This window comes from Oncorhynchus clarkii, chromosome 1 (assembly GCF_045791955.1).
Source record: "Oncorhynchus clarkii lewisi isolate Uvic-CL-2024 chromosome 1, UVic_Ocla_1.0, whole genome shotgun sequence".
Taxonomy (NCBI): Eukaryota; Metazoa; Chordata; class Actinopteri; order Salmoniformes; family Salmonidae; genus Oncorhynchus; species Oncorhynchus clarkii.
In genome coordinates, this window is record NC_092147.1 from 715,439 (window position 1) to 859,617 (window position 144,179).

General features: G+C 46.0%; 1 protein-coding gene across 1 annotated transcript; it reads left to right on the forward strand.

The window, feature by feature from the left end:
• Positions 1-5,710: 5,710 nt before the first annotated feature.
• Positions 5,711-84,410, forward strand: LOC139411717 (TBC1 domain family, member 23). The gene is made up of 19 exons (XM_071158431.1): positions 5,711-5,756; positions 30,931-31,102; positions 32,262-32,367; positions 37,766-37,973; positions 39,308-39,431; positions 44,402-44,526; positions 45,097-45,143; positions 45,223-45,326; positions 57,338-57,460; positions 57,678-57,770; positions 62,691-62,861; positions 63,064-63,106; positions 63,225-63,310; positions 68,804-68,943; positions 69,888-69,932; positions 72,334-72,422; positions 77,814-77,949; positions 78,221-78,415; positions 79,779-84,410. Exons 1-19 carry the CDS (start codon positions 5,719-5,721, stop codon positions 79,861-79,863), a joined length of 2,130 nt encoding a protein of 709 aa, XP_071014532.1. The 5' UTR covers positions 5,711-5,718; the 3' UTR covers positions 79,864-84,410.
• The last annotated feature ends 59,769 nt before the right edge of the window (positions 84,411-144,179 follow it).

A 144,179-nucleotide genomic window follows, 5' to 3' on the forward strand; every position in this document is an offset into this window, starting at 1 on the left:
TGCACTCTTGTGTAAGCATAAACGCACAATGTACAACGGAACATCCAAGTAGGACTTATGCTATGATCATTTAAGGGTCCGAGCAAAATACCAACATTATTAAAGTTGAACATTTACGTTGATGCCTTTGACTCTACAGCTACAGTACTCACCAGTTATCTTCCCAGAAGTCCATAGGTCATCCCTGTAGACTGCCCAAAACTAGTGCCTTACAGCTGTTGACTTATCATATAGTTATCAACTTAGGTTAGTGCCTAAGCAACACACCAAGTAGGAAAACCCTAGACATGACATTAGAGACAATGCCATGGTAGAGTCATTTTTCCAGGACATTGGACTTATATAGAATACAGTCCAATTAGATGTTTTTGGTGTGATAACTATATTTGGTATATCTATATATATGTCCATCCTTGTGATGAACCGCCCCGCTTTCAGAGAGCCTACCAAGTTCAACCACCAGAGGGGACTGCAACGATGATCTACAAACAAGACATCACGTGGTCATTATTTTTATGTTGATTTGTAACTTGCAAGATAATCACAAGATCCAAACCACCAATAAAATGCAAATTAATTACTTAAAAATCATACAATGTTATTTTCTGGATTTTTATTTTAGATTCCATCTCTCGCAGTTGAAGTGTACCTATGATAACAATTACAGACCTCTACATGCTTTGTAAGTAGGAAAACCGGCAGTGTATCAAATACTTGTTCTCCCCACTGTAGGTAGGGGTAAAGTGGCCAGGAAACAGGATAGATAACAGACAGTAATATATACTGTATTGTACATATAGGTAGGGGTGAAGTGATTAGGAAACAGTATACATAAGACAGTAATATATACTGTATTAGACATATACAGTTGAAGTCAGAAGTTTACATACACTTTTAGTTGGAGTCATTAAAACTCGTTTTTCAACCACTCCACAGATTTCTTGTTAACAAACTATAGTTTTGGCAAATCGGTTAGGACATCTACTTTGTGCATGACACAAGTACTTTTTCCAACAATTGTTTACAGACATCATGGGAAAATCAAAAGAAATCAGCCAAGACCAAAAGAATTGTAGACCTCAGAAAGAAAATTGTAGACCTCCGCAAGTCTGGTTTATCCTTGGGAGCAATTTCCAAATGCCTGAAGGTACCACGTTCATCTGTACAAACAATAGTATGCAAGTATAAACACCATGGGACAACGCAGCCGTCACACCTCTCCGGAAGCAGACGCAATCTGTTTCCTAGAGATGAACGTACTTTGGTGCGAAAAGTGCAGAACAATAGCAAAGGACCTTTTGAAGATGCTGGAGGAAACGGTTACAAAAGTATCTACATCCACAGCTAAACAAGTCCTATATTGACATAACCTGAAAGGCCGCTCAGCAAGAAAGAAGCCACTGCTCCAAAACCACCATAAAATAAGCCTGGCTATGGTTTGCAACTGCACATGGGGACAAAGATCATGCTTTTTGGAGAAATGTCCTCTGGTCTGATGAAACAAAAATAGAAATGTTTGGCCATAATGACCATCGTTATGTTTGAAGGAAAAAGGGAGAGGCTTGCAAGCCGAAGAGCACCATCCCAACCGTGAAGCATGGGGGTGGCAGCATCATGTTGTGGGGGTGCTTTGCTACAGGAGGGACTGGTGCACTTCACAAAATAGATGGCATCACGAGGAAGGAAAATTAGGTGGATATATTGAAGCAACATCTCAAGACATCAGTCAGGAAGTTAAAGCTTGGTCGCAAATGGGTCTTCTAAATGGACTATGACCCCAAGCATACTTCCAAAGTTGTGGCAAAAGTATAAGGACAACAAAGTCAAGGCATTGGAGTGGCCATTACAAAGCCCTGACCTCAATCCCATATAAAAGTTGTGGGCAGAACTGAAAAAGCGTGTGCGAGCAAGGAGGCCTACAAACCGGACTTAGTTACACCAGCTCTGTCAGGAGGAATGGGCCAAAATTCACCCAACTTATTGTAGAAAGCTTGTGGAAGGCTACCTGAAACATTTGACAATTTAAGTTAAACAATTTAAGGCAATGTTACCAAATACTAATTGCGTGTATGTAAACTTCTGACCCACAGGGAATGAGATGAAATAAATAAAAGCTGAAATATATAATTCTCTCAACTATTATTCTGACATTTCACATTCTTAAAAATAAAGTGGTGATCCTAACTGACCTAAAACAGGGTATTTTTTACTAGGATTAAATGTCCGGAATTGTGAAAAACTGAGTTTAAATGTATTTGGCTAGTGTGTATGTAAACTTCCGACTTCAACTGTATATGACCACACCCCCTATTTTACCAACTCTAGCAGATCTAGAAACATTAGAACAGATACCCATCAGAGCATAGACTTCTTTAGTCAAGATTCAGTTATAACCAGAATGTCCACCGCTTTTTTTTTGAGAAGCCCGAGTTACAATAAAATCAATTTTCGAAATCAAACTTCTGTTATTTACAGGAATCAGTCTGAGGCTGCAGCTGTGGGATTTCATATCAGACTGAGTTTCAATGATGGCATACCCTGGTCAAACCCTCCCCTAACCCGGACGACACTCGGCCAATTGTACGCCGCCCTATGGGACTGCCGATCATGGCTGGTTGTGTTACAGCCCGGGATCAAACCAGGGTCTGTAGTGATGCCACTAGCACTGAGATGCATTAGACCGCTGTGCCACTTTGGAGCCTTACTAGAACCCCTACTAGAAAATACCACTAGGTTGGTTTGCAATATATACAAGATTGCCTAGAACTGAACCAGTATGCCTATGCATCGAACTATGCTCATTTGTTAAACACTTATTTGAAAATACCATAGGGCTAGCTTGAATTGGTATAGATACAAGATTGTTTAGAACAAATACCATAGGGCTAGCTTGAATTGGTATAGATACACGATTGTTTAGAACAAATACCATAGGGCTAGCTTGAATTGGTATAGATACAAGATTGTTTAGAACAAATACCATAGGGCTAGCTTGAATTGGTATAGATACAAGATTGTTTAGAACAAATACCATAGGGATAGCTTGGATTGGTATAGATAGAAGATTGTTTAGAACAAATAACATAGGGCTAGCTTGAATTGGTATAGATACAAGATTGTCTCGAACAAATACCATAGGGCTAGCTTGAATTGGTATAGATACAAGATTGTCTCGAACAATGGTTCCTAACCTTTTTTGGTTACTGTAACACTAACTGAATTTCTCTCTGCCCGGAGTACCCCTGATGTTCCCCCTCATGTGCATTTTACCAGTAACCCTATGGTCTAGTCCCAGTACCCCTGGTTGGGAACCACTGGTCTAGAACTGTACCATTGGGTCAACGCCTTGAGTGAGTTGCAGCCCAGAGCAAGGATGGAGATTAAAACATAAGTCAATGATGGTTACTTGTTGCGGGCCTAGAGAAAAATTATAATGCTGATCATTTACAGTTGGGGTTACCTAAGCGGGACTCGGGTGTTGATAAATCAATGTCTCGGCGCAGCCTTGAAATGCGAGGACAGGGTTCAGGACACAAGATTATTTGGATCAAATCAAATGTATTTATATAGCCCTTCTTACATCAGCTGATATCTCAAAGTGCTGTACAGAAACCCGGCCTAAAACCCCAAACAGCAAGCAATGCAGGTGTAGAAGCACGGTGGCTAGGAAAAACTCCCAAGAAAGGACAAAACCTAGGAAGAAACCTAGAACCAGGCTATGTGGGGTGGCCAGTCCTCTTCTGGCTGTGCCGGGTGGAGATTATAACAGAACATGGCCAAGATGTTCAAATGTTCATAAATGACCAGCATGGTCAAATAATAGTGATACATTTATTACATCCAATTTTTTATTATTAAGTGGCTAGAGATTTGAGTCAGTATGTTGGCAGCAGCCACTCAATGTTAGTGATAGATGTTTAACAGTCTGATGGCCTTGAGATAGAAGCTGTTTTCCAGTCTCTCGGTCCCTGCTTTGATGCACCTGTACTGACCTCGCCTTCTGGATGATAGTGGTGTGAACAGGCAGTGGCTCGGATGGTTGTTGTCATTGATCTTTTTGGCCTTCCTGTGACATTGAGTGGTGTAGGTGTCCTGGAGGGCAGGTAAGTTTGCCCCCGGTGATGCGTTGTGCAGACCTCACTACCCTCTGGAGAGCCCTGCGGTTGTGGGCGGAGCAGCTGCCGTACCAGGCGGTGATACAGCCCGACAGGATGCTCTCGATTGTGCATCTGTAAATGTTCGTGAGTGTTTTAGGTGACAAGCTACATTTCTTCAGCCTCCTGAGGTTGAAGAGGCGCTGTTAAAGATGCATTCCAGCCTCACTTGGTTTAAAGTAGAAGAAAGATTGACTGCATCACTTTTTTGTTTTATGAGAAATATTACTTTAATGAAAATTCCAAATGATCTGTATAATCAAATAACATAGTTCTGACATGCCACCAGGGATCTCTTCACAGTCCCCAGGTCCAAAACCAATTTAAGGCAACGCATGGTGTTGCATAGAGCCATGGCTACATGGAAAACCCTTCTATCTCAAATTACCCAAGCAAATAGCAAAATCAGCATTAAAAAAACAAACAATAAAACAACACCTTACAAGACCCCTCCCCTATCTCACCTAGATAACTTGTATGTCCATTTAAAGTCATGTTTTTTCTGAATGTTTTGTCTGCACAGGACCTTTTGTATTTCTATATATTTTTTTGAAATTGACGTAGTTTTGTTCTTGTCTATTAATGTTCTGTATTATGTCATGCTTTGTGTGAACCCCAGGAAGAGTAGCTGCTGCTTTTGCAACAGCTAATGGGGATCCTTATAAAACACCAAATACACATGGTGTACACCATCCAACGAAATGCTCACTTGCAGGTTCCTTCTTGACAATGCAACAACCATACGAAATAATACAATATGTAATATTTTTTTTTATTTTTTTATTTTACCTTTATTTAACCAGGCAAGTCAGTTAAGAACAAATTCTTATTTTCAATGACGGCCTGGGAACAGTGGGTTAACTGCCTGTTCAGGGGCAGAACGACAGATTTGTACCTTGTCAGCTCGGGGGTTTGAACTCGCAACCTTCCGGTTACTAGTCCAACGCTCTAACCACTAGGCTACCCTGCCGCCCCGAATATGAACATAAAGTAAATGTCTCAGTAGAATATAAGTAACATTTTAGCATAATTATAATACAGAAAGGCATTTATAGTAATTTTAGAGAGAAAGGGAGGCAACAAGTGGCCTTCTCACCCTTCGCCACACAATGAGGGAATTCGATTAAGCTGAACTGTGGTGTACCGGGCTATGGCCTGAATCATCAGAAGCGGTGAGGGAGGAGCGCTTTCCAAATCGAACAGTGAGCTGCTGGGTCATGTTATCAAAAACGCAGCATGATGCATCGCTCAGAAACATACATATATTTTCATTAAAATATAGTTTTGTTTTCATTGTCTGATAAAGGTAGATAAAGCATGCTTATCACGTATTACTTTTACATGTGAAAACACAGAATCCTACTCATTACTCTACATACTTAACTTACATCACTTTTGTTTTGAGGCGACTTCGTTGCCTGCCAAAACGGGGACCCTGGCTCATTGCCCGGTGGCAGCCCGGTTCCAACGCTAACCAAGTTCATCCTGGGAAGGTAATGGGCATTAATCAAATCCTCTCCATGCTCTTCTGGACGGCAATTTTGACGTTGACGTCAACACAGCAATGGCGGATGCAGTGGAGGAAGTTCTTGAAGGCAGCTGGTAAGATTAAATATAATTATCACTGTTGTCAGAGATATTTATGACATCAGTTGAATCAGTATTTTCATAATATAAAACAATATTTGTTAGCTACGTTACATCTGGGAAAAGTAGGTTGCCGTTCTGGGGTGATGATGGTTTTGGACTGTATCGATTAGCTACTAGCCGGAGATCGAGCGATGCTCTGATCTGAAACAGCCCAGCTAACGTTTCGTTAGTCTAGGTAGGCTTTCACAAGAAAGTAGCTAGGCAATTCGATAACCATTGTTTGCAATACTAGCTAGCTACAACAACAACTAGTGTTGTCATTCCTGAGCGACACTGCTGGTTTTGTTTAGGATTTTGATGTGTAAATATTGCTAACGTTAGCTAGCTAGCTGTAGACTCGAGAGGTTGTGGCTTAATTATATTTTTTTCTATTGTCAACAGTAGCCACTCATCCCCTATCATCAAAGTTGTCCTAATGGCTGTGAAGTGAGGTTCTGGCTGCCACAGTATCTGTGCGTTATGCCGCGTTCAAAACAACTGGGAACTCAGAAATCTCCGATTTTAGTGCGTTTAAAACAACTGGGAACTCGGGGAAAAAAGAACTCCGACTGAGAATTTGTTTCGAACGTGACGTCGGAAACTCGGGCATCTTTGTAGAGCTATGACATTCCAACCTGAAGATTACCGACGTCATGATTTGACCTCTGTTATTTCCGAGTTTCTAGTTGTCTTGAAAGCAGCTAGAGATGTCGACGCTGAATGTGTATGACGTGTCTGGTCTCTGACGCCCACGAAGTTCCGATTCAAACTCCCATTAGACAGCTCTGCTGGAGTTTTGCTGAGCAACTATCTTCATTTACTCCCATTACGGCTGGTATGTACTTCCAAAAAAGGTATACATTTTGGGCTTCCGAGTGGCGCAGTCTAAGGCACTGCATCTCAGTTCAAGAGGCGTCACTACAGTCCCTGGTTCGAATCCAGGCTGTACCACATCCGTCCATGTTTGGGAGTCCCATTGGGTGGCACGCAATTGGCCCAGTGTCGTCCGGGTTTGGCCGGGGTAGGCCATCATTGTAAATAAGAATTGTTCTTAACTGACTGTTGAAGACTTCTGACCTGTGTGGCAGTAATGAGTGAAGTCTGGCAGCAATTGGAGGTGCAAAATAGGTTGTTGTTTTTTTGGTTAATTTATACCTTTTTTTGGAAGTACATACCCACCGTAATGGGCACTAAATTAAGATGGTTGCTCAGTGATACTCTATATTTGGTGAATAACGCATGTATTTCTACATTATAATGCATGCAGAGCTGTCCAATTGATTTTGAATTGAAGCTTCCTCTGCGTTGCGCCACGTTCAAAACAACTGGGAACTCGGGGAAAAAACAAGCCCGACTGGGGAAAAAATCCAACTCTGTCCTCTTTCTAGAGCTCTGAATTCCTGACCTGAAGATCACTGATGTCATGATTTGTCCTCGTATTTTTCAGAGTTCCCAAATGTTCTGAATGCGGCATTAGAGACCAGACATGTCATACTCATCGTCGACATCTCTAACATGCTGACCACACCGCTCGCGTCATAAAATAAATTTACCCATGCATGTTATTCAATCATTGCATCCACCCTGCTTGTGCGCGTCTGCGTAGCCAGGCGCTAAAATAGAACTTGGTTCTAATTGTGACGCTTGATGCACTGAAAGTCCCGCCTCTCCCATCTCCTCATTGGTTTTGAGGAGCATATACCCACGTGGGTGATTGAAAGATTAACTGAGGTTCACACTCCAGTCCAGGTGGTGGGGGTGATGCACCTTAAAGTCGGTTGTCAACCGCCATATAAGTCCAAAGATGAAGAAGAAGGATGAGAGATTACTAAAAAATAACTTGGTTTACCCTTTTATCTGAGGATTAATTGTCAGAGTAGAGGACCTTGTGCATTTCAGGTAAAATAACAACCCAATGTTTATATCCCAAGACAAATTAGCTAGCAACAGCAAGCTAGCTAGCTAAATGTCCATGAATGTTTCATGTGTTTCAACCTATCCCCAAATTAATATAGTTGGTTTTGATATTTCAACCTGCGTGTCCTGATTGCGTCTGGTGTGGGTGGACAGGACAAAATGAACATGCGCTCTGGTCACATGTAACGCACAGATACTGGGGAGTGTTTTATGCCTGTGGAGCTGTTCCTGATCCAGCTAAACATCAGTCAAATCACATTTTTATGCAGGGCGATATGTATCAAATATAATTTCATGATATTTTTGACGGTATGACAGTATTTTATGTGTTTGAATAATGTTCTAGGTATGCTTTCTGAGTATCTAATTTCCCCAGGCAGGATCACACATCAATTATAGGGATTTCAATGGGCCTTTCTCCATTTATACTGTTCAATCCAGCTCGAAGCAAAAATTATTTTCTGCATTTTCATACATTTCTGCATTTCCTGCACTCATTTTCACATTGTACCATGCAGCATGGTAGGGGCAACACATCTAGGACTAGTTCATTGGTGAATTGTTGGAATCGTGGAAATATAGTGATTATAATTCTATACTTGGAATGTAGTGGGAGAAGCACCTTGAGTACATTGTTGTTTGACAACGAATGAATAAGCCAGTGAGAAATATTTTTTTACGGTAGGAACCAAAGTGTTGGTCAGTGTTTCCAGGTGACCCTAATTATGTTACATTACATGATTTCTTATGTCATATAGCTAACTAGCTAACCAACATATTCATGCTTACCTATTCCTCTCTGATAAGCATTTTTGTACAACAGTATCTTATGCACCTGCATAAGTGCACCTGCACTTATGCACCTGCATCAGTGCACCTGCACTGGTACCAGGCCGTATTAGCTAACTAGCTACGTATATTTAGCAAGCTAGCTTGCCAGCTAACTAGCGATTAGCATTAACACAATGTATTTTTCCCAACACCTTGCTAAGAAAATAAACTAGATGACGGTAGTTTGGAGACAGTAAAATACTCAAACTAAGTGTGATTCTAGAAGGCTTGTGGAAAGCAGCAGGTCACCGACATTGTTGCATCCATCTAACCATGCGGAGTGAACGGCAAGAAAGTGCTGGTGACTCTGTGGTCGAGTACCTGCTCTCTCCTTGAGTGATGCAGGGCTTGGTGTGGTTAGCAGCATGCAGTAGGAGAGGGGGAGAAATGACTCCAGTAGCAAACGGAAGTAAACTATAAAAACTCACTGCGCTGGAGTTGCATATGACATTTAACAAACCAAACATTAAAATACAGTTATAGAAGGTAAAGTAAAAACTGAAACCAGTTCTTGAATCAATACTGGTATATATTAAAATATGGTGTACTGCTCAGCCCTTATCCGAACAATGGCCTTCATCAGCTTGGTCAGGAATCAGGATAGTGTAAAGACAGGCTGCTAAATGTGTTCCTCTTGTCATTATAGTAAAGTGAAGGACATTCAAACAAGCTCTGTATATGTGTCAACCAGCGTACTGTAGGCAAATGATGCCATTCATTTTCCCCATTGATAGATGCTAACTACCTTGAGCGCCTATTGATGAAGGTATCTTCTCCCCAGGGGACTTTAGTTAAGAGCCCGACACTCAGTCTGTATGTGAACATGCATTTCTTACGGTACGGTTTTGGAAACATCGTTAGCAAAAAAAATAGTATCCTCGAGCACTCTCTAGGGTAGCACCATAGTGTAGCCGGAGGACAGCTATTTTCCATCCTCCTCTGAAACAGGGAAAGAAACACTTGTTCTAATGATTACACCCCAGATCAGCTAGATGCAGGTAAGAGTGTGCAAGGTGGTATTACCCCATACCCCTGTACATTGACTCGGTACTGGTAGCCATGTTATTACCCCATACCCCTGTACATTGACTCGGTACTGGTAGCCATGTTATTACCCCATACCCCTGTACACCGACTTGGTACTGGTAGCCATGTTATTACCCCTGTACATTGACTCGGTACTGGTAGCCATGTTATTACCCAATACCCCTGTAAATCAAATCAAATCAAATGTATTTATATAGCCCTTCGTACATCAGCTGATATCTCAAAGTGCTGTACAGAAACCCAGCCTAAAACCCCAAACAGCAAGCAATGCAGGTGTAGAAGCACGGTGGTTAGGAAAAACTCCCTAGGAAGAAACCTAGAGAGGAACCAGGCTATGTGGGGTGGCCAGTCCTCTTCTGGCTGTGCCGGGTGGAGATTATAACAGAACATGGCCAAGATGTTCAAATGTTCATAAATGACCAGCATGGTCCAATAATAATAAGGCAGAACAGTTGAAACTGGAGCAGCAGCACGGCCAGGTGGACTGGGGACAGCAAGGAGTCATCATGTTAGGTAGTCCTGAGGCATGGTCCTAGGGCTCAGGTCCTCCGAGAGAGAGAAAGAAAGAGAGAAAAAGAGAATTAGAGAGAGCACACGTAAATTCCCACAGGACACCGAATAGGACAGGAGATGTACTTCAGATATAACAAACTGACCCTAGCCCCCCGACACATAAACTACTGCAGCATAAATACTGGAGGCTGAGACAGGAGGGGTCAGGAGACACTATGGCCCCATCTGAGGACACCCCCGGACAGGGCCAAACAGGAAGGATATAACCCCACCCACAAAGCACAGCCCCCACACCACTAGAGGGACATCTTCAACCACCAACTCACCACCAATTATTGCTTTTATTATTACGCGTTATACTTTTTCTATATTTTTTATATTTTGCATCTCTGCATTGTTGGGAAGGGCCCGTAAGTCAGCTTTTCTCTGTTAGTCTACACCTGTGAAATTGTTTGTGATATAAAATTAAAGGGCTTTATGTTTCTAGAATCGTATCACAATTGAGAATTCATTCACGTTTAGATGGAGAATTTGTCTTGTTTTGTCTGCCAGAGCCAGTCTACCACTGAACAGAACATATAAGGTCCTTGGACCTTAGGAAGTAACAGTAGACTCCTTAAGAGAACTTCTTGGGCTACCTTTCACATAGAATGAGCCCTGGTTAATCCATTCATTTCAGTATCCTTCCTTCTGGTCATTATTTATATGGTTACAAAGACACTGTTCATGAGCAGGGAGAACAGAGACACAGTCTATCCGGCAGGAAATCACTGCTGTTATGGAAGGGTTGTATCTGTTGCAACAGGGAGGGAATCACGAGGACGGGTTGTGTCTGTTGTAACAGGGAGGGAATCACGTGGACTGGTTGTGTCTGTTGCAACAGGGAGGGAATCACGAGGACTGGTTGTGTCTGTTGTAACAGGGAGGGAATCACGAGGACTGGTTGTGTCTGTTGTAACAGGGAGGGAATCACGAGGACTGGTTGTGTCTGTTGTAACAGGGAGGGAATCACGAGGACTGGTTGTCTGTTGTAACAGGGAGGGAATCATGCTAATAAGGACGGGTTGTGTCTGTTGCAACAGGGAGGGAATTACGAGGACTGGTTGTGTCTGTTGTAACAGGGAGGGAATCATGCTAATAAGGACGGGTTGTGTCTAGGGATGTAAAGATTCACAAATCGGTCCCCGATTCAAATGTTTAATACAAGTGCCTGGGTCGGTGAACCTCAAACCGCACTAAGCGTGTAACTACGTTGACAGTCATTGATCTACAAGTCATTTAAAGCATGCCGAACAACTCCAGGCAATATCAGTAGCCTAGGCAATCTGAGCACTGTGCCCAGCTCCAGTAGCCTAGTCAAACTGAGCACTACACCCAGCTCCAGTAGCCTAGTCAATCTGAGAACTGTTCCCAGCTTCAGCAGCCTCGTCAATCTGAGCACTACACCCAGCTCCAGTAGCCTAGTCAATCTGAGCACTGTTCCCAACACGCTGACCAATGCCAGGTAGGCGGCCTGTTCCTGATCTTGCACATCTGCGCTGCACCTTAAACATTCAAATGCTAAAATGGCTTGTGTGATATTAGGCTTTATTATACTGAACAAAAATATAAACGCAACAGGCAACATTTTCAAAGATTTTACTGAGTTACAGTTCATATAAGGAAATCAGTCAATTGAAATGAATGCATTAGGCCCTAATCTATGGATTTCACATGACTGGGCAGGGGCACACCCCCAGAAATACTCCTCAGCACTCCCCTCCCCACTGCTAATTTATTATAATAGTGAAGACATCAAAACTATGATATTAACACATATGGAATCATGTAGTAACCAAAAAAGTGAGATTCTTCAAATACCTGTATATAGCCTCCACATTGACTCTGTACCGGTACCCCCTGTATATAGCCTCCACATTGACTCTGTACCGGTACCCCCTGTATATAGCCTCCACATTGACTCTGTACCGGTACCCCCTGTATATAGCCTCCACATTGACTCTGTACCGGTACCCCCTGTATATAGCCTCCACATTTACTCTGTACCGGTACCCGCTGTATATAGCCTCCACATTGACTCTGTACCGGTACCCCCTGTATATAGCCTCCACATTGACTCTGTACCGTAACACCCTGTATATAGCCTCCACATTGACTCTGTACCGTAATACCCTGTATATAGCCTCCACATTGACTCTGTACTGTAATACCCTGTATATAGCCTCCACATTGACTCTGTACCGGTACCCCCTGTATATAGCCTCCACATTGACTCTGTACCGTAACACCCTGTATATTGCCTCCACATTGACTCTGTACCAGTACCCCCTGTATATAGCCTCCACATTGACTCTGTACCGGTACCCCCTGTATATAGCCTCCACATTGACTCTGTACCGGTACCCCCTGTATATAGCCTCCACATTGACTCTGTACCGTAACACCCTGTATATAGCCTCCACATTGACTCTGTACCGTAATACCCTGTATATAGCCTCCACATTGACTCTGTACCGTAATACCCTGTATATAGCCTCCACATTGACTCTGTACCGTAACACCCTGTATATAGCCTCCACATTGACTCTGTACCGGTACCCCCTGTATATAGCCTCCACATTGACTCTGTACCGGTACCCCCTGTATCTAGCCTCCACATTGACTCTGTACCGGTACCCCCTGTATATAGCCTCCACATTGACTCTGTACCGTAACACCCTGTATATAGCCTCCACATTGACTCTGTACCGGTACCCCCTGTATATAGCCTCCACATTGACTCTGTACCGGTACCCCCTGTATATAGCCTCCACATTGACTCTGTACCGGTACCCCCTGTATATAGCCTCCACATTGACTCTGTACCGGTACCCCCTGTATCTAGCCTCCACATTGACTCTGTACCGGTACCCCCTGTATATAGCCTCCACATTGACTCTGTACCGTAACACCCTGTATATAGCCTCCACATTGACTCTGTACCGGTACCCCCTGTATATAGCCTCCACATTGACTCTGTACCGGTACCCCCTGTATATAGCCTCCACATTGACTGTACCGGTACCCCCTGTATATAGCCTCCACATTGACTCTGTACCGGTACCCCCTGTATATAGCCTCCACATTGACTCTGTACCGTAACACCCTGTATATAGCCTCCACATTGACTCTGTACCGGTACCCCCTGTATATAGCCTCCACATTGACTCTGTACCGGTACCCCCTGTATATAGCCTCCACATTGACTCTGTACCGGTACCCCCTGTATATAGCCTCCACATTGACTCTGTACCGGTACCCGCTGTATATAGCCTCCACATTGACTCTGTACCGGTACCCCCTGTATATAGCCTCCACATTGACTCTGTACCGGTACCCCCTGTATATAGCCTCCACATTGACTCTGTACCGGTCCCCGCTGTATATAGCCTCCACATTGACTCTGTACCGGTACCCCCTGTATATAGCCTCCACATTGACTCTGTACCGGTACCCCCTGTATATAGCCTCCACATTGACTCTGTACCGTAACACCCTGTAAATAGCCTCCACATTGACTCTGTACCGTAATACCCTGTATATAGCCTCCACATTGACTCTGTACTGTAATACCCTGTATATAGCCTCCACATTGACTCTGTACCGTAACACCCTGTATATAGCCTCCACATTGACTCTGTACCGGTACCCCCTGTATATAGCCTCCACATTGACTCTGTACCGGTACCCCCTGTATCTAGCCTCCACATTGACTCTGTACCGGTACCCCCTGTATATAGCCTCCACATTGACTCTGTACCGTAACACCCTGTATATAGCCTCCACATTGACTCTGTACCGTAATACCCTGTATATAGCCTCCACATTGACTCTGTACCGTAATACCCTGTATATAGCCTCCACATTGACTCTGTACCGGTACCCGCTGTATATAGCCTCCACATTGACTCTGTACCGGTACCCCCTGTATATAGCCTCCACATTGACTCTGTACCGGTACCCCCTGTATATAGCCTCCACATTGACTCTGTACCGTAACACCCTGTATATAGCCTCCACATTGACTCTGTACCGTAATACCCTGTATATAGCCTCCACATTGACTCTGTACTGTAATACCCTGTATATAGCCTCCACATTGACTCTGTACCGGTACCCCCTGTATATAGCCTCCACATTGACTCTGTACCGTAACACCCTGTATATTGCCTCCACATTGACTCTGTACCAGTACCCCCTGTATATAGCCTCCACATTGACTCTGTACCGGTACCCCCTGTATATAGCCTCCACATTGACTCTGTACCGGTACCCCCTGTATATAGCCTCCACATTGACTCTGTACCGTAACACCCTGTATATAGCCTCCACATTGACTCTGTACCGGTACCCCCTGTATATAGCCTCCACATTGACTCTGTACCGGTACCCCCTGTATCTAGCCTCCACATTGACTCTGTACCGGTACCCCCTGTATATAGCCTCCACATTGACTCTGTACCGTAACACCCTGTATATAGCCTCCACATTGACTCTGTACCGTAATACCCTGTATATAGCCTCCACATTGACTCTGTACCGTAATACCCTGTATATAGCCTCCACATTGACTCTGTACCGGTACCCGCTGTATATAGCCTCCACATTGACTCTGTACCGGTACCCCCTGTATATAGCCTCCACATTGACTCTGTACCGGTACCCCCTGTATATAGCCTCCACATTGACTCTGTACCGTAACACCCTGTATATAGCCTCCACATTGACTCTGTACCGTAATACCCTGTATATAGCCTCCACATTGACTCTGTACTGTAATACCCTGTATATAGCCTCCACATTGACTCTGTACCGGTACCCCCTGTATATAGCCTCCACATTGACTCTGTACCGTAACACCCTGTATATTGCCTCCACATTGACTCTGTACCAGTACCCCCTGTATATAGCCTCCACATTGACTCTGTACCGGTACCCCCTGTATATAGCCTCCACATTGACTCTGTACCGGTACCCCCTGTATATAGCCTCCACATTGACTCTGTACCGTAACACCCTGTATATAGCCTCCACATTGACTCTGTACCGTAATACCCTGTATATAGCCTCCACATTGACTCTGTACCGTAATACCCTGTATATAGCCTCCACATTGACTCTGTACCGTAACACCCTGTATATAGCCTCCACATTGACTCTGTACCGGTACACCCTGTATATAGCCTCCACATTGACTCTGTACCGGTACCCCCTGTATCTAGCCTCCACATTGACTCTGTACCGGTACCCCCTGTATCTAGCCTCCACATTGACTCTGTACCGTAACACCCTGTATATAGCCTCCACATTGACTCTGTACCGGTACCCCCTGTATATAGCCTCCACATTGACTCTGTACCGGTACCCCCTGTATATAGCCTCCACATTGACTCTGTACCGGTACCCCCTGTATATAGCCTCCACATTGACTCTGTACCGTAACACCCTGTATATAGCCTCCACATTGACTCTGTACCGGTACCCCCTGTATATAGCCTCCACATTGACTCTGTACCGGTACCCCCTGTATATAGCCTCCACATTGACTCTGTACCGGTACCCCCTGTATATAGCCTCCACATTGACTCTGTACCGGTACCCCCTGTATATAGCCTCCACATTGACTCTGTACCGGTACCCCCTGTATATAGCCTCCACATTGACTCTGTACCGTAACACCCTGTATATAGCCTCCACATTGACTCTGTACCGGTACCCCCTGTATATAGCCTCCACATTGACTCTGTACCGGTACCCCCTGTATATAGCCTCCACATTGACTCTGTACCGGTACCCCCTGTATATAGCCTCCACATTGACTCTGTACCGGTACCCGCTGTATATAGCCTCCACATTGACTCTGTACCGGTACCCCCTGTATATAGCCTCCACATTGACTCTGTACCGGTACCCCCTGTATATAGCCTCCACATTGACTCTGTACCGGTCCCCGCTGTATATAGCCTCCACATTGACTCTGTACCGGTACCCCCTGTATATAGCCTCCACATTGACTCTGTACCGGTACCCCCTGTATATAGCCTCCACATTGACTCTGTACCGTAACACCCTGTAAATAGCCTCCACATTGACTCTGTACCGTAATACCCTGTATATAGCCTCCACATTGACTCTGTACTGTAATACCCTGTATATAGCCTCCACATTGACTCTGTACCGGTACCCCCTGTATATAGCCTCCACATTGACTCTGTACCGGTACCCCCTGTATATAGCCTCCACATTGACTCTGTACCGGTACCCCCTGTATATAGCCTCCACATTGACTCTGTACCGTAACACCCTGTATATTGCCTCCACATTGACTCTGTACCAGTACCCCCTGTATATAGCCTCCACATTGACTCTGTACCGGTACCCCCTGTATATAGCCTCCACATTGACTCTGTACCGGTACCCCCTGTATATAGCCTCCACATTGACTCTGTACCGTAACACCCTGTATATAGCCTCCACATTGACTCTGTACCGTAATACCCTGTATATAGCCTCCACATTGACTCTGTACCGTAATACCCTTTATATAGCCTCCACATTGACTCTGTACCGTAATACCCTGTAGATAGCCTCCACATTGACTCTGTACCGTAACACCCTGTATATAGCCTCCACATTGACTCTGTACCGGTACCCCCTGTATATAGCCTCCACATTGACTCTGTACCGGTACCCCCTGTATCTAGCCTCCACATTGACTCTGTACCGGTACCCCCTGTATATAGCCTCCACATTGACTCTGTACCGTAACACCCTGTATATAGCCTCCACATTGACTCTGTACCGGTACCCCCTGTATATAGCCTCCACATTGACTCTGTACTGGTACCCCCTGTATATAGCCTCCACATGGACTCTGTACCGTAACACCCTGTATATAGCCTCCACATTGACTCTGTACCGGTACCCCCTATATATAGCCTCCACATTGACTCTGTACCGGTACCCCCTGTATATAGCCTCCACATTGACTCTGTACCGGTACCCCCTGTATATAGCCTCCACATTGACTCTGTACCGGTACCCCCTGTATATAGCCTCCACATTGACTCTGTACCGGTACCCCCTGTATATAGCCTCCACATTGACTCTGTACCGTAACACCCTGTATATAGCCTCCACATTGACTCTGTACCGTAATACCCTGTATATAGCCTCCACATTGACTCTGTACTGTAATACCCTGTATATAGCCTCCACATTGACTCTGTACCGGTACCCCCTGTATATAGCCTCCACATTGACTCTGTACCGGTACCCCCTGTATATAGCCTCCACATTGACTCTGTACCGGTACCCCCTGTATATAGCCTCCACATTGACTCTGTACCGTAACACCCTGTATATTGCCTCCACATTGACTCTGTACCAGTACCCCCTGTATATAGCCTCCACATTGACTCTGTACCGGTACCCCCTGTATATAGCCTCCACATTGACTCTGTACCGGTACCCCCTGTATATAGCCTCCACATTGACTCTGTACCGTAACACCCTGTATATAGCCTCCACATTGACTCTGTACCGTAATACCCTGTATATAGCCTCCACATTGACTCTGTACCGTAATACCCTGTATATAGCCTCCACATTGACTCTGTACCGTAATACCCTGTATATAGCCTCCACATTGACTCTGTACCGTAACACCCTGTATATAGCCTCCACATTGACTCTGTACCGGTACCCCCTGTATATAGCCTCCACATTGACTCTGTACCGGTACCCCCTGTATCTAGCCTACACATTGACTCTGTACCGGTACCCCCTGTATATAGCCTCCACATTGACTCTGTACCGTAACACCCTGTATATAGCCTCCACATTGACTCTGTACCGGTACCCCCTGTATATAGCCTCCACATTGACTCTGTACCGGTACCCCCTGTATATAGCCTCCACATTGACTCTGTACCGGTACCCCCTGTATATAGCCTCCACATTGACTCTGTACCGTAACACCCTGTATATAGCCTCCACATTGACTCTGTACCGGTACCCCCTGTATATAGCCTCCACATTGACTCTGTACCGGTACCCCCTGTATATAGCCTCCACATTGACTCTGTACCGGTACCCCCTGTATATAGCCTCCACATTGACTCTGTACCGGTACCCCCTGTATATAGCCTCCACATTGACTCTGTACCGTAACACCCTGTATATAGCCTCCACATTGACTCTGTACCGGTACCCCCTGTATATAGCCTCCACATTGACTCTGTACCGGTACCCCCTGTATATAGCCTCCACATTGACTCTGTACCGGTACCCCCTGTATATAGCCTCCACATTGACTCTGTACCGGTACCCGCTGTATATAGCCTCCACATTGACTCTGTACCGGTACCCCCTGTATATAGCCTCCACATTGACTCTGTACCGGTACCCCCTGTATATAGCCTCCACATTGACTCTGTACCGGTACCCCCTGTATATAGCCTCCACATTGACTCTGTACCGTAATACCCTGTATATAGCCTCCACATTGACTCTGTACTGTAATACCCTGTATATAGCCTCCACATTGACTCTGTACCGTAACACCCTGTATATAGCCTCCACATTGACTCTGTACCGGTACCCCCTGTATATAGCCTCCACATTGACTCTGTACTGGTACCCCCTGTATATAGCCTCCACATGGACTCTGTACCGTAACACCCTGTATATAGCCTCCACATTGACTCTGTACCGGTACCCCCTATATATAGCCTCCACATAGACTCTGTACCGGTACCCCCTGTATATAGCCTCCACATTGACTCTGTACCGGTACCCCCTGTATATAGCCTCCACATTGACTCTGTACCGGTACCCCCTGTATATAGCCTCCACATTGACTCTGTACCGGTACCCCCTGTATATAGCCTCCACATTGACTCTGTACCGTAACACCCTGTATATAGCCTCCACATTGACTCTGTACCGTAATACCCTGTATATAGCCTCCACATTGACTCTGTACTGTAATACCCTGTATATAGCCTCCACATTGACTCTGTACCGGTACCCCCTGTATATAGCCTCCACATTGACTCTGTACCGGTACCCCCTGTATATAGCCTCCACATTGACTCTGTACCGGTACCCCCTGTATATAGCCTCCACATTGACTCTGTACCGTAACACCCTGTATATTGCCTCCACATTGACTCTGTACCAGTACCCCCTGTATATAGCCTCCACATTGACTCTGTACCGGTACCCCCTGTATATAGCCTCCACATTGACTCTGTACCGTAACACCCTGTATATAGCCTCCACATTGACTCTGTACCGTAATACCCTGTATATAGCCTCCACATTGACTCTGTACCGTAATACCCTGTATATAGCCTCCACATTGACTCTGTACCGTAATACCCTGTATATAGCCTCCACATTGACTCTGTACCGTAACACCCTGTATATAGCCTCCACATTGACTCTGTACCGGTACCCCCTGTATATAGCCTCCACATTGACTCTGTACCGGTACCCCCTGTATCTAGCCTCCACATTGACTCTGTACCGGTACCCCCTGTATATAGCCTCCACATTGACTCTGTACCGTAACACCCTGTATATAGCCTCCACATTGACTCTGTACCGGTACCCCCTGTATATAGCCTCCACATTGACTCTGTACCGGTACCCCCTGTATATAGCCTCCACATTGACTCTGTACCGGTACCCCCTGTATATAGCCTCCACATTGACTCTGTACCGTAACACCCTGTATATAGCCTCCACATTGACTCTGTACCGGTACCCCCTGTATATAGCCTCCACATTGACTCTGTACCGGTACCCCCTGTATATAGCCTCCACATTGACTCTGTACCGGTACCCCCTGTATATAGCCTCCACATTGACTCTGTACAGGTACCCCCTGTATATAGCCTCCACATTGACTCTGTACCGTAACACCCTGTATATAGCCTCCACATTGACTCTGTACCGGTACCCCCTGTATATAGCCTCCACATTGACTCTGTACCGGTACCCCCTGTATATAGCCTCCACATTGACTCTGTACCGGTACCCCCTGTATATAGCCTCCACATTGACTCTGTACCGGTACCCGCTGTATATAGCCTCCACATTGACTCTGTACCGGTACCCCCTGTATATAGCCTCCACATTGACTCTGTACCGGTACCCCCTGTATATAGCCTCCACATTGACTCTGTACCGGTACCCCCTGTATATAGCCTCCACATTGACTCTGTACCGTAATACCCTGTATATAGCCTCCACATTGACTCTGTACTGTAATACCCTGTATATAGCCTCCACATTGACTCTGTACCGGTACCCCCTGTATATAGCCTCCACATTGACTCTGTTCCGGTACCCCCTGTATATAGCCTCCACATTGACTCTGTACCGGTACCCCCTGTATATAGCCTCCACATTGACTCTGTACCGGTACCCCCTGTATATAGCCTCCACATTGACTCTGTACCGGTACCCCCTGTATATAGCCTCCACATTGACTCTGTACCGGTACCCCCTTTATATAGCCTCCACATTGACTCTGTACCGGTACCCGCTGTATATAGCCTCCACATTGACTCTGTACCGGTACCCCCTGTATATAGCCTCCACATTGACTCTGTACCGGTACCCCCTGTATATAGCCTCCACATTGACTCTGTACCGTAACACCCTGTATATAGCCTCCACATTGACTCTGTACCGTAATACCCTGTATATAGCCTCCACATTGACTCTGCACTGTAATACCCTGTATATAGCCTCCACATTGACTCTGTACCGGTACCCCCTTTATATAGCCTCCACATTGACTCTGTACCGTAACACCCTGTATATTGCCTCCACATTGACTCTGTACCAGTACCCCCTGTATATAGCCTCCACATTGACTCTGTACCGGTACCCCCTGTATATAGCCTCCACATTGACTCTGTACCGGTACCCCCTGTATATAGCCTCCACATTGACTCTGTACCGTTACACCCTGTATATAGCCTCCACATTGACTCTGTACCGTAATACCCTGTATATAGCCTCCACATTGACTCTGTACCGTAATACCCTGTATATAGCCTCCACATTGACTCTGTACCGTAATACCCTGTATATAGCCTCCACATTGACTCTGTACCGGTACCCCCTGTATATAGCCTCCACATTGACTCTGTACCGGTACCCCCTGTATCTAGCCTCCACATTGACTCTGTACCGGTACCCCCTGTATATAGCCTCCACATTGACTCTGTACCGTAACACCCTGTATATAGCCTCCACATTGACTCTGTACCGGTACCCCCTATATATAGCCTCCACATTGACTCTGTACCGGTACCCCCTGTATATAGCCTCCACATTGACTCTGTACCGGTACCCCCTGTATATAGCCTCCACATCGACTCTGTACCGCAACACCCTGTATATACTCTGTACCGGTACTCCCTGTATAGCCTCCTCATCAACTCTGTACCGTAACACCCTGTATATAGCCTCCACATTGACTCTGTACCAGTACCCCCTGTATATAGCCTCCACATTGACTCTGTACCGGTACCCCCTGTATATAGCCTCCACATTGACTCTGTACCGGTACCCCCTGTATATAGCCTCCACATTGACTCTGTACCGTAATACCCTGTATATAGCCTCCACATTGACTCTGTACCGTAATACCCTGTATATAGCCTCCACATTGACTCTGTACCGTAACACCCTGTATATAGCCTCCACATTGACTCTGTACCGGTACCCCCTGTATATAGCCTCCACATTGACTCTGTACCGGTACCCCCTGTATATAGCCTCCACATTGACTCTGTACCGGTACCCCCTGTATATAGCCTCCACATTGACTCTGTACCGTAACACCCTGTATATAGCCTCCACATTGACTCTGTACCGGTACCCCCTGTATATAGCCTCCACATTGACTCTGTACCGGTACCCCCTGTATATAGCCTCCACATTGACTCTGTACCGGTACCCCCTGTATATAGCCTCCACATTGACTCTGTACCGGTACCCCCTGTATATAGCCTCCACATTGACTCTGTACCGGTACCCCCTGTATATAGCCTCCACATCGACTCTGTACCGCAACACCCTGTATATACTCTGTACCGGTACTCCCTGTATAGCCTCCTCATCAACTCTGTACCGTAACACCCTGTATATAGCCTCCACATTGACTCTGTACTGTAATACCCTGTATATAGCCTCCACATTGACTCTGTACCGGTACCCCCTGTATATAGCCTCCACATTGACTCTGTACCGGTACCCCCTGTATATAGCCTCCACATTGACTCTGTACCGGTACCCCCTGTATATAGCCTCCACATTGACTCTGTACCGGTACCCCCTGTATATAGCCTCCACATTGACTCTGTACCGGTACCCCCTGTATATAGCCTCCACATTGACTCTGTACCGGTACCCCCTGTATATAGCCTCCACATTGACTCTGTACCGTAATACCCTGTATATAGCCTCCACATTGACTCTGTACCGTAATACCCTGTATATAGCCTCCACATTGACTCTGTACCGTAACACCCTGTATATAGCCTCCACATTGACTCTGTACCGGTACCCCCTGTATATAGCCTCCACATTGACTCTGTACCGGTACCCCCTGTATATAGCCTCCACATTGACTCTGTACCGGTACCCCCTGTATATAGCCTCCACATTGACTCTGTACCGTAACACCCTGTATATAGCCTCCACATTGACTCTGTACCGGTACCCCCTGTATATAGCCTCCACATTGACTCTGTACCGGTACCCCCTGTATATAGCCTCCACATTGACTCTGTACCGGTACCCCCTGTATATAGCCTCCACATTGACTCTGTACCGGTACCCCCTGTATATAGCCTCCACATTGACTCTGTACCGGTACCCCCTGTATATAGCCTCCACATTGACTCTGTACCGCAACACCCTGTATATACTCTGTACCGGTACTCCCTGTATAGCCTCCTCATCAACTCTGTACCGTAACACCCTGTATATAGCCTCCACATTGACTCTGCACCGTAACACCCTGTATATAGTCTCCACATTGACTCTGTACCGTAACACCCTGTATATAGCCTCCACATTGACTCTGTACCGGTACCCCCTGTATATAGCCTCCACATTGACTCTGTACCGGTACCCCCTGTATATAGCCTCCACATTGACTCTGTACCGGTACCCCCTGTATATAGCCTCCACATTGACTCTGTACCGTAACACCCCTGTATATAGCCTCCACATTGACTCTGTACTGTAACACCCCTGTATATAGCCTCCACATTGACTCTGTACCGTAACACCCTGTATATAGTCTCCACATTGACTCTGTACCGTAATACCCTGTATATAGCCTCCACATTGACTCTGTACCGTAATACCCTGTATATAGCCTCGCTATTGTTATTTTACTGCTGCTGTTTAATCATGCTACTTTTATTTCTTTTTAGGTATTTTTCTTAACTGCATTGTTGGTTAACCTCTAGCGTCGAGCAACCCCGTATCCGGGAGCGTAATCATAGCCTCAAGCTCATTACCATAACGCAACGTTTCCTATTCATGAAAATCGCAAATGAAATAAATATATTGACACACAAGCTTAGCTTTTTGTTAACAACACTGTCATCTCAGATTTTCAAAATATGCTTTAACCAAAGCTACACAAGCATTTGTGTAAGAGTATTGATAGCCTAGCATAGCATTAAGCCTGGCATTCAGCAGGCAACATTTTCACAAAAACAAGAAAAGCATTCAAATGAAAGCATTTACCTTTGAAGAACTTCGGATGTTTTCAATGAGGAGACTCTCAGTTAGATAGCAAATGTTCAGTTTTTCCAAAAATATTATTTGTGTAAGAGAAATAGCTCCGTTTTGTTTATCACGTTTGGCTAAGAAAAAAAAAACGAAAATGCAGTCACTTACAACGCCAAACTTTTTTCCAAATTAGCTCCATAATATCGACAGAAACATGGCAAACGTTGTTTAGAATCAACCCTCAAGGTGTTTTTCACATATCTATTCGATAATCTATCAGTGGTGGCAGCTGGCTTCGCATCAGAAGAAAACGGAAAAATACTGCAGCTGAGGATTACGCAATAATTGTGACGGAGGACACCAAGCGACCACCTGGTAAATGTAGTCTCTTATGGTCAATCTTCCAATGATATGCCTACAAATACGTCACAATGCTGCAGACACCTTGGGGAAAACGTGGAAAAGGTAAGCTGACTCCTAGCTCCTCCACAGCCATATAAGGAGTCATTGCCATGAGGCGGTTTAAAAAAATGCGGCACTTCCTGATTGTATTTTTATCTGGGTTTTTTCTGTAACATCAGTTCTGTGGCACTCACAGACAATATCTTTGCAGTTTTGGAAACGCCAGAGTGTTTTCTTTCCAAAGCTGTCAATTATATGCATAGTCGAGCATCTTTTTGTGACAAAATATCTTGTTTAAAACGGGAACGTTTTTCATCCAAAAATTAAAAGAGCGCCCCCTATATCGAAGAAGTTAAGGGCTTGTAAAGTAAGCTTTTCACTGTAATGTCTACACTTGTTGTGTTCGGCGCATGTGACATACGATTTGGTCTACTGTACAGTATCTAGGGTTAGATCTACTATACAGTACCTGAGCTTTGTGCTAATGTTTACTTGCACATATTATGCAGTGTCTGTATTTCCCATCTGCCCATCTGCCCATTTTCCAGGTCTGTCTGTCTGTCTGTCTGCTTTATGTAACAGAAGAGCGGAGTCCCTGGGCAGCAGGCAGGTTAACAATGACCTCCATGTCACTGTTCATCCTGCTTTGTAGTGGATTGGAGAGGGGAAAAAGATACCGCTAATTCTCCTCTGGGCAGATGGATGGAGCAATATTATTATTCATATTATTGTTATTATTCATGTCATATTATTCTTTTTTTTAATTTATTAATATTCACGTTTTTATTGTTATTATTATTCAGACTACAAAATGTTTTATTAAATGTATATAATAATAAAAAGAGTAAATCAAAAATGAAGGGAAAAAAATAAAAATAATAATTAAGTCTCAAGCAAGGATTACATTTGCGGAATATATCTGAGAAACGAAAGATGATTTAATTACTACGATGTTTGACAATATATTTTCCATGTAATAGGTTTACTTTAGCTGTATTGAAAAGTAAAATGACTGAAGTATGCTGTGACAGTGGCTTTAGTCTCAGTCCCTTCCTCAGTACTATCCTAATGCAGCAGAATAGAAACGGTAGGCTTTATTGCCTTCCTGTTTTTAAAATGGTCTGCTCTCCTCTTGCTCTGTAGAGCAATCTGCTTCTTTATAGCTTTTGTAGTGATTCATATGTTGATGATGTAACGAATATTTGCTGGTCGGTGGTGTGTAATGAGGAGCAACCAGCCACTGCACTTGACGCATTTATGAATTTGCTTATCCCAGTTACTAATAAGCATGAACCCATTAAGAAAATTACTGTAAAAACTGTTAAATCCCTGTGGATTGATGAGGAATTGAAAAATTGTATGGTTGAGAGGAATGAGGCAAAAGGTATTGCAATTAAGTCTGGCAGCCCAACTGATTTGGCAAATGTACTGCAAATTAAGAAGTGATGTGACGAAACTAAATAAAAATAAACCATACTATGAAACAAAGATGAATGATAGTAAAAAGCTTTGGAGCACCTTAAATGACATTTTGGGGGAAAAAAGCCAACTCTGCTCCATCATTCATTGAATCAAATGGTTAATTTATCACAAAACCCACTGATATTGCTAACTACTTTAATTTTTTTTTTCATTGGCAAGATTAACAAATTTAGGGATGACACGCCAGCAACAAACGCTGACACTACACATCCAAGTATATCGGACCAAATTATGGAATACAAGAATTGTACATTTGAGTTCAGTAAAGTCTGTGGAAGAGGTGAAAAAATCATTGTTGTCTATCAACAATGACAAGCCACCGGGGTCTGACAATCTGGGTGGAAAATGACTGAGTATAATAGTGGACGATATTGCCACTCCTATTTGACATATCTTCAATTTAAGCCTTCTAGAGAGCATGTGCCCTCAGGCCTGGAGGGAAGCGAAAGTCATTCCGCTACCTAAGAATAGTAAAGCCCCTTTACTGGCTCAAATAGCCGACCAATCAGCCTGTTACCAACTCTTAGTAAACTTCTGGGGAAAATTGTGTTTTACCAGATACAATGCTAACAGACTTTCAGCACGCATATAGGGAAGGACATTTAACAACTGATGATTGGCTGAGAGAAATTGATGATAAAAAGATTGTGGGGCTGTCTTCAGTGCAGCTTTTGACATTATCGATCATAGTCTGCTAATTGAAAAACGTATGTGTTATGGCTTTACACCCCTTGCTATAATGTGGATAAAGAGTTACCTGTCTAACAGAACACAGAGGGTGTTCTTTAATGGAAGCCTCTCAAACATAATCCAGTTAGAATCAGGAATTCCCCAGGGTAGCTGTTTAGGCCCCTTGCATGTTTCATTCTTTACTAATGACATGCCACTGGCTTTGAGTAAAGCCAGTGTGTCTATGTATAGAGATGACTCAACACTTTACACCTCAGCTACTACAGCGACTGAAATGACTGCAACACTCAACAAAGAGCTGCAGTTACTTTCAGAGTGGGTGGCAAGGAATAAATTAGTTCTAAATATTTCCAAAACTAAAATCATTGTATTTGGGACAAATCATTCAGTAAACCCTAAACCTCAACTAAATCTTGTAATGAATAATGTGGAAATTGAGCAAATTGAGGAGACTAAACTTATTGGATTAACCCTGGATTGTAAACTGTCATGGTCAAAACATATTGATGTACTAGTAGCTAAGATGGGGAGAAGTCTGTCCATAATAAAGCGATGCTCTGCCTTCTTAACAACATTATCAACAAGACAGGTCCTACAGGCCCTAGTTTCTACCTTCTTAATTAACAACACTATCAACAAGGCAGGTCCTACAAGCCCTAGTTTCTACCTTCTTAGCAACACTATCAACAAGACAGGTCCTACAGGCCCTAGTTTCTACTTTCTTAACAACACTATCAACAAGGCAGGTCCTACAGGCCCTAGTTTCTACCTTCTTAACAACACTATCAACAAGGCAGGTCCTACAGGCCCTAGTTTCTACCTTCTTAACAACACTATCAACAAGGCAGGTCCTACAGGCCCTAGTTTCTACCTTCTTAACAACACTATCAACAAGGCAGGTCCTACAGGCCCTAGTTTCTACCTTCTTAATAACACTATCAACAAGTCAGGTCCTACAGGCCCTGGTTTTGTCACACCTGGACTACTTACTGTTCAGTCATGTGGTCAGGTGCCACAAAGAGAGACTTAGGAAAATTGCAATTGACTCAGAACAGGGCAGCACAGCTGGCCCTAAAAGTACACGGAGAGCTAATATTAATGACATGCATGTCAATCTCTCCTGGCTCAAAGTGGAAGAGAGATTGACTACTTGTTTTTGTAAGAAGTGTTGACATGTTGAATGTACAAAGCTGTTTGTTTAATCCACTAGTACACAGGTCAGACACCCATACATATGCCACCAGAGGTCTCTTCACAGTTCCCATGTCCAGAACAGACTATGGGAGGCGCACAGTACTACATAGAGCCATGACTACATGGAACTCTATTCCACAGTACTACATAGAACCATGACTACATGGAACTCTATTCCACATCAGGTAACTGATGCAGCAGTAGAATCAGATTTAAAAACAGGTAAAAATACACCTTATGGAACAGGGGGAAATCACACGTAGTGTGTTGTGAATTCTGCAATGAATTTATTGTAATGTTTAAAAAAATATACAGTGCCTTGCGAAAGTATTCGGCCCCCTTGAACTTTGCGACCTTTTGCCACATTTCAGGCTTCAAACATAAAGATATAAAACTGTATTTTTTTGTGAAGAATCAACAACAAGTGGGACACAATCATGAAGTGGAACGACATTTATTAGATATTTCAAACTTTTTTAACAAATCAAAAACTGAAAAATTGGGCGTGCAAAATTATTCAGCCCCTTTACTTTCAGTGCAGCAAACTCTCTCCAGAAGTTCAGTGAGGATCTCTGAATGATCCAATGTTGACCTAAATGACTAATGATGATAAATACAATCCACCTGTGTGTAATCAAGTCTCCGTATAAATGCACCTGCACTGTGATAGTCTCAGAGGTCCGTTAAAAGCGCAGAGAGCATCATGAAGAACAAGGAACACACCAGGCAGGTCCGAGATACTGTTGTGAAGAAGTTTAAAGCCGGATTTGGATACAAAAAGATTTCCCAAGCTTTAAACATCCCAAGGAGCACTGTGCAAGCGATAATATTGAAATGGAAGGAGTATCAGACCACTGCAAATCTACCAAGACCTGGCCGTCCCTCTAAACTTTCAGCTCATACAAGGAGAAGACTGATCAGAGATGCAGCCAAGAGGCCCATGATCACTCTGAATGAACTGCAGAGATCTACAGCTGAGGTGGGAGACTCTGTCCATAGGACAACAATCAGTCGTATATTGCACAAATCTGGCCTTTATGGAAGAGTGGCAAGAAGAAAGCCATTTCTCAAAGATATCCATAAAAAGTGTTGTTTAAAGTTTGCCACAAGCCACCTGGGAGACACACCAAACATGTGGAAGAAGGTGCTCTGGTCAGATGAAACCAAAATTGAACTTTTTGGCAACAATGCAAAACGTTATGTTTGGCGTAAAAGCAACACAGCTCATCACCCTGAACACACCATCCCCACTGTCAAACATGGTGGTGGCAGCATCATGGTTTGGGCCTGCTTTTCTTCAGCAGGGACAGGGAAGATGGTTAAAATTGATGGGAAGATGGATGGAGCCAAATACAGGACCATTCTGGAAGAAAACCTGATGGAGTCTGCAAAAGACCTGAGACTGGGATGGAGATTTGTCTTCCAACAAGACAATGATCCAAAACATAAAGCAAAATCTACAATGGAATGGTTCAAAAATAAACATATCCAGGTGTTAGAATGGCCAAGTCAAAGTCCAGACCTGAATCCAATCGAGAATCTGTGGAAAGAACTGAAAACTGCTGTTCACAAATGCTCTCCATCCAACCTCACTGAGCTCGAGCTGTTTTGCAAGGAGGAATGGGAAAAAATGTCAGTCTCTCGATGTGCAAAACTGATAGAGACATACCCCAAGCGACTTACAGCTGTAATCGCAGCAAAAGGTGGCGCTACAAAGTATTAACTTAAGGGGGCTGAATAATTTTGCACGCCCAATTTTTCAGTTTTTGATTTGTTAAAAAAGTTTGAAATATCCAATAAATGTCGTTCCACTTCATGATTGTGTCCCACTTGTTGTTGTTTCTTCACAAAAAAATACAGTTTTATATCTTTATGTTTGAAGCCTGAAATGTGGCAAAAGGTCGCAAAGTTCAAGGGGGCCGAATACTTTCGCAAGGCACTGTATAAAATGCCTACGTTTTGTCGAACACCAGGAAGAGTTGTGGGGATCCATAATAAATACAAATACCTATCAGATTCCAACACCTATTAGTTACTGCAGACCATATTTGATACAGGAAGTCAATGTAGCCTACTGTTTCTAGCCTAGCCTTACTACTGCTAGGGTCAGGCAGCCTGGATACCATGGTAACAGCAGGGGACTTTGACCACTCTCCTCTTGTTCTGTTGAGCAATCTGATTTCTTTTGAGCTGCTTACCTATCGTATTATCAGATTCCAACACCTATCAGTTACTATATGAAAGAGATCCCACCAATCCCTTGTCATCTCTTTTAATGTGACGGTAGTAAAGTGTTTATCTATTGGCTAGCAGTGGGACAGACACATGCTGTAAACTGAATGTTCAGGTTGTGGCTGATGCTTTGATTTACATTGGAATGTGTTTGATGCTCAGTGGTGACAGAAATAGACTCGTCCTCGTGACATTTGAAAAAGCCCTGTATACAGATGAAACAGTAGTCAAACAAATAGCATATCAGTATTAAAGTGTTATTGACGTTGCTGAAAAATGTAGGGTTTAAACAGTTCAACAGTGTTTGTCTCTCTGACCTGTCCTTTGTTGCTGTCTAACCTGTCCTGTCTTGTTCTCTGAGCTGTCCTGTCATGCTTTCTGAGCTGTCCTGTCATGCTTTCTGAGCTGTCCTGTCTGGGTCTCTGTCCTGTCTGGGTCTCTGTCCTGTCTGGGTCTCTGTCCTGTCTGGGTCTCTGTCCTGTCTTGTTCTGTGACCTGTCTTGTTCTGTGACCTGTCTTGTTCTGTGACCTGTCTTGTTCTGTGTCCTGCCCTGTCTTGTTCTGTGACCTGTCTTGCTTTATGACCTGTCCTGTCTTGATCTCTGAGCTGACCTGTCTTGTTCTCTGAGCTGACCTGTGTTGCTGTCTGACCTGTCTTGTTCTCTGAGCTGACCTGTCTTGTTCTGTGACCTGTCTTGTTTTGTGACCTGTTTTCTCTTGCTTTATGACCTGTCCTGTCTTGTTCTCTGAGCTGACCTGTCTTGTTCTCTGAGCTGACCTGTCTTGTTCTCTGAGCTGACCTGTCTTGTTCTCTGCGCTGACCTGTCTTGTTCTCTGCGCTGACCTGTCTTGTTCTCTGCGCTGACCTGTCTTGTTCTCTGCGCTGACCTGTGTTGCTGTCTGACCTGTCCTGTTCTCTAACCTGTCCTGTCTTGTTCTTTGTCCTGTCTTGCAACATTGCCCTAAAAAAATTGTGTTTTATAGGCGTTAGATGTCGTTCTGATAGTGTTGCTGTTTCTCTGTCCTGCAGGGATCAGGATCTGGCTGAGGCCCTGGACTCTGGAGGCTCTGACCTGGAGCTAGAGATGGACATACAGGGGGAGCTGGGGTTGGGGGGAGGGCTGGGGCTGGATGGGGAAGAGGCCGGGGAGGTTATTCGAGTCCAGGAGCTACCAGCCCAGCAGAGAGCCAAGCTGTGGAAGGTGAGCGAGGTCAGGGTTCGTGGGTTCGGCCTACCGTAACAGAGGGGGAGGAATTAGACTAGGGATAGAATGGGAGGGGGTCAGAGGGTGAGGGGGTGGGGGTGGTCAGGGTGAGGGACTAGGGAGGGGGTGGGACTTGATTTTATATATTTTTTTCCTGTAAAGCACGTTGAGTTGCTTTCCATGTCTGAAATGTGCTGTATAAATAAAGCTTGATTTGATTTGATTAGGGATGAGATGGGACTAGGAATGGGGTGGGACTAAGGAAGGGGATGGGGGGTCAGAGGGTGAGGGACTAGGGAAGGAGTGTGACTAGGGAGGGGGTGGGGGGTCAGAGGGTGAGGGACCAGGGAGGGGGGGTGCAACTAGGGAGGGGGTTGGGGAGGTCAGAGGGTGAGGGAGGGGGGGGGGGGGGGTCAGAGGGTGAGGGACTAGGTAGAGAGGGTCAGAGGGTGAGTGTCCAGGGAGGGGGTGAGGGACTAGGGAGGGGGGTAGAGGGGTCAGAGGGTGAGGGAGGGGGGTCAGAGGGTGAGGGACTAGGGAGGGGTGTAGAAGGATCAGAGGGTGAGGGTCCAGGGAGGGGGGGTCGGAGGGTGAGGGACTAGGGAGGGGGGGTCAGAGGGTGAGGGACTAGTGAAGGGGGGTCGGAGGGTGAGGGAGGGACTAGGGAAGGGGTGTGACTAGGGAGGGGTCAGAGGGTGAGGGACTAGGTAGGGAGGGTCAGAGGGTGAGGGACTAGGGAGGGGGGACATCTCTAATCTGTTTAGCTGATAATTGGTTTGTTGACCCCCAACGTTAGCAGACACCACTCCACTGTTGATTAGCTGCTCAATGAGGAGAACAGAAGACTAGCATAGCATATCTCATAGCTAGAGCCAGGAGGTTTACCTGACTGGGAACAACTCTGAGCCATCAGTGGTTCTCAGTAGTTTCCCAGTCTGTCTCCTCCTGTGTTTTGGGGTAACTGTCAGCTACCAACTGACGATCTGGTCCTGTCTGTCAGCTCCCAACTGACGATCTGGTCCCGTCTGTCAGCTCCCAACTGACGATCTGGTCCCGTCTGTCAGCTACCAACTGACGATCTGGTCCCGTCTGTCAGCTACCAACTGACGATCTGGTCCTGTCTGTCAGCTACTAACTAGTTGGTGTGTTTTGTCAGATTGCGCTGAATGTGGCAGGTAAAGGAGACAGTCTGTCCTCGTGGGATGGAGTCCTGGATCTTCCAGAACAGAACCTTATACACACCCGCTGCCAGCAGCTCATTGGTGAGTGACTGTTACATACAGTATCTATGTTATATATACAGTACCAGTCAAAGGTTTGGACACACCGACTCATTCATGGTCCAGGGATGTTACTATTTTCTACATTGTAGAATAATATTGAAGACATCAAAACTATTAAATACATATGGAATCATGTAGTAACCAAAAAAGTGTTAAACAAATCAAAATATATTTCAGATTCTTCAAAATAGCCACCCGTTGCCTTGATAACAGCTTTGCACACGCTTGGCATTCTCTCAACCAGCTTTACCTGGAATACTTTTCCAACAGTCTTGAAGGAGTTCCCACATATGCTGAGCACATGTTTTCTGCGGTTCAACTCACCCCAAGCCATCTCAATTGGGTTGAGGTTTGGTGATTGTGGAGGCCAGGTCATCTAATGCAGCACACCATCACTCTCCTTCTTGGTCAAATAGCCCTTACACAGCCTGGAGGTGTGTTGGTTCATTGTCCTGTCAAAAAACAAATGATAGTCCCACTAAGCGCAAACCAGATGGGATGGTGTATCGCTGCAGAATGCTGTGGTACCCATGCTGGTTAAGTGTGCCTTGAATTGTAAATAAATCACTGACCGTGTCACCAGCAAAGCACCATCACACCTCCTCCTCCATGCTTCACGGGGGGAACCACACATGCAGAGATCATCTGTTCGCCTACTCCGCGTCTCACAAAGACACAGCGGTTGGAACCAAAAATCTAAAACTTGGACTCATCGGACCAAAGGACAGATTTCCACTGGTCTAATATCCATTGCTCGTGTTTCTTGGCCCAAGCATGTCTCTTTTTATTGGTGTCCTTTAGTAGTGGTTTCTATGCAGCAATTTGACTATGAAGGCCTGATTCATGCAGTCTCCTCTGAACAGTTGATGATGAGATGTGTCTGTTACTTGAACTCTGCAAAGTATTTATTTAAGTGAAATAAGCGATAAAATTAACAGTAAACATTACACTCACAGAGTTCCAAAAGAATAAAGACATTTCAAATGTCATATTATGTCTATATACAGTGTTGTAATGATGTGCAAATGGTTAAAGTACAACAGGGAAAATAAATAAGCATAAATATGGATTGTATTTACAATGTTGTTTGTTCTTCACTGGTTGCCCTTTTTTTGTGGCGATAGGTCACACATCTTGCTGCTGTGATGGCACACTGTGGTATTTCACCCAGTAGATATGGAAGTTTATCAAAAACGGGTTGTTTTCAAATTCATTGTGGATCTGTGAAATATGTCTCTCTAATATGGTCATACATTTGGCAGGAGGTTAGGAAGTGCATCTCAGTTTCCACCTCATTTTGTGGGCAGTGAGCACATAGCCTGTCTTCTCTTGAGAGCCAGGTCTGCCTACAGGTCTGCCTTTCTCAATTGCAAGTCTATGCTCACTGAGTCTGTACATAGTCAAAACTTTCCTTAATATTGGGTCAGTCACAATGGTCAGGTATGGTTTGCTCTTTTTTTGTGATTATTTTCAGTGTGTCAAATACTGACCTTGTTGTTTTCTCATGATTTGGTTGGATCTAAATGTGTTCCTGTCCTGGGGGTCTGTTTGTGTTTGGGAACAGAGTCCCAGGACAAGCTTGCTTAGGGATCTCTTCTCCAGGTTCATCTCTCTGTGGGTGGGAATCACTTCCTTTTAGGTGGTTGTAGAATTTAGTGGCTCTTTTCTGGATTTTGATCATTTTGACTGTCGTTTCTCTTTGCTTATTTGAGCTGTTCTTGCCATAATATGGACTTGGTATTTTACCAAATAGGGCTATCTTCTGTATACCACCCCTACCTTGTCACAACACAACTGATTGGCTCAAACGCATAAAGAAGCAAAGAAATTCCACAAATTAACTTTGAAGAAGGCACACCTGTTAATTGAAATGTATTCCAGGTGACTACCTCATGAAGCTGGTTGAGAGAATGCAAAGAGTGTGCATCAAGGCAAAGGGTGGCTACTTTGAAGAATCTCAAATATAAAATATATTTAGATTTGTTTAGCACTTTTTTTGGTTACTACATGATTCCATATGTGTTATTTCATAGTTTTGATGTCTTTACTATTATTCTACAATGTAGAAAATAGTAAAAAATAAAGAAAAACCCTGTAATGAGTAAGTGTCCAAACCTTTGATTGGTACTGTATATACTGTGCCTACGAAAAGTATTCAGACCCCTTGACTTTTTGCACATTTTGTTACATTACAGCCTTATTCTAAAATTGATTAAATCGTTTTTTCCCCCTCATCAATCTACACACAATACCACATAATGACAAAGCAAAAACTATATATATTTTTTTTTACATTTTTGCTAAATTCTAATAAATAAATATAACATTTTACGTAAGTATTCAGAACCTTTTTACTCAGTACTTTGTTGAAGCACTTTTGGCAGCGATTACAGCCATGAGTCTTCTTGGGTATGACGCTTCAAGCTTGGCACACCTGTATTTGGGGAGTTTCTCCCATTCTTCTCTGAAGATCCTCTCAAACTCCGTCAGGTTGGATGGGGAGCGTCGCTGCACAGCTATTTTCAGGTCTCATGTGAATCCAGAGCATCCCAAACATGCTCAATGAGTGACATGTCTGGTGAGTATGCAAGCCATGGAAGAACTGGGACATTTTCAGCTTCCAGGAAATGTGTACAGATCCTTGTGTGACATGGTGCAGTGCATTATCATGCTGAAACATGAGGTGATGGCGGTGGATGAATGGTACAAAAATGGGCCTCAGGATCTCGTCACGGTATCTCGGTGCATTCAAATTGCCATTGATAAAATGCAATTGTGTTTGTTGTCTTTAGCTTATGCCTGCCCATACCATAACCCCCCCCCCCCCCCCCCCCCCCCCCACCACCATGGTGCACTCTGTTCACAACGTTGACATCAGCAAACTGCCCGCCCACACGACGCCTGCGATTGTGAGGCAGATGTACTGCCAAATTCTCTAAAATTACGTTGGAGGCGGCTTGTGCTAGAGAAATTAACATTAGATTCTCTTGCAACTGCTCTGGAGGATATTCTTGCAGTCAGCATGCCAATTGCACGCTCCCTCAAAACGAGACATCTGTGGCATTGTTTAATCAGCTTCTTGATATATCACATCTGTCAGGTGGATGGATTGTCTTGGAAAAGGAGAAATGCTCACTAACAGGGATGTAAACAAATTTGTGCACATTTGAAATAAGCTTTTTGTGCGTATGGAACATTTCTGGCATCTTTTATTTCAGCTCATGAAACATGGGACCAACACTTTACTTTTTTGTTCAGTGTATATTATATTCTACCTGCCCTGCTCAAGACAATTCATAGGATGGATAATTCTTTGTCTTGCATAGCTCGGTCACAATGCTGTCTTCTGTGGCTCGGTCACAATGCTGTCTTCTGTGGCTCGGTCACAATGCTGTCTTCTGTGGCTCGGTCACAATGCTGTCTTCTGTGGCTCGGTCACAATGCTGTCTTCTGTGGCTCGGTCACAATGCTGTCTTCTGTGGCTCGGTCACAATGCTGTCTTCTGTGGCTCGGTCACAATGCTGTCTTCTGTGGCTCGGTCACAATGCTGTCTTCTGTGGCTCGGTCACAATGCTGTCTTCTGTGGCTCGGTCACAATGCTCTCTTCTGTGGCTCGGTCACAATGCGCTCTTCTGTGGCTCGGTCACAATGCTCTCTTCTGTGGCTCGGTCACAATGCTCTCTTCTGTGGCTCGGTCACAATGCTCTCTTCTGTGGCTCGGTCACAATGCTCTCTTCTGTGGCTCGGTCACAATGCTCTCTTCTGTGGCTCGATCAGTAATCCTCTCTTCTGTAGCTCGGTCACAATGCTGTCTTCTGTGGCTCGATCAGTAATCCTCTCTTCTGTAGCTCGGTCACAATGCTGTCTTCTGTGGCTCGATCAGTAATCCTCTCTTCTGTAGCTCGGTCACAATGCTGTCTTCTGTAGCTCTGTCAGTAATGTTGAGAATAGACAATAGAAACACAAGTCCAAACACAAGCTGGGTTCTCATACAGTTTGGGTCTTATGCAGAAACTATCAGCTGTCATCAGCTTTGCACAGTCCTTTCTCTGCCTGATAGCAGGGCAGGTTAGGCAGCAGAACTGACATGGAGACTGCTCCAGGGCTCAGCCCAGAAAAGTCAGCCCTTCATGGGGCACTGAGCCCAGGAAAACCCCAGGCCTTACCTCCGGGAGTAGACCAGCACATGGTGCCACAGTGAAGAGACGCAAACTGAGGGAGAGAATGTTCTAGTGGGTTGAAGAATCAATCCTGAGACCTTTCTTTGGCATCTTGTTTGCTAGTATCTTATTTCAATCAATTTCTACAAGACACATTTGCTTGAAAGGCTGGCTAGGGGCCATATGTATCCAGTATCAGGGTGGGATGGCTGATCTAGGATCAGGTCCCCCAAGTCCATGTCATCTTATTCATTCTGATCTAGGATCAGGTCCCCCCTGTCCATGTCATCTTATTCATTCTGATCTAGGATCAGGTCCCCCCTGTCCATGTCATCTTATTCATTCTGATCTAGGATCAGGTCCCCCCTGTCCATGTCATCTTATTCATAATGATCTAGGATCAGGCCTCCTCCCCCCTGTCCATGTCATCTTATTCATAATGATCTAGGATCAGGCCCCCCCTGTCCATGTCATCTTATTCATTCTGATCTAGGATCAGGCCCCCCCTGTCCATGTCATCTTATTCATTCTGATCTAGGATCAGGTCCCCCCTGTCCATGTCATCTTATTCATAATGATCTAGGATCAGGCCCCCCTGTCCATGTCATCTGATATAAGATCAGGTCCCCCCTGTCCATGTCATCTTATTCATTCTGATCTAGGATCAGCCCCCCCCCCCTGTCCATGTCATCTTATTCATAATGATCTAGGATCAGCCCCCCCCCCTGTCCATGTCCATGTCATCTTATTCATAATGATCTAGGATCAGCCCCCCCCCCTGTCCATGTCATCTTATTCATAATGATTTAGGATCAGGCCCCCCCGTCCATGTCATCTGATATAAGATCAGGTCCCCCCTGTCCATGTCATCTTATTCATAATGATCTAGGATCAGCCCCCCCCCCCCCCTGTCCATGTCATCTTATTCATAATGATCTAGGATCAGCCCCCCCCACCCACCCCCCCCCCCCCCTGTCCATGTCATCTTATTCATAATGATCTAGGATCAGGCCCCCCCCCCCCCCCCCCCCCCCCCCGTCATCTTATTCATTATGATGTAAAATCCTAGATCAGCACTCCTACTCTGAGAGGCTTGATGCTTATGACTCCAGGATGATTTTTCTGAACTCTGTTTCCATGCTGTCTTTGTCCTGACAGTGAGGCTAAGTGTAAGGACCTGTAACCTCTGACCCTGTGTCTCTGCTTCCTGTCTCCAGACCAGCTGGGGTGCGTGGCGGAGGAGGAGGGGCGTGACATGGTGTCTGACGTAGAGTCTGTCATCACGTTCTACTGTAAGTCCCGAAACATCACCTTCACCCCTGACCTCTCCTGGCCACACCTCCTCAAACCCCTGCTGGGCCTGCAGCTGCCCCGCTCCGATCTCTACAACTGCTTCTACGCCATCATGAATAAATATATCCCACGGTGAGACACACAGCTCTACAATAAATATATACCACGGACAGACACACACCTCTACAATAGATACATACCACGGACAATCTTCAGCAATCAACCCACAATACCCCATAATGACAAAGCGAAAACAGGTTTTTAGAAATGTTTGCATATTTATTGAAAATAAAACACAGAAATAACTTATTTACATAAGTATTCAGACCCTTTGCTATGGGACTCGAAATTGAGCTCGGGTGCATCCTGTTTCCATTGATCATCCTTGAGATGTTTCTACAACTTGATTGGAGTCCACCTGTGGTAAATTAAATTGATTGGAAAAGGCACACACCTGTCTATATAAGGTGTGTCTATAAGGCCACGAGGTCAAAGGAACTGCCTTAGAGCTCCAAGACAGGATTGTGTTGAGGCACATATCTGGGGAAGGGTACCAAAAAATTTCTACAGCATTGAAGGCCCCCAAGAACACAGTGGCCTCCATCATTCTTAAATGGAAGATGTTTGGAACCACCAAGACTCTTCCTAGAGCTGGCTGCTCGGCCAAACTGAGCAATCGGGGGAGAAGGGCCTTGGTCAGGGAGGTGACCAAGAACCTGATGATCACCCTGATAGAGCTCCAGAGTTCCTCTGTGGAGATGGGAGAAACTTCCAGAAGGACAACCATCTCTTCAGTACTACACCAATCAGGCCTTTATGGTAGAGTGGCCAGACGGAAGCCACTCCTCAGTAAAAGGTACATGACAGCCTGCTTGTAGTTTGCCAAAAAGTCCCCAAAAGTCTGACCATTAGGAACAAGATTTTCTGGTCTGATGAAACCAAGATTGAACTATTTGACCTGAATGCCAAGCGTCACGTCTGGAGGAAACCTGGCACCATCCCTACAGTGAAGCATGGTAGCGGCAGGGTAGCCTAGAGCGTTGGGCTAGTAACCAAAAGGTTGCAAGTACGAATCCCCGAGCTGACAAGGTACAAATCTGTCGTTCTGCCCCTGAACAAGGCTGTTAACCCACTGTTCCTAGGCCATCATTGAAATAAGAATTTGTTCTTAACTGACTTGCCTAGTTAAATAAAGGTTTTTAAAAAATGGTGGTGGCAGCATCATGCTGTGGGGATGTTTCTCAGGGACTGAGAATTAGTCAATTAATCATCAAGCTGTTGACTAATTAAATCAGGTGTACCAGTTTAGGGTTAATGCATGCATGCAATGCATGTATTAATGTCTACATTAATTTATACCATGTTTATTCTCTTACAGACACCTTAATGCATACTGTACATTATATTATGCTAAACATGATGAATGTTTAATAACACTAGGTGTAACGGTACGTCTTCCTGTCCAGGGACTGTGTAGTGAAGGGCCGTCCGTTCCACCTGTACAGACTGCTGCTTCAGTATCATGAACCAGAACTCTGCTCCTTCCTCGACACCAAGAAGATCACCCCAGACTCCTACACTATACACTGGGTATGTCTATCTAACCCCAGACTGGGTATGTCTATCTAACCCCAGACTCCTACACTATACACTGGGTATGTCTATCTAACCCCAGACTCATACACTGGGTATGTCTATCTAACCCCAGACTGGGTATGTCTGTCTAACCCCAGACTCCTACACTATACACTGGGTATGTCTATCTAACCCCAGACTCATACACTGGGTATGTCTATCTAACCCCAGACTGGGTATGTCTATCTAACCCCAGACTCCTACACTATACACTGGGTATGTCTATCTAACCCCAGACTGGGTATGTCTGTCTAACCCCAGACTCCTACACTATACACTGGGTATGTCTGTCTAACCCCAGACTCCTACACTATACACTGGGTATGTCTATCTAACCCCAGACTGGGTATGTCTGTCTAACCCCAGACTCCTACACTATACATGGGGTATGTCTATCTAACCCCAGACTCATACACTGGGTATGTCTATCTAACCCCAGACTGGGTATGTCTGTCTAACCCCAGACTCCTACACTATACACGGGGTATGTCTAGCTAACCCCAGACTGGGTATGTCTGTCTAACCCCAGACTCCTACACTATACATGGGGTATGTCTATCTAACCCCAGACTCAAACACTGGGTATGTCTATCTAACCCCAGACTGGGTATGTCTGTCTAACCCCAGACTCCTACACTATACATGGGGTATGTCTATCTAACCCCAGACTCATACACTGGGTATGTCTATCTAACCCCAGACTGGGTATGTCTATCTAACCCCAGACTCCTACACTATACACTGGGTATGTCTATCTAACCCCAGACTCATACACTGGGTATGTCTATCTAACCCCAGACTGGGTATGTCTATCTAACCCCAGACTCATACACTGGGTATGTCTATCTAACCCCAGACTGGGTTTGTCTGTCTAACCCCAGACTCCTACACTATACACTGGGTATGTCTATCTAACCCCAGACTGGGTATGTTTGTCTAACCCCAGACTCCTACACTATACATGGGGTATGTCTATCTAACCCCAGACTCATACACTGGGTATGTCTATCTAACCCCAGACTGGGTATGTCTATCTAACCCCAGACTCATACACTGGGTATGTCTATCTAACCCCAGACTTTGTATGTTTGTCTAACCCCAGACTCCTACACTATACACTGGGTATGTCTATCTAACCCCAGACTGGGTATGTTTGTCTAACCCCAGACTCCTACACTATACACTGGGTATGTCTATCTAACCCCAGACTCATACACTGGGTATGTCTATCTAACCCCAGACTGGGTATGTCTATCTAACCCCAGACTCCTACACTATACACTGGGTATGTCTATCTAACCCCAGACTCATACACTGGGTATGTCTATCTAACCCCAGACTGGGTATGTCTATCTAACCCCAGACTCATACACTGGGTATGTCTATCTAACCCCAGACTGGGTTTGTCTGTCTAACCCCAGACTCCTACACTATACATGGGGTATGTCTATCTAACCCCAGACTCATACACTGGGTATGTCTATCTAACCCCAGACTGGGTATGTCTGTCTAACCCCAGACTCCTACACTATACACTGGGTATGTCTATCTAACCCCAGACTGGGTATGTTTGTCTAACCCCAGACTCCTACACTATACATGGGGTATGTCTATCTAACCCCAGACTCATACACTGGGTATGTCTATCTAACCCCAGACTGGGTATGTCTGTCTAACCCCAGACTCCTACACTATACATGGGGTATGTCTATCTAACCCCAGACTCATACACTGGGTATGTCTATCTAACCCCAGACTGGGTATGTCTATCTAACCCCAGACTCCTACACTATACACTGGGTATGTCTATCTAACCCCAGACTGGGTATGTCTGTCTAACCCCAGACTCCTACACTATACATGGGGTATGTCTATCTAACCCCAGACTGGGTATGTCTATCTAACCCCAGACTCATACACTGGGTATGTCTATCTAACCCCAGACTGGGTATGGCTATCTAACCCCAGATGGGGTATGTCTATCTAACCCCAGACTCATACACTGGGTATGTCTATCTAACCCCAGACTTGGTATGTTTGTCTAACCCCAGACTCCTACACTATACACTGGGTATGTCTATCTAACCCCAGACTGGGTATGTTTGTCTAACCCCAGACTCCTACACTATACATGGGGTATGTCTATCTAACCCCAGACTCATACACTGGGTATGTCTATCTAACCCCAGACTGGGTATGTTTGTCTAACCCCAGACTCCTACACTATACATGGGGTATGTCTATCTAACCCCAGACTCATACACTGGGTATGTCTATCTAACCCCAGACTGGGTATGTCTATCTAACCCCAGACTCATACACTGGGTATGTCTATCTAACCCCAGACTTTGTATGTTTGTCTAACCCCAGACTCCTACACTATACACGGGGTATGTCTATCTAACCCCAGACTCATACACTGGGTATGTCTATCTAACCCCAGACTGGGTATGTTTGTCTAACCCCAGACTCATACACTGGGTATGTCTATCTAACCCCAGACTGGGTATGTCTATCTAACCCCAGACTCATACACTGGGTATGTCTATCTAACCCCAGACTGGGTATGTCTGTCTAACCCCAGACTCCTACACTGGGTATGTCTGTCTAACCCCAGACTCCTACACTGGGTATGTCTATCTAACCCCAGACTCCTACACTGGGTATGTCTATCTAACCCCAGACTCATACACTGGGTATGTCTATCTAACCCCAGACTCCTACACTATACACTGGGTATGTCTATCTAACCCCAGACTGGGTATGTCTGTCTAACCCCAGACTCCTACACTATACATGGGGTATGTCTATCTAACCCCAGACTGGGTATGTCTGTCTAACCCCAGACTCCTACACTATACATGGGGTATGTCTATCTAACCCCAGACTCATACACTGGGTATGTCTATCTAACCCCAGACTGGGTATGTTTGTCTAACCCCAGACGGGGTATGTCTATCTAACCCCAGACTCCTACACTATACACTGGGTATGTCTATCTAACCCCAGACTGGGTATGTCTATCTAACCCCAGACTCCTACACTATACATGGGGTATGTCTATCTAACCCCAGACTCATACACTGGGTATGTCTATCTAACCCCAGACTGGGTATGTCTGTCTAACCCCAGACTCCTACACTATACATGGGGTATGTCTATCTAACCCCAGACTCATACACTGGGTATGTCTATCTAACCCCAGACTGGGTATGTTTGTCTAACCCCAGACTCCTACACTATACATGGGGTATGTCTGTCTAACCCCAGACTCATATACTGGGTATGTCTATCTAACCCCAGACTGGGTATGTTTGTCTAACCCCAGACTCCTACACTATACATGGGGTATGTCTGTCTAACCCCAGACTCATATACTGGGTATGTCTATCTAACCCCAGACTGGGTATGTTTGTCTAACCCCAGACTCCTACACTATACATGGGGTATGTCTATCTAACCCCAGACTCATACACTGGGTATGTCTATCTAACCCCAGACTGGGTATGTCTATCTAACCCCAGACTCATACACTGGGTATGTCTGTCTAACCCCAGACTCCTACACTATACACTGGGTATGTCTATCTAACCCCAGACTGGGTATGTCTGTCTAACCCCAGACTCCTACACTATACATGGGGTATGTCTATCTAACCCCAGACTCATACACTGGGTATGTCTATCTAACCCCAGACTGGGTATGTCTATCTAACCCCAGACTCCTACACTATACATGGGGTATGTCTATCTAACCCCAGACTCATACACTGGGTATGTCTATCTAACCCCAGACTGGGTATGTTTGTCTAACCCCAGACTCCTACACTATACACGGGGTATGTCTATCTAACCCCAGACTCCTACACTATACACGGGGTATGTCTAGCTAACCCCAGACTGGGTATGTCTGTCTAACCCCAGACTCCTACACTATACACTGGGTATGTCTATCTAACCCCAGACGGGGTATGTCTATCTAACCCCAGACTCCTACACTATACACTGGGTATGTCTATCTAACCCCAGACTCATACACTGGGTATGTCTATCTAACCCCAGACTGGGTATGTCTGTCTAACCCCAGACTCCTACACTATACACTGGGTATGTCTATCTAACCCCAGACTGGGTATGTCTGTCTAACCCCAGACTCCTACACTATACATGGGGTATGTCTATCTAACCCCAGACTGGGTATGTTTGTCTAACCCCAGACTCCTACACTATACACGGGGTATGTCTATCTAACCCCAGACTCATACACTGGGTATGTCTATCTAACCCCAGACTGGGTATGTTTGTCTAACCCCAGACTCCTACACTATACATGGGGTATGTCTATCTAACCCCAGACTCATACACTGGGTATGTCTATCTAACCCCAGACTGGGTATGTCTATCTAACCCCAGACTCATACACTGGGTATGTCTATCTAACCCCAGACTGGGTATGTCTATCTAACCCCAGACTCCTACACTATACACTGGGTATGTCTATCTAACCCCAGACTGGGTATGTTTGTCTAACCCCAGACTCCTACACTATACATGGGGTATGTCTATCTAACCCCAGACTCATACACTGGGTATGTCTATCTAACCCCAGACTGGGTATGTCTATCTAACCCCAGACTGGGTATGTTTGTCTAACCCCAGACTCCTACACTATACACTGGGTATGTCTATCTAACCCCAGACTGGGTATGTCTGTCTAACCCCAGACTCCTACACTATACATGGGGTATGTCTATCTAACCCCAGACTCATACACGGGGTATGTCTAGCTAACCCCAGACTGGGTATGTCTATCTAACCCCAGACTCCTACACTACACCCTGGATATGTCAGTACTGCCTATTAGGTTTGAAATGTTCCCTTGCAGTGGGATGGTGGATTGTGACTGGTATGTTGTGTATCCTACAGCTAGGCAGTCTGTTCTCCAGTCACTGCCTACCAGAGGTGACTCAGGCCATGTGGGACTTTTACCTCCAACAGGCTGACCCCTTCCTCATCTTCTTCCTCCTGCTCATCATCCTCGTCAATGCCAAGTACCCACTATTACAACATATTCATAATACAAACCAGATTACAACACATAGCTACCGCAAATTACTATCACAAACGTATCAATACCAGGTCTTCAGTGCTCTGATATTACATTATTACTTTTGGTTCCCCCCTAGAGATATCATCCTGTTTGTTCCCCCCCTAGAGATAACATCCTGTTTGTTCCCCCCCTAGAGATAACATCCTGTTTGTTCCCCCCTAGAGATAACATCCTGTTTGTTCCCCCCCTAGAGATAACGTCCTGTTTGTTCCCCCCTAGAGATAACATCCTGTTTGTCCCCCCCCCTAGAGATAACATCCTGTTTGTTCCCCCCCTAGAGATAACGTCCTGTTTGTTCCCCCCCCTAGAGATAACATCCTGTTTGTTCCCCCCTAGAGATAACATCCTGTTTGTTCCCCCCCCTAGAGATAACATCCTGTTTGTTCCCCCCCCTAGAGATAACATCCTTTTTGTTCCCCCCCTAGAGATAACATCCTTTTTGTTCCCCCCCTAGAGATAACATCCTTTTTGTTTCCCCCCTAGAGATAACATCCTGTTTGTTCCCCCCTAGAGATAACATCCTGCAACAAGAAGGGGACAGTAAAGAAGATATCATTAGTAAGTTATCTGCTTCTGGATTCAGCTTCTAGGCTGCTGTGTGTTGAATGCAGGGTTCTAACCTTTGTGTTTGTTACAGAGATGTTGGAGGACTCTCCTGCCCTGTTAGAGGCTGATGATATAGAAGACCTGTTCTCTCTGGCCCAGTATTACTGGAGCAAGACCCCTCTGTCTCTCAGAAAGGTAAAGTACTGTTATGGGTCCCTCCTTATACAGCTGACATGGGGCCCTGCTCAATACAGCTGGCATGGGGCCCTGCTCAATACAGCTGGCATGGGGCCCTGCTCAATACAGCTGGCATGGGGCCCTGCTCAATACAGCTGGCATGGGGCCCTGCTCAATACAGCTGGCGTGGGGCCCTGCTCAATACAGCTGGCATGGGGCCCTGCTCAATACAGCTGGCATGGGGCCCTGCTCAATACAGCTGGCATGGGGCCCTGCTCAATACAGCTGGCATGGGGCCCTGCTCAATACAGCTGGCGTGGGGCCCTGCTCAATACAGCTGGCGTGGGGCCCTGCTCAATACAGCTGGCAGTATGAATACCTTACTGTAAAATGCTTACTTTCAAGCTCTTAACCAACAAGTTTTCAGAATATAGAGTTAAGAAAATACTAACCTAAATAAAGTCAACAAAAAAAATATGAAGTAACACAAAATAACGAGGATACAGGGGGTACCGGTACAGAGTCAATGTGGAGGCTATATACAGGGTATTACGGTACAGAGTCAATGTGGAGGCTATATACAGGGGGTACCGGTACAGAGTCAATGTGGAGGCTATATACAGGGTATTACGGTACAGAGTCAATGTGGAGGCTATATACAGGGGGTACCGGTACAGAGTCAATGTGGAGGCTATATACAGGGGGTACCGGTACAGAGTCAATGTGGAGGCTATATACAGGGGGTACCGGTACAGAGTCAATGTGGAGGCTATATACAGGGGGTACCGGTACAGAGTCAATGTGGAGGCTATATACAGGGGGTACCGGTACAGAGTCAATGTGGAGGCTATATACAGGGTATTACGGTACAGAGTCAATGTGGAGGCTATATACAGGGGGTACCGGTACAGAGTCAATGTGGAGGCTATATACAGGGTGTTACGGGACAGAGTCAATGTGGAGGCTATATACAGGGTATTACGGTACAGAGTCAATGTGGAGGCTATATACAGGGTGTTACGGTACAGAGTCAATGTGGAGGCTATATACAGGGTGTTACGGTACAGAGTCAATGTGGAGGCTATATACAGGGGGTACCGGTACAGAGTCAATGTGGAGGCTATATACAGGGGGTACCGGTACAGAGTCAATGTGGAGGCTATATACAGGGTATTACGGTACAGAGTCAATGTGGAGGCTATATACAGGGTGTTACGGTACAGAGTCAATGTGGAGGCTATATACAGGGGTACCGGTACAGAGTCAATGTGGAGGCTATATACAGGGGGTACTGGTACAGAGTCAATGTGGAGGCTATATACAGGGGGTACCGGTACAGAGTCAATGTGGAGGCTATATACAGGGTATTACGGTACAGAGTCAATATGGAGGCTATATACAGGGGGTACCGGTACAGAGTCAATGTGGAGGCTATATACAGGGTGTTACGGTACAGAGTCAATGTGGAGGCTATATACAGGGGGTACCGGTACAGAGTCAATGTGGAGGCTATATACAGGGGGTACCGGTACAGAGTCATTGTGGAGGCTATATACAGGGTATTACGGTACAGAGTCAATATGGAGGCTATATACAGGGGGTACCGGTACAGAGTCAATGTGGAGGCTATATACAGGGTATTACGGTACAGAGTCAATATGGAGGCTATATACAGGGGGTACCGGTACAGAGTCAATGTGGAGGCTATATACAGGGTGTTACGGTACAGAGTCAATGTGGAGGCTATATACAGGGGGTACCGGTACAGAGTCAATGTGGAGGCTATATACAGGGTATTACGGTACAGAGTCATTGTGGAGACTATATACAGGGTATTACGGTACAGAGTCAATGTGGAGGCTATATACAGGGTATTACGGTACAGAGTCAATGTGGAGGCTATATACAGGGGTACCGGTACAGAGTCAATGTGGAGGCTATATACAGGGTATTACGGTACAGAGTCAATGTGGAGGCTATATACAGGGGGTACCGGTACAGAGTCAATGTGGAGGCTATATACAGGGGGTACCGGTACAGAGTCAATGTGGAGGCTATATACAGGGGGTACCGGTACAGAGTCAATGTGGAGGCTATATACAGGGGGTACCGGTACAGTGTCAATGTGGAGGCTATATACAGGGGGTACTGGTACAGAGTCAATGTGGAGGCTATATACAGGGGGTACTGGTACAGAGTCAATGTGGAGGCTATATACAGGGGGTACTGGTACAGAGTCAATGTGGAGGCTATATACAGGGGGTACCGGTACAGAGTCAATGTGGAGGCTATATACAGGGTATTACGGTACAGAGTCAATGTGGAGGCTATATACAGGGGGTACCGGTACAGAGTCAATGTGGAGGCTATATACAGGGGGTACCGGTACAGAGTCAATGTGGAGGCTATATACAGGGGGTACCGGTACAGAGTCAATGTGGAGGCTATATACAGGGTATTACGGTACAGAGTCAATGTGGAGGCTATATACAGGGGGTACCGGTACAGAGTCAATGTGGAGGCTATATACAGGGGGTACCGGTACAGAGTCAATGTGGAGGCTATATACAGGGTATTACGGTACAGAGTCAATGTGGAGGCTATATACAGGGGGTACCGGTACAGAGTCAATGTGGAGGCTATATACAGGGGGTACCGGTACAGAGTCAATGTGGAGGCTATATACAGGGGGTACCGGTACAGTGTCAATGTGGAGGCTATATACAGGGGGTACTGGTACAGAGTCAATGTGGAGGCTATATACAGGGGGTACTGGTACAGAGTCAATGTGGAGGCTATATACAGGGGGTACTGGTACAGAGTCAATGTGGAGGCTATATACAGGGGGTACCGGTACAGAGTCAATGTGGAGGCTATATACAGGGTATTACGGTACAGAGTCAATGTGGAGGCTATATACAGGGGGTACCGGTACAGAGTCAATGTGGAGGCTATATACAGGGGGTACCGGTACAGAGTCAATGTGGAGGCTATATACAGGGGGTACCGGTACAGAGTCAATGTGGAGGCTATATACAGGGTATTACGGTACAGAGTCAATGTGGATGCTCTATACAGTGGGTACCGGTACAGAGTCAATGTGGAGGCTATATACAGGGTATTACGGTACAGAGTCAATGTGGAGGCTATATACAGGGGGTACCGGTACAGAGTCAATGTGGAGGCTATATACAGGGGGTACCGGTACAGAGTCAATGTGGAGGCTATATACAGGGGGTACCGGTACAGAGTCATTGTGGAGGCTATATACAGGGTATTACGGTACAGAGTCAATATGGAGGCTATATACAGGGGGTACCGGTACAGAGTCAATGTGGAGGCTATATACAGGGTATTACGGTACAGAGTCAATATGGAGGCTATATACAGGGGGTACCGGTACAGAGTCAATGTGGAGGCTATATACAGGGTATTACGGTACAGAGTCATTGTGGAGACTATATACAGGGTATTACGGTACAGAGTCAATGTGGAGGCTATATACAGGGTATTACTGTACAGAGTCAATGTGGAGGCTATATACAGGGGTACCGGTACAGAGTCAATGTGGAGGCTATATACAGGGTATTACGGTACAGAGTCAATGTGGAGGCTATATACAGGGGGTACCGGTACAGAGTCAATGTGGAGGCTATATACAGGGGGTACCGGTACAGAGTCAATGTGGAGGCTATATACAGGGGGTACCGGTACAGAGTCAATGTGGAGGCTATATACAGGGGGTACCGGTACAGTGTCAATGTGGAGGCTATATACAGGGGGTACTGGTACAGAGTCAATGTGGAGGCTATATACAGGGGGTACTGGTACAGAGTCAATGTGGAGGCTATATACAGGGGGTACTGGTACAGAGTCAATGTGGAGGCTATATACAGGGGGTACCGGTACAGAGTCAATGTGGAGGCTATATACAGGGTATTACGGTACAGAGTCAATGTGGAGGCTATATACAGGGGGTACCGGTACAGAGTCAATGTGGAGGCTATATACAGGGGGTACCGGTACAGAGTCAATGTGGAGGCTATATACAGGGGGTACCGGTACAGAGTCAATGTGGAGGCTATATACAGGGTATTACGGTACAGAGTCAATGTGGAGGCTATATACAGGGGGTACCGGTACAGAGTCAATGTGGAGGCTATATACAGGGGGTACCGGTACAGAGTCAATGTGGAGGCTATATACAGGGGGTACCGGTACAGTGTCAATGTGGAGGCTATATACAGGGGGTACTGGTACAGAGTCAATGTGGAGGCTATATACAGGGGGTACTGGTACAGAGTCAATGTGGAGGCTATATACAGGGGGTACAGAGTCAATGTGGAGGCTATATACAGGGGGTACCGGTACAGAGTCAATGTGGAGGCTATATACAGGGTATTACGGTACAGAGTCAATGTGGAGGCTATATACAGGGGGTACCGGTACAGAGTCAATGTGGAGGCTATATACAGGGGGTACCGGTACAGAGTCAATGTGGAGGCTATATACAGGGGGTACCGGTACAGAGTCAATGTGGAGGCTATATACAGGGGGTACCGGTACAGAGTCAATGTGGAGGCTATATACAGGGGGTACCGGTACAGAGTCAATGTGGAGGCTATATACAGGGGGTACCGGTACAGAGTCAATGTGGAGGCTATATACAGGGTATTACGGTACAGAGTCAATGTGGAGGCTATATACAGGGGGTACCGGTACAGAGTCAATGTGGAGGCTATATACAGGGGGTACCGGTACAGAGTCAATGTGGAGGCTATATACAGGGGGTACCGGTACAGAGTCAATGTGGAGGCTATATACAGGGGGTACCGATACAGAGTCAATGTGGAGGCTATATACAGGGGGTACCGGTACAGAGTCAATGTGGAGGCTATATACAGGGGGTACCGGTACAGAGTCAATGTGGAGGCTATATACAGGGGGTACCGGTACAGAGTCAATGTGGAGGCTATATACAGGGGGTACCGGTACAGAGTCAATGTGGAGGCTATATACAGGGGGTACCGGTACAGAGTCAATGTGGAGGCTATATACAGGGGGCACCGGTACAGAGTCAATGTGGAGGCTATATACAGGGTGTTACGGTACAGAGTCAATGTGGAGGCTATATACAGGGGGTACCGGTACAGAGTCAATGTGGAGGCTATATACAGGGGGTACCGGTACAGAGTCAATGTGGAGGCTATATACAGGGTATTACGGTACAGAGTCAATGTGGAGGCTATATACAGGGGGTACCGGTACAGAGTCAATGTGGAGGCTATATACAGGGTATTACGGTACAGAGTCAATGTGGAGGCTATATACAGGGGGTACCGGTACAGAGTCAATGTGGAGGCTATATACAGGGGGTACCAGTACAGAGTCATTGTGGAGGCTATATACAGGGGGTACCGGTACAGAGTCATTGTGGAGGCTATATACAGGGGGTACCGGTACAGAGTCAATGTGGAGGCTATATACAGGGGTACCGGTACAGAGTCATTGTGGAGGCTATATACAGGGGGTACCGGTACAGAGTCAATGTGGAGGCTATATACAGGGGGTACCGGTACAGAGTCATTGTGGAGGCTATATACAGGGGGTACCGGTACAGAGTCAATGTGGAGGCTATATACAGGGGGTACCGGTACAGAGTCATTGTGGAGGCTATATACAGGGGGTACCGGTACAGAGTCATTGTGGAGGCTATATACAGGGGGTACCGGTACAGAGTCAATGTGGAGGCTATATACAGGGGGTACCGGTACAGAGTCAATGTGGAGGCTATATACAGGGTGTACCGGTACAGAGTCATTGTGGAGGCTATATACAGGGGGTACCGGTACAGAGTCAATGTGGAGGCTATATACAGGGGGTACCGGTACAGAGTCAATGTGGAGGTTATATACAGGGGGTACCGGTACAGAGTCAATGTGGAGGCTATATACAGGGGGTACCGGTACAGAGTCAATGTGGAGGTTATATACAGGGGGTACCGGTACAGAGTCAATGTGGAGGCTATATACAGGGGGTACCGGTACAGAGTCAATGTGGAGGCTATATACAGGGTGTTACGGTACAGAGTCAATGTGGAGACTATATACAGGGGGTACCGGTACAGAGTCAATGTGGAGGCTATATACAGGGGGTACCGGTACAGAGTCAATGTGGAGGCTATATACAGGGGGTACCGGTACAGAGTCATTGTGGAGGCTATATACAGGGGGTACCGGTACAGAGTCAATGTGGAGGCTATATACAGGTGGTACCGGTACAGAGTCAATGTGGAGGCTATATACAGGGTGTACCGGTACAGAGTCATTGTGGAGGCTATATACAGGGGGTACCGGTACAGAGTCAATGTGGAGGCTATATACAGGGGGTACCGGTACAGAGTCAATGTGGAGGTTATATACAGGGGGTACCGGTACAGAGTCAATGTGGAGGCTATATACAGGGGGTACCGGTACAGAGTCAATGTGGAGGCTATATACAGGGGGTACCGGTACAGAGTCAATGTGGAGGCTATATACAGGGTGTACCGGTACAGAGTCAATGTGAAGGCTATATACAGGGGGTACCAGTACAGAGTCAATGTGGAGGTTATATACAGGGGGTACCGGTACAGAGTCAATGTGGAGGCTATATACAGGGGGTACCGGTACAGAGTCAATGTGGAGGCTATATACAGGGGGTACCGGTACAGAGTCAATGTGGAGGCTATATACAGGGGGTACCGGTACAGAGTCAATGTGGAGGCTATATACAGGGGGTACCGGTACAGAGTCAATGTGGAGGCTATATACAGGGGGTACCGGTACAGAGTCATTGTGGAGGCTATATACAGGGGGTACCGGTACAGAGTCAATGTGGAGGCTATATACAGGGGGTACCGGTACAGAGTCAATGTGGAGGCTATATACAGGGTGTTACGGTACAGAGTCAATGTGGAGGCTATATACAGGGAGTACCGGTACAGAGTCAATGTGGAGGCTATATACAGGGGGTACCGGTACAGAGTCAATGTGGAGGCTATATACAGGGGGTACCGGTACAGAGTCAATGTGGAGGCTATATACAGGGGGTACCGGTACAGAGTCAATGTGGAGGCTATATACAGGGTGTTACGGTACAGAGTCAATGTGGAGGCTATATACAGGGAGTACCGGTACAGAGTCAATGTGGAGGCTATATACAGGGTATTACGGTACAGAGTCAATGTGGAGGCTATATACAGGGGGTACCGGTACAGAGTCAATGTGGAGGCTATATACAGGGTGTTACGGTACAGAGTCAATGTGGAGGCTATATACAGGGTATTACGGTACAGAGTCAATGTGGAGGCTATATACAGGGTGTTACGGTACAGAGTCAATGTGGAGGCTATATACAGGGGGTACCGGTACAGAGTCAATGTGGAGGCTATATACAGGGTGTTACGGTACAGAGTCAATGTGGAGGCTATATACAGGGTGTTACGGTACAGAGTCAATATGGAGGCTATATACAGGGTGTTACGGTGCAGAGTCAATGTGGAGGCTATATACAGGGGGTACCGGTACAGAGTCAATGTGGAGGCTATATACAGGGGGTACCGGTACAGAGTCAATGTGGAGGCTATATACAGGGTGTTACGGTACAGAGTCAATGTGGAGGCTATATACAGGGGGTACCGGTACAGAGTCAATGTGGAGGCTTTATACAGGGGGTACCGGTACAGAGTCAATGTGGAGGCTTTATACAGGGGGTACCGGTACAGAGTCAATGTGGAGGCTTTATACAGGGGGTACCGGTACAGAGTCAATGTGGAGGCTATATACAGGGGGTACCGGTACAGAGTCAATGTGGAGACTATATACAGGGGGTACCGGTACAGAGTCAGTGTGAAGGTTATATACAGGGGTACCGGTACAGAGTCAATGTGGAGGCTATATACAGGGGGTACCGGTACAGAGTCAATGTGGAGGCTATATACAGGGGGTACCGGTACAGAGTCAATGTGGAGGCTATATACAGGGGGTACCGGTACAGAGTCAATGTGGAGGCTATATACAGGGGGTACCGGTACAGAGTCAATGTGGAGGCTATATACAGGGGGTACCGGTACAGAGTCAATGTGGAGGCTATATACAGGGGGTACCGGTACAGAGTCAATGTGGAGGCTATATACAGGGGGTACCGGTACAGAGTCAATGTGGAGGCTATATACAGGGTGTTACGGTACAGAGTCAATGTGGAGGCTATATACAGGGTATTACGGTACAGAGTCAATGTGGAGGCTATATACAGGGTGTTACGGTACAGAGTCAATGTGGAGGCTATATACAGGGGGTACCGGTACAGAGTCAATGTGGAGGCTATATACAGGGTGTTACGGTACAGAGTCAATGTGGAGGCTATATACAGGGTGTTACGGTACAGAGTCAATATGGAGGCTATATACAGGGTGTTACGGTACAGAGTCAATGTGGAGGCTATATACAGGGGGTACCGGTACAGAGTCAATGTGGAGGCTATATACAGGGGGTACCGGTACAGAGTCAATGTGGAGGCTATATACAGGGTGTTACGGTACAGAGTCAATGTGGAGGCTATATACAGGGGGTACCGGTACAGAGTCAATGTGGAGGCTTTATACAGGGGGTACCGGTACAGAGTCAATGTGGAGGCTTTATACAGGGGGTACCGGTACAGAGTCAATGTGGAGGCTTTATACAGGGGGTACCGGTACAGAGTCAATGTGGAGGCTATATACAGGGGGTACCGGTACAGAGTCAATGTGGAGACTATATACAGGGGGTACCGGTACAGAGTCAGTGTGAAGGTTATATACAGGGGTACCGGTACAGAGTCAATGTGGAGGCTATATACAGGGGGTACCGGTACAGAGTCAATGTGGAGGCTATATACAGGGGGTACCGGTACAGAGTCAATGTGGAGGCTATATACAGGGGGTACCGGTACAGAGTCAATGTGGAGGCTATATACAGGGGGTACCGGTACAGAGTCAATGTGGAGGCTATATACAGGGGGTACCGGTACAGAGTCAATGTGGAGGCTATATACAGGGGGTACCGGTACAGAGTCAATGTGGAGGCTATATACAGGGGGTACCGGTACAGAGTCAATGTGGAGGCTATATACAGGGGGTACCGGTACAGAGTCAATGTGGAGACTATATACAGGGGGTACCGGTACAGAGTCAGTGTGAAGGTTATATACAGGGGTACCGGTACAGAGTCAATGTGGAGGCTATATACAGGGGGTACCGGTACAGAGTCAATGTGGAGGCTATATACAGGGGTACCGGTACAGAGTCAATGTGGAGGCTATATACAGGGTATTACGGTACAGAGTCAATGTGGAGGCTATATACAGGGTGTTACGGTACAGAGTCAATGTGGAGGCTATATACAGGGGGTACCGGTACAGAGTCAATGTGGAGACTATATACAGGGGGTACCGGTACAGAGTCAATGTGGAGGCTATATACAGGGGGTACCGGTACAGAGTCAATGTGGAGGCTATATACAGGGGGTACCGGTACAGAGTCAATGTGGAGGCTATATACAGGGGGTACCGGTAGAGAGTCAATGTGGAGGCTATATACAGGGTGTTACGGTACAGAGTCAATGTGGAGGCTATATACAGGGGGTACCGGTACAGAGTCAATGTGGAGGCTATATACAGGGGGTACCGGTAGAGAGTCAATGTGGAGGCTATATACAGGGGGTACTGGTACAGAGTCAGTGTGAAGGCTATATACAGGGGGTACCGGTACAGAGTCAATGTGGAGGCTATATACAGGGGGTACCGGTAGAGAGTCAATGTGGAGGCTATATACAGGGGGTACCGGTACAGAGTCAATGTGGAGGCTATATACAGGGGTACCGGTACAGAGTCAGTGTGGAGGCTATATACAGGGGGTACCGGTACAGAGTCAATGTGGAGGCTATATACAGGGGGTACCGGTACAGAGTCAATGTGGAGGCTATATACAGGGGGTACTGGTACAGAGTCAGTGTGAAGGTTATATACAGGGGGTACCGGTACAGAGTCAGTGTGGAGGCTATATACAGGGGGTACCGGTACAGAGTCAATGTGGAGGCTATATACAGGGGGTACCGGTACAGAGTCAGTGTGGAGGCTATATACAGGGGGTACCGGTACAGAGTCAATGTGGAGGCTATATACAGGGTGTACCGGTACCGAGTCAGTGTGAAAAGTCTATGACTTGGGTGACTGGAGTCTTTGACATTTTTTAGGGCCTTCCTCTGACACCGCTTAATATAGAGGTCCTGGATGGTAGGATGTTTGGCCCCAGTGATGTACTGGCCCATTCGCACTACCCTCTGTAGTGCCTTGCGATCGGAGGCCGAGCAGTTGCCATACCAGGCAGTGATGCACTCGATGTTGCAGCTGTAGAACCTTTTGAGGATCTGGGGACCCATGCCAAATCTTTTTAGTTTCCTGAGGGGGAAAAGTTGTTGTCGTGCCCTCTTCACGACTGTCTTGGTGTGTTTGGACCATTCTAGTTTGTTGGTGATGTGGACACCAAGGAAGTTGAAACTCTCAACCCGCTACACTACAGCCCCGTTGATGTTAATGGGGGCCTGTTCAGCCCGCCTTTTCCTGTAGTCCACGATCAGCTCCTTTGTCTTGCTCACATTGAGGGGGAGGTTGTTGTCCTGGCACCACCCGGCCAGGTCTCTGACCTCCAACCCTATAGGCCATCTCATCTTTGAGGGAGAGGTTGTTGTCCTGGCACCACCCGGCCAGGTCTCTGACCTCCTCCCTATAAGCCGTCTCATCGTTGAGGGAGAGGTTGTTGTCCTGGCACCACCCGGCCAGGTCTCTGACCTCTTCCCTAATAAGCCTTCTCATCGTTGAGGGAGAGGTTGTTGTCCTGGCACCACCCGGCCAGGTCTCTGACCTCCAACCCTATAGGCCGTCTCATCGTTGAGGGAGAGGTTGTTGTCCTGGCACCACCCGGCCAGGTCTCTGACCTCCTCCCTATAAGCCGTCTCATCGTTGAGGGAGAGGTTGTTGTCCTGGCACCACCCGGCCAGGTCTCTGACCTTCTCCCTATAAGCTGTCTCATCGTTGTTGGGGATCAGGCCTACCACTGTTGTGTCGTCAACAAACTTAATGATGGTGTTGGAGTTGTGCCTGGCCATGCAGTCATGGGTGAACAGGGAGTACAGGAGGGGACTGAGCACACACCCGAGGGCCCCAGTGTTGAGGATCAATGTGGTGGATGTGTTCTTCCCTACCCTTACCAGCTGGGGACGGCCCGTCAGGAAGTCCAGGATCCAGTTGCAGAGGGAGGTGTTTAGTCCCAGGGTCCTTAGCTTATTGATGAGCTTTGAGGGCACTATGGTGTTGAACGCTGAGCTGTAGTCAATTAACAACATTCTCAGTACATCACAACTAACATGGAGCCCGGTTGAATATAAGTGAAGTTGCTGCAGGCCTATGCAGTAAGTGGCAGTATTGTGAGGGAAGAAGAAGCTTGGTAAATGTCATTGGAGAATACCTTTACGTTTCTCTGAACTGTTTTAATTCTCTTCAGTGGGTCATGTTAAGTTGCTAGCTTTCATAATGTATGTAGCAGTATGTCTGTGTGTGTGTAGGAGAACCAGACTTTGGCTCTCTGTGTGTGTAAGAGAACCAGACGTGGACTCTGTGTGTGTGTAGGAGAACCAGACGTGGACTCTGTGTGTGTAGGAGAACCAGACTTTGACTCTCTGTGTGTGTAAGAGAACCAGACGTTGGCGCTCTGTGTGTGTAGGAGAACCAGACGTTGACTCTCTGTGTGTGTAGGAGAACCAGACGTTGGCTCTCTGTGTGTGTAGGAGAACCAGACGTTGACTCTGTGTGTGTAGGAGAACCAGACGTTGGCGCTCTGTGTGTGTAGGAGAACCAGACTTTGACTCTCTGTGTGTGTGTAGGAGAACCAGACGTTGACTCTCTCTGTCTATAGGAGAACTAGACGTTGACTCTCTCTCTCTCTGTGTCTGTAGGAGAACCAGAACTTGTTTGGGTCCAGCCTGGTGGCACTGAAGGAGGAAGACATGGATCTGAGTCAGGCTCTCTGTCTCCCTGTGTCTGTCCCTGAGATACTGCAGGCCAACCAGCTGCAGCCTGTGAGTAACAGCACCCCTGAGGTGTGTTCAAGGCTTTCATTTTCGGTGAACATGTTACTGTAGTGACAGTTTTAGTTGGACTGAAAATGTTAGTGGAAAATCAAATGGCTAATTACTGTAAGGATTAATGTAGCATTTTAGTAGCAATAACCAAACTACAAATTACTTTGATATTCCTACTACATGTAATAGAAATGTCTCTATCGACCTGTCCCAGGAAGGGGTTCGGTTCTTTGTGGTGGACTGTCGACCTGCTGAGCAGTACAACGCTGGACACCTCTCTACTGCCTTCCACCTGGACTCAGACTTGGTGAGACCTTGGGGGGGGGGAAATGGAGACTAGGGAGAGGGGACTGGAGGCTAGGGAGAGGGAACTGGAGGCTAGGGAGAGGAGAATGGGGACTGGAGAATGGGGACTGGAGACTAGGGAGAGGAGAATGGGGAGAGGGGACGGTAGAGGAGAATGGGGAGGGGGGACGGCGGAGGAGAATGGGGAGAGGATTGAACTGCCCCACAATCCAAAGTAATAAGGTTGATATAGTATACTATCAAAGTATTCACACATCAAATTTTATACAACAACAGGTGTAGTAGACCTTACAGTGAAATGCTGAATACAACAGGTGTAGTAGACCTCACAGTGAAATGCTGAATACAACAGGTGTAGTAGACCTCACAGTGAAATGCTGAATACAACAGGTATAGTAGACCTTACAGTGAAATGCTGAATACAACAGGTGTAGTAGACCTCACAGTGAAATGCTGAATACAACAGGTGTAGTAGACCTTACAGTGATGCTGAATACAACAGGTGTAGTAGACCTTGCAGTGAAATGCTGAATACAACAGGTGTAGTAGACCTCACAGTGAAATGCTGAATACAACAGGTGTAGTAGACCTTACAGTGATGCTGAATACAACAGATGTAGTAGACCTTGCAGTGAAATGCTGAATACAACAGGTGTAGTAGACCTCACAGTGAAATGCTGAATACAACAGGTGTAGTAGAACTTACAGTGATGCTGAATACAACAGGTGTAGTAGACCTTACAGTGAAATGCTGAATACAACAGGTGTAGTAGACCTCACAGTGAAATGCTGAATACAATAGGTGTAGTAGAACTTACAGTGAAATGCTGAATACAACAGGTGTAGTAGACCTCACAGTGAAATGCTGAATACAATAGGTGTAGTAGAACTTACAGTGAAATGCTGAATACAACAGGTGTAGTAGACCTCACAGTGAAATGCTGAATACAATAGGTGTAGTAGAACTTACAGTGAAATGCTGAATACAATAGATGTAGTAGACCTTACAGTGAAATGCTGAATACAATAGATGTAGTAGACCTTACAGTGAAATGCTGAATACAATAGATGTAGTAGACCTTACAGTGAAATGCTGAATACAACAGGTGTAGTAGACCTTACAGTGAAATGCTGAATACAACAGGTGTAGTAGACCTCACAGTGAAATGCTGAATACAACAGGTGTAGTAGACCTCACAGTGAAATGCTGAATACAACAGGTATAGTAGACCTTACAGTGAAATGCTGAATACAACAGGTGTAGTAGACCTCACAGTGAAATGCTGAATACAACAGGTGTAGTAGACCTTACAGTGATGCTGAATACAACAGGTGTAGTAGACCTTGCAGTGAAATGCTGAATACAACAGGTGTAGTAGACCTCACAGTGAAATGCTGAATACAACAGATGTAGTAGACCTCACAGTGAAATGCTGAATACAACAGGTGTAGTAGACCTTACAGTGAAATGCTGAATACAACAGGTGTAGTAGACCTCACAGTGAAATGCTGAATACAACAGGTGTAGTAGACCTTACAGTGATGCTGAATACAACAGGTGTAGTAGACCTTGCAGTGAAATGCTGAATACAACAGGTGTAGTAGACCTCACAGTGAAATGCTGAATACAACAGGTGTAGTAGACCTTACAGTGATGCTGAATACAACAGGTGTAGTAGACCTTGCAGTGAAATGCTGAATACAACAGGTGTAGTAGACCTCACAGTGAAATGCTGAATACAACAGGTGTAGTAGACCTCACAGTGAAATGCTGAATACAACAGGTGTAGTAGACCTTACAGTGATGCTGAATACAACAGGTGTAGTAGACCTTGCAGTGAAATGCTGAATACAACAGGTGTAGTAGACCTCACAGTGAAATGCTGAATACAACAGATGTAGTAGACCTCACAGTGAAATGCTGAATACAACAGGTGTAGTAGACCTTACAGTGAAATGCTGAATACAACAGGTGTAGTAGACCTCACAGTGAAATGCTGAATACAACAGGTGTAGTAGACCTTACAGTGATGCTGAATACAACAGGTGTAGTAGACCTTGCAGTGAAATGCTGAATACAACAGGTGTAGTAGACCTCACAGTGAAATGCTGAATACAACAGGTGTAGTAGACCTTACAGTGATGCTGAATACAACAGGTGTAGTAGACCTTGCAGTGAAATGCTGAATACAACAGGTGTAGTAGACCTCACAGTGAAATGCTGAATACAATAGGTGTAGTAGAACTTACAGTGAAATGCTGAATACAACAGGTGTAGTAGACCTCACAGTGAAATGCTGAATACAATAGGTGTAGTAGAACTTACAGTGAAATGCTGAATACAACAGGTGTAGTAGACCTCACAGTGAAATGCTGAATACAATAGGTGTAGTAGAACTTACAGTGAAATGCTGAATACAATAGATGTAGTAGACCTTACAGTGAAATGCTGAATACAACAGGTGTAGTAGACCTTACAGTGAAATGCTGAATACAATAGATGTAGTAGACCTCACAGTGAATATATATATATATATATATATATATATATATATATATATATATATATATATATATATATATATATATATATATATATATATATATATACTGCTCAAAAAATAAAGGGAACACTTAAACAACACAATTTAACTCCAAGTCAATCACACTTCTGTGAAATCAAACTGTCCACTTATAGGAAGCAACTCTAATTGACAATAAATTTCACATGCTGTTGTGCAAATGGAATAGACAACAGGTGGAAATTATAGGCAATTAGCAAGACACCCCCAATAAAGGAGTGGTTCTGCAGGTGGTGACCACAGACCACTTCTCAGTTCCTATGCTTCCTGGCTGATGTTTTGGTCGCTTTTGAATGCTGGCGGTGCTTTCACTCTAGTGGTAGCATGAGACGGAGTCTACAACCCACACAAGTGGCTCAGGTAGTGCATCTCATCCAGGATGGCACATCAATGCGAGCTGTGGCAAGAAGGTTTGCTGTGTCTGTCAGCGTAGTGTCCAGAGCATGGAGGCGCTACCAGGAGACAGGCCAGTACATCAGGAGACGTGGAGGAGGCCGTAGGAGGGGAACAACCCAGCAGCAGGACCACTACCTCCGCCTTTGTGCAAGGAGGAGCACTGCCAGAGCCCTGCAAAATGACCTCCAGCAGGCCACAAATGTGCATGTGTCTGCTCAAACGGTTAGAAACACTCCATGAGGGTCCTATGAGGGCCTGACATCCACAGGTGGGGGTTGTGCTTACAGCTCAACACCGTGCAGGACGTTTGGCTTTGGCAGAGAACACCAAGATTGGCAAATTCGCCACTGGCGCCCTGTGCTCTTCACAGACGAAAGCAGGTTCACACTGAGCACGTGACAGAGTCTGGAGACGCCGTGGAGAACGTTCTGCTGCCTGCAACATCCTCCAGCATGACCGGTTTGGCGGTGGGTCAGTCATGGTGTGGGGTGGCATTTCTTTGGGGGGCCGCACAGCCCTCCATGTGCTCGCCAGAGGTAGCCTGACTGCCATTAGGTACCGAGATGAGATCCTCAGACCCCTTGTGAGACCATATGCTGGTGCGGTTGGCCCTGGGTTCCTCCTAATCCAAGACAATGCTAGAGCTCATGTGGCTGGAGTGTGTCAGCATTTCCTGCAAGAGGAAGGCATTGATGCTATGGACTGGCCTGCCCGTTCCCCAGACCTGAATCCAATTGTGCACATCTGGGACATCATGTCTTGCTCCATCCACCAACGCCACGTTGCACCACAGACTGTCCAGGAGTTGGCGGATGCTTTAGTCCAGGTCTGGGAGGAGATCCCTCAGGAGACCATCCGCCACCTCATCAGGAGCATGCCCAGGCATTGTAGGGAGGTCATACAGGCACGTGGAGGCCACACACACTGCTGAGCCTCATTTTGACTTGTTTTAAGGACATTACATCAAAGTTGGATCAGCCTGTAGTGTGGTTTTCCACTTTAATTTTGAGTGTGACTCCAAATCCAGACCTCCATGGGTTGATGATAATTTTTGTATGATTTTGTTGTCAACACATTCAACTATGTAAAGAAAAAGTATTTAATAAGAATATTTCATTCATTCAGATCTAGGATGTGATATTTTAGTGTTCCCTTTATTTTTTTGAGCAGTGTGTGTGTGTGTATATATATCTACCTACCTACCTATCTACCCTGTTAAATAAAGGTGAAATAAAAAAACATTGAATGTCTGAGCGCAATACAAGGAGCCGACCCTTTTGTGACCAAAAACAGCATTGCAACATGGTGCTACGCTCCAAATCGTCCGTCTCCGTAGGGTATAAACCGGCCGTCTCCGTAGGGTATAAACCGGCCGTCTCCGTAGGGTATAAACGGTCCGTCTCCGTAGGGTATAAACGGGCCGTCTCCGTAGGGTATAAACGGGCCGTCTCCGTAGGGTATAAACGGGCCGTCTCCGTAGGGTATAAACGGGCCATCTCCGTAGGGTATAAACGGGCCGTCTCCGTAGGGTATAAACGGGCCGTCTCCGTAGGGTATAAACGGGCCGTCTCCGTAGGGTATAAACCGGCCGTCTCCGTAGGGTATAAACCGGCCGTCTCCGTAGGGTATAAACGGGCCGTCTCCGTAGGGTATAAACGGGCCGTCTCCGTAGGGTATAAACGGGCCGTCTCCGTAGGGTATAAACGGGCCGTCTCCGTAGGGTATAAACGGGCCGTCTCCGTAGGGTATAAACCGTCCGTCTCCGTAGGGTATAAACAAAATGGCACCCTTTTCCCTATATAGTGCACTATATGGTCTCTGGTCAAAAGTAGTGCACACTATATAGTGAATAGGGCTCTGGTCAAAGTGTGCACATTATATCGGGAATAGGGTGCCATTTGGAACTCAACCTTAACCTTTCATCTGTTGCTGTGTGTCTCTAGATGCTGCAGAATCCGTCAGAGTTCAGCCTATCAGTGAAGTCCCTCCTGGAGGCCCAGAAACAGAGTCTAGAGTCTGGCTCCATCGCTAGTGGAGAACACCTCTGCTTCATGGGTTCAGGGAGGGAGGAGGAGGACATGTACATGAACATGGTGCTGGCACACTTCCTACAGGTAGGAGAGTAGTATTTCAAAATAGACAGTGATTCATCCTACATCTTGTTGGGCATTAGATGCATACGTGTTATTACAATTCAACCTTTTTTAAATCACAATTTGTTTTTTATTACAATTAAACCCTTTTTGTTATAGTGCAACCATTTTTTATTACAATTCAACCAATCTGTCAGTGCTAATGAGGGGTTTTCTCTCACAGAAAAACAAAGAATACGTCAGTATCGCTAAAGGTGGTTTTATGGGTGAGTGTTATTCTTAACATTTTAAACAATTCATATAAATAAATTAATAGACCTACTTATTTTGTCTTGATGGGTGCAAACCTAAATGAAATAGTGTCTATCCTGTTGTGTTGTCCAGCCCTGCAGCAGCACCTAACAGACATCAATGTGGAGGGACCAGACAACTATGTCCACTGGATAGTCAGCACCTCTGGATCAGCTGAAGTGAGTTCACTGGAGCAAGTCTGTCAAGGGACTGGAGCTAGTCATAGTAGCCACTGTCAAGGGAGGATTACACTTGAGCTAGTCATAGTAGCCACTGTCAAGGGAGGATTACACTGGAGCTAGTCATAGTAGCCACTGTCAAGGGAGGATTACATTGGAGCTAGTCATAGTAGCCACTGTCAAGGGAGGATTACACTTGAGCTAGTCATAGTAGCCACTGTCAAGGGAGGATTACATTGGAGCTAGTCATAGTAGCCACTGTCAAGGGAGGATTACATTGGAGCTAGTCATAGTAGCCACTGTCAAGGGAGGATTACACTGGAGCTAGTCATAGTAGCCACTGTCAAGGGAGGATTACATTGGAGCTAGTCATAGTAGCCACTGTCAAGGGAGGATTACACTTGAGCTAGTCATAGTAGCCACTGTCAAGGGAGGATTACACTTGAGCTGGTCATAGTAGCCACTGTCAAGGGAGGATTACACTGGAGCTAGTCATAGTAGCCACTGTCAAGGGAGGATTACATTGGAGCTAGTCATAGTAGCCACTGTCAAGGGAGGATTACACTTGAGCTAGTCATAGTAGCCACTGTCAAGGGAGGATTACACTGGAGCTAGTCATAGTAGCCACTGTCAAGGGAGGATTACACTGGAGCTAGTCATAGTAGCCACTGTTAAGGGAGGATTACACTGGAGCTAGTGTTAGTAGCCACTGTCAAGGGAGGATTACACTGGAGCTAGTCAGTAGCCACTGTCAAGGGAGGATTACACTGGAGCTAGTCATAGTAGCCACTGTCAAGGGAGGATTACACTGGAGCTAGTCATAGTAGCCACTGTCAAGGGAGGATTACACTGGAGCTAGTCAGTAGCCACTGTCAAGAGAGGATTACACTGGAGCTAGTCATAGTAGCCACTGTCAAGGGAGGATTACACTGGAGCTAGTCAGTAGCCACTGTCAAGGGAGGATTACACTGGAGCTAGTCATAGTAGCCACTTTCAAGGGAGGATTACACTGGAGCTAGTCATAGTAGCCACTGTCAAGGGAGGATTACACTGGAGCTAGTCAGTAGCCACTGTCAAGGGAGGATTACAATGGCGCTAGTCAGTAGCTACTGTCAAGGGAGGATTACACTGGAGCTAGTCAGTAGCCACTGTCAAGGGAGGATTACACTGGAGCTAGTCAGTAGCCACTGTCAAGGGAGGATTACACTGGAGCTCATCATAGTATTCACTGTCAAGGGCGGATTACATTGGAGCTAGTCATAGTAGCCACTGTCAAGGGAGGATTACACTGGAGCTAGTCATAGTAGCCACTTTCAAGCAAGGATTACACTGGAGCTAGTCATAGTAGCCACTTTCAAGGGAGGATTACACTGGAGCTAGTCAGTAGCCACTGTCAAGGGAGGATTACACTGGAGCTAGTCATAGTAGCCACTGTCAAGGGAGGATTACACTGGAGCTAGTCATAGTAGCCACTGTCAAGGGAGGATTACACTGGAGCTAGTCATAGTAGCCACTGTCAAGGAAGGATTACACTGGAGCTAGTGTTAGTAGCCACTGTCAAGGGAGGATTACACTGGAGCTAGTCAGTAGCCACTGTCAAGGGAGGATTACACTGGAGCTAGTCATAGTAGCCACTGTCAAGGGAGGATTACACTGGAGCTAGTCATAGTAGCCACTGTCAAGGGAGGATTACACTGGAGCTTGTCAAAGTAGCCACTGTCAAGGGAGGATTACACTGGAGCTAGTCAGTAGCCACTGTCAAGGGAGGATTACACTGGAGCTAGTCATAGTAGCCACTGTCAAGGGAGGATTACAATGGCGCTAGTCAGTAGCTACTGTCAAGGGAGGATTACACTGGAGCTCATCATAGTATTCACTCTCAAGGGCGGATTACACTGGAGCTAGTCAGTAGCCACTGTCAAGGGAGGATTACACTGGAGCTAGTCATAGTAGCCACTTTCAAGGGAGGATTACATTGGAGCTAGTCATAGTAGCCACTGTCAAGGGAGGATTACACTGGAGCTAGTCATAGTAGCCACTTTTAAGGGAGGATTACACTGGAGCTAGTCATAGTAGCCACTTTCAAGGGAGGATTACACTGGAGCTAGTCATAGTAGCCACTGTCAAGGGAGGATTACACTGGAGCTAGTCATAGTAGCCACTGTCAAGGGAGGATTACACTGGAGCTAGTCATAGTAGCCACTGTCAAGGAAGGATTACACTGGAGCTAGTGTTAGTAGCCACTGTCAAGGGAGGATTACACTGGAGCTAGTCAGTAGCCACTGTCAAGGGAGGATTACACTGGAGCTAGTCATAGTAGCCACTGTCAAGGGAGGATTACACTGGAGCTAGTCATAGTAGCCACTGTCAAGGGAGGATTACACTGGAGCTAGTCAGTAGCCACTGTCAAGGGAGGATTACACTGGAGCTAGTCAGTAGCCACTGTCAAGGGAGGATTACACTGGAGCTCATCATAGTATTCACTGTCAAGGGCGGATTACATTGGAGCTAGTCATAGTAGCCACTGTCAAGGGAGGATTACACTGGAGCTAGTCATAGTAGCCACTTTCAAGCAAGGATTACACTGGAGCTAGTCATAGTAGCCACTTTCAAGGGAGGATTACACTGGAGCTAGTCAGTAGCCACTGTCAAGGGAGGATTACACTGGAGCTAGTCATAGTAGCCACTGTCAAGGGAGGATTACACTGGAGCTAGTCATAGTAGCCACTGTCAAGGGAGGATTACACTGGAGCTAGTCATAGTAGCCACTGTCAAGGAAGGATTACACTGGAGCTAGTGTTAGTAGCCACTGTCAAGGGAGGATTACACTGGAGCTAGTCAGTAGCCACTGTCAAGGGAGGATTACACTGGAGCTAGTCATAGTAGCCACTGTCAAGGGAGGATTACACTGGAGCTAGTCATAGTAGCCACTGTCAAGGGAGGATTACACTGGAGCTTGTCAAAGTAGCCACTGTCAAGGGAGGATTACACTGGAGCTAGTCAGTAGCCACTGTCAAGGGAGGATTACACTGGAGCTAGTCAGTAGCCACTGTCAAGGGAGGATTACAATGGCGCTAGTCAGTAGCTACTGTCAAGGGAGGATTACACTGGAGCTCATCATAGTATTCACTCTCAAGGGCGGATTACACTGGAGCTAGTCAGTAGCCACTGTCAAGGGAGGATTACACTGGAGCTAGTCATAGTAGCCACTTTCAAGGGAGGATTACATTGGAGCTAGTCATAGTAGCCACTGTCAAGGGAGGATTACACTGGAGCTAGTCATAGTAGCCACTTTTAAGGGAGGATTACACTGGAGCTAGTCATAGTAGCCACTTTCAAGGGAGGATTACACTGGAGCTAGTCAGTAGCCACTGTCAAGGGAGGATTACACTGGAGCTAGTCATAGTAGCCACTGTCAAGGGAGGATTACACTGGAGCTAGTCATAGTAACCACTTTCAAGGGAGGATTACACTGGAGCTAGTCAGTAGCCACTGTCAAGGGAGGATTACACTGGAGCTAGTCATAGTAGCTACTGTCAAGGGAGGATTACACTGGAGCTAGTCATAGTAGCCACTGTCAAGGGAGGATTACACTGGAGCTAGTCATAGTAGCCACTGTCAAGGGAGGATTACATTGGAGCTAGTCATAGTAGCCACTGTCAAGGGAGGATTACACTGGAGCTAGTCATAGTAGCCACTTTCAAGGGAGGATTACACTGGAGCTAGTCATAGTAGCCACTTTCAAGGGAGGATTACACTGGAGCTAGTCATAGTAGCCACTGTCAAGGGAGGATTACACTGGAGCTAGTCAGTAGCCACTGTCAAGGGAGGATTACACTGGAGCTAGTCAGTAGCCACTGTCAAGGGAGGATTACACTGGAGCTAGTCATAGTAACCACTTTCAAGGGAGGATTACACTGGAGCTAGTCAGTAGCCACTGTCAAGGGAGGATTACACTGGAGCTAGTCATAGTAGCCACTGTCAAGGGAGGATTACACTCGAGCTATTAATAGTAGCCACTGTCAAGGGAGGATTACACTGTAGCTAGTCAGTAGCCACTGTCAAGGGAGGATTACACTGTAGCTAGTCAGTAGCCATTGTCAAGGGAGGATTACACTGGAGCTAGTCATAGTAGCCACTGTCAAGGGAGGATTACACTGGAGCTATTAATAGTAGCCACTGTCAAGGGAGGATTACACTGTAGCTAGTCATAGTAGCCACTGTCAAGGGAGGATTACACTGGAGCTATTAATAGTAGCCACTGTCAAGGGAGGATTACACTGTAGCTAGTCAGTAGCCACTGTCAAGGGAGGATTACACTGTAGCTAGTCAGTAGCCACTGTCAAGGGAGGATTACACTGGAGTTAGTCAGTAGCCACTGTCAAGGGAGGATTACACTCGAGCTAGTCATAGTAGCCACTGTCAAGGGAGGATTACACTGGAGCTAGTCAGTAGCCACTGTCAGGGGAGGTTTACACTGGAGCTAGTCAGTAGCCACTGTCAGGGGAGGATTACACTGGAGTTAGTCAGTAGCCACTGTCAGGGGAGGATTACACTGGAGCTAGTCAGTAGCCACTGTCAAGGGAGGATTACACTGGAGCTAGTCATAGTAGCCACTGTCAAGGGAGGATTACACTGGAGCTAGTCAGTAGCCACTGTCAAGGGAGGATTACACTGGAGCTAGTCATAGTAGCCACTGTCAAGGGAGGAACACATTGGAGTTAGTCAGTAGCCACTGTCAAGGGAGGATTACACTCGAGCTAGTCATAGTAGCCACTGTCAAGGGAGGATTACACTGGAGCTAGTCAGTAGCCACTGTCAGGGGAGGTTTACACTGGAGCTAGTCAGTAGCCACTGTCAGGGGAGGATTACACTGGAGTTAGTCAGTAGCCACTGTCAGGGGAGGATTACACTGGAGCTAGTCAGTAGCCACTGTCAAGGGAGGATTACACTGGAGCTAGTCATAGTAGCCACTGTCAAGGGAGGATTACACTGGAGCTAGTCATAGTAGCCACTGTCAAGGGAGGATTACACTGGAGCTAGTCAGTAGCCACTGTCTAGGGAGGTTTACACTGGAGCTAGTCAGTAGCCACTGTCAGGGGAGGATTACACTGGAGTTAGTCAGTAGCCACTGTCAGGGGAGGATTACACTGGAGCTAGTCAGTAGCCACTGTCAAGGGAGGATTACACTGGAGTTAGTCAGTAGCCACTGTCAAGGGAGGATTACACTGGAGTTAGTCAGTAGCCACTGTCAAGGGAGGATTACACTGGAGTTAGTCAGTAGCCACTGTCAGGGGAGGATTACACTGGAGCTAGTCAGTAGCCACTGTCAAGGGAGGATTACACTGGAGCTAGTCAGTAGCCACTGTCAAGGGAGGATTACACTGGAGCTAGTCATAGTAGCCACTGTCAATCTATCTTTTTGATAAAAACATGCTGAAAATTTCAGGAGCTCATGATCTCTCTCGCTCTCTCTTCCCCCACCCACAACAGGGAGAGGCTTTGAGCACCACAGGGGATAAAGGAGTCAAGTCTCTGGTCAACAAGATGACCTTTGCCCTCAAGTCCAAGTCTGTCATAGCGAAGGAGAAGATGATCAGCTTTATGGAGAACACGGCTACACCTGTAGACAGGTAATATCCTGCCTGTCCTTCCATGCTCTGTCTGTGTTAATATGACAGGTAATAAATATCATTCCATGCTCAGGACTCATCTCTCACATAAATAATACAAATTATTCAGATCAGGGAATAATTATGGACTCCACTCCTCTAATTCAATGTTATTAAATCATTATTAATGATCCTTTACTAATTTAGTACAAAAGTATTAATCTGTGCCATAGTTGACCCCTCTTCGCCGTGCCTTAGTTGAACCCCTCTTCGCCGTGCCTTAGTTGAACCCCTTATCGTCGTGCCTTAGTTGAACCCCTCTTTGCCGTGCCTTAGTTGAACCCCTCTTTGCCATGCCATAGTTGACCCCTCTTCGCCGTGCCTTAGTTGAACCCCTCTTCGCCGTGCCTTAGTTGAACCCCTCTTCGCCGTGCCTTAGTTGAACCCCTTATCGTTGTGCCTTAGTTGAACCCCTCTTCGCCGTGCCTTAGTTGAACCCCTTATCGTCGTGCCTTAGTTGAACCCCTCTTTGCCGTGCCTTAGTTGACCCCTCTTCGCCGTGCCTTAGTTGAACCCCTCTTCGCCGTGCCTTAGTTGACCCCTCTTCGCCGTGCCTTAGTTGAACCCCTCTTCGCCGTGCCTTAGTTGAACCCCTCTTCTCCGTGCCTTAGTTGAACCCCTCTTCGCCGTGCCTTAGTTGACCCCTCTTCGCCGTGCCTTAGTTGACCCCTCTTCGCCGTGCCTTAGTTGACCCCTCTTCGCCGTGCCTTAGTTGAACCCCTCTTCGCCGTGCCTTAGTTGACCCCTCTTCGCCGTGCCTTAGTTGAACCCCTCTTCGCCGTGCCTTAGTTGAACCCCTCTTCGCCGTGCCTTAGTTGAACCCCTCTTCGCCGTGCCTTAGTTGACCCCTAATCTCGTGCATAAATTTAACCCTTCATCATTGTGCCTTGTGTATTCCATGCTAGAATGTCTTTCACTCTCCCCTGGCCAGAGAAGGGGGTCCCTGACCGGTAAGACTCTTCCAGCAGCATGATGGCCTCTGTGGCCCCATCTCATTCCTGCTCTGTCTCTCGCAGCCTACTTATTGCCCCGGGGACCAGAGGGCACTTGTTATGGAGCCGAGAGCTGTACCACGACCACACTAACGCATCCCCCCTAACATACTGCTCCCATCCCTTACTCACACCATGTATCCAGTCCACATTCTGGCTCCTGGATGAAGTACTGCCCTCTGATCACTCTGTCACCTGTTATAGTCGCTATGCTCTGTGTCACCTGTTATAGTCGCTATGCTCTGTGTCACCTGTTATAGTCGCTATGCTCTGTGTCACCTGTTATAGTCCCTATGCTCTGTGTAACCTGTTATAGTCCCTATGCTCTGTGTCACCTGTTATAGTCGCTATGTCACTGTATGTAGGTCACTGTCTGTTGTTGCTCCTTCTAGTCTAACTATATGAGTTGTCTGCAGTGGTCCTTGGATCTTTGCCTTGCCACTGTTTGCGTTGACACTCTAAGTGTGTGATACTATTTCACTGTTCTCCAAGGTGATAGCCGGGGCTGTGTGGTTCACTGTTCTCCAAGGTGATAGCCGGGGCTGTGTGGTTCACTGTTCTCCAAGGTGATAGCCGGGGCTGTGTGGTTCACTGTTCTCCAAGGTGAGAGCCGGGGCTATGTGGTTCACTGTTCTCCAAGGTGAGAGCCGGGGCTGTGTGGTTCACTGTTCTCCAGGGTGAGAGCCGGGGCTGTATGGTTTACTGTTCTCCAAGGTGAGAGCCGGGGCTGTGTGGTTCACTGTTCTCCAGGGTGAGAGCCGGGGCTTTATGGTTCACTGTTCTCCAAGGTGATAGCCGGGGCTGTGTGGTTCACTGTTCTCCAAGGTGATAGCCGGAGCTGTGTGGTTCACTGTTCTCCAAGGTGATAGCCGGAGCTGTGTGGTTCACTGTTCTCCAAGGTGATAGCCGGAGCTGTGTGGTTCACTCTTCTCCAAGGTGAGAGCCGGGGCTGTGTGGTTCACTGTTCTCCAAGGTTATAGCCGGGGCTGTGTGGTTCACTGTTCTCCAAGGTGAGAGCCGGGGCTGTGTGGTTCACTGTTCTCCAAGGTGAGAGCCGGGGCTGTGTGGTTCACTGTTCCCCAGGGTGAGAGCCGGGGCTGTGTGGTTCACTGTTCTCCAAGGTGAGAGCCGGGGCTGTGTGGTTCACTGTTCTCCAAGGTTATAGCCGGGGCTGTGTGGTTTACTGTTCTCCAAGGTGAGAGCCGGGGCTGTGTGGTTCACTGTTCTCCAAGGTGAGAGCCGGGGCTGTGTGGTTCACTGTTCTCCAAGGTGAGAGCCGGGGCTGTGTGGTTCACTGTTCCCCAGGGTGAGAGCCGGGGCTGTGTGGTTCACTGTTCTCCAAGGTGAGAGCCGGGGCTGTGTGGTTCACTGTTCTCCAAGGTGAGAGCCGGGGCTATGTGGTTCACTGTTCTCCAAGGTGATAGCCGGAGCTGTGTGGTTCACTGTTCTCCAAGGTGAGAGCCGGGGCTGTGTGGTTCACTGTTCTCCAAGGTGATAGCCGGGGCTGTGTGGTTCACTGTTCTCCAAGGTGATAGCCGGGGCTGTGGCTGTATATCTACTGTATGTGCCTCTATTGCCCTGAATATCACCACTAATAAATGACGCTGTAATTGTAGAACCACTGCTTTAACTGGTTTCTTATTCCTCTAATAGTAACATAGCTGCTTGACTAATCCCAGATGGCTTTAACTGGTTTCTTATTCCTCTAATAGTAACATAGCTGCCTGACTAATCCCAGATGGCTTTAACTGGTTTCTTATTCCTCTAATAGTAACATAGCTGCTTGACTAATCCCAGATGGCTTTAACTGGTTTCTTATTCCTCTAATAGTAACATAGCTGCCTGACTAATCCCAGATGGCTTTAACTGGTTTCTTATTCCTCTAATAGTAACATAGCTGCCTGACTAATCCCAGATGGCTTTAACTGGTTTATTATTCCTCTAATAGTAACATAGCTGCCTGACTAATCCCAGATGGTTTTATCTGGTTTCTTATTCCTCTAATAGTAACATAGCTGCCTGACTAATCCCAGGTGGTTTTAACTGGTTTCTTATTCCTCTAATAGTAACATAGCTGCCTGACTAATCCCAGATGGCTTTAACTGGTTTCTTATTCCTCTAATAGTAACATAGCTGCCTGACTAATCCCAGGTGGTTTTAACTGGTTTCTTATTCCTCTAATAGTAACATAGCTGCCTGACTAATCCCAGATGGCTTTAACTGGTTTCTTATTCCTCTAATAGTAACATAGCTGCCTGACTAATCCCAGATGGGCCGTGCGTGTGGCTGTTCGTGCTTCATGTAAGGGGGCAGGAATGAAGAACAACCCTCTGACTTGTTTGTCTCTTCTATATAACAGACATGTGAGCAGTAGTGACCGGGTTGGAAAACCTTACAGAGGAGTGAAGCCAGTGTTCAGCATCGGTGATGAGGAAGAGTATGATACAGGTAACTATTGTGAAATACATCTACAATACTACTACTACAACAATCAATACTACTATACTACTACAATCAATAGTACTACAGTACTACAATCAATATTACTACATTAGTAATACCTTACTACAATTAATACTACTACAATACTACACTACCTCAAACAATACTACGTCATGAATACTACATCACTAATACATAACTACAATTAATACTACTACAATACTACTACTACAACAATCAATACTACTATACTACTACAATCAATAGTACTACAGTACTACAATCAATATTACTACATTAGTAATACCTTACTACAATTAATGCTACTACAATACTACACTACCTCAAACAATACTACGTCATTAATACTACATCACTAATACATAACTACAATTAATATTACTACAATACTATACTGCTCCACTCAATACTACTATACTACTACAATCAATAGTACTACAATCAATATTACTACATTACTACAATTCATAATACTACAATACTACACCACCTCAATCAATACTACTTCATTAATACTACATTACTAATACATAACTACAATTAATACTACTACAATACTATACTGCTACAATCAATACTACTACTCTAGTCAACACTACTATATTAGTAATACATTAGTAATACAGTACTACAATTAATACTACTACAATACTACACTACCTCAATACTACTACATTATAAATACAGTACTACAATTAATACTATACTACTACAATCAATGCTACTACAGTACTACTTCTACAATCAATACTACTACAATAGTAATACAGTACTACAATTAATACTACTACAATACTACACTGCCCCAATCAATATTACCGCAGTATTGCTATAATACTTAAATACTACTACAATACTTTAGTATTACAATCAATACTACAGTGCTACAATCAATTATACAATACTGCTACAACCCTGTAACCCCAATCAGTCGTCCCTTCAGACTAGTTCTCCTCTCCACCTATAGACCTGACTCACCAATAGGGCTGTTACGGTGACCGTATTACCGCCACACCGGCAGTCACGCGTCATGATAGCAGTCAAATTCTACGTGACCATTTAGTCACGGTAATTAAGCTTCTCCAGGGCTCTGATGCTGCTGTCATTAGTAGCCTACACAAACCTTCCAACTGCCTGGTACTCAGCTCTCTATTGTCCCTCTAATCACTCTGACATTAATGCAAATGTATTCGAAAATCTAATCCAGCATTTCATGAGAGCCCATGAGCTCATGTTGCACAAAATTTCTATGGGCTATGCAATTGCGTGAGAAAACAGAGTGATGGCCTCTATTAAAAAGAGGAGGATCCCATCAGCTTTCTATAGGCTGTATTTATTTCTCAACTTTGCTAATATTAATCACATTGCTTCTCTTTACAACAGGAGTATAGCTTCTCTTTACAACAGGAGTATAGCCTACCTATCTGACATGTAAATTAACCACGGGAAAAGCGTCCTTCATTCGCTATTTCAGTGCATAGATGACATATTTTTTTCCCCTGCCCCTGTTTCGACAGCTGCATGATAATGGTCCATTCTAAATCAAAACTAATTTCACACATATATTATTTAGTACAGTTGAAGTGGGAAGTTTACATCCACTCAGGTTGGAGTCATTAAAACTCGTTTTTCAACCACAACACATTTCTTGTTAACAAACTATAGTTTTGGCAAGTCGGTTAGGACATTGACACAAGTCATTTTTCCAACAATTGTTTACAGACCGAACTCACTGTGTCACAATTCCAGTGGGTCAGAAGTTTACATACACTAAGTTGACTGTGCCTTTAAACAGCTTGGACAATTCCAGAAGATGATGTCATGGCTTTAGAAGCTTCTGATAGGCTAATTGACATCATTTGAGTAAATTGGAGGTGTACCTGTGGATGTATTTCAAGGCCTACCTTCAAACTCAGTGCCTCTTTGCTTGACATCATGGGAAAATAAAAAGAAATCAGCCAAGACATCAGAAAAACAATTGTAGACCTTCACAAGTTTGGTTCATCCTTGGGAGCAATTTCCAAACATCTGTACAAACAATAGTACGCAAGTATAAACACCATGGGAACACGCAGCCGTCAAAATGGCTTAAGGACAACAAAGTCAAGGTATTGGTGTGGCCATCACAAAGCCTTGACCTCAATCCTATAGAAAATGTGTGGGCAGAACTGAAAAGCGTGTGCGAGCAAGGAGGCCGACTAACCTGACTCAGTTACACCTGCTCTGTCAGGAGCAATGGGACAACATTCACCCAACTTATTGTGGGAAGCTTGTGGAAGGCTACCCGAAATGTTTGACCCAAGCTACCAAATACTAATTGAGTGCATCTAAACTTCTGACCCACTGGGAATGTGATCATTCTCTCTACTATTATTCCAGCTCATGCCCACAGGCCTATATGTTTTGATAAGGTTAGTATCACACCTCATGCCCACAGGCCTATATGTTTTGATAAGGTTAGTATCACACCTCATGCCCACAGGCCTATATGTTTTGATAAGGTTAGTATCACACCTCGTGCCCACAGGCCTATATGTTTTGATAAGGTTAGTATCACACCTCATGCCCACAGGCCTATATGTTTTGATAAGGTTAGTATCACACCTCATGCCCACAGGCCTATATGTTTTGATAAGGTTAGTATCACACCTCATGCCCACAGGCCTATATGTTTTGATAAGGTTAGTATCACACCTCGTGCCCACAGGCCTATATGTTTTGATAAAGTTAGTATCACACCTCATGCCCACAGGCCTATATGTTTTGATAAGGTTAGTATCACACCTCATGCCCACAGGCCTATATGTTTTGATAAGGTTAGTATCACAACTAAAGTGGCCAAATAACTTATTTTAAAATGAAGCACGTTAATCCGCTTTACAAGGGGTGTAGAGCCTAACTGGCATACATATCGGTGCGTGAGTTTCAAGTTTGGGGAAGAAAATGTTCACCATAAAAATGCACCTTTTACAATAAAAGCATTACATGCATAAACACATTTGTGGCTTTTTTTTAAATGTTTTTTTCCCCGCTAATGGAACATTCACACTTATAGCCTACTACCATGTGTGCATTGTCAACCGTTGTACTATGGGGGATAGTAGATTTACAGAGGCTAGTACTTTTGCTGTTCGTTATGCCTACTCATCTTCAATTATGAGGATGAGCGTGGTTGTATCCCCGACGTGTCTGTCTTCACTTGTAGCCTGTGAGAAAGACCCTATCATGTGTGGGAGAGCCATTTGAGTGAGAGGTGCTTTGAAGTTTGCAGCCTGAAGAGGGGAATTATAATGATTATATTCAGCCCAAGGGAAAAACGGCCACTAGCCACAAAAGGCATGGATTTTTTTTAGGGGGCATTAGGGCCACACAAAGGGAATGCAGGCGGATCATTTGAGGCATTATCAAGTGCTTGTCAAATTGTGAATGAGAGACTGATGACGTGTGTACAGCCTGCACAATAAACGATACAGAGCTCATGCCTTTCATAAGACCTTTGTCAAATCATCAGTAGAGTCTCAACAGCTAATGGGGATCCTAATAAAATACCATTCAGCCTTTGTATCACAACTAAAGTTACATAAATAACTGTAAATGAAGCATATAGGAGGACCAGTTCCTTTGTTAACCGCTCAACACACGAATAGCAGCATGTGCCCTCAAATCCTTTGGAGAAAATATCATTTTTATTTTATTCAGCTACAGTGCATTCGGAAAGTATTCAGACACTTGACTTTTTCCACATTTTGTGACGTTACAGCCTTATATACCTTATATAGACCGGGTCTGAATACTTATGTAAATAAGACGTTTCTGGGGTTTTTATACATTTGCAAAAATGTCTCGCATTGTCATTATGGGGTATTGTGACGTCATTATGGGGTATTGTGATGTCATTATGGGGTATTGTGACGTCATTATGGGGTATTGTGACGTCATTATGGGGTAGTGTGACGTCATTATGGGTTATTGTGACGTCATTATGGGGTATTGTGACGTCATTATGGGGTATTGTGACGTCATTATGGGGTATTGTGATGTCATTATGGGGTATTGTGACGTCATTATGGGGTATTGTGATGTCATTATGGGGTATTGTGACGTCATTATGGGGTATTGTGACGTCATTATGGGGTATTGTGACGTCATTATGGGGTATTGTGACGTCATTATGGGGTATTGTGACGTCATTATGGGGTATTGTGACGTCATTATGGGGTATTGTGACGTCATTATGGGGTATTGTGACGTCATTATGGGGTATTGTGATGTCATTATGGGGTATTGTGACGTCATTATGGGGTATTGTGACGTCATTATGGGGTAGTGTGACGTCATTATGGGTTATTGTGACGTCATTATGGGGTTTTGTGACGTCATTATGGGGTATTGTGACGTCATTATGGGGTATTGTGATGTCATTATGGGGTATTGTGACGTCATTATGGGGTATTGTGATGTCATTATGGGGTATTGTGACGTCATTATGGGGTATTGTGACGTCATTATGGGGTATTGTGACGTCATTATGGGGTATTGTGACGTCATTATGGGGTATTGTGACGTCATTATGGGGTATTGTGACGTCATTATGGGGTATTGTGACGTCATTATGGGGTATTGTGATGGTATTATGGGGTATTGTGACGTCATTATGGGGTATTGTGACGTCATTATGGGGTATTGTGACGTCATTATGGGGTATTGTGACGTCCTTATGGGGTATTGTGACGTCATTATGGGGTATTGTGACGTCATTATGGGGTATTGTGACGTCATTATGGGGTATTGTGACGTCATTATGGGGTATTGTGACGTCATTATGGGGTATTGTGACGTCATTATGGGGTATTGTGACGTCATTATGGGTTATTGTGATGGTATTGTGACGTCATTATGGGGTATTGTGTGTAGGTTGATGAGGATTTTTTGTTTTCATCCATTTTAGAATAAGGCTGTAACATATAACAAAATGTGGAACAAGTCAAGGGGTCTGAATACTTTCTGAATGCACTTGAATGTTCAAATGTATTCTTCATAATATAAAATAATTCCACGGAAGGTCAGTGGCTTGTAGGCTGTGCATGGAAGACAGCAGATGCTAAATGTGAATGTTAATTAATGGTCAATTTACCCTGAGACCAGCAGTTATTTGCTTGACAATCACCGGCTGATTAAATGTCATTACCGCCACAGCCCTACTCACCTCTAGTTCAGTGGTTCCCAAACTGTGAATCGGGGCCCACTTGTGGGTCAACCTGATGGGGGGGTTGCGACTCAACAGACACCTCAATTGGGAACCCCTGCTCTAGTTGACTAAAACTATTGATCTAGTTTGATCTCTATGGCTGTATCCCCCTCTGTCTCGCTGTTCAGATGAGATTGACAGCTCGTCCATGTCGGATGATGACAGGAAGGAGATCGTAAATATCCAGACGTGGATCAACAAACCAGACGTGAAGCACCATGTTCCCTGTAATGAGGTCAAGGAAACCGGACACATGTTCCCCAGGTGAGATTCCTGTTACAATAGACGCATGTTTCTAATGGTTCCTGTTTCTAATGGTTCCTGTTTCTAATGGTTCCTGTTTCTAATGTAACGTGGTTCCTGTTTCTAATGTGACGTGGTTCCTGTTTCTAATGTGACGTGGTTCCTGTTTCTAATGTGAAGTGGTTCCTGTTTCTAATGGTTCCTGTTTCTAATGGTTCCTGTTTCTAATGTGACGTGGTTCCTGTTTCTAATGGTTCCTGTTTCTAATGTGAAGTGGTTCCTGTTTCTCCAGTCACCTGTTGATCACAGCGACCCACATGTACTGTCTGAGGGAGATCGCGTCCAGGAAGGGTTTTGCCTATATCCAGTCCAGACAGGCCCTCAACAGCGTGGTCAAGATCACCTCCAAGAAAAAACACCCAGAACTCATCACCTTCAAGTTTGGCAACAGCAACACTGCTGGAATAGAGATCTCTGCTGTGGAAAGGTATTGACTAACTGACTGTATGGGTACTGGCTGTCTCTGTTTACTAGACTACACTAACTGACTGTATGGGTACTGGCTGTCTCTCTGACTAGACTACACTAACTGACTATATGGGTACTGGCTGTCTCTCTGACTAGACTACACTGACTGTACGGGTACTGGCTGTCTCTGACTACACTAACTGACTGTATGGGTACTGGCTGTCTCTCTGACTAGACTACACTAACTGACTGTATGGGTACTGGCTGTCTCTCTGACTAGACTACACTAACTGACTGTACGGGTACTGGCTATCTCTCTGACTAGACTAAATAATAATTAAACTAATATGTGCACCTGAACACTTTAAAACACAGTGCATGTTATGGCCTGACTAACTTTACTACATCCTAACTGGTTCTTCTCTTCTATCAGTATACCAGTCTCTGTGCTGTCAGTGTACCAGTCTCTGTGCTGTCAGTGTACCAGTCTCTGTGCTGTCAGTATACCAGTCTCTGTGCTGTCAGTATACCAGTCTCTGTGCTGTCAGTGTACCAGTCTCTGTGCTGTCAGTATACCAGTCTCTGTGCTGTCAGTGTACCAGTCTCTGTGCTGTCAGTATACCAGTCTCTGTGCTGTCAGTGTACCAGTCTCTGTGCTGTCAGTGTACCAGTCTCTGTGCTGTCAGTGTACCAGTCTCTGTGCTGTCAGTATACCAGTCTCTGTGCTGTCAGTGTACCAGTCTCTGTGCTGTCAGTGTACCAGTCTCTGTGCTGTCAGTGTACCAGTCTCTGTGCTGTCAGTATACCAGTCTCTGTGCTGTCAGTATACCGGTATCTGTGCTGTCTGTATACCGGTCTCTGTGCTGTCAGTGTACCGGTCTCTGTGCTGTCAGTGTACCAGTCTCTGTGCTGTCAGTGTACCAGTCTCTGTGCTGTCAGTGTACCAGTCTCTGTGCTGTCAGTGTACCAGTCTCTGTGCTGTCAGTGTACCAGTCTCTGTGCTGTCAGTGTACCAGTCTCTGTGCTGTCAGTGTACCAGTCTCTGTGCTGTCAGTGTACCAGTCTCTGTGCTGTCAGTGTACCAGTCTCTGTGCTGTCAGTATAACAGTCTCTGCTCTGTCAGTATAACAGTCTCTGCTCTGTCAGTATAACAGTCTCTGCTCTGTCAGTATAACAGTCTCTGCTCTGTCAGTATAACAGTCTCTGCTCTGTCAGTATAACAGTCTCTGCTCTGTCAGTATAACAGTCTCTGCTCTGTCAGTATAACAGTCTCTGCTCTGTCAGTATACCAGTCTCTGTGCTGTCAGTATAACAGTCTCTGCTCTGTCAGTATAACAGTCTCTGCTCTGTCAGTATAACAGTCCCTCTCTCTCTTTCTGCAGGTATCTGATCCCCAACGCGGGTGATGCCACCAAGGCCATTAAACAGCAGATCATGAAGGTTCTGGATGCCCTGGAGAGTTCCTAGAGACAGACAGGGATACATGAGAGCCCCCCCCCAGCTGGCCGGGAGGGGAGACGTCTGTCTGTCTGTCAGCTGAGGGCAGGGTGCTCTCTTTCTATTGATATCTCTCTCCCTTTCTCTCTGTCCTCCTCCTCTTCCCAGCCAGGCGAGGACCTGGACAGATCCTGTGTTGACTGCTAACCCTCCCTGTCTGTTGGGCTGAGGGTGTCGTCTCTCTCCCTCCCTGGTTGCTGAGGACTTGAGAGAATGATTGACTGACTGGTTAAGTCCCAAACGGCACCCTATTCAATATATAGTCCTATCGGGCTTGGTAAAAAGTAGTGCACTATATAGGGAATAAGGCTCTGGTCTAAAGTAGTGCACTATATAGGGAATAAGGCTCTGGTCTAAAGTAGTGCACTATATAGGGAATAGGGCTCTGGTCTAAAGTAGTGCACTATATAGGGAATAGGGCTCTGGTCTAAAGTAGTCCACTATATAGGGAATAGGATCCTGTCTGGGAGGCATCCTGAGACTGTTGCTCCCTATTCACCACCCTGGTCTCATCCTGTCTGACATATGTGGGTTACACCCTCCATTACCCTGGTCTCATCCTGTCTGACATACATGGGTTACACCCTCCATTAACCTGGTCTCATCCTGTCTGACATACGTGGGTTACACCCTCCATTACCCTGGTCTCATCCTGTCTGACATACGGGTTACACCCTCCATTACCCTGGTCTCATCCTGTCTGACATACGTGGGTTACACCCTCCATTACCCTGGTCTCATCCTGTCTGACATACGTAGGTTACACCCTCCATTACCCTGGTCTCATCCTGTCTGACATACGTAGGTTACACCCTCCATTACCCTGGTCTCATCCTGTCTGACATACGTGGGTTACACCCTCCATTACCCTGGTCTCATCCTGTCTGACATATGTGGGTTACACCCTCCATTACCCTGGTCTCATCCTGTCTGACATACGTGGGTTACACCCTCCATTACCCTGGTCTCATCCTGTCTGACACGTGGGTTACACCCTCCATTACCCTGGTCTCATCCTGTCTGACATATGTGGGTTACACCCTCCATTATCCTGGTCTCATCCTGTCTGACATATGTGGGTTACACCCTCCATTATCCTGGTCTCATCCTGTCTGACATACATGGGTTACACCCTCCATTACCCTGGTCCCATCCTGTCTGACATACGTGGGTTACACCCTCCATTACCCTGGTCTCATCCTGTCTGACATATGTGGGTTACACCCTCCATTACCCTGGTCTCATCCTGTCTGACATACGTGGGTTACACCCTCCATTACCCTGGTCTCATCCTGTCTGACATACGTGGGTTACACCCTCCATTACCCTGGTCTCATCCTGTCTGACATATGTGGGTTACACCCTCCATTATCCTGGTCTCATCCTGTCTGACATACGTGGGTTACACCCTCCATTATCCTGGTCTCATCCTGTCTGACATACATGGGTTACACCCTCCATTACCCTGGTCTCATCCTGTCTGACATGTATGGGTTACACCCTCCATTATCCTGGTCTCATCCTGTCTGACATACATGGGTTACACCCTCCATTACCCTGGTCTCATCCTGTCTGACATACGGTGCACTCGGAAATTATTCAGACCCCTTGACTTTTTCCACATTTTGTTAAGTTACAGAATTGCTCTAAAATGGATTAGTTTTCCCCCTTCATCAATCTGCACATAATACCGATAATAATAAAGCAAAAACAGGTTTTTAGACATGTTAGCACATTTATAAAAAGTTTTAAAAAACTGAAATCACATTTACATAACTATTCAGACCTTTTACTCAGTACTTTGTTGAAGCATCTTTGGCAGCGATTACAGCCTCAAGTCTTCTTGGGTATGACACTACAAGCTTGGCACGCCTGTATTTGGGGAGTTTCTCCCATTCTTCTCTGCAGATCCTCTCAAGCTCTGTCAGGTTGGATGGGGAGCGTTGCTGCACAGCTACTTTCAGGTCTCTCCAGAGATGTTTGATCAGATTCAAGTGCTGCCACCACCATGCTTCACCGTAGGGATGGTGCCAGGTTTCCTCCAGCATTCAGAACAAAGAGTTTAATTTTGGCTTCATCAGACCAGAGAATCTTGCTCCTCATGGTTTGAGAGTCTTTAGTTGCCTTTTGGCAAACTCCAAGCGGGCTGTCATGTGCCTTTTCCTGAGGAGTGGCTTCCGTCTGGCCACTCTACCATAAAGGCCTAATTGGAAGAATGCTGTAGAGATAGTTTTCCTTCTGGAAGGTTCTCCCATCTCCACAGAGGAACTCAGGAGCTCTTGGGTTCTTGGTCACCTCCCTGACCAAGGTCCTTCTCCCCCGATTGCTCAGTTTGGCTGGGTGGCCAGCTGTAGGTAGAGCCTCGGTGGTTCCAAACTTCTTTCATTTAAGAATGATGGACACTGTTTTCTTGGGGACCTTCAGAAATGTTTTGGTACCCTTACCCAGATCTGTGCCTCAACACAATCCTGTCTCAGAGCTCAACATACAATTCCTTTGACCTCATGGCTTGGTTTTCACTCTCACATGCACTGTCAACTGTAGGACCTTTCCAAATCATGTCCAATCAAATGAATTTACCACAGGTGGACTCCCAAGTTGTAGAAACATTTCAAGGATGATCAATGGAAACAGGATTCACCTGAGCTCAATTGTGAGTCTCATATCAAAGGGTCTGAATACTTATGTAAATAAGGTATTTCTGTGTTTTATTTTGAATACATTCGCAACAATTTCTTAAAACCTGTTTTAGTTTTGTCATTCTGGGGTATTTTGTGTAGATTGAGGGAAAAAAATGTATTTCATGAATTTTTTTAGAATAAGGCTGTAATGTAACAAAATGTGGAGAAAGTCAAGGGGTCTGAATACTTTCCGAATGCGCTGTTTATGGGATATGTTGGATTCATTATTATTTGTTTTGAAAAGATACATGATTTGCTTTTTTGAGTTTTCGAGTCTTTTACTTTGGGTTTTGTACACCAGCTTCAAACAGCTGAAAAGATGTATTTCACAGCTGTTTAGATGTACAATGATTCTCTACACAATTACTGCTTGTTTTGTCACACAGCTGAGTGTTTTAGGCAAACTATTAGAATTTTAGGAACCAGGAAATGGCGCAGCAATTTCTGAGTATTGTACCTTTTAAATTAGTCTGTTGGTCTTTCAATGGCGAAATACACAAGGCAATATAATGAGAGGTTTACTGGCTGTGGAGACAGCTCCATCCAAGTCAGACAGCACAAGCCATTTCTATGTTGTTTATATTTAACTTGACATACATACTTCACAAGTATTGTTTTTCAGAGTAAGAGCCCATAAGTCTTAAATGAGCCCATTCATTGACCAGGGACCAGTGGTATTTAGTCAAATGATGTCATTCATTAACCCTTAATTTAAGCAATGATCATTCAACTTTTCTTTCTTTTTTTAAACAAAGTCATATACTGCTATCACAAATGTACATCCTCTGACAGAGTGGAACTATACATACAGGTACAGTCACCAACACTATATATATATATAACTGGCCTCTAGATACCTGTCCACTAGTTACACTATATATATTTACAAAAGTATGTGGACAGCCTTCAAATGAGTGGATTCACCTATTTTAGCCACACCCAGTGGTGATCGGTGTATATAATCGAACACAGCCATGCAATCTCAATAGACACACATTGGCAGGAGAATGGCCTTACTGAAGAGCTCAGTGACTTTCAACGTGGCACCGTCATAGTATGCCACCTTTCCAACAAGTAGCGTGTAACAATTGTCTGTCCTTGGTTGCAACACTCACTACCGAGTTCCAAACTGCCTCTGGAAGCAACTTCAGCACAAGAACAGTTCGCCGGGGGCTTCATGAAATGGGTTTCCATGGCCGAGCAGCCGCACGCAAGCCTAAGATCACCATGCGTAACACCAAGTGTTGGCTGGAGTGGTGTAAAGCTCACCGTAATTGGACTCTGGAGCAGTGGAAACACATTCTCTGGAGTGATGAATCACGCTTCACCGTCTGACAGACGAATCTGGGTTTGGCTGATGCCAGGAGAACGCTACCTGCCCCAATGCATAGTGCCAACTGTAAAGTTTGGTGGAGGAGGAATAATGCTCTGTAGTTGTTTTTCATGGTTCAGGCCCCTTAGTTCCAGTGAAGGGAAATCTTAACGCTACAGCATACAATGACATTCTAGACGATTCTGTGCTTCCAACTTTGTAGCAACAGTTTGGGGAAGGACCTTTGGAAGCAAGTCCCCACAGGAATGTTCCAACATCTAGTGGAAAGCCTCCCCAGAATAGTGGAAGCTGTTATAGCAGCAGAGAGGGGACAAACTCCATATTAATGCCTATGATTTCGGAATGAGAAGTTTGTGGAGCAGTTGTCCACATACTATTGGCCATGTTGTGTATCTACCAGGCAGTCTGGTAGCCCCTTTTTACTGAATGATCTTCTCTGATGTCATCTGACAACTGTTTGTAGATACTTTGTCTTTGAGAAAGTTGTATTTTTTCAGCACACAGCCTTAAATAGTAATTAGGATGTTTATCAATATTTAATGTATACTGAACAAAAATATTATTGCAACATGCAACAATTTCAACGATTTTACTGAGTTACAGTAAAAACTCTTTCTAATTGGCTGGGTCCTCATCTATGGATTTCACATGACTGGGCAGGGGTGCAGGCATGTGTGGTCCTGGGAGGGCCCAGCCAATTAGAAAGAGTTTTTCCCCACTCGAGGGTATTATTACAGACCATAAATACTCCTGAGTTTCATCAGCTGTCCGGGTGGCTGGTCTCAGACGATCCTGCAGGTGCGAGGCCGTATGTGGAGATCCTGGGCCGGCGTGGTTATGTGTGGTGTGCGGTTGTTGGACGTACTGACAAATTCTCTAAAACGATGTTGGAGGTGGTTTATGGTAGAGAAATTAACATTCAATTATCTGGCAACAGCTCTGGTAAACATTCCCGCAGTCGGCATGCGAATTGCACGCTCCCTCAAAACTTGAGACATCTGTGGCGTTGTGTGACAACTGCACATTTTATAGTGGCCTTTTATTGTCCCCAGCACAAGGTGCACCTGTGTAATGATCATGCTGTTTAATCAGCTTCTTGCCACACCTGTCAGGTGGATGGATTATCTTGGCAATGGAGAAATGCTCACTAACAGTAAACACATTTGTGCACAATATTTGAGAGAAATAAGCTTTTTGTGCATATGGAACATTTCTGGGATCTTTTATTTCAGCTCAGTAAACATGGGACCAACACTTTACATGTTGCGTTTATATTTGTGTTCAGTATATAAACGTACTGCTCCATATCAATGGGTTCCCGGTCACAGATTAAACCTGATCTGGAATAAAAGCATATTTCAATTTAGATTATCCATTGAATTAGATTCTCCATTGAAATAGATCGAAATAGAAATTGAATTGGATTCTCCATTGTGAATGATTTGTAATTCTGGACTAGGCTTTATTTATGTCTGAACCTGTCCATGTTATATCCAGAAGGTTAGGACAGGGTGATGTTTAACCTGTTGAAAGACTTATTAATCTGTTCCAGCCTCCACTAAGGGTCTCCTGTTTCTTTATAAATGTTTTACAGTTTAGTAAAGTGTTTCTGAAAGACACTGTCTGTCCTCTGCTTTTATTTTCATCCTGTCCAACACTAGACTCATCTCTTATGTAAGGGAAGCTATGTAATATGCATTAGTAGTGGGGGGTGGGGGGGATTCACTAGAAACCAAAAGAAGCAAACGCCACAAAACGGTGAGGGACCTACCAGAATTGTCGAATAACAAACTTGTTTTTGTTGCAAAAATGTTTTCCATCGCAAAACGTTTTGCTACCATGTGCACGAATGAATACACCCCTGGTTTGGTCCATATTTCTGGCAGGTATTCTGAGATGGGATATTTTCATGGTTGAATCTTCAGGATCATTAACATCATTAACATTAAAATTTGAAACTGAACTAACACTGGACAACTGGTCATTCTTCATTTAGCTTTCATAATAAGGTTCGTAAAATAAAACAAACATTTCCACCACTACGCTAGAGTGGCTAATGCTAAATTGGGGAGAAAAAGGGGTACAATTTAAAAAAAGGAGGGTGATGACGATCACAGCGATCAAGAGGATATGGACACTGCGTCCGATACCGGTCAGCTATTCAAAGATTATGAGCAGGAGATACACGACATCATACAAAGTCGGAGTTCAGAACATCGACCCATGGATGTGAGCGGTTGTAGTTATACAAGACGAAGAGCCATCAAAACCCCAGTAAAACGCAGGTCATGTACATTTCCCGTATTGAACAGGAGCTCAGATGACCACCCTGTGTGTAAGAAGCAAGAGTGGAGTAAAACTCGAAGCAAACCCGGAATACACAGTGAAACCAGAGAAGCAAGAAGAGCCTAATCTTCCAGTGAAGATCGAGTCCCAAGATACCCCCCCATAACAACATTGTTGACTGTTGTCAACTAAAAAGACAGGAGAATGGTAACCCCTCTGTTGTTAACGACTGTATCAGTAAGCACAGTAATGTCTACATGTTTGACATTGAACTCGGTTAGGAGACATATTCCACACTACTTAGCACACCCCCTGATAGACAAAGATCTAAAGCTCGTCAATTTAGGATATGAGAAGCCTATTGACACTCTATTGAGTGTGTTACAGGTATCTGAAGAGGTGTCTGAAAATGTAGTCAAGGCCCTGTCAGAATATAACCAAAGCACCTGTCATTGCTCACAGATGGCACAACTCTCTCAGACACTGGGATGTAGGCTTTTTATTTGTTGGGCCCCAGGGGATGAACACGAGATATATGGATTTAAAGACAATAGCACTTGTGTGTACACCATCATAGTATACAGAGAGAACAGGGCCAAATTGTACTACCTGCTTGCTGTCAAAAGTATTTTACACATACAACCTTGCAAGGCTACCTTTCACATCTCAGTTCCAGGTACACAAGCAGGCCTTTGTACACATGTCCGATGGTTCTTGTCAAGGTCCAGGCGTTTCCAACCCAACACATAGTGTAGATACTATTGAAACTAGTCACATTGTACTACAAGGTGAGTTATAGTTGGATAGTGTTCATCAAAGTCCTTACTCAACATTACAACAAAGTGGTTGATAGAAGTAGCTTATTTATACAAGGTAATCCATGTCATACACAAATGTTTTTCTTTTAAGTTATTCAAGTACTATAAAACAGTTTATTCTTCACAAGGTAATATATACAAAAAACATTACATTATATGTTGACAGGGTCATAGTATGTTATATGGAATATGTTGTCTTCTGCAATGGTACATGACACAATAAAAGCATTTCATTGCACAATTACAAGCCTTGCCAATAGGGTCGTTATGGGTACATGTCATTTACACTACTGTATACAGTTTGCTGAGTTTTGTAAAGGATGTAGAGCATTCAGAACAGGTGCTACAGCATATGCATGTTACATGGCCACAGTCTCCAACCCAGTCCTTATTACTAGAACATGCATGACATGTAAACACAAAGTCTGGTACTCCTATAAGGGGTCTGTTACAGGTGGACTGCACATTGGGCACTGAAGGACACCATCTTTCTTGATACGTCTTATACACTGTAGACACATGATGTGTCCACATGTAAGGTAGCGGTTTGACATTTTCAAACAGCAGAGACAGGAAACGGGGTTCGGTATATATCGTCCAAATCATCATTGTCATCAGGCGCTATAAGGATAGAAACATACGTTATACAACTCAAGTGGACAGAAAGTGAAGTGTACAGAAACGTCCATTGAAGGGTATAGTTACAATAGCTATGTACAGTGATCTGCTTACCTGTAAGCACAACGTTTTGGTCTGATTCAAATTCCACCATACATGTATCTTTAGACACATAATGTGGAGATACACACTGGACATTTGAAACAAATCGACCATCTGACTCCATAACGGTGTTTAGGCGTGCCCATTGATCACTGTAGTACAGGGCAAGTGGTATACTCTCGGACAGAGAGTCCCCTGAGATGGTGTTAGTACGACTGGTTGGCTGTGGTGGCAGATGTACCGACTTGCGAAGAGGCATTGTGTAGGGTCTGTGTCTCAGTACTCTGCCCTTTGCTTTTATTGTGATGTATTTCATGTTGTGGTAGAACGTGTCGACGTTGGTGTCCTGACAGATGTTATCAGTGTGGGGGACCATGTCTGCATATATTAGCATCATATTGTGGTCAAACAGCGCTGTACAAGGAGCCATTGCCGACAGTGCTATGTTGGAATCCCAGACGTTGGAGCATCTAATCCCGTATGCCTTCATCAAGTCGTATATCCTCTGGGGTTCTTGACATTGCACTGTTATCATCTTGGTTGATGACCCAGTCAGTACAACAGTGACACAGTGCGGTTCCTATGGGTCACACATACAAACAATTGTTAACAAAGGCCTAAACAGAGACATTTCACGTTTAAAGTAATTAGAAGGTTTAGGAACTTACATGTTGACAGTGCAGCTTCATGTTCGTCAACTTGTCCGCCACGGTCGATCCCTTCAGTATCGTCCAGTCGTACCCTTTCACTAATGCCTCTGTGTTACTCAAATGTTTGTAGAAACTGAGTCCTGGCCTACTGTCAGTGTGGGTGACACTGTAGGTGTTACTAACAACACCCAACGCATTTTTGTTTCCCAACAACGTATCCACATTTCCACACTCCATCACATTGACATTCGGTTCAACCCAGAGATTTTGCATCAAACGTACTAACTGGGTTATGTAGTTGGTAGTCCCTTTAGGTTCAATCTCAATGCAGATAACTGTCAAATGTCTAGTATCGTTGTATGTCCACCTGTTCATATACCACTTTGTGATGTTATCCGTGATAAAGTTGATGTGGTCCAGTGGGGTACAACACCAGCGGATCACTATGGTAAGGTACAACATGGTGCTGAGTAGTAGACAGGCCAGAAAATAATGGCTCAACAGAGTAGCTGAGGTACTTCTTATAGGGAGAGCCCCATGGTCCCAACATGGATCATTATTTCACCCAATGGTGAGGCTCCAAAGTTGTAGCAGTGAGTGGATGATCACTCAGCACATCACAGCTTAGGCCTTCGACCAAATGCACCTGTTTATGAGAGCACAGGCATCCAACCGAGTCTAACCTATTCAGTCAATGTTAGATATCTATACTTTTTGTTATCCAATAACACACAGCCCACCCGAATAATGCTGACTCCTCCGACCAAATGCACCTGTATATGAGAGCACAGGCATCCAACCGAGTCTAATCTATCCAGTCATTGAATTACTATATTTATGTAGTGGTAATACACAGACATATGGTCAGAATGTTGATATGAATGGTGATAATCCACCACTTTGAAAGGACAGAAGTGTCATCACCACCTGAAGCTATTGTCAGACCTAGAACTGAGATTAAAATTTCAACGTATACTCAATTGTGACAATTGCAAGTAGGTGACCACTTACCTTTGCTATTATAAAAGTTGGAAATGTTACATCCTAGAGTACCAAGGTATTGTGACCTAACACTATGTGTGGCCTGTGCCTCTGACGCGACAGGTTCGGAGGCTCATCTGAAGAAGGAAAAGTGGTACTGGTGAACCCCTGTACACATAACCAGGCCTCTATCATATATATAGAGGCACGAGGACAGTCTCTTGAGTAAGGAGGACCAGCTATGTCTGGTACTAGAAGCAATGTTCCTAATAACAGTACTTTGTACCACTCAGACAAGAGCCTCCCTGACACAGACCTGTGCATATGGAGCTTTGCTATGGTCCTAATAATGGTTGTGCTGTCACTTATCCTTTGCTTGTGTTACATATATGTGCTATGTGCAAGGAAGACAAGATACATCAGACTGCCTTTGATTTTGGTGTGATTCTATTTAATGTGATGTTACTCAGTTGACCTGCTAATAAACAGACACAAATGTGGTTTTGTGGTAGTGTTCTTTATTGGTGGTCCGAACAAACAATACATCAAGTATACAATGAATATGATATGTGTTGAAATAGTGTTGGTTACACAGCTGAAGTGTGTTCATGGAGATAGCCTAATGTCACATTTCAGAAGGGCTACACATCCTCTTTCACTCTAGCCGGGTCCCGGTGTCACACGACCATCCCGATCTGTTCTGGTTCTATTCAGATGTACAGGGATGAGTAAGAAACAGACAGTAAACCACACTTGTATGTGTCAGGTGAAGCAAGGCAAGAGGCTATATATGGCCCGGAGATATAGTTACCTTTGACCACAACTGGAATCACAGAGGAGTCTGTAGCTTCCACGACATTGCCTTCACACTGGCCGTTCCCATCGCATCTTACCCCATCACAGTAGCACGTTGTGGGGACATACACGGTGTCATAATGCAGCGAATGTACACGCGAACATGGTGTGTAAATAGGGGACGATGCCCGTTTGCTACAGGTCTTGTGAGTTATCAGCAGTGCTAAACCAAAAACAATCATCAACGGAGCCGCTATTAAGGAGATATTGAGCCAATCGTCCTTGTTGTCAATCCACTAGTAACCACTGTAGTACTCATCATGGTTGAACATTGTGAAGGTGAGAGTGTCCGAACACTGGATGTACTCTACTGTCTTGTCTAAGGCTATACACAGGTCATTACCTAGAGGTACAGTGTGCGTGTTGGCAAATGTCTTTCCTTTAACACTTGTTTCCTGTGTATCATCAACATGAAATGTGGTTATATTTGTATAGCACAATGAACAGACACAATAACCAAGCACTATTAGTGGGGTTTATTTCACATATATAAAAGATGGGTTACATATATATTGACATGACAAAGATAACACCTTTCAGTGCTGCGGAGAGCCGCACAATCGGTTATCACCGGGCATCATTTTGGGTTCGGGGACACTCTGGTTCTTTGCCTCTTCAGTTGACGCCGAGGTTAGTTCCACGACAAGGTCCATTTGCTCTATATGTGTTAGGATCAGAGTCATCACATAGACTGATTGGTCAAATTGCCTACAGTAAATCTTATCTGCTAGGCCATAAATATCTTTCATCTCAATGACACCATAGGGAATATGATTGTACCCCTTGACAATCTCCCATGACAGCAACAGTTTCACTCTGTTCACATCAGCGTGGCTGAGGTTGGCCAGTGTGTTTTCCAATATTGAACGTAGGTTTGAAGGACGATACTTATCAAGCTTAGCCAGCCCTTCAAGGCCGTGCGCTTCGATGTCAGTGATTCTGAAGTCACTATGGTGCTTTCAGAGTGTGTCCACGATAAGAGTCCAGGCAACCTCCCTGCCGAAGTAGGAGTACATTATATTGATCAGAGTCTCGGGTATTTCACATAGGCGTCTGACCTCTGCCTCTTAAGCATCATTCGTAGTGTTTCTCTTAGTCTACTATCTAGTGGCATGTTTTTGTGGTCTTGTATTGCTGCCACGAGCTTCTGGAAGACGTCTTTGTTTCTCATTAGATAGTTGGCCATCTTGAATTTATTTGTCAGCTCCATTTTCTGACTCTACTCTGGTCTCTCTCTGATCTGTGGACATTTGTAAGTGTATGTGCCCTTTGTGACTGTATGTTTATATATCCTTTCACCAAGGGCTATCAGATGGAGAATACATTAATAACCCTACCCACGATGTGTCTATGTGATCTGTAACGTCCGATCGGCTGATTCATCAACCAGGTCTAAGACATCCGATCGGGTCCACTCACCGAAGTGTCTAAGCACTCTGACCGGGGTTACCGTGTTCAACCGTGGCTGATGTCTCCAACCAGAACAATCTAGTCAGAGTAGATAAAAGTCTACATATCCCAAAGATAGTTTCTATTTAACAGTGTACACATCTCAACATAGGTTCCTACACAATAGCCACATCTGAAAGTCATGGCTGTACAGTCCTATCTGACAGAATGGGACCAATGTTGTCACAGTGACAACTTCAAGCATGTCACCTTGGATAGGTTTCTAGCCATCCCACACAGAGAGCTGATGGATGACTACGGAGCATCTTTCGCTACACAACATCGGAACCTGTGCAAAACGCTACAAAAGGTGTTGACGAAGAAACTATTGGTAGATCGGAGGCAATGTACTCCACCTACCACAAGGAAAAGACGACCCTTGGTCGTAGATAAAGAGATAAAGAGCCGATCAATAAGGGATCGAGTGGGGGTCAAGAACAAAAGTTTCAACGGTTCTCCCCGTAGCACAGCCCTAAGTGTCTCTAACTGCAAGGCACGAGTATCGGTTAAGGATCGATTGGGTGCACCTGTGAGAGCAGGGAAAGGGAGACCAGAGGGCCGATTCCGGTTGAGAACGGTGCACAGGATGCGTAACGGGAACTCAGAGTCTCCAGATACCAACAGGTCCACCCCTGGAAACCGCAGCTATCGAGCCAAAGGATATCGAGAGGATTTAAGCCGAATCGACTACCCTCTTTCAAGAACACTTACAAATGTCGCCGCACTCTGGTGTATGTGTGAACTTGTCCTTGTGCTGTGATGTTACAATAAAAATGCATAGTCTAACACTTTGTCAATGTCCAGACTTTATTTTTGTAATAATGATACATCAACACAATAAACATCATCCCAGGTATACCATATAGCAATTAGTTTCAAAGGTGATATTATTGTTGGAATACATCCCAGGTATACCATATAGCAATTAGTTTCAAAAAGAGACAAAGGTGATATTATTGTTGGAATACATCCCAGGTATACCATATAGCAATTAGTTTCAAAAAGAGACAAAGGTGATATTATTGTTGGAATACATCCCATGTATACCATATAGCAATTAGTTTCAAAAAGAGACGAAGGTGATATTATTGTTGGAATACATCCCAGGTATACCATATAGCAATTAGTTTCAAAAAGAGACAAAGGTGATATTATTGTTGGAATACATCCCAGGTATACCAAATAGCAATTAGTTTCAAAAAGAGACGAAGGTGATATTATTGTTGGAATACATCCCAGGTATACCATATAGCAATTAGTTTCAAAAAGAGACAAAGGTGATATTATTGTTGGAATACATCCCAGGTATACCATATAGCAATTAGTTTCAAAAAGAGACGAAGGTGATATTATTGTTGGAATACAGAACTTTGCATGTATATGACAACAAATGCCTATTCATAAATGCCTATTACCAATAAAGCCAGTCCATCCCTAGGTTGTGGCTTTGTGGATAATAGCTATAGCTCTAACAGACGTTTAATAGGCTGAATACGTGTCATCAGCCATCAACATGAGCAACATTTGATTCAGGTAAAGAGGGTACCCGGTGTCCTGTTGTTCTGTCTCAGGTGACATTCGCCAGGCGTAACCGTTCTCGGTCCACACCATCGGCCACATGGGATGTATAGTCTGGATTCACGTAAAGAGGGTACCCGGTGTCCTGTTGTTCTGTCTCAGGTGACATTCGTAACCGTTCCCAGTCCACACCATCGTCCACATGGGATGTATAGTCTGGATTCAGGTAAAGAGGGTACCCGGTGTCCTGTTGTTCTGTCTCAGGTGACATTCGCCAGGCGTAACCGTTCTCGGTCCACACCATCGTCCACATGGGATGTATAGTCTGGATTCAGGTAAAGAGGGTACCCGGTGTCCTGTTGTTCTGTCTCAGGTGACATTCGCCAGGCGTAACCGTTCTCGGTCCACACCATCATCCACATGGGATGTATAGTCTGGATTCAGGTAAAGAGGGTACCCGGTGTCCTGTTGTTCTGTCTCAGGTGACATTCGCCAGGCGTAACCGTTCTCGGTCCACACCATCGTCCACATGGGATGTATAGTCTGGGGCTGGAAACTGTGGGCCTGGACTCCATCCTGGACTCCCTCCTGCCAGTGGTGTTTGTAGAAGCACTTTGAGCCGAAGTGGCAAATACCAGCACCTCGATCATAGTATTCGACACGGTTTACTCGCAAGGAAATCTTTGTACGTCTGTATCAGTTTCAGCTTGTCCTCTTCATCTTCCACCCAGTGATCACTCAGGATGAAGAAGTGCGATCTAGTTCGGCACTCCGGGCACAATTTAACGGTTTTGATATCAAGACATTTCACCGTTCTCCACGTGCGGATACACTCCAGACAATAACAGTGGCTACAGTTGGGCAGAATTGTCCTTTTCAAGCACCACCTCCAAACACACACCATGTCGCTACTGCGCTGGGTGGCAACGGTGGGACCAGCGGCAGCCTCGATACTTAAAGTATTGTACTCTGTGTTCTGTCTCTCCACCGGTATCACCTCACTCGTACAGGCCATCGCATGTGGTCTCGTGGATGCTGCTGCTGCCATTGCAGTCTGTGGTGATTAGCCTCGCTGAGGTGGTCGGCACCACTGTTAGTGTTCTTAAAGTATAATATCCTCCAAACACGGACCGTGTCTGCAACCATGCTAACTCAGGGACTGCTATTGTAGACTGTTTGATATTACATAAAACAATGACCGTTTATTCAACCAGGTTAGCCCAGGGAGTGATATTGTACAATCCCAGGGAGTGATATTGTACAATCCCAGGGAGTGATATTGTACAATCCCAGGGAGTGATATTGTACAATCCCAGGGAGTGATATTGTACAATCCCAGGGAGTGATATTGTACAATGTTTGCTATTACATTCAGTGCCTTGTAGAGGCTGTGTTGTGTCATAAAGGTATATGACGGTCCGTACACACTCCAGTACTAAGGACCGGTACTATGGTTTCATGGTCTACACACACACACTCAATATTCCTCCTCACTGTCAACGTTTGAGTCATAACACCCTTTCGTAAACAGATTCTTTGGTTTCGGCTTAGTACCTGGACCCCTCATGGGCTTTGTATGGGAGGATTCACTATTCACTAGCTTGGTGCTCAGTCAGAGCTGGATATAACTGTTTGGTGGTGCATTGCAAAGCGAGGCGTTGTTCCTGTGGATTGGTACAGTCAACCTCTCCATTATACTGCCGGACATGCTGCTGTGGCCGAGCCTGACGATGTTGCTGCTGGGGATTCAGATGATTCTCTAGAGGTTGAGGTGAATGCTGCGGCTGGGGAAGGTACTGAGGGAACCCATTCGTGAAGCTTCCTTCTTGGCTAGGTGGAGCTGAGGGGAGGGTTGTAGACAATGTAGACAAGAGCCAGCTCCTGGGTATATCGCCTAAGGGAAATGTTTTTGTCTTGGGTTCACACAGACCCATGCGGATCATGCGGTTACTCATCATACCCTGCTGGTTGTATGTCGTCGGGCCAGCTGAAGTGATACAGTAACGAAACAACAGATATATGTAGTATCTGGATAATTTGCCAGGCTCGGATAATATCGGATCAGGGATAGGTGCTCCGCTGCGCGCAGTGCTACAGCATTCCATGTGATGGAGAGATTCCACATCACCTCTGGGTATATACAAGGTATCGGCTATCTTCCACATATCTCTCAAGACCTGCAATGTCATCTGGAGAGTTTCTCCACTCTTCAACCCACTGTGTTGGAACAGACCCGTAGCTGGCGCTCCTTTCACGATCAGGCACTCAAACAGTGATACGGAAGCGTGTTCAGAGAACACGATCTCTCTACGAACCGAACAGTTCATCTCCTATTTACTACACCTGATATATTACAGATCAATAGCCTATTTCATAGATGTCAGGACTATCGAAAGGAAATGGACCAAACCATAAGCAATGCAGAAAGGTTGATATGACTGGTAGAGCGTTACAATTTGTTTCACGTTAAGACCTTGTGTTATAACGATGTTCAAAGCGTGCTGGTGTGGCTTGTGGTAAAACCTGAACACTTCACCTTCAGACAGAACGAGGACACGGTAACAGTTCTCAACAATGTTATTACAGAGCATAGTCGGAGTGGTGAGCATCTCAGACGAACCTCAGCTAGAGGGTAAGGATCACGTAGTGGTATACATAAAACGCCACTCGGCACCAGCAATCATGAGCTGTAACTACGACTCAATCGTATTGTTCAGGGTGATAAAATGCAGTGTGAGTGCCCCTTACTCTCCGAGGATTACCAGTTTGATGAGGGGAACATGGACCTCAGTCCAAAAACGCAGGACGCCCATATTCCCGACGTTTGCGAGTGCTACACTTGAGGACATCGAAGCAATGCCTCAGCAGGAACATCCAGTGATAGATGGCTGCTCGACTATGAGCTACAAGACAACTACACCTAGAACAGCCAAAGTGAACATAGACAAATTTGGGCGAATATACAAGCCTCTAAGCCCTACCGCAAACACACATCACTGGAGCATCTACGCTAACATATCAGGGCCGAGGGGGTCGAAATGTGGCTTCGACATAGAAGACCTGGTATCCAGACCGGACATGGTGCTAGGTCGAGGAGGCTTTGGGGTGACGGTTCAAGTTAACAGTCACCTAGTTGCAAAGACCAACTTTTTTCTGGAAATGGTGGACTGGAGAGTTCCTTTCATAGACAATGAATTTTGTCGCTACGCGCACATTGCCTCGCAGGTGGAGGAGGTGATGATCGGCGTGTCAATAAAACACCCCAACATCCTCCGCACGTTCGGAGGCTTTTGGTGTGACATTGCCGGCTACCAATTGGGAGGTAGAGCAGTTGTAGTCATGGAACGAGCACTGTTCTCGCTACAGGAGTTCATGTGGCGTATACAAAATGCCTCAGTAGTCCCCTTAGTAGAACTGGACACTCTCCGGGGGCTTGAAAACTTGCGATCGAGAACCATCCAGCACAAGGACTTCACGCACAGGAACGTCTTGGTCTGTCACCAGCCTGATAGAAATACAATACCATTTGCTTTCAAGATCAGCGACTTTGGCACATCATGCAACTTCTCTACCCCAGATCAGCCTCGGGGCAACCGCACTAACATGGCTCCCGAAGTGCTGTGGTGCTTGAACTCGGCCATGGGGAGCGACATAATTCAGCTGGTACTGTGTGATGTGGGAGTTACACAGCAGCTCGCCCTTGTTCCAATACAAAGGTTCGGACGACGAATATTGTAAGATGACATATGCTGCCAATCTATCCGATATGGTAGGGGTTTACAGACCAGATGACAATGAGACTTTGGACATACGCTACATGAGATTGATAAACGCTAGCTCCCTCCAAGCGAAATACAAACACACAAGGCCCAGCGCGGGGACTATACGCAATAAACTCTCTGTCATTGCCTCCAAGATAGTGGACAAAGCTTTTGTCTATATGGGAGTGCAATGCATTACCCTGTTTCCTCAAGAGAGATGGCCTCCTTCCACACTGCTTAATCTCAAATGATACCAGTGTTTGGCGATAGATGTCAAGGATGCTCAGACACCTTCCACACAGATGCCCTTGTCCTTACAGGTAGGGAACTATAGGTCAACCGACATGATAGTGGCCAATGACTGTGTCCCCAAGGACCTCACTAAACTTGTGGAAGAGAGATCGGCAACGCCATCCCCGGTTACAGTGATCGGGTCCGATCCCAAAGTGTACTACGGAATAGACCTTATCAGGTTGGCTCCTGATCTTATCCAGCCGTACAGTTGGTACTCGAGCAAGGCCACGGAGCTCGAATGTCTATACAAGAGCAAGTATAGCAAACGCAAGGTTGCTGAAACAGACAATCGGGCCGGGGTTAGACCTGCCAAGATGGCTCCCGGGGTGTACGTAGATAATCCACACGTGGGTACTTCGAACCAACACTGTCCACAGCATCAGCTCCATCCTCACCCGTCTGTCATAATAGATGTGAAACAGACACACAAACTGACAGATGAACTTCATCCTGTCCAATCCAAGGAGGCTTATGGTATGGAAAACTCGGTCACAACTGATGCGGGGCACATGTCAAGGGATGTATCTCTCCTGGATTTGAATAACCTTGAATGGAGTGACAACTTCACCGAAATGTTGAGCTGTAGCAATTTGGGTGATGAGATAGTCAACAATGGCAATTGTAATATAGCGTCTGTGGGCAATCGCTCTAACAAGGCTCTAGACCTCACCATAGGCCAAGCGGGAGCCAGTGTGAACAACCTCATTGTCAACCCGTCCCAGGGTCCCATTACTGAAGCCAGTGGCGAGGATGCATCGAACCCACCCAGTAGCATACTGGCCGCAGTCGGTGATGCTATACAGGGTAGGGTGAATAATATGAGAGGCAAGATGATCAAAGCTCTAGACCTCACCATAGGCCAAGCGGGAGCCAGTGTGGACAACCATATTGTCAGCCAGTGCAAGGGGAACAGTGCTGACGCTAGTGATGAGGGTACACGGAAACCACCCAGCAGCATACCGGCAACAGAGCCAGTACAGGATATCGGTGATGATATAGAGGGTAGGGTGAGTATGAGAGGCAAGAGGATCGAGGGGGAGATAAACACAACCATGGTCATTCTGAAGAGTACCAACGAGAAGGCGATAGCACGCTTCAAAGACAGCGTGGTCATCCAGTCACAGAACATGACCCAAATGCACCCTCTTATATTTGCTGGTCCCAGACATGGATTGTGTAAGTGCTCTATGCGCAAGGATGTGTTCATCTTCCAATACGCTCAGTTGTTCGATGACTGCAAGCAGGTGTTTAACTGGACCGTCGCAGACTCACCTAACTCTGTATACGCTTTTCTGCTACAAGTGTTTCTCACTCTCAAGGCGGCCCTAGATATGCGGTTGCTGCCTACTCACATCCTTAACGGCAAAGGAGCTGTGATGATCGACATTGTCCCTTATCTGAGCAGGAATTTCAACAAGCCATTGGCCTCGATGTTCAGTGACCAATGTAAGAACTTGACCGGTCTCTGTACTACTATGATATCAAAGCACTTACCAGACTCGAACCTGTGCAAATGGCTTTGCAATCTCAGTACTGGCACGTCTACCTCGCAGGTACTGAACGACTCGATCGAGTGGTTGCGCCAATTCAATAACGACGAAAGGAAAAGTCCACACCTCTTAACTCTACTCGGTAGATACTTTACGTTCAGAGATTACACATCCGAAATACCTGACTGGCTGACATACTTGGGTGAGGAAGAAGACGCTCGTAATAAAAGCAGCGGCAAACTGCTGGTATACAGAGAACCTCAGCCTTACAGAGGCAACCAGACAGCAGAAGGCCCGGGTGATACTAAGCTGAGTACACTGGTTAGGAACATAGTGCTAAGGATGAGGGTGAAGATATTCGAATCATCTAGGCTGGAAGTGACGACATTAGATTGTACGCAGGGTTTGACAAAGGTGACTCTGAACGTCTCTGCCCTCTCTGGGGTTGTCAGGATAGATCAACTGGACCGGTCAAAGTTACTGACTGACAACGGTAGCTGTTTCACACACGACTTAGTGTCCCATATAGATTCCAAGTGGGCCCCTGTGATATTGTTCACAAAGTGTAACGCTTGACTATTACAAGATGACAATACTCATGGTTCTACTGAACCTGGAGGGGTCTGTGTTATCTCTCAGAGAGCTGTTCAATAGCATGATTACATTCAGCGTGACTGAGTACTAAATGTCGTAAAGTACTAGATATCCTAAACTGCTGTCGACTGGGTCACATCGGAATCTGTGTTGTTGTTCTGCCAAGGCTGATTGGTCTCCCTGTCCACCTTACACTATGCGCGGCTTGATCAATTACGGGGCTTACTGCAGCATCAACAGCGTTGTCCAAGTGCTGTGTGGGACACGAGAGCTACGGGACATCATTCGGCTGGGTGATGGTCAAGATCCCCGGTCTCCTAATACGGTGGCAGTGAGGCTTAAGTGTCTCATCTACGATATGACCAAAGGCAACATGTCACCGTGTGATCCGAGCCTACTAGTAAACGCAATGACATTGTACAGAGGAGCCCCTTTCGATGTTCAGGAGGACTCAGACGTGGTCTTCAAGTGCATCATCAATGCTCTAGCAGACAACTGTGGGATAGCTAAGAGGATAGGTTCTCTGTGGGACATTGAGAACGAGGAAAGTGTGCGCTGCCTCCGTTGTAACACAGTCCAGTCCACACTCAATAAGTCCAACACGATCACCGTGTTGATAGGTGATAATCTCCCCACAGAGCTGCAGGACTATATCAAACTGTACACTGACATCACGTTCACCACCTGTGACTACCATTGTACACACTGCCACACAGGAACTCAGATTGAAATCACCAGCAAGGTAGTGACATTGCCGCAGGTTGTGTGTATGAGGATTGAACGTGTTAGGAACATTGGCAGAGATACCACTGATATAGTCAAGACGGGCACAAGGTTTGCTTTCCCTGAGACACTGGACCTGAAATACAGTGCCTTGCGAAAGTATTCGGCCCCCTTGAACTTTGCGACCTTTTGCCACATTTCAGGCTTCAAACATAAAGATATAAAACTGTATTTTTTTGTGAAGAATCAACAACAAGTCGGACACAATCATGAAGTGGAACGACATTTATTGGATATTTCAAACTTTTTTAACAAATCAAAAACTGAAAAATTGGGCATGCAAAATTATTCAGCCTCTTTACTTTTAGTGCAGCAAACTCTCTCCAGAAATTCAGTGAGGATCTCTGAATAATCCAATGTTGACCTAAATGACTAATGATGATAAATACAATCCACCTGTGTGTAATCAAGTCTCCGTATAAATGCACCTGCACTGTGATAGTCTCAGAGGTCCGTTAAAAGCGCAGAGAGCATCATGAAGAACAAGGAACACACCAGGCAGGTCCGAGATACTGTTGTGAAGAAGTTTAAAGCCGGATTTGGATACAAAAAGATTTCCCAAGCTTTAAACATCCCAAGGAGCACTGTGCAAGCGATAATATTGAAATGGAAGGAGTATCAGACCACTGCAAATCTACCAAGACCTGGCCATCCCTCTAAACTTTCAGCTCATACAAGGAGAAGACTGATCAGAGATGCAGCCAAGAGGCCCATGATCACTCTGGATGAACTGCAGAGATCTACAGCTGAGGTGGGAGACTCTGTCCATAGGACAACAATCAGTCGTATATTGCACAAATCTGGCCTTTATGGAAGAGTGGCAAGAAGAAAGCCATTTCTTAAAGATATCCATAAAAAGTGTCGTTTAAAGTTTGCCACAAGTCACCTGGGAGACACACCAAACGTGGAAGAAGGTGCTCTGGTCAGATGAAACCAAAATTGAACTTTTTGGCAACAATGCAAAACGTTATGTTTGGCGTAAAAGCAACACAGCTCATCACTCTGAACACACCATCCCCACTGTCAAACATGGTGGTGGCAGCATCATGGTTTGGGCCTGCTTTTCTTCAGCAGGGACAGGGAAGATGGTTAAAATTGATGGGAAGATGGATGGAGCCAAATACAGGACCATTCTGGAAGAAAACCTGATGGAGTCTGCAAAAGACCTGAGACTGGGACGGAGATTTGTCTTCCAACAAGACAATGATCCAAAACATAAAGCAAAATCTACAATGGAATGGTTCAAAAATAAACATATCCAGGTGTTAGAATGGCCAAGTCAAAGTCCAGACCTGAATCCAATCGAGAATCTGTGGAAAGAACTGAAAACTGCTGTTCACAAATGCTCTCCATCCAACCTCACTGAGCTCGAGCTGTTTTGCAAGGAGGAATGGGAAAAAATTTCAGTCTCTCGATGTGCAAAACTGATAGAGACATACCCCAAGCAACTTACAGCTGTAATCGCAGCAAAAGGTGGCGCTACAAAGTATTAACTTAAGGGGGCTGAATAATTTTGCACGCCCAATTTTTCAGTTTTTGATTTCTTCCAGAATGGTCCTGTATTTGGCTACATCCATCTTCCCATCAATTTTAACCATCTTCCCTGTCCCTGCTGAAGAAAAGCAGGCCCAAACCATGATGCTGCCACCACCATGTTTGACAGTGGGGATGGTGTGTTCAGCTGTGTTGCTTTTACGCCAAACATAACGTTTTGCATTGTTGCCAAAAAGTTCAATTTTGGTTTCATCTGACCAGAGCACCTTCTTCCACATGTTTGGTGTGTCTCCCAGGTGGCTTGTGGCAAACTTTAAACAACACTTTTTATGGATATCTTTAAGAAATGGCTTTCTTCTTGCCACTCTTCCATAAAGGCCAGATTTGTGCAATATACGACTGATTGTTGTCCTATGGACAGAGTCTCCCACCTCAGCTGTAGATCTCTGCAGTTCATCCAGAGTGATCATGGGCCTCTTGGCTGCATCTCTGATCAGTCTTCTCCTTGTATGAGCTGAAAGTTTAGAGGGACGGCCAGGTCTTGGTAGATTTGCAGTGGTCTGATACTCCTTCCATTTCAATATTATCGCTTGCACAGTGCTCCTTGGGATGTTTAAAGCTTGGGAAATATTTTTGTATCCAAATCCGGCTTTAAACTTCTTCACAACAGTATCTCGGACCTGCCTGGTGTGTTCCTTGTTCTTCATGATGCTCTCTGCGCTTTTAACGGACCTCTGAGACTATCACAGTGCAGGTGCATTTATACAGAGACTTGATTACACACAGGTGGATTGTATTTATCATCATAAATGACATGCTGGTCATTTATGAACATTTGAACATCTTGGCCATGTTCTGTTATAATCTCCACCCGGCACAGCCAGAAGAGGACTGGCCATCCCACATATGCTCTCTCTAATTCTCTCTTTCTTTCTCTCTCTCGGAGGACCTGAGCCATAGGACCATGCCCCAGGAATACCTGACATGATGACTCCTTGCTGTCCCCAGTCCACCTGACTGTGCTGCTGCTCCAGTTTCAACTATTCTGCCTTATTATTATTCGACCATGCTGGTCATTTATGAACATTTGAACATCTTGACCATGTTTTGTTATAATCTCCACCCGGCACAGCCAGAAGAGGACTGGCCACCCCACATAGCCTGGTTCCTCTCTAGGTTTCTTCCTAGGTTTTGGCCTTTCTAGGGAGTTTTTCCTAGCCACCGTGCTTCTACACCTGCATTGCTTGCTGTTTGGGGTTTTAGGCTGGGTTTCTGTACAGCACTTTGAGATATCAGCTGATGTACGAAGGGCTATATAAATAAATTTGATTTGATTTGATTTGATTAGTCATTTAGGTCAACATTGGATCATTCAGAGATCCTTACTGAACTTCTGGAGAGAGTTTGCTGCACTGAAAGTAAAGGGGCTGAATAATTTTGCACGCCCAATTTTTCAGTTTTTGATTTGTTTAAAAAGTTTGAAATATCCAATAAATGTCGTTCCACTTCATGATTTTGTCCCACTTGTTGTTGATTCTTCACAAAAAAATACAGTTTTATATCTTTATGTTTGAAGCCTGAAATGTGGCAAAAGGTCGCAAAGTTGTGTGTACCTTGTATTTCCTTGGATCAACTAATAAAGGTGTGATGAAAGTACCATTGTAAGCGTCCATTGTTATATTATAGAAGGGCTATGATTACATGCAGGTGAAGACAGATGCAAAGACAAACAGTTTATGTCATACAAGGATGGGTATACCTTTCGGTATAGGGCAGTCACACAGGTTAACATATTTCCATATCAAAGTAAACACATTCGTATCATTTCCTCACAAGATACCTATCCAGGGTATTGACAACAACCTTGGGTTCCTCCTCTTTATACCTCAAGGTTGAATACGTAGCTGACAGCACTGCTGAAGACGTACACGGTTAGTCCAACTGCGAGACAGAGACACTGTTAGCCAGCCCCTCTAAATATCGTACAACGTAAGCACTTTTCGACCCACGTACAGGCTGCTTCTTTATTATATGGGAAGACATAACTGTTATCACATAGAAACAAAATATTCAGTTTCACCAGAGTCCGTTTCAGATGCGCTACACCTTGCAGGCTTTTTGTCCAGTTGATCATTAAAGTCCAATTCGGAAGCGTCCTCTGACTGAGACCCCGTGTTCTCTTCTGACTGGCACTCTGACTTGGCAGCGGATGTAGGCTCAGCAGGATGGGTATGGTGATCCTCTCCGCATTCCTCCTGATCCGAACACTCGTGTTGAGTGGTGTCCGCTAGCCAGGCAGCTTGATCAGTAACCCTGGCTGCCTTCCCAGCCTATACATGTAATCTGTGTCCTTTGACTTGTGACACATCCAACCTCCGATGTGAACCTGTAACACCTGGGAGGTTGGACGGTTGCTGGGGTTTGGAAACGTCAGCTCCTGGGTTGTCAAGGTTCTCCCGGGGCCTATTGACAAGTGGGCTTTTTTGTATCTTCTTAGGCGTGCATATTTCCTCCTGCTCTGAGTCGGTATAGATAACTGGAGAGCAAGTGCCTTTTGACTTGGAACAAGGCACCCTTTTTATTCTTTGCAGAGTGGGTCCCTCCCCTTGGTAGTCGTCCTCATCTTCTTCAGGATCGGACAGTTTCTTTTTGTATTGGTGTGAATCTCGATTGTGGGTTTGTATCTGCTTAGTGGTCTTTACAGTTTCACACCTTGTGTTAGACTTGTCCAGTCTCTTTACACCCCTTGTCCCTCCTGCTCCTTTTAGATTCTCTCCTGTGATGCTAGCGGTTGGCTTTTGTGAGTTTGACACGCTTGTAATCTTGCTTTATAGAATCGTCCGAGTCGGATAGCAGTGCGCGCTTATAGATGTTCCTTTCCTCTCTCAACCCACCACAGCTAGGCTTAGAGGTATGGGCATCCTGTTCTGACTCTTGTTCGGACTCTGACTGTGACCAGCTGTTATGCCTATGTCCCCGCTTAACATTCTTGGTTTTAGACTTAGCCACTTTTGCCCTCTTTTTCACCTGAGCACAGAATGCATCATCCTCCTCTTCCTCTTCACTGCTTTGTTCTTCACCAGTAGATCGGTCATTTATAAATGGGTCACTGTAATCGTATTCGTCAAGGGCCTCGCTGTTGCCGTAGCCCATTGTAGCCTCCAACTCGTCACCGGGGATGTTACTTTCATCCACATTACACTCTTCCTCCTCTTCACTGGGGACTTCCTCGGCCTGGCTCAGCCAAGGGTGGGCATCGTCGCCACTGTACTTGGGTTGCCTTCTGTTCTCTGTTGATTGTTGGTATTTTAGGAAACCCTTCCACCAGGATGACTTTATACCCAATGACTTTTTGACTGATAAGCAGAGCGAACCCGATTTACCCCTTTGGTCTTGTGAAAAGGCCTTTCTTTCTTAGTAGATTTGCCAATAATGTGTGTTCTACCCGAATCATTTTTCTTCCTCTCAGCTCCAGGCTTAATCTCTCTGGACAGTTTGGCCACCGGTTGCGCTGAATCATCCCCCGGTTGACACCGGTTACCCTGGAAGGATTGTGATATCTTGCGTCTCCAGTTGTTGGTGGACATAGCCTCTAAGCTATCAATCAGGGCTTTGCTGAGTCTGTCCTGCAAGCCGTGGCTCTGAAGTGTATTTACAATGGTTCGGTTGTTGCTGACCCAATTGGCGAGGATTTCCCTGTGTCTTTTGTCCAAAAAGGTGTTATCCAATCCGAGGAGAGTACAAACAGCATCTCTCCTGAGACTTTCCTCTTTCAACCAAGGTTCACTCAGCAGTAGAGTGGAAAGGTTCTTGATCCACGTCAAAATGGGAATTGTTTCAGGTGTGACTATAGAGTAACAAGTGTCAGTCTTCTCACTGTCACCATGTCCAGTTTCGTCTTCGCTGTGCTCGTCGACATGAGCCGGACTCTTAGAGGACACATCAGGGTCTTGCACTTGGGTAGAGTGTGGTGAGGATGATCCGCTCTCTAGATCATACCTCTCTCCCTCTCCTACCTTCTGGTATTTCTTTAATTTGTTGTGATAAGTGCGGAGTTTTACAAATAGCACTTTGGCGGTGGCATACATCTGTACCAAGTCCTTGTCCTTGATCTTGCTTGTATCATGTTTGATCAGGGATTGCCAGGTCCTCTGGGCTTTGGCTACGTTGTTGGGTGTGTGGGGGTTGAACAACTCTTCACAAGCTGAAGACATTTCGAGATTCCCATTGTTACCATCTCTCTGGCGCATGTATCTGGCCGTAATTTGAGCCAACTCTAACCAGTCCTTCCTCATCTGCTGCTCCACCATACTGGCACGCTTCTTTTTTACGGCCGTGTGAATGATCTTGTCAGAGGAGTACATGTCCCAGAACCGTACGTAATCTTTCACCTTCTGAAGCGGGCAATATAGTAGCTCTGCCACGGCAAACGCGTTGGGGATCTTACATTCCATATATATAATGGCCAGTTCTACCACTTCCACCATGATAGGGTCACTAATCATACTCTCCACGTGCTTTGGTATGTAATTGCACCAGCTGGTTGGATTCACACGCTTGATGAACGCTGCCAATGCGGGATTGTGTATCTCCTGATACACTTCGGGCCCGGTGATAAACGTGTCTCTCCCAAGCTCCTTTAGCGTGTCATTCCAACAGCTCACCAGCTCACCATTGCCCTTGACGCATGATTGCTTCACTGCCCTGCAAAGCCTCACAGTAGTAGACACGTACAATTCAGGAGCCAGATCCTGGCCCTTTCTCAGTACGACAACAGGTACCAGGTTCACCCGCTTGCCATCCAGGAACTTGCTGCTCCTTCTGAAGTAGACAGTACGAGTGTCATGGTTCTCATAATGGAAGTGCTTTAGGTCACATATCTCTTCATTTTCTGTGAAACAATCAACCCTTGTCTCCCTCTTTTTCTTCAGCATGACAGCCGAAGCAGTGCCTAATACGCAGCACATGGAGGCTATCTCTTCCATGTGAGAGACTAGAACCTGGGTGGACATTGTGTTGTCCTCCGTGAGTAACAACTGGACAGGCTGAATCTGTTGAAAGGAAGGGGTGAGTGCTGTGGAGTGAGTGGGCACCTCCAGGGTCAAGTCCCAAAAATCAAACATGCTACCAGTGACAGTTTTCAGCAACTCCAGGCTCCCGAGTCCCGGGTCAAACAGTACCTCTTGGACGAAGTATGACTTGCCATTGCCTTTCCCATTTGTCGGGATGCCAACGGTGTAGGTTCCAATCATGGACCTGTTCCTGTCGCAGTAGACAAAGTTGTGTTTTTCAGAGTACTGTGTGACCACTGGAATCACCTTCTTACCCTTGGGACTTATCAGTTCTTTAGTCGGTATATAGTTGTTTGTGTAGTTACCGTATGCCAGTAGCACGTGCTTGAGACCAGCCTTGTCTAGACCTGACATTGAGTCAACGCCTGTACCACTTTCAATGTCCACTAGGTCCATCAGCGCAAGCAATAACAAGCGCGACGGTTGTTGTTGTATAGTGTTAGAGTCCTTGATTACCATATCCCTGATAATCTTATAGATTGTTTTTGGTTTGTACCTTTTCTCCCTCTCCGAAAGTGCCTGTTGCTTACACATCATCAGGTCGACCACTTTATCAAACAGTCCTTGTGTACTTTTACAAGTGAACACATCTCTGTAATCCGATTTGTAATACCAAGGAGGGTGGTCTGCCACAATATATTGTGTGGTTACACCGGCCATGGTCGGTATGTTCAGTATCTATCGATGTCTATCACTTCTTATAGACAGTTCTTGAGTTTCATATGAACCAGCCTTTAAACAACTGGTGGCCCACTGTAGTCAATTGGGTAGAATGGGAGCCTGTTAGACCTCTCTCAAAGTCTCCAGAGTTGTGAAGTGGATATGCCTTGCGTAAGGGCTTTTACATGGCAGTTTGTAGTGACATCACCTACCATTGGCTGGATAAAATAACCCTCAACCACAGTAACTCAACACTGGTTGGTTATTGGACCATGACTGATACACACCACAAAGACTCTGTTATATGAGCATGACTGTATTACCCTGCTACAGCTGAGCTATCTAAACATGAATCATGTTTCCAAACCGAGTTCAAATATCCAACAGAGACCAATCCTATCTATCCAAACATGGCTCATGTGTCCAATGTCACTGTTTAGGGCTATTCTTCCCTCCCACCCAATTTCTAGCTTTCTCTCTCCCTATTTCTGCCTCTGGCTCTACCGAGTTCAAATGTCGAACCGAGACCAATGCTATCTATCCAACCGTGGCTCGTGTTTCAAAACCGAGTTCAAATGTCCAACTGAGACCAATCCAATCTATCCAACCGTGGCTCATGTTTCCAACTTGGCCATGGCTAATGTTTCCAAACCGAGTTCAAATGTCGAACCGAGACCAATGCTATCTATCCAACCGTGGCTAATGTTTCCAAACCGAGTTCAAATGTCCAACTGAGACCAATGCTATCTATCCAACCGTGGCTCGTGTTTCCAAACCGAGTTCAAATGTCCAACTGAGACCAATCCTATCTATCCAACCGTGGCTCATGTTTCAAAACCGAGTTCAAATGTCCAACAGAGACCAATCCTATCTATCCAACCGTGGCCCATGTTTCCAACGGGGCCATGGCTAATGTTTCCAAACCGAGTTCAAATGTCCAACTGAGACCAATCCTATCTATCCAACCGTGGCTCATGTTTCCAATGGGGCAATGGCTAATGTTTCCAAACCGAGTTCAAATGTCCAACCGAGACCAATCCTATCTATTCAACCGTGGTTCATGTTTCCAACAGGGCCATGGCTAATGTTTCCAAACCGAGTTCAAATGTCCAACTGAGACCAATCCTATCTATCCAACTGTGGATCATGTTTCCAACGGGGCCATGGCTAATGTTTCCAAACCGAGTTCAAATGTCCAACCGAGACCAATCCTATCTATCCAACCGTGGCTCATGTTTCCAACGGGGCCATGGCTAATGTTTCCAAACCGAGTTCAAATGTCCAACCGAGACCAATTCTATCTATCCAACTGTGGCTCATGTTTCCAACGGGGCCATGGCTCATGTTTCCAACCCGAGTTCAAATGTCCAACCGAGACTAACCATCACGAGGAGCCGATGGGGCCCGAATTTGCCTGTTTTGGAGGGCTGTGGGGCTCCAGTGTCAACAGGAGCCGATGGGGCCCGGAGTTGCCTGTTTTGGAGGGCCTCGGGGCTCCTGTGTCCACTTGGCACTTTGAAAAAGTTGACGGCTCGTCTTTAAAACTGAGGTAATTTCCATCTGTCCAACCGTCACGAGGAGCCGTTGGGGCCCGACGTTGCCTGTTTTGGAGGGCCTCGGGGCTCCTGTGTCAACTTGGCACTTGGAAAAAGTTGAAGGCTCGTCTTTAAAATCGAGACCATTTCCATCTGTCCAACCACCACGAGGAGCCGATGGGGCCCGACGTTGCCTGTTTTGGAGGGCCTCGGGGCTCCTGTTTCCACTTGGAAAAGTTGAAGGCTCATTTTTAAAATCGAGACCATTTCTATCTGTCCAACCGTCACGAGGAGCCGATTGGGCCCGAAGATGCCTGTTTTGGAGGGTCTCGGGCTCCTGTGTCCACTTGGCACTTGGAAAACGTTGAAGGCTCATCTTTAAAATCGAGACCATTCCCATCTGTCCAACCGTCACGAGGAGCCGATGGTGCCCGAAGTTGCCTGTTTTGGAGGGCCTCGGGGATCCTGTGTCCACTTGGCACTTGGAAAAAGTTGACTTCTCGTCTTTAAAATCGAGACCATTTCCATCTGTCCAAACATCACGAGGAGCCGATGGGGCCCGACGTTGCCTGTTTTGGAGGGCCTCTGGGCTCCTGTGTCCACTTGGCACTTGGAAAAAAATGAGTTCAAATATATCCAACTGAGACCAATGCTATTCATCCAACTGTGGCTCATGTTTCAAAACCGAGTTCAAATTTCCAACTGAGACCAATCCTATCTAACCAACCGTGGCTCGTGTTTCCAACGGGGCCATGGCTAATGTTTCAAAACCGAGTTCAAATGTCCAACCGAGACAAATCCTATCTATCCAACCGTGGCTCATGTTTCCAACGGGGCCATGGCTAATGTTTCCAAACCAAGTTCAAATGTCCAACCGAGACCAATTCTATCTATCCAACTGTGGCTCATGTTTCCAACGGGGCCATGGCTCATATTTCCGACCCGAGTTCAAATGTCCAACCGAGACTAACCATCACGAGGAGCCGATGGGGCCCGAATATGCCTGTTTTGGAGGGCTGTGGGGCTCCAGTGTCAACAGGAGCCGACGGGGCCCGGAGTTGCCTGTTTTGGAGGGCCTCGGGGCTCCTGTGTCCACTTGGCACTTGGAAAAAGTTGACGGCTCGTCTTTAAAATCAAGGTCATTTCCATCTGTCCAACCATCACGAGGAGCCGTTGGGGCCCGCCGTTGCCTGTTTTGGAGGGCCTCGGGGCTCCTGTTTCCACTTGGAAAAGTTGAAGGCTCATTTTTAAAATCGAGACCATTTCCATCTGTCCAACCGTCACGAGGAGCCGATTGGGCCCGAAGTTGCCTGTTTTGGAGGGCGTCGGGGCTCCTGTGTTCACTTGGCACTTGAAAAGAGTTGAAGGCTCGTCTTTAAAATCGAGACCATTTCCATCTGTCCATCCACCACGAGGAGCCGATGGGGCCCGAAGTTGCCTGTTTTGGAGGGCCTCGGGGCTCCTGTGTCCACTTGGCACTTGGAAAAAGTTGACCGCTCGTCTGTAAAATCGAGACCATTTCCATCTGCCCAAACGTCACGAGAGCCGATGGGGCCCGACGTTGCCTGTTTTGGAGGGCCTCGGGGCTCCTGTGTCCACTTGGCACTTGGAAAAAAATGAGTTCAAATATATCCAACTGAGACCAATGCTATTTATCCAACCGTGGCTCATGTTTCAAAACCGAGTTCAAATGTCCAACCGAGACCAATCCTATCTAACCAACCTTGGCTCATGTTTCCAACAGGGCCATGGCTAATGTTTCCAAACCGAGTTCAAATGTCCAACTGAGACCGATCCTATCTATCCAACCGTGGCTCATGTTTCCAAACCAAGTTCAAATGTCCAACCGAGACCAATCCTATCTATCCAACAGTGGCTCATGTTTCCAACTTGGCCATGGCTAATGTTTCCAAACCGAGTTCAAATGGCCAACTGAGACCAATGCTATCTATCCAACCGTGGCTCATGTTTCAAAACCGAGTTCAATTGTCCAACTGAGACCAATGCTATCTATCCAACCATGGCTCGTGTTTCCAACAGGGCCATGGCTAATGTTTCCAAACCGAGTTCAAATGTCCAACTGAGACCAATCCTATCTATCCAACCGTGGCTCATGTTTCCAAACCGAGTTCAAATGTCCAACCGAGACCAATCCTATCTATCCAACAGTGGCTCATGTTTCCAACTTGGCCATGGCTAATGTTTCCAAACCGAGTTCAAATGGCCAACTGAGACCATTGCTATCTATCCAACCGTGGCTCGTGTTTCCAAACCGAGTTCAAATGTCCAACCGAGACCAATCCTATCTATCCATCCGTGACTCGTGTTTCCAACGGGGCCATGGCTAATGTTTCCAAACCGAGTTCAAATATATCCAACTGAGACCAATGCTATCTATCCAACCGTGGCTCGTGTTTCCAAACCGAGTTCAAATGTCCAACCGAGACCAATCCTATCTTTCCAACCGTGGCTCGTGTTTCCAACGGGGCCATGGCTAATGTTTCCAAACCGAGTTCAAATATATCCAACTGAGACCAATGCTATCTATCCAACCGTGGCTCGTGTTTCCAAACCAAGTTCAAATGTCCAACCGAGACTAATCCTATCTAACCAACCGTGGCTCGTGTTTCCAACGGGGCCATGGCTAATGTTTCCAAACGAAGTTCAAATGTCCAACAAATACCAATCCTATCTATACAAACATGGCTCATGTGTCCAATGTCACTGTTTAGTGCTATTCTTCCCTCCCACTCTTTTCCTAGCTTTCTCTCTCTCTCACTCTCCCTATTTTTGAACCTGGCTCAATTTAGGGCTATTCTTCCCTACCACCCAATTTCTAGCTTTCTCTCTCTCTCTCCCTGCCTCTGGCTCTACTCATGTTTCCAAACCAAGTTCAAATGTCCAACCGAGACCAATCCTATCTATCCAACAGTGGCTCATGTTTCCAACTTGGCCATGGCTAATGTTTCCAAACCGAGTTCAAATGGCCAACTGAGACCAATGCTATCTATCCAAACGTGGCTCATGTTTCAAAACCGAGTTCAATTGTCCAACTGAGACCAATGCTATCTATCCAACCATGGCTCGTGTTTCCAACAGGGCCATGGCTAATGTTTCCAAACCGAGTTCAAATGTCCAACCGAGACAAATCCTATCTATCCAACCGTGGCTCATGTTTCCAACGGGGCCATGGCTAATGTTTCCAAACCCGAGTTCAAATGTCCAACCGAGACTAACCATCACGAGGAGCCGATGGGGCCCGAATTTGCCTGTTTTGGAGGGCTGTGGGGCTCCAGTGTCAACAGGAGCCGACGGGGCCCGGAGTTGCCTGTTTTGGAGGGCCTCGGGGCTCCTGTGTCCACTTGGCACTTGGAAAAAGTTGACGGCTCGTCTTTAAAATCAAGGTAATTTCCATCTGTCCAACCATCACGAGGAGCCGTTGGGGCCCGCCGTTGCCTGTTTTGGAGGGCCTCGGGGCTCCTGTTTCCACTTGGAAAAGTTGAAGGCTCATTTTTAAAATCGAGACCATTTCCATCTGTCCAACCGTCACGAGGAGCCGATTGGGCCCGAAGTTGCCTGTTTTGGAGGGTCTCGGGCTCCTGTGTCCACTTGGCACTTGGAAAAAGTTGAAGGCTCGTCTTTAAAATCGAGACCATTTCCATCTGTCCAACCGTCACGAGGAGCAGATTGGGTCCGACGTTGCCTGTTTTGGAGGGCCTCGGGGCTCCTGTGTTCACTTGGCACTTGAAAAAAGTTGAAGGCTCGTCTTTAAAATCGAGACCATTTCCATCTGTCCAACCACCACGAGGAGCCGATGGGGCCCGAAGTTGCCTGTTTTGGAGGGCGTCGGGGCTCCTGTGTTCACTTGGCACTTGAAAAAAGTTGAAGGCTCGTCTTTAAAATCGAGACCATTTCCATCTGTCCATCCACCACGAGGAGCCGATGGGGCCCGAAGTTGCCTGTTTTGGAGGGCCTCGGGGCTCCTGTGTCCACTTGGCACTTGGAAAAAGTTGACCGCTCGTCTGTAAAATCGAGACCATTTCCATCTGCCCAAACGTCACGAGAGCCGATGGGGCCCGACGTTGCCTGTTTTGGAGGGCCTCGGGGCTCCTGTGTCCACTTGGCACTTGGAAAAAAATGAGTTCAAATATATCCAACTGAGACCAATGCTATTTATCCAACCGTGGCTCATGTTTCAAAACCGAGTTCAAATGTCCAACCGAGACCAATCCTATCTAACCAACCTTGGCTCATGTTTCCAACAGGGCCATGGCTAATGTTTCCAAACCGAGTTCAAATGTCCAACTGAGACCAATCCTATCTATCCAACCGTGGCTCATGTTTCCAAACCGAGTTCAAATGTCCAACCGAGACCAATCCTATCTATCCAACAGTGGCTCATGTTTCCAACTTGGCCATGGCTAATGTTTCCAAACCGAGTTCAAATGGCCAACTGAGACCATTGCTATCTATCCAACCGTGGCTCGTGTTTCCAAACCGAGTTCAAATGTCCAACCGAGACCAATCCTATCTATCCATCCGTGACTCGTGTTTCCAACGGGGCCATGGCTAATGTTTCCAAACCGAGTTCAAATATATCCAACTGAGACCAATGCTATCTATCCAACCGTGGCTCGTGTTTCCAAACCGAGTTGAAATGTCCAACCGAGACCAATCCTATCTATCCAACCGTGGCTCGTGTTTCCAACGGGGCCATGGCTAATGTTTCCAAACCGAGTTCAAATATATCCAACTGAGACCAATGCTATTCATCCAACCGTGGCTCATGTTTCAAACAGAGTTCAAATGTCCAACTGAGACTAATCCTATCTAACCAACCGTGGCTCGTGTTTCCAACGGGGCCATGGCTAATGTTTCCAAACGAAGTTCAAATGTCCAACAAATACCAATCCTATCTATACAAACATGGCTCATGTGTCCAATGTCACTGTTTAGTGCTATTCTTCCCTCCCACTCTTTTCCTAGCTTTCTCTCTCTCTCACTCTCCCTATTTTTGCCCCTGGCTCAATTTAGGGCTATTCTTCCCTACCACCCAATTTCTAGCTTTCTCTCTCTCTCTCCCTGCCTCTGGCTCTACTCATGTTTCCAAACCGAGTTCAAATGTCCAACCGAGACCAATTCTATCTATCCAACCGTGGCTCATGTTTCCAATGGGGCCATGGCTAATGTTTCCAAACCGAGTTCAAATGTCCAACCGAGACCAATCCTATCTATCCAACCGTGGCTCATGTTTCCAACGGGGCCATGGCTAATGTTTCCAGACCGAGTTCAAATGTCCAACCGAGACCAATGCTATCTATCCAACTGTGGCTCATGTTTCCAAACTGTGTTCAAATGTCCAACGGAGACCAATGCTATCTATCCAACCGTGGCTAATGTTTCCAAACCGAGTTCAAATGTCAAACCGAGACCAATCCTATCTATCCAACCGTGGCTCATGTTTCAAAACCAAGTTCAAATGTCCAACCGAGACCAATCCTATCTATCCAACCGTAGCTCATGTTTCCAACGGGGCCATGGCTAATGTTTCCAAACCGAGTTCAAATGTCCAACCCAGACCAATCCTATCTATCCAACCGTGGCTCATGTTTCCAAGACTGCTAAGGTAACTGAGCTAAACGACTACCGCCCCGTAGCACTCACATCCGTCATCATGAAGTGCTTTGAGAGACTAGTCAAGGACCATATCACCTCCACCCTACCTGACACCCTAGACCCACTCCAATTTGCTTACCGCCCAAATAGGTCCACAGACGATGCAATCTCAACCACACTGCACACTGCCCTAACCCATCTGGACAAGAGGAATACCTATGTGAGAATGCTGTTCATCGACTACAGCTCGGCATTCAACACCATAGTACCCTCCAAGCTCGTCATCAAGCTCGAGACCCTGGGTCTCGACCCCGCCCTGTGCAACTGGGTACTGGACTTCCTGACGGGCCGCCCCCAGGTGGTGAGGGTAGGCAACAACATCTCCTCCCCGCTGATCCTCAACACTGGGGCCCCACAAGGGTGCGTTCTGAGCCCTCTCCTGTACTCCCTGTTCACCCACGACTGCGTGGCCACGCACGCCTCCAACTCAATCATCAAGTTTGCGGACGACACAACAGTGGTAGGCTTGATTACCAACAACGACGAGACGGCCTACAGGGAGGAGGTGAGGGCCCTCGGAGTGTGGTGTCAGGAAAATAACCTCACACTCAACGTCAACAAAACTAATATATCCTTATGTACATATTCTTTATCCCCTTACACTGTGTATAAGACAGTAGTTTTGGAATTGTTAGTTAGATTACTTGTTGGTTATTACTGCATTGTCGGAACTAGAAGCACAAGCATTTCGCTACACTCGCATTAACATCTGCTAACCATGTGTATGTGACAAATAAAATTTGATTTGATTTGATTTGATTTGAAGTTGCCTGTTTTGGAGGGCCTCGAGGCTCCTGTGTCCACTTGGCACTTGAAAAAAGTTGAAGGCTCGTGTTTAAAATCGAGACCATTTCCATCTGTCCAACCACCACGAGGAGCCGATGGGGCCCAAATTTGCCTGTTGTACGGATGAAACCTCCAACGGATGAAACCTCCAACGGATGAAACCTCAAACGGATGAAACCTCCAACGGAGGGCAAGCGTACAAATTAGAAGAGGCAATCAGCACAATTTTAGGACTCCTAGAAACGCGCGGGGCATCCAGGAGTTACAGAAAGAGAGGAATCGACCAAACTCTCTTCCAGTTGTTATACCCTTGTGTAACCAAATTTACTCACTATACAGAGTGTCACGGTCAGGTAGCGCTCTGTAATCTGAAGTACTGTTTCAGCTTCTATGTACACAGGAAGAAACGGTCATGGAATGGCCACCAAAAAAACAGGGACTTTTCGGAGAACCCACAATCCACCACAATATCGTTTTCAAAAATGGAAAATACGAGCCTATCGGTATCGACCCATACTTTGATGGAAACATGATGGGGCGGATTGAATGGATGACCACAACAAACGGAGGGAAGAACGTGCAACCTGGTGACAACTCCTTTTTCGCTCGTGAAGCAATAATGCCCGGGCTTCCTTCGAAACAGGAGGCTACCGTAACATCAGCAGCCAACGCTAAATCCGACAGTGTTGTAGGCTGCAGATCCAACCTATCGAGGTTGATAGCGCACCCACACGTGATTACTGCCCCAGACACTTGGAATCATCCTAAAGTTGAAGTGAAGTTCCTGATATATGTCACACTGGCTGAACGGCACTGGTGTTACATGTGTGGAAACTTGTCCGGAGCTCATGCCCCTGATTGTTATAGGAAAATTACACAGCTGATAAGCAAGCTTAAAGGTAGTCTGTACGACCTAAAGGTGTAACTATAAAACACCTGGAACACTAACCACTGGGTGTATAATTGGAATGTACATAGACCTTGTTGTTATCGTTTACACACAACCGCTGAATGCTTTATTTACCATGTACAACAGGCCAATGTCCCATTGTGTGTACCAATAAAATCTGATACCTTTGACATGGCAATGTGTTATTGGTTTATTCTGTGTAACATACAGTGCGTATATCCAACCCCTTTCACATAGCCCATGATGTGAACATCAAAGCAATCCCTCATATATAAGCCGATGCATTGTTTGTTCCCATCTAATGTGTCTCTTGTTTAGGGATCATGCAGTCTAACGTGAACATGGTACAGGTTCTGAAACTGAGACAATATACCCTAAATGACAATAACACATCTGGAAAGCATCCAGTGACTTGTTACTTCACCCTAGGGTGCCGGACTTGGCAGTTGCACATGTGGAACACGGCTCCTAGTGCTTTAACCCTGCGGGGAGGAGACCTGTTGCGTGCCTGCATATTAGCCTCAGACTTTAATGACACGACGGGCCACCTCACCAGGGTACTAGCTGATGTTACCATCGGGGGATTGGGTAACACAACCTGCCTACTGGGACGAGACATATGTTTTGAGTCTTTGGAGCAAATCCCAGACCTGCAATCTGTAGCTACCCAGGGTGATTTTGTGGCTATGTGTATGTCGAAGGGTGTGACATGCGCAAGCTTTCTAGAACACTACACACAGTACCAACAGGATGAGGAACTTCAACTCGGGGAACAGCTACACTCTCTATTTTCCCAGACCGTAAGCAAATCAAATCAAATCAAATGTATTTATATAGCCCTTCGTACATCAGCTGATATCTCAAAGTGCTGTACAGAAGCCCAGCCTAAAACCCCAAACAGCAAGCAATGCAGGTGTAGAAGCACGATATGCTCAGCAAGCGGTAAGATGTCATGCATCACTACCCTCTATACAACCGTGCTCTTGGTCTGTACTACTCTGATAAGGTTAGCTTGGAACCCCCGGAACTTAGCCAAATGCTAGCTACAGGGGGACTATTGGACCGCAGTGCTGAGGATCACCAGTCCCTCCATGGGATCCCCTTGGTCAAGGGTAGATAATATCTCATTTTCACACTGGAAATACCCCGAAGACAGAGAGGCTCAACTCGAAGAGGATCGAGAATGCAAAGAGCTACACGTTGGAGATAAAGGAGGGTTAGGAGATGAAGGTTTATTGAAACTCGACCATGACGCAAGAAAGTGCTACGAGGAGGTAGACAACACAGCTGGAAGACAAACTGTGTCAGAGAGATACTCTCCCCTGTCTCACCTTTCCTTTCCCTACGGAACCCTAACCCTAACCCTAACCCTTCAACAACCTAGCGGGGACTCTAACAGATAGACCAAGGGCTTTCCCTTATACCTTCACAGTGTATAAGAGCCATGATCTGACTTTTGATCACCTGGTGAATTACTGTATAACACGCACCCGTGAGCCCGTAGCAATGCTACCATCACGTGAGAAGTGGGGATCCTTCAACCCCGTGTTGCTCATGGAAGACCCCGTCGACCCTGAGACTGGTAACACAGTACACCGGTATACGGTCACATCCAGAGGGCACTTGAGCACCACGGTGGCGAACCGAGACGGTACCCCTCGCCTGTGCTACAACGAGGTGTTCCTACCCGGAAGGCCTGTCAGCAGATTGAACTTGGACGTGGACCTCAAGTGTTGCCAGACATGCAACAAGAAATTCACCATCGAAGCGGATCGCTCCACCAAGCGTAAAGTATCTGAGGCCTTAACAACGAGTCTGATCTTGGTGATAGCCGTGTCTCTGGTGAGACTTGTGAAGGCAAAGATGATCGAATTGGAGACTGATCCGTCTCTCAGAGAGCTTGCAAAGGTGGTTGATAAGATCGGCGTGTATGTCAGGGCGTCCTCTGTCAAGGCCAAGCTGAGCCTCAGAATGCTCTGGTATCTTCCGGTAGAACTGTGCAGTGTTTATGGTATAGAGGCCTTACAGACCTTTACTGGACGAGATGGAGAGGGTCTCCATGAAGTACGTTCTACTGTCTTACCCTGCAGATGCAGACTCGTGCGGGATCTGCAACCTTGGACATGCGATGAGAAAGGGACCTTGTAACTCATCTGGGTCCGGGTATCTGAGGCTCAACTGTGATCTTGACAACAGGCGTTCATCCATCGACAAGGGCCCGTACTAGTTTAGGAAGTCTGTTCGGTTGCCCAACTGTTATAAAAATAACTCTGGGTTCGAGTATGTGGATACGTTCAACACTGAAGACATTGAAGACCCGGGCTGTGATGACCCCCTGTCCCTTTCAGTTGGCCTTTCCTCCAACCCCATACTATCTGATGTAACATCACTGGGGAGTCGTTTCCGATGCGTCTTAAAAGATCGGGGATACTGTCAACCCTTCCCGGTGTCCGAGACCGAGGGAGTGCCGAATCAAACCCGGGTAGAAAGTGAAGCTTGGAGACTAACATTGCTGTGGGGTGTCTGTGCGAAACCCATCTCTTCCAGAGCAGACTGGAGTCTGGGTTTTCCACAAAGTACTGCATGGTAGGGTTGATGGTATGGAAGTGCTCTATGATGTCTATAGTCTTTTCCAACAGAGAATCTGCGAGTTTCAGGTTCCTCTGGATATTGGCATTAGTCCTTGCTATGCTGTAGTTTTCACAAGGTGGTCCGGCGACTATAACGTCGGGAGCTGGCCCTTGCCACTCTGTGACAGGGTCCCACTTTCGTATGTCTACAACGATATCAGCCCCGTGTCCACCGTCGATGTCTTGTCTTCGCACGGTCCATCCAGCTTCGACGAATGGCCTGCAAATACTGCCCGTGCCGTCGAAGAGACTCAGGAGCGTTTTCGGCTTGGTCGTTTCCATTGTTACCGTCCCAGGCTCGGTTATGTGTACTTTCTTTTAAATTAACCTCTAGTGACACTCCATCCCGTGAACGGGACCGTTGTCATCATCTGACACTAATTAGCATAACGCAACGGACATAAATATTCCTAGAAAATATTCCTATTAATGAAAATCACAAATGAAATATATTGAGACACAGCTTAGCCTTTTGTTAATCACCCTGTCATCTCAGATTTTCAAAATATGCTTTACAGCCAAAGCTAGACAAGCACAAGTTTATCGATAGCCTAGCATAGCATTTTGTCCAGCTAGCAGCAGGTAACTCAGAAAAGCAATCAAATTAAATAGTTTACCTTTGATGAGCTTCGGATGTTTTCACTCACGAGACTCCCAGTTAGATAGCAAATGTTCCTTTTTCCAAAAATATTATTTTTGTAGGCGAAATAGCTCCGTTTGTTCTTCACATTTGGCTGAGAAATTGCCCGAAAATTGCAGTCACGAAAACGGCGAAAAATATTCCAAATTAGCTCCATAATAACGACAGAAACATGTCAAAAGTTGTTTATAATAACAATCCTCAAGGTGTTTTTCAAATATCTATTCAATAATATATCAACCGGGACTGGTGGCTTCTTAGTAGAAGAGAGAAACAATGGCCGCATTTGTCCTTTACGCAACAAACACTATGAGAGACTTCAGCTGACCACTGACGCAATGTTGACGTTCAGGCTCATTTTTCTAAATAAAAGACTGAAACTATGTATTGTGACACTAGACACATTAGGGAAGCCATAGAAAAATTAATCTGGTTGATAGCCCATTCACTGCTCAATAGGGACGCATAGGAACGCAGAGCCTTCTAAATAAGAGTCCCTTCCTGTTTGGATTTTTCTCAGGCTTTCGCCTGCAACATCAGTTCTGTTATACTCACAGACAATATTTTTACAGTTTTGGAAACTTTAGAATGTTTTCTATCCTAAGCTGTCAATTATATGCATATTCTAGCATCTTGTCCTGACAAAATATCCCGTTTACTACGGGAACGTTTTTTTTTCCAAAAATGAAAATACTGCCCCCTAGTCACAACAGGTTAACAGATTAGTTAATCGGGCAATGTCCACATGTGATAACAATGTCCATTTTCCTGATTATCCGAACATATCTGCTAACAGCTCTGTGTTTCTTGACTTGTCTGGGTAGCAGGAGACGTGATCATATATTGGTAAAGACCAATTTACACAACTGCCGTAATGATGTAGAATACTGCACCGAAATATACGACCCACCATTTGCTCTTGTTGGGTGCACCGACAGCGGTGTTGGACTATGTCTTTACAGGTGTCCTCTGGGGCAACCAGAGTTACAAGGACCCAATAGGAAGACGATGTGCAGCCGTGTGTCCTACAGGCTATTTCCTGGGGATGTTTGGAGGTGAAGAGACTTGTAACCTTCACAGCGTCTATTGTCCAAAAAATGAAAGTGTGATCCTACCCGGCACATTCTGGCATAACACGATTTGCGGTAATCCTGAACATTATAAGGTGCAGGACCTCTTCACTGAAATAAATTCGAAACACCTCCTTGATACACTCAAGGCTCTGACTACATCCTGGGTGCGGGACATACCTAGCTTCATAGTAGAGAGACTTTGCAGAGACATGACCGGTTATGAACGACTGACCCAGTGTATGTTCAATTTCGAAAGAATGTTACATGGCATGGGTTCCCCAGCTGAAGCATTGTACTACAGGCTGAACAAGCTGTCTCTTTACGACACGTCCAAGCAACTATATGACACCGTGGTGAAACCATTTGTTACTGGGAAAGATGTGGACCCTGCCTTATCCATTCAGTTCCACCAATCCTTTGTGGATAGGGGAACATGACATGCTTGTCATAGAGACAAGACTCATCATCCCCTTGGGCATGGAGAAAAGGTACATACCTAAACTGCTATATTGGTTCAGGGGCAAGCCTTGGGGTAAGTGGGTGTTGTGGGCAGACACTCCGGGTCGTGTTTCCGGGCAGGCTCAATACGACATCGCTAAAGGCCAGAACTGGACCACCATGAAATCATGTGGCTTCTTCGTGCATGTATTCGATATCTCCCTGGTCATAGAAGAATTTACCTGCGGCCGATTGGACTCCTTACACGTCAAGCTCGAACTCTATAACACTCATCGGGAAACCATGCTAAGGTTACAAAAGAATGTCGATGTCAACTGCCTGTGGAAACCGAAGCTGCACCAGTCCTGCAATTGCAACCATGCTCTGCTCCACTACGCAAACCCCGATGGGCTGTGCTCTCCTACGTGCATCACGACCCCGGACTAACACGAGACAACTCGTCCGCTCCTCTAGACATGATGAGATGTGATGTCGTACTCGTCGACGTCGAAATCCTAATGGAACACCTTCCCTCGAGTCTCAAAGATCTGGACTTGCCCATAGACGTACGATCCTTATCGAAGTACAACAATGTGAAAACGTCCCAGGTGTATATACCACTTGCGGCCGAAGACACCCTGAAAACTTTAATCCGTCAGGGCTGGGTCGGTAAGATTGGTGTGAGGCTTAGCTTCCTACACTCCATCCGACCTGACTCATGCCTGGTATGTACTTGACAGGATATTAACCTTGCAGGCCCAGTTGAACCGAGGTCCTTGGGTGATAGTTATCAACGTCAACGTCGAGACAGTAAAGCCTTCAGACTTTGATATTATCAACAACCTATACGGATCAAAGTTAGAGTTGATACCTGGGATCTCAGCATACCAGATTGCCGATGTTATAAGGTCCAAAAGGTACTACACCGATTACAATGTGGAATACACGACTACCTATAATTACTTTCAATGCAGTAACACAGAGCGATGCTCTGGACCTATAACCATATATGACAAAGATAACAACATGCTTTACAATAGCCCTGAGGATGAGCTCATTCCAGCCTGTCATGACACACCAGTAACAGTCATGAACTGTATAGTGTGTAGGGATAGAGGCATAATTATCATCTGCCCTAATATCAAACATCCAGTAGACATTGAGGATGTAGCAGGGGACACTTTGCAGTTTCAGCAGTACACTCCCCATCATCAGTATGGCAATCACACACAATCATACCCTTTCGAGTCTGAGCAGGAGCAGACAGGGACTGTGCTACAGCAATTGGGTGTACTCGTTCCATCACATGGAGCCTTTATGAACCTGGACACTATATCCATATTCACTCAGAGGAGGACAGGGTGTGAGCGGGTAAGACCTGGTCGCTGGACCATAGGAGAGTACACCGCCGGTGACCCTTACACACTCATGTTACCTCGTGAGGACGAGTACCCGGAGAGGACAGGATTGTTTGTATTTGAGGAGCTATGCAAGATATCGAACAACCGAGCCGGGATAGTGGTGACAGTGCCATCGAGCGACTATATCACAAACATTGACTGCAAGTGGCCGATGTTGCTCAACAGACATGCCGACCCTGACCATGTCGTCTTGGATGACAATAGGGTCCATTATTCTATGCGAGACCTTGCCGGAATCATAGCAGATATGGCTAAGTGGGGAGTGTGTAGATACTCACTGGGATACCTTGACTTCACATTTGGTAACACCGAAGGCCTGCCGACCTTCACTGAGCTCTCAAACATAATCAGCCTTACAGCCACCAAGCTCCGCACCTTACATTACCAGTACACCAGAAACTCCACGTTTGGAGACGGAGCATACTCTTCCGCTCACGTGGATGGAGTGTACAAACTGGAAGGGGCAATGTTTTTCCAGCACGCCACCCAGGGGACACCTCTCACCAAAAGCTTTGTCCTCGTTCCCGGCATGCCTAACCTGAGATTGGGCTTGTCCTCAGACATTAATTTTAGGCGCTCCTTTACCCGTTAGTGAACACATCATCCGGAACGCTATCGAGAGGGTCAAGTTTATACCCTACGGAGCACAGGCTATCAACCTCAATTATAAGGACACTGTAGCCTTCGTAGATCAGGATAGGGACAGAATTTGCATCCATACACATTCTACCATTGTAAGGGGCAAGGGTCTCCGGTTACCTTCATTTGGTATACAGAGTGAAGCAGAGGATAGCCATACAAAAGGTTGCGAAACCTACATTAGCGGTGCTGAGCATCGCGCCAGGCTATTGGTTTCATGACCCATCACCAGACATTGGAGACAGGCTGTTGTCCAGAGTATAGTGGACTGGAGCAGCTGGCTCGGAACATCTTCACTTACGAGAGAGGAAGAAGATTGGCTGTCCAGCAAGCAAGTAATGAAAAGTAGCATCACAAGGCCCTATCGCCAAAGCTCAAGGGGCTTACCGGCAATCATTGACACTATATACTTGATATCGGAAACGATCGAGTGTATCAGAGGCTCCAGTTCTTGCATAAAGCTGGGAGACTATGTGGATAACAAGTGGCCACAAGGGGGCAAAGGTTATCCGATTGCAATCTCTGGCTATATGGAGTCAGCAGAGGAAATCCTTATTAAAATGATAATCCATGTTAACCCTGGAGCGAGACGGGTTTCAATCCCATGTGAACTCTACCCGTTCTCTTTCGGATCGGAGAAAGTGACCTCACCTCAGCCCAGACCGGGTTACTAAATGCAAACAGAAGAGCATCTGGTCTCAAAGGTGAAAAAATATATGACAACAGTGGGACCTCTTACCGGGTGGATTGTGCAACCTGTAGCATTACTATATTGCCCTGAAAATGACAAGATGCTTGCTGACCACCTACCGTCCTCAGATACTTTCTTTCAGAACACCTACGATTGCGGGACCATGATGAACCACTCTGTCAAGGCTCGGAGCGATGTCTTCTCTCGACTCGGTGCCTTGATCGAAGAAAATGAGAAGATGACAGTAGAGACAGTGAAGCACGTGATGTCTATGTCAACCCGCACCTCTGCACTATGTCTGGTCTCGACTGTACTAGCTGTACTAATCAGCATTAGCATACTCACTTTGCTCGATGTGTCAAGGGAGTCTCTATAGCCAACAACGCTATAGGAAACTGCAGTGAACTGTGAATTGTGTTCCTCAGGCATCTGGCATGATGCAACTATTACATTGTCAACAGCCACGCTGGAATACAATAGGGCCATGACATTGGTCAATGCAGCCTTCAACGATCTGGCTGCTCTCATTGTCACGCGTATCAGCAACAACCACAACATGGCCATGTCCGACCCCGTGTCCAAACTCTTGTCATACCACGGTAAGGTCTTGACTTGGGATCCTCACGTGTTGGATGTGATGGGATACTACAGGACCTTGATCGAAGGAGCCCTCGAAAATGTAGTTAACAATTTTCCCAGCACCTTATCATACGCTCCCCTCAATGCAGATCCTCTCCTGTCCAATCGGCGGCCCCCGGGGTCCAACGATACCAGTAGGTTCAATGGGCTGCTTGACACATGGAAGAGCGGCGCCTTCAAGTTGGCCATACAGCTCAATGCCATCACGTTCGCCTTCCAGGGAGCCCATCAGCGCTTACTGTCGTGCGCTGAAGGTGTACTGAGGTCAGACATGACTGGGTGCGAACCGGGCTTCATCACAGAGTTTTACAACGATATACCAGTTGCAAGCCGTTCCCTGTCCTCCTCTAGGCTAGTGATGGTAGTCAGGAGGGACAGTTGGAACCCCGTCATGCTCTCGCAATGGTACATGGCCTTCATAGATTCCTCAAGGGGCAACAGGACTTGTTGGCTGGACAGGCACATGGTAAACGACACGAACTACAACTACAGGATGCCCCAGTGTGACCCGAGGGGGGTATGCGAACATCTGAAACCCAACGCGGACACGGTGTCAGCCTATTAAGTGAACTACAAGGGTGAGATAAGCTTGGAGTGACCCCTGGTGTGTGGTGCCCCGTGCTTCGGACCTATCTGCTACAAGGCAAAATCAGACATGTTCCCCCTGAGGTGCACATCAGCTGGAAAGCCTGATACCGACACAGCGAAAGATGTGAGTGTGGTCCGGATGACCAAGAGTCCTAGGATACTGTCTAAGGTATACTCTCTCTCCGATTTAGACATATACACGTCTATGGCTAGCGTTTGGAACCTATCCGCTCAGTCGACTCTGTTGCTCCAGCAAGGACAGACAGTGTTACAGGACATCATCACCATGGATGCCATGGCTCGGAAATACATTGACAAAGTGCGAGCCGATACAGCATCGCAATCACAGGGAAACAAATATGTCGACTGCGAGCTCATGATAGGCCGCAGTCGGTTCATGGCTGCTGCTTCAGTCACCCTCTCAGCTCTAACCTGCCCTTTATTGATCATTTTAGTTGTAAAAGTGATGGTTAGTACAAAGACTCAAGATGTCCCGATGAGGACAACCCGGAGCATTCGAGATCCACTTCTGTGAGTGTAGGGTTGATTTTTGGGGTGAGGGGGGGAATCTGTAGTCTGCACTGTGATAAAAAGCCAAATGGTGTAGGCAAGAACCATACAAAGTGTAGTCGTTAAGCCGATCAACGGGCCATGGAGGTATGGCTCCATCCAAAGACTGATGTGTCAGACAATCGTCAGGTCTAGGTGGTCTATCTAAAGTAGTAGTAAGGGAGAATTGGTTATTGCCGTATTTAGCCTATTAAGTGTATGCGGTATTCACATCATCTCCAGTGTTGGTCGTTACAACCATGGCATTGTCAGCTATACCCTTGAGCTATCTACTTGTTACCCTATCAACTGCCACCATCTTGTCTGCAGAGGGTCAGCTACCAGTCTCTACTACTTTGTTACCCGAAATATATGGGTATCTAACAATTAGACGTAGCATGACAGTAACCACACATGCAGCCTTTACAACTGGACCTTGGAATGCTGGCACTACAACCGAGACTGTTAATGCCAGCGGTGGTATGGCAACGGCCCTTAATTTCGTTACACCTGACACAGCGACCAAGATCAATGATGGTACCACCGAAACTCCTTCTACTACTTTCACTTCAGCTCCAAGGTTTAAGGCGCTTCCTAACCGTACTGCTACACCTCTGCAAATTGTATGTCCAAACTCGAATCCTCACCACTTTCTGGCCACTAGCTGGCTTATCTTGACAGATGAGGACATAATGCACAGGTTATATCGCATCTCGCAACAGGGCGATGTCACCAAATACAAGGACTGGTACAATACACAGTTGGGGAAGAAGGTGACCCACAACGTAACAAGTAAAGACACTCTAATGATATACGGTGACACGCGCAACCACACTGCAACCTACCAGTGTAAGAGGTCGGCTAGAGTGGGCTACACCAATGAAGTGCACAGTTTCTCTGTTTCAAATTGCACCGTTGCGAGGAAAGTAGATATTGGATCCCATGTTAATGTTTTTGCCCCTGTAAACACATCACCACGTCTGACAGCGGCCAGTTTCACACTGGCTATAGGACCTATAGTGTGGTTCATCTCTATTTATTAAACTTGCTAGCTTCAACTCCCGTGTCCTGCATAAGATACCATCGGCGTCCCTGACTTGTACATTTACATAGTGTTAGGACTCCACTCGGGATACGTACAACGGCTTCTGCTAAACCTCCCACTAACAGAACCAGAGCCTCTGCTAAGGTTACAGGTGTGCCACCGAAACCGCTACCCTTGATCCCTGAGCATAACAAATATGTCTACAAGCCAGCCCCGATGAATGAGTTTGTACAGAACATTGTAAGGAGTTCACGTGCCAAGAAGGTGAAGATTGAGATCCCTACGACCAAGTACGGCACTGTCAAACTGGTGCATGTCCTGTCTTCCGCTACAGACGCCAACGTCTGTAGCCGACGATGACGGAGTGCTGCAATCACAAAGCGGATAACGATAACCCTTTACCCTGCCGTGATTTCACATCATGTTTTGTAACTAACAAGTAACCTCACAGATGCTTTGTTTACTTGTTCTGTGTAACCTTTGAATCTCTATTGAAGCCGATATGCTCTTCACCTATGTTGCTTGTGGCATGTATATGCGTGTATGTAAGTTACTATACAATGCTTTGTACCATGAATAAAGAAATGTCTAAGCTTGACTCAACGTGGACCCGTAACATGTCTTTATTCCTTTCTGTGTTGGGAGTCCCATGACACAGTACCATTGAGTAGATGTCACTTGGTACTGCTAGTGGGGGATATATGTAGCTAAGATAAATGGGGTAGAAGTGTTTCACTGTAGATCCCAGACCTAAACTCTGTCCTTCGGTCAGTGGGTGTGCTAGGGTGACCATCTCCCATGACATTTCTAAGTCCTGAGGATTATGTGCTGATTGTGGCATACACCCATCTTCCCTCCGACACTCACAGGGCTATCCAACACCAGGTTTCGTTGCCATTAGCCCGGGGTGGACGTGTAGCCCGGGGTTGGACGGGTTAGCCGTGGCAGGATGCAATGGGTACAGTTAAATATCCAAGGTGGTTATGAAGGGTGAGGATGTGAACGACTGCTTACACCCAACATCAGGGGTCTAGGAGGTCTGCAGATATTGAAATGGAACCCCTTAATGTAGATTCTCAAAAAACACGGTCTTGTACTACAACTGCAACAACTCTTGCCCCCATCAAGTCCAGGAGGAAACAGCACCTTGTCCCCCGTGAGATGTTCAGGTATGAGCAAGACTGCAATCCGTTTACCCCTTTGGGTCCCCATGTGTTCATATTTCCCAAATTGGACTTCGGTATGCCAGAGATGGGTAAGGTTGAACTGGAGTGAGTCTTCACCGACCAATTGTCTCTGCACAGGTGACCCTGGATTAAATGAACACGTGCAACACGGGGAAGGCCAGTGTCGCTATGTGAAGCTCCAGTACAGGGGACGTGAAAAGGAGCTTATCATCCTACAAGGGAGGCTGAGGTTCCAAAGTGGGATGTTAGCATTCCCTGAGTTCATGTTGTACTCGAACGCTGGCTACGTTAGAATCGCAGGTACAAAACATTGCATCATCTGTACATAACCACCAGACCAAGATCATTACATGGCATGCCCTGACATTGGTAACCGCTTCAAGGCAACGTTGAAGCATCTGAAAGTGGCAGGATCTAACGACAGCACTCCTTTGTTCACTAGGAGAGGACCTGGACATGAGTACAGATGGGGAGACCTCGAATTGGATAGCTCCTTAGCTTACGGCACCAAACACTTTGGTGTACTAGGAGAGTCTGCCAACATGTACCACCTTCCAAATACGGTTGACACACACAAATGTTTCATGTGTAACCTCAAAATCAAGAACTTTGTTGAGAACGACACCCTGCTAGGTGAGCACATCTTTCACGTGTACAACACAAGCGGACGCTGTAAGTACCTTACCGATAGGTACACGAATCGAGAAGACGAGATGATGCTCTTACTGGGGAAGGAACGGTACAGGAGGGGAAAGATTGCATTCCCTGATAGCATCATCACCAACTCGGCTTATGGGTACACTTCAATCAGCGACCTGAACCGCTGCGTTGTCTGCAGCGCCCTCACCATCCAGGGAAGGTACCTACCTTCCCAAGGACATCACCCTCACTGCGATGAAATGACCAAAGAACTTCGGATGAGGCTGAAGACTTTCACTTTTATACCTTGACATGTTGCCCTTTTTTTGTTGTTGCACATTACCTTCTACTGTAACAAACATTGTATGAGCATACATTCTATGAGCATGGCCGATATCATGTACGGTACTGGGATTGTAGTGTTGCTGTATTTAAATAAACGTAACATGAAGTACGCCTTTGATATCCTCTTGTCTCTTTGACCTGGTTGACTGCACAAGGCCGATGTTACCCCTGGTGTAATAGCCAGTGACAAAGTAATTTAGCATGTTTGCGCTATGGATGTTACAGGTATGATCAACACACTCTATGTGGATGACAGAGGGGATATTGTGAAGTTCCTTAGTGCAGTAGCCCATAGCATCTTTGAAGACGGGACCGTCAACTGGGGCCGTGTTGCCAGCCTGACATCTTTTGGGGCTGCGGTGTGCCGGTACTTGAGAGGCAAGGGGAGAGACAACTGTGTGGATTTGGTGGGAGAGGAGATATCAGAGTACCTGGTCACTCACCACAAGGACTGGCTAGTCAAACATAACTCCTGGGTACGTTCAGTAATGACTGAGAGATGCCAACATTGTCTTGGTCTACCTGTAATCTAATATTTATTTTGAAATATTCCAGACTGGGTTCGCGGAGTTCTTTCCAGTAGCAGAACCTGAGTCCAGATGTCGGAACATCATTATGACCATTTTTGGATTGGCTGGTATTGGGGCAACAATGACCTTCTTGGTTATGTGACTCTCAGAAGAGTCCTTTACCTGTTACCACTTCACACTTGATGCTTCTCACCATAGTAGAGATTGAGTATGATGTTAGGAATATGTACCGTAAAGGCTAATAAAGTAGTGAACCGCATTTGTGTTTTTTGTGTCTATCATGAGCCTGCGTCAGTTGTACAAAATAACACATGAGTGCAGTGAACAAATACTACACAAGACAAGTACATCAAGGTGTACAATTTATTTGCAATGGTTTACGACAACAGTGGAGTTACATATATGTTTACAATGGTATAATACAACAGTGGATATATGGATATGTACAATGGTGTAATACAACAGCGTGGATATGTACAATGGTGTAATACAACAGTGTAGTTACAGACAGAGTGAAGTCATATGCAGTACATCAGTGATAGACTTGGGTGTAGGACAGGTACTGTCCTGTTCACAATCTTCCTGTTGGAAACCAAAGACTGTTTCAGGGTTGCTGTCAGAGTCCTTATCTAACCATAATAAGGACTCTAGTAGACTGTCTGTGTTGGTCCAATCAACCCTGCCCTCAGGAATGTTCATCAGGATGTCCTGAGTATCAAAGGTGTAAAGTGGCAGGTCCTCGGTGTCCATACACAGCACCTGGCTTTTGTGAGAGTCTCTCAGTATGCCCTTGTACCCATGAAACGCATTGTTGATGTCTATACACTGCACTTCACCATTGGTACAGTCTCTCTGTGCACCATTCCACTCCACCGGGAGGCACACTGGCTCTAACTTGGAATTGATCTCTAAGATATAGGACTCGGATATCACGCCATCATTGTCGACATAAAGCAACTGGCATTCAGAGGAGTCAATCTGGATGATATGGGTGTCAGAACCAATGTCAATAGCGTCAATGCACATAACCTCTGGTAAGTTATTCTCCACGACCTGCACTTCAGAGGAATCACCCCATATCCTTTCCAGAGTCCGTTTCCATTGGGAGTCCGACCACACCGACTGTGGGGCAGATGTGTAGCATCCTGCCTTCCTTTTTATCACAACACCAATTACGTTCAGCACCCCGAAAATGTCATACATCCTCAAATCAAATCAAATCAAATTTTATTTGTCACATACACATGGTTAGCAGATGTTAATGCGAGTGTAGTGAAATGCTTGTGCTTCTAGTTCCGACAATGCAGTAATAACCAACAAGTAATCTAGCTAACAATTCCAAAACTACTACCTTATAGGCACAAGTGTAAGGGGATAAAGAATATGTACATAAAGATATATGGATGAGTGATGGTACAGAGCGGCATAGGCAAGATACAGTAGATGGTATTGAGTGCAGTATATACATATGAGATGAGTATGTAAACAAAGTGGCATAGTTAAAGTGGCTAGTGATACATGTATTACATAAAGATGCAGTAGATGATATAGAGTACAGTATATACATATACATATGAGATGAATAATGTAGGGTATGTAAACATTATATTAGGTAGCATTGTTTAAAGTGGCTAGTGATATATTTTACATCATTTCCTATCAATTCCCATTATTAAAGTGGCTGGAGTTGAGTCAGTGTGTTGGCAGCAGCCACTCAATGTTAGTGGTGGCTGTTTAACAGTCTGATGGCCTTGAGATAGAAGCTGTTTTTCAGTCTCTCGGTCCCAGCTTTGATGCACCTGTACTGACCTCGCCTTCTGGATGATAGCGGGGTGAACAGACAGTGGCTCGGGTGGTTGTTGTCCTTGATGATCTTTATGGCCTTCCTGTGACATCGGGTGGTGTAGGTGTCCTGGAGGGCAGGTAGTTTGCCCCCGGTGATGCGTTGTGCAGACCTCACTACCCTCTGGAGAGCCTTACGGTTGTGGGCGGAGCAGTTGCCGTACAGTGCCTTGCGAAAGTATTCGGCCCCCTTGAACTTTGCGACCTTTTGCCACATTTCAGGCTTCAAACATAAAGATATAAAACTGTATTTTTTTGTGAAGAATCAACAACAAGTGGGACACAATCATGAAGTGGAACGACATTTATTGGATATTTCAAACTTTTTTAACAAATCAAAAACTGAAAAATTGGGCGTGCAAAATTATTCAGCCCCTTTACTTTCAGTGCAGCAAACTCTCTCCAGAAGTTCAGTGAGGATCTCTGAATGATCCAATGTTGACCTAAATGACTAATGAGGATAAATACAATCCACCTGTGTGTAATCAATTCTCCGTATAAATGCACCTGCACTGTGATAGTCTCAGAGGTCCGTTAAAAGTCAAAGAGCTGAGCATTGTTATGCAAGGATATATCAAAGAAGTCTCTACATCCGATCTTTGGGGTGATGTCCGAGTTCTGGTTGTTGATAACATCTGTATGATGCATCGGAGGATCACTATCAGCAAATAGGTCTGGGCTGTTATCGGCCCATGTTGGATATGTTGGTCTCACAGCAAGGATGTTCTGCTCAGGATCATCCAACCTCAAAGTGTTGTACTCGACCCAGGTTGGACACGTCTGCCTCACAGCAAGGCTGTTCTGCTCAGGGTCATCCAACCTGACGTGTCTGGTTGTGCTCATGTCATCTAGCATCAAGAAGGCGCTGGCACATAGAGCTTCTATCCTCTCGAGTAGTGCTGTGTAAGAGCTGATTAAATCATCCCCGTACACCCTGTACTGATCCACAGGCATGCGGATGAACTGGATGACATTCCCATGACACTGAGGCACTTACTAACTAGAGGGTTGAGCTTAACCTTCTCCCGCCTCTGCTGCCTCTCTCGTCAGAGATCTTGACCGAGAATACATGATGTATGATACACAGTCCAATGTAGTCTGTAACGTATTGTAAAATAGTATGACTTTATGGAAATGTAACTTAGAGAGCATAAGGATGCAATGACTGAATATGTCTGAGATGTAGACCCTTTTGTACCTAATGTCACTGCTTATGACACATGATAAATGAAAGTGAAGTTAACAGTTGTCCAACGTGTGATCTCTTCACCCAGTCATAATCTGTCATTCCCATGAAGGACATTTGCCATATCATATCAAAGAGGGTGATATAATAACATAATCACTATACAGAGGTTACTGGGTTGCATGTACACTTTATTTACATGGTGTTATTTACATGGTCTTTGTTTTATGTCACAACAACCACTCAGGATCTACCAATTTATATGGGCATCTGAGCTCACATTAGTCTCAGCTGTTGTCTACACCCTCGAACCTGGGGCCTTTTCTTTTTTCCACTCTCAGCCTTTCCACAGAGCCTCTGGGCTGGTGATCATTATTAGTCCTTTTATGTCCCTTGCTACCTGTCCTGGGTACTTGCTCTAGACGTTGCTTCTGAGTCCTACATTCTTGTGTGTCACTAGCAGGCCTCATACCCTTTCTCAGGGCAAGTGCTGAGCGCCCGTTTGCCTCGAGCAGTCCAGTTGTCATGGCACAGAGTTTCCGGGAATGCCAAGGCCTTGCAGTTATCAACTCTCCCTTTACATCCACATTTGTCGCAGCGTAGTCCCGTAACAACATCTCAACCGAGAACACGTCAGTGCCGTGAACCTTTTTGAACACGTCGGTCGCGTCCTTTCCACTCCCAATCCTCCTCTAACTCAGCTAAGTGACCGCGAGTATCACGGTTGACTCTCAACAGTATCTTTTCCTGGTGATACACGGTCCGTGTGGTGCAAAACGAGCTAACGTTTTTCACGGGTACACCAGAGTACTCCGCTGAGTAAACGCTCAGTCTGGGTCCGTGAAAGGTGTCTCTCAGGCCTAGTCTAGATTCTTTCAGGTGTCTTTTATCATAGGCTTCCTTAGGTGCATTCGGAGACATTGCCTTTATGACAACCCCCCCATAATACAAGGGAGCAGAGCACTGGAAAGTCTCCCCTCCCAGCACGCACTTGTTGAAAGTGAGTTCGTTTAGTGGTTCTATTGCAGCCGTGGCTTCCAGTATTACGGACCGCAGCGGATCCTTGTTGAAGTCCAAGGTGAATATCAATCTTGGCATAGGCGGCTGATCTTCTCTGCTTTCATTGGCAAACTGCCCAAAAGCATTCGCGTCCTGGAAGTGTCCTTTCTCCTAAGCCTCCACCATAGCTTCACCCAACTGATCCCAAAAGCCTGAGTGAGACCTTGGAGCGTATAGGGCAAGGATATCATATACCGCTTCAAGTGGAACTGTGACAGAACCTAATTTTTCAAACTAGTCTTCAGCTACTGCTCATGGATCTGGGTTAAGATGTACCCTAGCACCTTGCAGGCAAAGTTACCCTGTATGTCGACCACACGGGGACATATGTCCGGAAGACAGGCCGCAGTGCACAGCTTGTAGACAGCGTTGGTCTCTAGGCAGATCTGCCCGAAGGAAAGCTGGTTCAGAGCTTTCAGCCTGTTCTTGTTCATCTGCTTCATGTAACCCCTCAGGTAGAGAAAATCCTTCTAATCTGGAATCTCTGTCCACGGAGGGATCCATATGTCAAAGACAAAGTGGATGCCAACTTCATGGCCTCAGCAAACACAAGCTGGTTGATGCAGAACGAAACCCTCCGACTGACGACTCCCGTGCACACAATGTGACTACCGCATTATGCTGCAAGGCATGCATCCCTGCTGGCGTCGAACCTCACACCGAACTGCATTATCTCGGACTCTGCAATCATGGTTGCTGACTGTATCAGGTTCTGCCTATACAGACACACTGCAGCTATACGGTCCATCTTGAGTTTGACTACTGTGTCCTGTATCTGATTGGTGCTACGCGTGCGAGTTACATGCTTGGGAAACTCAGATTCCATGATCAGACACCGGTCGGCCCAAGCGTCGCTCACAAAGCCCATTGTGTTGGTGTTCCACACAAAGTCAGAGTTGTGGACAGCGTGGTAGTTCACAGTGTCCACCTTGCCGCTGCTCATGTCTCTGGTTACCACATTGCTCTCCAGTACGCTGGTGTCTAACAGGTTCTTGAACGTATTGGGGATCACGTTGGACTCTTTGTCGACTGATTTCAAGTTCTTCTCGTGTGATATATGAGCATTGTCTATCATGACTACACACGAGTTCCTCTTCTGCTTGTACTTGAAAGATTGCGGGGTGAAAGACGTCAGAGTCTCTATGCAGCCTTTTACCATCCTAAACTGGTAGTTTAGCACATTGTTTGCGTAACTCTTACCTTCACCGTGTACCTGGGAGCGGTGTTGGTGATAATGTAATTGAACGTTGTAGACGCCTGAAACAACCTGCCCACTTGAAGGCTGTCACAGAACAAGTAGCGCACCAATGCTTGGTCGTACACTTTCACCGGATTCAGAGGGTCCGAATGCTCCGGATAGTCATCGTCATTGCCAGGCGCCAGGTATAACGACTCGTGTATCTCGGTGAGGTCGTGACCGAGAGACAAGCTCGAGTTTCTCATTTTGTCGTCTATCACATCTGTCAAACCTTGGTATAGTGAGTCTTTCTCACTGAACTGGTGCCTGACAAGGATATTGAACACCATATCCACTATGTTCTCGAACTGTCTGCGGCCTCTGTACCTGACTTTCATTTCCTTGCTGAGGCGCTCCAGTTTTCCCAGATGAGGGTACAGGTGCGCAAAGTAGTAGCTGTGGTCTTCTTTACTCACAATGAAGGGGTGATGCTCTGAGGCGTTGTAGAAACAAGAATATGAGGTCTGACACTCTCCGCTACATGCTCCAATGTGGTCCTTGGTGAGCCTTGTCTTACAATACCACTGTCCTTTCTTCAGCAAAGATGCGATAGCTTTAGTTCTGCATCTACTCTTTACATCACGTAATACCCTGGCAATGCGGCTCTTGGTGACGGGCATGTGCCTGTGGATCAGAGAGTTGAGAAATAGGTCCGGGTTCTCCCTGTCAATGAGTTTCTCCACAGAGTACCTGAATACCAAGAGACCTCTGATGTCAACATCCATGCTTCCCGAGGACCTGTTGAGATCGACCGTGAAACGTTTCAGTCTTTCCACAAATCTCATATCCTCTGGAATGGTCGAGTTGTAGCACGTTTCAACAACCTTCTGTTTCAGCCATTGCATGCTCGTCAGTTTAGACATGATTGCTAGGAACAAGTTCTTGGATTCACCTTTGCTTGTACTGTATGTGATCCTCCTTATGGAGGTCTCCAGAACATTGAGATTTAGGTCCATTATAGACTCTGGTAAGAAAACCACCTGCCTCCCTGACTGACAGGCTGGGGTGTACATGGAACCCTGTAGTTCCTTCACCTTCTTCCTATCCACCTTGGTAGCATTCAGTGTATCACTGCGGATATCCACCCAGTCGAACATGGAGCCTAGCTCTCCCTTGCTGTCTCTCATCACTATCATAGCATTGTTGATGGATGAGGCCCTTTTCCTAACCAATTGCAGTCGCATGAAAGCGTTGAACGCCTCCTCAAAGGCTTCTGTCATCTCATTGTCAGTTGCTTGATGTGGGGACGTGTCGTAATTGGTGTCAGACCTGGGGTCATCTTCTCTGAACACATCCATGTTCACACTCATGTTCATGAGACTGAGCAACTTCGTACTGGACACATCCCCATCCGTATCACCAGAGGCGGCCAGTGTGCTTAACTGGGACTGTACACCGAGGATAGACGACGGCGTATTTGTTTCACATGGCTCCTCCTTACTCATGTCTAGGATAAAACAGAATAGGCGCCCCTGAGCAAAATCCTCTCTGACAGGTGGTGACATAATGCAGAAATCTGTGTTCTCCAGAGTTACTTGGAGAACCTCGCCTTTGCAGCAATATGTCAGGTAAAGGAGAAATTGGAAAGTAGCTCTGTCCTTTGGTGACAACGCTCCGAAAGACAGCTCATCTGATATCCTATCGTGTAGTATGTCAGTGTCAACCGCTAAGAAGAAGGCTCTCCTATTTGAAGCCACCTTCACTGTTTCTAACACAGCTGTATTTGCTTGTCTGTGAGGCAAAACATTACAATAGGTTGACACTGTTGTATTTTTCTTAGTGGCCATGCTTTCATAGTGTTGTCTTCTCTGGTCTAACACAATTGAGAGCTCTAGAGCCTACTTCCTAACTCCTTGGCATACATGTTACACTAAACCTCATGTCGTGGACAGGGTACTTCAGCTCTGAACAGAGCTGGTCGGGCACCTCAGACTTGGTCACAAATGGATAACTCAGCTCTGCTCGGATGAGCCAGCCATGGTCAGGCACCTCAGACTTGGTCACAAATGGATAATTCAGCCCTGAACGGATAATTCAGCCCTGGTTGTGTAGGTCTGTACTTGTATCTTTCATCCTTTGCTCTCCATATGCTCCTTAGTTCAACATTTTATATCTTAGCATCAGTTAGATGCTTGATACCATACAAAGGGTATCAGGTTGTCACTGAACAGTAGTTCTATGAAAAGATGTGACTACACTCTGTAAAATAAAGTCCCCTAGGTCTCTTGAGTAACAATCATGAACAAAGCCGTGCCTTTCGTGGATTACTTTCCTGACATCTACCCTGAGCGTAGAGTTGTAAACCCTGACCTTGAACCTAATCTGGTAGGGGTGATGATCAAGTCTGTCCTCTTTAACAGACAGGAGGAGGCGCTGTTATGCAGAGGGTTGGTGGTGCAGGCTCGAGATATCAAAATCTACACTACAGTACACTTCAAAGTTACTGGTATAGCTCCTGTTGTGGGTTATGACCTAGACTTGGGTCGCGATTAGGATGGCGAGGAAGAGACCTGGGAGCTGGTTGGTAGAAATTGGTCTAAACACTTTGCTGCTGAGCCAGTGAACGTCCACGATCTCCATGATGACATTAAGCGGAAAGTAAATGCTCTCGTTTTCCTGTTTAAATGTATATCATTGGCCAAAAGGTATGTAGAATCTGTAAGGGGAGCACTCACTTTTGGAGACTTCTGCCCCGACAAGGGCTACTACATTGCTCGAGACGGTAACACGCCTGCCTTGTGCTCCAATGTCATGTTCGGTAGGGTCTATTTCATGTCTGCAAGCAAGCTGAACCAGGTGCTCTCAGTGTCCGAACTCATCTATGATCACGACCTGTCTGAGGCTGAGACTAAGCTCTTTGACAGTAAACACGTGGCCTATTTCTACAAGGCAGCGTGTCTGGACATTGAGACCGTGTTTGACAAATCATACCGAGATATGTCCCTAAGATGCGACTCATTCGCCTACAGGTTCCCCTACTGCACTGAGCGTACGGTCGAGGGCATGACAGAGTACAGGACTAAGCTGGTTCACATGCTAAACACTGGCAGGTCACAATTGCCAAAACATAGTAAGCACGTCTCTATCCCTACTCTATCGCCTGACATGCCAGGTCAGCAGCACGAGATAACCTGCATCTTTCTCTTGATCCTTAACTCCCACATACCCAAGACTTCACCTGATCACCACAGGAAGAAGCTGATAGTTGTCTATAATAAATGTAAGGTAAGACACAACCATCAACCAGAGGCTGACCACGAACTAGCCAGGGGTGCCGGTATAGACGATGTCACAAGGATTATGTTTTACCCGTGCTCCGGAGAACTCGCAGTCCTGGAGAAGATGATCCAACTGCTGTACAAGTACGGCATAGAACTGCTGTACGTGTTCAACGCCGAATTCGATGTGAGAGTGATCGAGCAGGGTGTGTATTTTTACACTCAATCAATACACCAAGTTCTGAGACGCCGTTACCCAGGAACGAGGAGCCTCGCTATTGCGAGCCTGGTACGGCCTCTTTGTCACCAAGTCCCTGGCCCATGACATGGTACCGTTCTTCCAGTTTGAAAACGTACATTACCTTGATATGTACAAGGAGATGCTGAAGAGCGTAGGCTCTGTGTTGCTCAACGGAACCTTAACCGAGTACAAGCTCCAACTGATATCTGTGCACATCCAAATGTTCAACAAAGAGAAGGCCAAGCTGGGCCACTTCAAGATGAACAGCTGCGGTATGAACATCATAGATCTGTACAGGATGGCGGGGACCAGAGATATAAAGTTTGCGTGTACCAGCATGAAGTTGAACGACGTGGCACCCTTTGTCATCTCCAAGGTCAGGAAGCTACACAGAAAGGCCCCAAAGGACACCAGAAAGCTTTGCAAGCTAGCGGACGTGGGTTACTCTAGCAAGGACGAGATGATCAGACTCGGAGGCAGGAGTCTACTTGCCGTGCTTGTCTACAACTTGGTTGACTCACAGCTGTGCGCCAGGCTGGCTAAAGTTCTCAACCTAGTATCAGCTCTGTTTCATCGATGTAGGGCCACTCTCAATATAGACGTGGTGGTACACGGAAGAGGGGATAACTTTTGCGGCTTTGTGCAGAGCATTCACTCGGTTCAGATCCCCCAGCTCAAGTTTACACTTGATACCCTCAGAGTGAAAGCGGGACCCCTGGGCATGCAATTGAACAGCCGACTGCGATGGGATCCTAATCTCGCCTCAGACAATGGTGACAGTGATATGTGGAAGGGAGGATCTGTGTGTAACCCACTCACTGGCCTACACTACTCGGGGCCAGGCATGGGTCTGGAGCTGTCCTTTGACTTCTCCAATATGTACCCCTCGATCATGTGCGCTCTCAACATCTCACCTGAGACCACCATCCCCTGGCCTCCCGTTGACTTTCCCCACGATCTATCAGGTTGGGTGTGCTACAACTGGTAGGACAAGGGGTTTCAGTACGCATCGCTCATTCTCAAGTACGACCAGACCCAAGGCTGCTTTATCCGTGCCCCGGGCATATTCTCTTCCTCTGTAGAGTACTATCTCAACCAGCGAGCTGAGTTCAAGAGGAAACTCAAGAACCCTGACATCAGCGAGGCCGAGCGGGTCTACTACAAGCTACAGGAGGGACGGTGTAAAGTCCTAGCCAACTCCTTCTACGGAACGGCTCCTCGTCCCTGCGGGCCTCTCATACAGTGCCTTGAGAAAGTATTCGGCCCCCTTGAACTTTGCGACCTTTTGCCACATTTCAGGCTTCAAACATAAGATATAAAACTGTATTTTTTTGTGAAGAATCAACAACAAGTGGGACACAATCATGAAGTGGAACGACATTTATTGGATATTTCAAACTTTTTTAACAAATCAAAAACTGAAAAATTGGGCGTGCAAAATTATTCAGCCCCTTTACTTTCAGTGCAGCAAACTCTCTCCAGAAGTTCAGTGAGGATCTCTGAATGATCCAATGTTGACCTAAATGACTAATGAGGATAAATACAATCCACCTGTGTGTAATCAATTCTCCGTATAAATGCACCTGCACTGTGATAGTCTCAGAGGTCCGTTAAAAGCGCAGAGAGCATCATGAAGAACAAGGAACACACCAGGCAGGTCCGAGATACTGTTGTGAAGAAGTTTAAAGCCGGATTTGGATACAAAAAGATTTCCCAAGCTTTAAACATCCCAAGGAGCACTGTGCAAGCGATAATATTGAAATGGAAGGAGTATCAGACCACTGCAAATCTACCAAGACCTGGCCATCCCTCTAAACTTTCAGCTCATACAAGGAGAAGACTGATCAGAGATGCAGCCAAGAGGCCCATGATCACTCTGGATGAACTGCAGAGATCTACAGCTGAGGTGGGAGACTCTGTCCATAGGACAACAATCAGTCGTATATTGCACAAATCTGGCCTTTATGGAAGAGTGGCAAGAAGAAAGCCATTTCTTAAAGATATCCATAAAAAGTGTTGTTTAAAGTTTGCCACAAGCCACCTGGGAGACACACCAAACATGTGGAAGAAGGTGCTCTGGTCAGATGAAACCAAAATTGAACTTTTTGGCAACAATGCAAAACGTTATGTTTGGCGTAAAAGCAACACAGCTCATCACTCTGAACACACCATCCCCACTGTCAAACATGGTGGTGGCAGCATCATGGTTTGGGCCTGCTTTTCTTCAGCAGGGACAGGGAAGATGGTTAAAATTGATGGGAAGATGGATGTAGCCAAATACAGGACCATTCTGGAAGAAAACCTGATGGAGTCTGCAAAAGACCTGAGACTGGGACAGAGATTTGTCTTCCAACAAGACAATGATCCAAAACATAAAGCAAAATCTACAATGGAATGGTTCAAAAATAAACATATCCAGGTGTTAGAATGGCCAAGTCAAAGTCCAGACCTGAATCCAATCGAGAATCTGTGGAAAGAACTGAAAACTGCTGTTCACAAATGCTCTCCATCCAACCTCACTGAGCTCGAGCTGTTTTGCAAGGAGGAATGGGAAAAAATGTCAGTCTCTCGATGTGCAAAACTGATAGAGACATACCCCAAGCGACTTACAGCTGTAATCACAGCAAAAGGTGGCGCTACAAAGTATTAACTTAAGGGGGCTGAATAATTTTGCACGCCCAATTTTTCAGTTTTTGATTTGTTACAAAAGTTTGAAATATCCAATAAATGTCGTTCCACTTCATGATTGTGTCCCACTTGTTGTTGATTCTTCACAAAAAAATACAGTTTTATATCTTTATTTTTGAAGCCTGAAATGTGGCAAAAGGTCGCAAAGTTCAAGGGGGCCGAATACTTTCGCAAGGCACTGTATCTGGCCACGGCAGGCAACAGATTGCCGTTGTAAACAACTGTGTCTACGTTTTACCAGCACAGCTGCCCTGTTGTCTACAGAGACACTGACAATATCATGGTCTCCGTTGGATACGGTCCCCGGGACATCCCCGAAAGGGACGTGTCTGAGGTAGTCGTGCACAGAACAGATACGCCCCGGTCCGGGGACACTGACATCAAACTCCTCGAGAGCTTTGCCTGTAATTGCCGGAAGGCTGTGGGTGACATGTTTAAGAGGGCTGGCTCCCAGGTGCCTGCCTTTCTGGACTACGTGCACACTGCCTTGGTTGAGGACACTCTCGAGAGGATGTACGTGATAGGCAGAGGTAACACACACCAAAATGTAGTCAGAGACCCGAAAGGAACATTCACCAAGGAAAGATATCCCGTCTTTGTGGCAAGAGTCCCTGGGTCCGAAGAAGTTGCGGATGTCACAGGGCCCTTCGTTAAAGACAGGAGAGTCAAGCTGGAGTATGAAAACAGTTGCTCGGTCTACTGTCACGTAGCTAAGAAGACCTACGTGGCTCTCAGTCACAACCTAGACGACAAGGGTGATTTGTCTTCGATCTCCGTAAAGGTCAGGGGGCTGTCGGCCTTCAAAAGTATGCGCTCCCCTTGTGATTCTGCGGTGACGGACACCTTCATATCCTGCGTCATGAGGGGAGACTGTGTCAAACTGGAGACTGACGTGTTATCCTGCTTTTCAACCTCTCCCTGGCACCAGCTCAAGGCTGGAGATGTAATCTTATACCTGGAGAGGGAACCGATCCTGGACGATCTCGGGCAGTGGTTAGACTTACATCGAACTAGCTCCTTCCTCACCTCTTACAGAGTGGACGATGTTATAACGTTGAAGCTAGACTCTGGGTTCTCTGCGGTCTCTACGACACTGGTTCCCATACGAGTCTGCGTCGAGCGACACCATCACAGTGAGAATGCTATACAAGGACTGGAAATACTGCATGAACCACATGTTCTCGCGCAAGGAAGCCATCCTCAGAGACCTGTTAGCGTGCAAAGCATCGCAACTCATCGGGTCCAAGATGGCAGCAGGGTTCTTTCCTTGGAGCAGTCTCATCAAATCATCAAAGAACAAGCACTTTAGTCAACAAACACTGGATCGCTTGAAGGTAGTCAACTCCAGTGTTAAAACTACCTACCTAGAAACTGTGAAGACGTGGCTACAGCACATTACAGGACTCTCTGTCAAGCCAGTCGAATGCCCCGAGTATCACAAGTGTAACCCTTGCGAAGCAGCCTTCTACAGATACCCCTTGAACCTCCAGGCTAACACAGGGTGTATCACGGCCATGTTCGGTGGATCTCTCATATGCGAGGCCAAGCGTTCCGACACAAGCGAGGTGTCTGACGGTGATAATGAACACGGGTCCAATCCCGTTAGAGATGACAATACGGAGGAGTATCACACCCCGGCCCCCAGAACCCTAACTCCAATCGATTCCTTGTGTTACACAGAGATCATTTCACACCCCTACCAGCCTTTCAACAAATGTTTCGCCAACTCCAGGGTGCTGATAGCTCACTATGCAGACTGTACCTTGGTGAACCGCTCTGGAAAGCTTTTAGCTCACTGCATTATAGACTACTGCTTACCCCGCTACATGTACAGTTCTGCTCTTGGCTCCCACAGCCTGGATGATTGCAAAGAGCACTTGCTCACCTCAATCTCCTCAGTCAGACAGAGGTTGAAGAGGGCAACCATGCCTTTCAACACGGTAATGAACAACTGCCCTGAACACATGATACCCGTCTGCGGTAGTAGTGAGTTGGAGCACCTAAGGATGAACAGGGAAACTGTGGCGCGTCGGTGAGAAACTCGAGGTCTGCAGCAATGTGATCACCAAGGACATGTCCCTACAGCCCTGTGATGTCTACAGGAACCTAAGCGCCTCGCTCGGGAAAAGGCTCACGGAAGCCATATCGGAAGGCATATTGTCCCTTGTCGACAACGACTCTTGCTCTGACGCCTCCATCTTGCTTTCGTTTCCGATTGTCATGTTGCAAGACGCTGGGATCACCTACTCTACTACTGGTAGGCTTTCCATAGTGAGAAGTGAGCTGTGCGAGAGAACTCTAGTTGACCTGGCAGGCCTTCTGTATCAGACTGTACTCATGTTGCAGATACAGACCCCTGACACGTTCAGCTCTGGGCCCGTTATGTACCCAGAATCTGTTCTTTGCATCATGCCGTACTGTTGCGCCGACGCAAAAGTCATGAGAACCTGAATCGAAAACGTGGATCACCCCTGTCCGGGCCACGCTCGGAAAGAGGAGACGTCCTCCCTCTGACTGCAGGGTGGTTACGTATCATTGCACCGGTTGTAAAAACTTCTACAAGGACCTGTTCACCAACAATATCCCCGGTCACAGGCTTATCCAGCGTGTCTACGGTGAAGACAAGAAATCAAATCAAATCAAATCAAATTTTATTTGTCACATTCACATGGTTAGCAGATGTTAATGCGAGTGTAGCGAAATGCTTGTGCTTCTAGTTCCGACAATGCAGTAATAACCAACAAGTAATCTAACTAACAATTCCAAAACTACTGTCTTATACACAGTGTAAGGGGATAAAGAATATGTACATAAGGATATATGAATGAGTGATGGTAAGAGAAGGATAGGACGGTGTGTCAATGAAAGACGGTGGCTCTCGTGATCCTGACCCGGCCTGGCAACGGTGACATTATTCAACATTTGCCTGAACGTAGATGGAGACGAAAAGCACTGTATATACCAGACTGGTGATAGTATACCTTTAGCATCCCAAGCACGGGTAAAGATGTCTTTCAGTCAGAAGGAGTATGTGTTCACCCAAACAATGAACAAGGTCAGTGAAGCACATCAGCCTACCATGTTCAAGAATGACTTGCAAGGGCTCATACCCTTTGGAGACTGCAGCACTCTGTTCATCATTGACAACATGACAGTTACTGCATACAAGCAAGGAACCTTGGACAAAATACCAGTCAAGTTCATTGTCCTCAATGACAACAAGACAAGGATCCTGACTAATGATCCATCTAAACTTTCATCCCAGTGGAACGTTGACATTAACGGTGGCTCCTGTATCAAGATAGCTGGCACTGACACAGTGCCTTTCAATCGAACCCTATCTGTCTATGATGACGACAACAGGCAGGCTCTCATCAATGTCTTAGCCTTCATGATGTCAAACAGTCTTTGGGCC

Bases quoted from the DNA above. Each gene is read 5' to 3' on its own strand.
- LOC139411717 (XM_071158431.1), top strand. From the start codon at position 5,719: ATGGCGGATGCAGTGGAGGAAGTTCTTGAAGGCAGCTG. The intron at 32,368-37,765 runs GTGAGTGACTGT...TCCTGTCTCCAG, and splicing joins CCGCTGCCAGCAGCTCATTG to ACCAGCTGGGGTGCGTGGCG. The intron at 72,423-77,813 runs GTAACTATTGTG...CTCGCTGTTCAG, and splicing joins TGAGGAAGAGTATGATACAG to ATGAGATTGACAGCTCGTCC.